This window comes from Melospiza melodia, chromosome 3 (genome assembly GCF_035770615.1).
Source record: "Melospiza melodia melodia isolate bMelMel2 chromosome 3, bMelMel2.pri, whole genome shotgun sequence".
Taxonomy (NCBI): Eukaryota; Metazoa; Chordata; class Aves; order Passeriformes; family Passerellidae; genus Melospiza; species Melospiza melodia.
The window spans coordinates 101,828,864-101,958,048 of record NC_086196.1 but is presented as its reverse complement, the minus strand read 5'-3'; the positions used below and the strand labels follow the sequence as shown (position 1 = coordinate 101,958,048).

General features: G+C 46.7%; 1 protein-coding gene across 5 annotated transcripts; it reads right to left on the bottom strand.

The window, feature by feature from the left end:
* Nucleotides 1-17,089: 17,089 nt before the first annotated feature.
* SERTAD2 (SERTA domain containing 2) lies at nt 17,090-96,391 on the bottom strand. Of its 5 annotated transcripts, none has more exons than XM_063152312.1 (3): nt 96,174-96,390; nt 39,270-39,427; nt 17,090-22,463 (listed from the first exon to the last, which is right to left on the bottom strand). In XM_063152312.1, the coding sequence occupies exon 3, from the start codon at nt 22,457-22,459 to the stop codon at nt 21,515-21,517; it is 945 nt and encodes a 314-aa protein (XP_063008382.1). In that variant the 5' UTR covers nt 22,460-22,463; nt 39,270-39,427; nt 96,174-96,390; the 3' UTR covers nt 17,090-21,514. The 5 variants fall into 5 exon arrangements, with proteins under 5 accessions (XP_063008382.1, XP_063008383.1, XP_063008384.1 ...); XM_063152313.1 differs by lacking the exon at nt 96,174-96,390 and adding an exon at nt 41,126-41,255; XM_063152314.1 differs by lacking the exons at nt 39,270-39,427; nt 96,174-96,390 and adding exons at nt 27,340-27,514; nt 38,494-38,845.
* Nucleotides 96,392-129,185: the final 32,794 nt, after the last annotated feature.

The following is a 129,185-nucleotide window of genomic DNA, read 5'->3' as shown; positions in this document are numbered from 1 at the left end:
AAGCCTGAGTTTGATGTCATCAGCTGGGTAAGCTGAAAGGTTGTCCTTGCAAAAGGAAGCTTTTTACTCTCCTTGAGAGACCAGTGCTGGGATTCCATCTTTGTGAGTGCAGGAGATTCAGTGAGTGGTGGCTGCTCAGAACTGAGACAGCAGCTCCTATGGTTATGGTAAAGTTAATTTGTAAAGGCTAAATTGTCTCCTTTGCCCTCTAATTAGTACTGCAGTATACAATGATGGGGTATCAAACTGCACCCTGTTGTAGCAGAAAAGGTTTGAACAAAAGCCATCTGCTTTACCACGTAGCCCCAAACCCACTTCTGTTGGCTGTTTCTGCAGATTTTCATTGCAGCACTGACTTCATGCCCGTTACATGTCAAAATGAGCTTTGCTAATCTCCCAGGTTTAGCACAGTATTCTTTAGTGCATGCTTTTGTATCCTTCAGTTCTGGGCTTGGGCTGCCCTAGGTTAAAATTGGTGCCTTTGTTTCCGTGGCTGTGGCGTGTCCCTGGGAGCTGGAGCAGTGGGGTGGCTGCAGCACAGAGCTATAGCCATTGTTTCAGGGAGAATATGTTTAGGAGCTGACTCATGATCCTTGTCTGGCAGCGAGTGGACTGAAGTATTAAGGAGAGGTGGGGGTGGAAGTGCCAGCTGCAAGTTGATCTTTAGTCTCCTCACAATTGCCTCCAGAGGCAGCTGCCCATTTGTCTTCCAGTCTCTGAGTGCAGTTCTGGTGGCCTGCCGTGCATGGGGGAGGGGAAAAAGGAGATTTCTATTGTGACTGATGTACCAATCTGAAACTTTGTGAAACCTGGTACTATCCAGAATGTGTTTATGGGGTTTTTATGTTCTTTCTGCATCCCACAGACCTTCACGCTGCTGAAAGATGTAAAGCTTACATCCAAATTCAGCCTTTTGCAGTAGATGCTGCCTGCCTTAAAATGTAAGACTGCTTTTTGTCTTCTAGCTTAAGCTTCCTTTTTTGTTGTTGATGGTGGGATGGACAGACAGGATCCTCTTGCTTCTCTCCTCTGTCTTGTACAGGCAGCTTTGTTCATATGCAGAAAGTTTTGGCTAACAGATTCAGCTGCATCGGGGTTGTCCTTCCATGCTGTTCCCATTGACACAACATGCAGTGTCTGGTTTAATCTTGCCAGCAGCCCCATGGGCAGGATGGCAGTGGATGCTTTGTGCACATTTGTGTTGCTGTGCATTGTCACCAGACATGCCAGGGTGCATCCCTTTCAGCCCAGAGCTGGTGTCACTGAGCAGTGAGTGCCTGTGCGCCCGCCCAGGCCCAGCAGCAGAGCACACCTGGTTCACATGCAATCCCCTGAGCTGGCACGTGGCCAGGAAGCAAAGTCCAAAGATCCCAGTGTGCAGTGAGCTGCAGGCTCCTGAATGACTGCTAGGAAGGGCTGGGCTCTGCTCAGTGTTATCTGAAAGACTGTGCTGTGGGAGCTGGGGGTTCAGCTCTGCCTTACCCAGAGCACCAGCCCTGCTGCAGGTGCTGGCAGTGCTGCACTGCCCAACACCTGGAACGTTGACACCTTCTCAGAATTTCATTAGCTCAGCAAATTCATTTTGAGATGCCAACAGTAAAGCTTGCAAATAAACGTGTGTACATGTCCTCAAATGCAGAGAGTGTGTACTGAAGTTAACTCTTCATCACATTGAGTTGTGGTGCAGAATTCTACCTGGTAATGAAATCATCATGTGGAAAGTTTGGTTGTTGGACTGCTGCACTTGAACTGAATATCTGTGGCCTTTTAGGATGTGAGAGAGATGCAGCTCAATGCATGTAAGATGAATCACCCTTGGTCCAGCCATTTACATTTTGTGCCAGTTCTGCAACTCTGCATATTTATCTTGTAAATTTCAGAGCATTTTGAAAATACACGATGGTTGCAAAATACACTTGAATATAATTTATAAAAGCATAGGTCATCTAATAATTGCACAGTACCTGCTAGGAGTGTCTGCTACATAATCAGAGAAGTTTTTTGTCTTCTGGCCTCTACCAAAGAGCGTAGCCATTAAAGGCAGCAAGCAGCCTGGTCTGCTCCCTCCAGAGAGCCTGGAATGTGAAAGCAGATGGGAAGAAACACATTTAAATTCAGAAGCCTAAAAACAACTGGAGGAGGAGCTGGAAGAAAACACAAAGCAAGAGCTCAGCAGAAGAAGAAATAGGAAGGTGAAGCTGTACTCAGAGTAAAGGCAGCTGGGAGAGCTGTAGGGAGAGCAGATGGTGGAGAAAGTGGGATACAAGCATGAGGAGCAGGAGCATTTGGAGAGAAGGGAAAGCCTGGGCTGGATTACAGGTGCACACACTGTGCCCACTGGCTGCTGTCCTCCACAATCTGGAAGTGAGCCTTGGAGCTGCAAGGGTCTGAGTTCCTGTTCTGCAGAAGAAATGTGTCACAGCCATGGGGTGCGTGGGAGCTGCATCGCCACAGCCCCCCATTGCTGTCAGTTGTTGTTGGTAGAGAGCTGGACTGCAGACTGAGGGAGTAAACGCAGCTGCTGGTGCCTGTCCCAGCACTGATACAAGTCCAGATGTGAGAAGACCTTTTTCAAAAATTATTTTTAGATAAGGAGGCACATTATAGTTCCTCACTGTAGATATAAAATAAAATCCTCCAAAGCAAAGCTCTGCTGTGGATTTGGAGCTGCAGCTTCAGTCCTGTCATGTGTCTGCAATGTGACAGTTGTTGCTCACACATCCTCCTGTCCTCACCTGATCCTTGCCTCGTGCCCTGTGCAGATTGATTCTCTGAACCAGCACAGTGCAGTGAAACTTCTCTGAAGGGCCCTGCCTCCTGTGGCTGCAGGGGAGGGGTGGCCTGGGTGGAAACTGCAGAGAAGGCACAGTGGAGTGTGATGCTCTCCTGGCTGCCAGCAGCTGGCCATGCCAGCTTTTTTTGCAGGGGGTCACTTGTGCACTTCTGTCATTTGGTACCCAGCGTGGGTTCCCTGGTTGGAATGTGCAGAAATGCTCATTTCTCTGGGATGTACTTAAGCAGTTGGGAGCTTTGCTTGTTTGATATTCAGTGGCACTGGGAGTCAGGTTCACGGGTGATGCATCCAAAACTGATGGAGCTCTTGTTTTCACCTTGTCAACCTGTACTTTACAATGTAATATATGTTGTTAACCCTGTGTTACAGACAGGTTACAAAGAGCAACTGTCAGCAATATCTGAGAAGGACTCAGCTGGCACAGGTCTCACTCACATCTCAGAGGCAGAGGGGGATTCTGTCTCATGTCTGGATTCACTCTATGCTCACCAAAGAAAAGGATTTTTCCTAGTTTAGGGTCTCTGAGTCTTCCTCTGCAGGTCCAGTGATTCTGTCAGGACCCTGCTGACCTGGCACACACCTGCAGAGGTTCCTTGTGCTGTACCCCATACAGGAATTGGATTGTGTGCCTCAGGTAAGGCTTGGGACTGCTTCTAGAATGTGAAGGGGCAAAAAAATATTTCTCCTTGAACTAAAAGACACTGGGGTCCTGTGGGAAACAAAATAATTCAAAGGAGAGTCAAACTAGGGTATTGTACATATTTTTAATGTTTGCCTAAACATCCTTAATGATTCTTCTGGCTTTCTTTCCATATGCTTGATGATCCTGTTGGCATAGTTTTGTGTGTTTAGAATGTGTACCCTGTGTGTGCAATATACTGATCTGAGGCTCAGGTTGGGCTGTGTTCCCTGAGGGATTCTGCTGGGCTGTCACCTGTGCCCTCACTGCTTGTGTGCCCAGGTGGCATTTGCTCCACCTGCTGTCATGGACCTGCAGTGAGTGAGTGATCTTTGCTCACCTTGCTCATCAGGGTTTGTTGGTGCTGGTGCATGGGCAGGTCCTGGTGTCTGCATGGTTCACACCAGGTCCAGCAAGCAAACCCCCAAAGGAGGAGAAGGTTCCCTGCTGGGATTGCTGCCATGGTGTGAGCCTCACCTTCCGTATTTAAAGCAGTGAAGTTACCTGGAGAGGGAGGGAAAGCCAAGGGGCAGGCTCAGCTCAGCAGCCATGTGTGTGCTTCAGTGAAATGTGTCTCAGTTGGGTTTAGACTCTTTAAGTGATTAAACACTCAGTGTTCATTTCCCTCAGCACAGAATTGCAGTCAGGGCAGTTTACTGAGGCCAGGTGTAGTTTTCAAGACTGCCTTCATCTTACAAACAGCACAAAGTGTTGCCTTGCCTGAGCCGGCCTTCAGGAGGCATTGCACAAGAGGAGAAAAGCAAGTTCCTTGGATCAGACCTCACAGTGTTGCCTGGCCTCCAGCAGCTCAGCAGGACACCTGGCAGGAAAAGCAGCTGTCAGGGGTTCCTCAGGGAGCTGGGTCCCCTGCCATGGTGTGTGGGCACCCCAAACCTTGCTGCAGTACCAACCCCAGAGACCTCAGTGGTGTTGAGCTCCATCCTGGAGATCCAGGCTGGGCTGGGCTGGCTCTGCACAGGGCTGAACCCTCTGCACTTGTCCCCTGGGGGAAGAGCCCATCCCACCCCAAGCACTTTGCTGGCATGGATGCAGCCCCTTGTGCCACACTGGGGAGTTTGTTACAGACCCCAACTCCAGTGATAAAAGGAGCAGACAAATTGGCCTCTCCCATGTTAGATCCACGTTGCTAATTGTCAGCTGCAGCCTGTTGGTGTAAGTAGCCCAAAGAGCCCCTAGGAATGGTCTCCCCTATTGCTTGAGGGAGCAGCCAGTCTTGGCCACAGCAACACAGGGGAAAGGAGGGCAGTCCTGCTGCTCCTGCCACACAGCTTTATCCCAACATGTCTTTCCAAAGCCAGTGGACAGCTCTGTGATCAGAGGAGCAGATTGAGGTACAGTGGGATGTGCAGAAGACACGTGTGAGGTCATGGCAGAACTGTCTCTGTCTAATGTTCTAGTTCTGTGTTCTATGTCTGTGTTCTCTGTCTAATGTTCAATGTTCTAGTGTTCTCTGGGCTGTCACTCAGGTCTGCAGGGCTGTGATACTGTCTGAATTGTAATTTTGCTGTGGTTGGAGCTGGTTTTTCAGGTCTTCTTCAGCTGAGGAAAAGAAGTGTGTGAGGAGACTGACTGGAAAGAACAAGTGAACTCTGGCAGCTGTGTGCATGAGTAGCTGGACCACTGGTTTGGGTTGTTTTTTTTTACTCCTTTATGCTCACCAGTCTAAGGAGTTTACAGAAGACAAAGCAACAAGATTTGCTGAATCTCTTCCTAAAGCACTTCAGTTGCTCACAACAGTCTTGGAGAAGGATGTGGGAGCACCTTCCACAGGAATTCAGAGCAGAAAGTACCTAACAGGCACTTTCAAAACTGCAAAGGCTGGCTCAGGACCCATAAGGCAGTTTTGGATCACATTTTGCCTTTTAAACTACAGGGAGCATTAGCACAAGTAGAAAACATGGATATTTTGGAAACAAATCAAAAGCAGTCATGAAGTGTCCCCCTAACACCTTCAAATCCTCCCTTTACTCTCTGTCTCCAGCCCCAAATATCAAACATTTTGTCCCAATCTCAGCAACTTGGACCTGAAACCTGTTTGCACGAGAATTCTACTACCAAAAAGGGATTTTTTTTTTCAAGGCTGTGTGATTTTACTGGTGCAGGGACTGTGTTTTCATTGGGAGCACTAAAGCCTTTTGTCACTGAGTTGATGGTGAGGCGAGTTAAGAGTCCAAGTGCAGCTGGTGGGGTGTTCTGCAGCTGCTCAGACTCCTGCAGGTTGCTCCACTCTCCCTTGGGCTGAGCTGCCTCCCTCTGACAATGGCAAAGGGAGCAGTTGTGTGGCTGCTTTGTGCTCTTACAGGAACATTTTCTCCCCTTTTCCATTTTGAAGGGGTGTCCTATCCCTTTCTCTCTATCCATGGTACCTAGATGAAGTCTCTTCTGGCAACTTTCCCCCTCCCTTGGCTGGGGAGGAGGAAGCAGGGTGGAAAGGGAGGAACAAACAGCTGTCCTTTAGATTTCCAGTCAGTGCAGCTCCTCAGCAGGCTGGCAGTGTCAGCTGAGTCCTTAGGAAAGCTGTTCTTTTTATTCAGGAGGCAGCCTGAGCCAATTCCCCCAGTGCAGGGCTGAGGAGGTGTTGGGAGTTTGGTCCTTCCCAGCCTGTGGGACCATTGCAGCTGGCACAGGCTCCTGTTCATTCCCTGTGCTGGGTTTGTGCAGTCGCTGCAGGACAGGCTGGCACTGTGCAGGTGAAGCTGTCTCGGGACACTGCTGGAATGTTGCAGTGTGTGCATTTCAATTTCCATCTCTTCCTGAAAGCCACCTTCCCCTGAGGCTGGGAGTGGGTGTAGGGAGATCCCTGGTGAGGGGCAGCACTGCCCAGGCCAGCCTGGCACCACAGCATGAGGGGAGAGAGTCCAGGACTTGCTGGCAACAAATTCCTGACTCTACTGATCCTGGAGTTTGCTTTGGGTTGGAAGGATCACAGCTGAAATCCTGTTAGGCCTGGTGTGCAGCAATCTGCCTCCCTGACATCTTGGTCTTACTCTGCCACTCGTGGCCAGCAGGGTTGAAAATTCCCCCTCGTGTTGGCAAGTGTGAGCACGATGTGGCTGCCCTGGTTTGCACGTGGTGGTGAGAGAGCCATGGTGTGTGGTGGCAAGGGGACTTCAGTGTGTTTGCAGGAGGAATTTTACAGTTCTGCTGCTGTTGCTGGAGAAATTCCCTTTTTGATGGACACAGAGATTGCTGTCTGCAACTGGGATTCCAAGGGTAGATGTGCCTGTAATAAGGCATCAGGCCTCATTTAGCTGCAGAAAGGTTGATCAGTGTATAAAGTACTTTTTTCTGGAGCTCTCTGGTTTTCCCCATGAATTTGGGTGTCTGAATACCCATATCTGTCACCTGGCACATTGCTGAGTGGTCCCTAAATCAGAAATGGTCCTCAAATCTGAGAGCTTGCAGGGGCAGAACATCGCCACTAGCAACAGATAAAAAATGAAAAAAATTAATTTAATGCAATGGTGTGCTATACTGCCCCAAATTAAATGTTTCCACCTTCAAAAGCAGAGTCCTCCTCTCCAAATTTTAAAGAAACCTTGCAAAATGCAGCTGAGCTGCAGGCAGGGACAGATTTGCAGGAAGGGAAGCTGCATTGCTTCACCTCAGATGTGGGCATGGGACTTTCTGGCCTTGTCCTCTACCCTGGCAAAAGGTCACCAGCTCTCCACAAATTTTTGAAAAAGAAAAAAGGATAGAAGGAAGGGGTGGGTGGGGGAAGCCTGGTTTTCCCCCCTGTAAGGGCTGAGTTGGTTCTGCAGCGATGCCTGTGACAGGCAGAATGCACCAAAGGTGCGCTCAGGGTTTCTGTCAGCAGCTGGCCTGCAGCAGGGGAGCAGGAGCAAAGCTGAAGTATCAAGAGGTGGGGAAAGGCTTTGATTTATGCATTAGTAGGGTCTAGTCAATCCTTGCTCTACCTGGTTTGCCTGTTTTCTCTCTGCATTGCTTACTTTTGCCTCCCTGCGTGCTTCTCCCAAGACTTCTCAGCTCGTTCACGTTTAATCTCCGTGATTTGTCCTCAGCCCCGCTGGCTGTAATCTCTGCAGGTCCGGTTCTCTGTGGCTGTTTGCTGCCATCAGCACATCTGATCGTGCCTGAATTTACATCAAAGCAGCACCTGACAAAGCAGCCGGCCTGATAATCGGCTCTGGTTTCTTCTCAGCAACCCAAACAGGTGGAGGCGGGCAGGGAACGCTGGCAGGACCACAGCGGAGATCCTGCTCCACTTCCAGCAGGGCTCGGCTCTCCCTCCTGCCTGGCTGAGCGCTGCAGCCCCACTGCTGCTCTGAGCTCCCCAAAACCAGAGCTGCCCCTGGAAAAGAGGAAACCGAGACAGAGGGAGGCCTTGCTCTTCTCCTGCAAAGCAAACTGGCATGTGGGCAAGGAAGTAACTCACAAAAGTGAATTTTAAGGCTGCAGTTGCTGTTGTAGCTGCAGAAGTGCAGCCCCGGAGTTAGAGGTGCCTTTTCCCTGCAGAGGGAGATGCCAGGGTCAGGAAAGGTGCTGCAGTCTCAGTGTGATGTTTGGAGCTGCTCACAGGAGGGGCTGATGAACTCAGGACTGCACTCTCTGGCCAAACACTTCAACTCAAGTGTCAAATAATAGGGATTTACATTTACATTTGCGTTTTTGTCATTTATGCAGCCCAGACCATTTTCCCTGTCTAGTTTGCTGTGAAGAGCTGATTTTGGATAATTATCATACACAGTTATATATGATTACACACACACATGATTGATACAGGGAGACCTTTCCTGCAGCTGGAATTATCCTGAGAGGCACTGGGTGCTGTTTGGGTGATCCAGCTGTGTCTCATGAGCACAGTGCACATGGGAGCTGCTCATCTTCAGTGCTGCAGCAGTGATCAGGGTGCTTACAGAACCCCAGCTACTGTTCTCTGCTGGAAGTGGCACCACATCCCATCTCCTGTGGGCTTCACCTGGTGCTGTTGGGTCCCTGCTGCTCTGAGGGCCTGCAGCTTTCCAAGGAATGAGTGAGTCTCTGGGCTCTGCTCCATCCTGGCAGGCTGCATGTGCTCACCCTGGGCTGGAGACCTCTGACAAGGGAAAAGCTCTCTCCCAAAAGGCTCTGAGGGGAGGTTTGGAGCAAATCTGGTTGATCCCTCTGTTCAGCTGGCACACCACAGGAGATGTGAGACCAGGAATAAGTGCAAGGGACAGGAATGTGTGTGCTGGGAGTTCCCTGCAGCTTGTCTCTTCCAGAGGTGAGGCCAAGGACTGCAGAGGTCCTGGCTGCAGGAACTCCAGCTTTCCGTGCTCTTCTGCACAGAGCCAACCTTGCTTACTCTAAGTCAGGCTGGGGACCCCCTGTGCAAAGCCTGCCTGTTCTGTGGGGTGCTGTGCCCTGCAGAGGGACGGGATGAGGAGCTGCTGTCCTTGGCTGAAGGACAGAACACAAGTGGGGACTGGAGCTGTGCAGTCGGTGCTGGAGCTCCCTGGGCTCCCACTCCCAGGGTGCAGGGCTAAACCCAGCTCCAGCCAGGAGGGCTGTCACTCCTTTTGGCTCTGAGCAGGGCTGGGGATGCCTGGTTCCTCTCTGCTGTGAGTGCTGTGTCCTGGGAGGGCTGAGGCTGGGAAAGCAGGACAGCCCTTCCCGCCTCACCTGAGGGACCAGAGGTGCTGTGCTGCCCAGTGCTCACCCCCAGCCCTGCTGTGCTCACAGCCAGCTCTTTGGGGATTAAAGGGGCTGTTTGAACAAAACAATAATAATAACACTGCAGGCAGGTTTGATTTATTATGTAGGGACTCTGGTATTCAAATGAGCTCATGATAAATGGAAGTATTGGCTCATTAAATATTGCTTTGGAGTTTGCCCTCAGGAAGGCCGTGGTTTCATAGCGTAGTGGTGATTTGAGATGGTCCAAATTCTCCTTTGGATGGGTTTTTTACCTTCCAAGGATTTCTGTGGGTTTCAAGCCACTTTCAGTTGTGATCTGTTAAAACAATTTCCAGCAAACTGTCACTGCATGTCTTTGTCTCTTTATGACATATGAAAACCAGTTTTATTTTTTTTTTCCTACTGTTTAAAACCCAGGCTTGGGTGAGGCATTTGGAATATCTGCTCTTTGCTTTCTTTCCACTGAGGAGTGTGGTGGGATGTCTGGGAGCTGTGAATTACGAAGGCGAGCTGTGTTATGGCCTGGCTTAATTTAAAAGTCCACCACTTAGAAAAACAAAATGCCTCGCTCCCACTTCTTCCCTGGCACGTGGAGCAATTGAATCCTGAATGAAAGCATGAATAAATCTGGGTAAATCCCATCTCTGTCTCTGGTTCCACAGTGTTCCTGTCCCAGCTGGCCAGCCTCTGTCCCCCAGGGCATCAGAGCCATCCAGCAAACTCCAGTATTAAACTCCCAATGGAAAAGGCCAAACAGGAGAGGGGTGAGGTCATCCCACTTGTACTCTCTGGAAGTCCCTATGGATGGGTGCCTTTCCTCCTCTACCCCAAGGGTTTAACTCCTGCTTTCCCTGGATCTTAAACGTTTGCAGCCATGGGGTGAGATGCACCTACAGAGCACAGGCAAGCAGAGGCTCCAAATGAAACAAGGCAGGAAGTGAAATGAGAATCTCACTGTGGCGTGGCATGAAATCCTGGATTTGCATTAGGCTGAGGGGAGAGTCAGGAACCTGCAGCCCGAGATTAAAAGCACCACGGAGCTAATTGTGGGTTTGCAGGAGAAAGGCAGGGACACGCTGAAAAGTTGGCTCACAATGCCACTTGCTGCATCCTAATCTCCTGGTTCCTTTCTTGCCTTGCTAATAATAAGTAAGACTAATTTAATTTTCACAACATCCCAAATCTGTGGCTCTATGATTCAGAGACTTAATAAGATTCTCTAGCCGAGCCAAGAAAAGCTTAGTGGTTTTGAGCTTACTTTCTGTTGGGTTTCAGTTTCAGGACATTTGTGCAGTGTTGTTGTTTGTTTTGTTTTTTTAAAAACAAAACAAACTTGTATTCCATCAGGATTACTTGTGTCTCTCTTTAAGTTATTGCATGTGTAAATTGGTTGTGCTGGAGCTGGGTAAAATCTTGAGCAAAAAAGGCAAATTTTGGCAAAATGAAAATTCGTTGTTTTGATTTGCCACGTTTTTTTTTCCTAGCTAGAAAAGAAACAAACTTATTTTGTTTCAGCCTTTTCTGAATAAAAGGCGTTGAGATTTTCCTATTTGAAGCAACTTTTCATTTGGAATGATCTTCGGAGCTAACTTTTGTCACAGAGGCTGAAAAGTCAAAGCGAAACATTTGTTTCAGTCGACCCCAAATGAATTTTTTTTTCCTTTTGAAACTTTTTTCAGGGTTGCCAGTGAACCGAAAAATCAGTTATTCACCCAGCTTTATATCCCATATCCTGACAGAAACTTCAGAGCCCCACCGTGACTGTTTATGTGGTGCAGCTGCCCCTAAGCCTCCGTTCATATGTTGGTAAATTCTTCTGCTGCTCAGGGTGCTGTGAGACACTGAACCAGGAGTGGGTGCCTGGCTTTGCTCCCTTGGCTTAACAAGGAGGCAGAGTTTTACAAAGTGTTTTTAACTCTTCTTCCCCATGGCAGGTGCTGCCTTTGCTGGCCCAAAGGTACAGCTGCAGGACCTGTTTCCTGCTAAAGGCTGTGTGAGAGCAGGGGGTAGGAGCTGGGTTTGAAGCAGCAGAGTTGAGCTTGGCTTTGGGGGTAGCTGAGCTTCAAAAAGAGGAGTGCAGTAATCAAGAAAAGAAAGCCCCTAATTTCAGGGTTAACCACAGTCAAACCCCACATTTAAAATGTGCTTTTCTTATGGTTACTCTGGGTGATAAATTACATATTGCAGGAAGCTACTGGGTTGCTTAACTCTGTTTGTCAGGGCACATTCTCTCTGTGTAAAGAATCATCTGCAGATGGCACAGGGTGTTCTGGAACAGCAGAGCCAAATTTGCCTGTTTCACTGAGGTTTAGATCAGTTGCTTTAGAACAGGCACCATAACCAGCAATGGTTGGGCCCTGCTCACCTGGTACAGATTGCAGGTCTGCTGGAGAGGAAGGAGCTGGGCCAAATGGGTTTGTTCCTGCTGTTTATCTTAAATCTTAATTTAGGCTTCAATCTTGATGCCTCTCCCTTGAAGCAGTGAAGCATTCAGGGCAGCACAAGAGAGCAGGCTCGGTGTGTGTGTGTCTGTGTGTGTTCCCGAGGCTGCAGTTTTCCCTCGGTGCCGCTGTCCCAGGGAGCCCTTCCCAGCCAGCTGGGCTCGTTCTGGCACCCAGAGCTGCTGCCAAAGCTGGATTTGCCTGGGCAGGGGTGCTGGGCAGGCTTGGGGCCACCGTGCCTGCTCTGAGCCTGGTGAGCACCAGCCAGGCCAGGAAGTCTTGGAGAGAACCACTCTTTATTTTTAAATCACATCTTTTTCATCCATAACTTTGGAGAGCGCTTCCCCTGCCCCAGGTGCGGGTGTGAAATGAAGTCAGAGCCACATGGATTTGCTGTCCCCCAGGAGCAGCCCATCCCCTGTGGGAAGGTTGGCTTTCCTCCCATCCCTTCTGCAGGATGCTTCTGTTTGGCAGGTCCTGAGCCCTTGGAGCCCTTCTCCTTCCCCAGGCTCGCTCACCCCATCCATCCCCTGCCCCTCTGCTCCCCTTGGGAGCTGCCTGGGAGCGGCTGCGGGGTGCTGGGCTGGGAGGAAGGTCACACCAGGAGCACAGGGCGTGGGAGGGCAGCAGGAATAGGAGTTTCTGGCAGGAGGAGCAAGCTGGGACTTGCCACCTTTCCAAGCTCATCCCCAGGGCCTCATGGAAGAGTCGTCCCTCCTGCCCAGCACGTTTCTCTCCCTTTTCCCCCCACTCCCTTGCCTGGCATGACACAGTCCTGGGTTGTCCTTGCCTTTGTGTGTGGGACTCCAGACTGGTTGAAGCAATTCCTGGTGGATGGGTCACCAGGCACTTTGGGCCCTTGCCTTGCTGCTGCAGTGTCTGGTTTTGGGGCCGAGCTGTGGCTGCTGTTCTGCATCTCTGCCATCCCCAGAGCCCCTGTGACACACAATGGGTGTACAAATCATGGCTGTGCTCCTCTCTGCAAGGGATTCTGGTGTGCCGGTGATCCCTAACCCACTAAGTCGAGGCTTTTTAACAACCCAAATTGAGTGGCAGAGATGATGAGGTGATTGTGATTTAATTTTTTTTTCTTTTTTTTTTTTTCTTTTTTTTTCTTTTTTTTTTTCTTTTCTTTTTTTTTTTTTTTTTTTTTTTTTTTTTTTTTTTTTTTTTTTTTTTTGCATTGGAGTTTTTCACTTGGACTGGATACAGGAAACCATCCAGAATTCAGCTTGTAGTCAGTAATAAGCCATGAGACCAGTGAGGCCACACCGTGTTTGGGGTCATCCGTAGCAGGAGAGGGATGCAGGGGGTGTCTTGAACTCTGCTTAGAAATTCTGCTCTGTTTGTTGCTGTTGCTGTGTGTCTGTCTTTGGGGTGACATCCAAACAGGGGTGTCACCCAAGCGGGGGTGGCTTTGCTGATCTGGCAGAGCTGCATCTGAGAGGGCAAAACCAGCAAACTGCAAGCTCAGCTCTTCCCCAGCCCCCTGCCCTGTTGTTTCCCTGAATCCTTTTCCTTTCCAATGTGGGAACAGCCTGGTTCCTGACCCCCCCAGCCTTTCCTTGGATGGAAGCTCCACAGCTGGGACCAAGTCCTGCTGCTGGAGCTGGATTGCCTCTGGGCTGCACTGGCCAGCCCCTGGGTGGTTTTTGGGCAGCACTGCAGTTGTACACATTTCCTCCTGGGGAATATGATCTGGGCCCAGACCCTGCTCTTGCTTTCATCCAGTGAAAGCCAAAGTCTGGCAGCTCAGCTCACCAGACCCTCCTCAAACCCTGGTGTAGCCTGAAGCTGAGTCCCCACAGCCACCAAAGGGAGGCAGGATGCTCTGGTGCTTTGAAAATGGAGTTACATTCAGGAGAGATGTTCTCCAAACTGAGAATAGGTGCTCCTCATCCCTAGAACTGGAGTGTTAGCTTGAGGCTAGAGAGGACAGTGGCTGAGGTGACCCTCAGTCCCATTCAGGGTGGCAGAAGCAGCTGCTTTGCACTTCTGGCTGGAGAAAGAGGTGCAGGAGCAGAGGACTGGGCTTTAAATGGAGCCCCCCTTCCATTTGTGTCCTGATCCAGCTGCCAGGCCTCACATGGAAATGCTGCTGATAAACCAGTCAGCACCCAAAGCCCCCTCATCCACAGCCCCTGGGTTTGTGGTGCCTCTGGATTTTCCCAGTGGAGTCTCCTCCTTTCTCCCTCACATCCTTTAGTTAAGGTTACACCAGGCACATCTGCTTCACCAAGTTTTCCCACCAAACAGCAGGGAGGGCAAGCAATGCAGAGCACTTCGCCTGACACTTTTGAAGGATTTGGGTGGAAACCTTTGGTTGAACCAAGGTGCCACTTTGGCTGCCATGATATTAACCCCTGGCAGGCAGGGGAAGGGTAGTGGAAGCTGCTTTGTTCTGCCATCAGGGCAGGGGGAAGGGGGGTTTATCCCTCTGTGCCTCCTGTCCCAGCACACCTCCCCACCCCAGGAAGGAGCAGGCTGGCCAGATTAGCTCTGCCAAAGGGTTGGGGTTAGGGTTTACTGCCAGCTAGGCAGTGAAGTCCCTTTGGAGCAGCACAAATAATCCTTTCTCCATGCAAAAGGTAAGGCAGAGTGCCAGGAAAGCAAGAGCAATGTTACCCTACCTGAGTATTGTCTTCTAGCAAGCTTCCAGGGGTTTGAGGCATTTTCTTTTCTCTTTTTCCTCCCCTCTCTAATAAATGCAGAGCTTGGCACAAGCACACAATCCATGTATCCCTGCTCACACCAGGAAAGGGGCAAGTGCTGAAGGCCAAACTGAAGGAGAGAAAGCAAGGGGAGGAACAGGGCGAGGGGAAGGAAGCCCAGTGAACAGGGGGAAAAGGAGAGGAAATAGTCCAGGGAGGGTAGCATGAGCTGGGGAAGGCAGGGCCAAAAGAATGGAAGGAAATCCTGGCAGAAATGGGCTATTTGGAAGCTGCTCCTTCTGTGCCTTCCCCTGGCAGATCTGTAGGTCTGGAGATGGTTGGGGAGGAACTGGCTGGTTTTTGGGGACATGCTGGTTGAAAAAGGAAGAGGGACAGAGGACTAAAAGGAACCCTCCCTGCTCCTGACCCCAGAGCACCTGGCGCACCTGGAGTGCTGGAGGATGAGATGTGGGTGTGCCGAGCCCCTGCCACACGCAGAACCCCTGTGGCTGTTGCACATGAGCCCTCACGGCTCCTTTCCCCTCCCTGGCCACCTTGTTCTTTGGAGGAGAAGGAAGGGTGGGAGGGAAAACCCATGATCCTGCTGGCCTGCTGCCAGTTGCTAAGGCAGTTTCTTCAAAAGGGAGGGGAGCTGTGGAAGGAGGGAGCTGCCTGGAGAGGAGGCAGATGATGCATGCAAGGACCAGGCAGAGAGAGGAGCCTGCAGCCATCGGTGATGGAGGCAAATGGGAGCCCAGAGGAGAGGGGTGAGGTGGAAAGGGGCAGGGGGAGCCAGGAGAAGCAGCTCCTTGCACAGCTCAGCCGTGGAGCCAGCATCCCAGCAGACCTGTCTCAGCTGATGGGTTTGCTGTGGCTCACAGCAGCTCTATGGAGCACTGTCTGTGGCAGGAGGGGATTTCATTCTCCAATGATTTTTCCTGCTGTGTTTCCTCTGGTGAGTACGAGATGTGTGTGGTCCAGGGAAGCTGGCTGTGCTGTGTGAGCAGGGCTGGCTGCGAATGCCAGGGCTGGAGGAACTCGCGTCCCACATGGATGTGCAGGTTGGATGCAGGGAGCGTTGCCCCTCCTGGCTGAGGGACCGGCAGCGAGGTGCACAGGGGCGCTTTTGTGTCCCCTCCTTGCCTCAGTGTTTGGGTGTCTTTCTGCCCACACAGCATATACTTGAGCAAGGTCCCTGAAAGCTGATGGCCTCAGCTCCCTGATCTTCCACTCGGGCCCAGAGAGGAGCTTGGTGTGGCTCTCGATGGCCACGGAGCCGCTGCCCTGCCTCGTGATACCGAGCATCTGCAGAGCTGGTCAGTGCTGCTGAAACGAGCCACTGCCCAGTGCTGTGGAAATGCCACTCCTGGGGCACAGTGGCGCCTCCCGAGGGAGGGAGGGAGCGTCCCTCGGTCCCCAGGGTACCCCAGAGCCCTTTCACCTCGAGAAACAAGGCGAGTGCCTCACTCCTCTGCTGTGGTGTTGGTGTGAGATACCTCGGACCTGAGCCTCATCCAGCCTGTGCCGAACTCCAGCCGGATGCCCCTTCCTCCAAGGGCTGCCTGTGGGCAAATGCCCGGAGCTGCCCTCGGGTCGGGGCAGACACTGCGGCGAGATGCAGATTAAAAGCCCAGAGCAATGGTTTGCCCTCGCTGAGGTGGGAGGCTGGAGGGGTGGCGTGGGTGGGAAGCTGCTCACCTCGGGAGGGGGAAGAAAGGCTCAGTGCCCGGGCGTTCTGCGCTGGAGGCGGCTGTCACTGACAAGTCACAAGTGAGGAAATAAACTCTCAAAAGGTAGGTGGCAACAAAACCGGGGCAGCTTCGGGAGTGCAACAGCGGCATCTCGGCCGGCCCTGCCCCGGATCAGCGCACCAGGACGGGCCGTGCCCGTACGGGAGCCGAGCCCCCGGCGAAGGGTTCGCCCCGGCTGCGCTTCACCCCTGCGAGCGCAGCGCTTGCTGAGCAGACAGAAATCCAATCCCGGGGCCGGCTTTAACTCTCGCACTTCTCCTTTCTTTGCGCCCGTGTCCCCGCAGCCATTTGTCCCCGGGCGGCAGCTGGTGCCGGGCCCGTGGGGCTGCGCTGTAACCCGAGCCAGCTCCGCAGCCGGGATGCTGCGGGCGGGACGGGCACAGCCCGCCGCTCCTCCCGCCGGCTCTCGGCTCTCTGGGAATCCAAAATGGAGCAGGCGTGCTCCCGCGGGTGTGGAGGCGGGCGAGGCGTGCGCAGGGTGACTCATGAGCCGAGCCCGCAGCCGGGGCCTGCCCAGGGCGCTCCGGGCCGCAAGAGGCTGAGGGGAGCCAAGGCAGGGCCGAGATGCGAGCTGCAAGAGGCTGAGGGGAGCCAAAGGCAGGGCCGAGATCCGGGCTGCAGGAGGCTGGGGGAGCCAAAGGCAGGGCCGAGGTCTCCCTCCGGACTGGCCCTGAAAGCAAACACCGGGCACCTGGGGGAGCGGGGAGGGAGGAGGGCGCTGATAAACGAAGCGGTGGGTTAAGGATCAGATGTTTCCTGCTGGGATTTGATGGCCCGAAGGACGGGGCATTCCGTGCTTTGGCAGCGGGCAGGTCCCGCTCCTGGGGAGCCGCTCCAGCCCCGAGCATCCCTCGGCACACGCGGGCCAGGAAGGGCCACCACGGGCACCTCTGTGTGCCGGGCAGGACAAAAGCCCCGCAGCAGGAGCGGCCCCGCACAGGGCGAGGTTCCCCTGCTCTGTCAGGCGGAGCGGGGTCACAGCGCGCTGTCCCGCCCCTGTCCCTCGCCACCCGCCGCGGACGAGCACCTCCCTCCCCTGCTCCTGCAGCCCTCATGGGATCTTGTCTTCTTGCCCTGACTGCCCTCCTCCGTGGAGGGAAAGAACAAAGCCAGAATTTATTTTAATTGTTTATTGTATAATATAAAACTACAAAAGTAAGACTGCTGATTTCCATGTACATTTGTCCAATTGTTTTTTTGATTACAGCCCATACCTACATGTGAATACAGTAATCTGGTTTCAGATGTCTGTAATATTGCATAGAAAAGGCACAGCTCTAAGGTCTGTGGGAGGGGAAGGGGAAATACAGCCTTTTTTCTTTTTTTTTTCTATTTTTTTCCTTTTTTTCTTTTTTTTTTTTTTTTTTTTTTTTTTGACAATAACAAGCCCTGTTCAAACAACCATGCACTGAACATGTCACACTATTTACACCTTTTCCAGAGAATCTTGGCCTTTGCAGGCACTAGTATGGAATACGCTCAGAACTAGATAGGAGTTGAGGTTGGGATTTTATCTGCAATTTGTGTTTTTAAAGAGGTTCCAGAACTTGCATTAGGCTTATTTTCAGAAAAAGAAAAAAGTGCTTAAAAATAACTAATTTATTTTAAAATGTTCAGTCTTGTTAATTAATAGAATATTGAAAGCAACTTGCACAGAAGCAGGATACTGAAGCCTGATTGGGGGGCTTGGGGGAGGAAAAAAAAGAACAAAACCAAACCAAAAGAAACCCTGTAACAAGAACAAAAAGTTCAAAACATGCCAGAATGAATTAAACCATTTGTCAGACAGGACCCATTGCTATATACTCAATTTAATAGTAATAAAGTGTAAACTTTGGATTCAAAAGCATCAGTTTTAAATAACCCAGGCTCTTACCACACGACGTTGAGGAAAATCCGAATTTCTCCTGGCAGTGAGCGGTGGCTCCTGGCGGCGTTGCTGTCCGGGGGCTGCAGGCGGTGCCCGCACAGACCGAGGCGCTCTCTCCGGCAGGGATGCTCCCCTTCCCTGGCTCCCAGGCTCCGGAGGGAGTGCGGAGCCCTGGGCCCGGCTGGCCGGACACAGAGCCGGGCTTTGGGCTGCACGGGACGGGAGATCCTGCCCGGCCCCAGCTCCGGCACAACTCCTGAGGAACACCCTGCCCCTTCCAGGGCACCCGGCCCCAGGGAGTTCTGCTGGGCCTCCCATGCGTGTTTGAAAAATAAGGGAAGAAAACATCTTTTCTAAACCTTTCCCAGGCCAGCACGATGGAGATGACTGCATTTGCTGCTGCCTTCAGTGGCAAATTCCAGTAGCATGCCAAGGGAGGCCCCTCTCAAGCAGCCACTGGGGGGTGGGAGCCTGATTAGAACTAATTTTGAACATAACCCTGTCCCTCCTCCATACCTTTTTTTGCATATTTCAAACAACCAGACCCATATTAGAAAAAGAGTGTAGGAAAAAAATAATCTTGTGATCCATGCATATCCTGACTGGAACTCAATTAATTCTTTCTGAATCTGGCTCCCATACCCTTTTTCATACAGATTTACATTCCTACAAGAGGATACATTCCTACCATACATTCTGTACATGTTACAATCCAGATGTTGTTAGCTTCACAATAAAATAAATATATTTACAGAAGAAAAAAAAAAAGAATAAATAATTTAAGAAAAAAAAAATCACTTCAAATCCAAAGCCCTCTTATTCTGCTCCCATCTTGTCACTTCATTGCACGTTAATGTCAATCTCCATCCCTGGTGTAGGTCTCAGAGAAATTCCATGCTTGGCTGCTGTTGGGACCACAGCACAGGCCCAGCTGGAGACACTCAGTGACTGGGCAGGGGGAAAGCCACAGCTCAGCCCTTCGACCCAGGCCTGCAGCAGCCTTCCCAACCTTCTGCTGAGTCCCGCAAATCAAGTAGGTTTCTGTCCTGTGGGATTCCTGCAGGGATTCTGCCCCAGGACATGTGCTTCAGCACCAAGGAGCCACAGACACTGCCCAAGCGGCAGGCTGGATTTAGAGCTCAGCTCCTGCTCTCTGGGTACAAAAACTTCCCTTCAGCTGACTGCCCTGAACAGCACAGGTCTCTGAGAAGGGCACTGATGGGAGCTTTTGCCTAGCAGGTGATATTTATGCAGGCGTAAATACTTAAGTAATCCCAAAAAACAGATGGCTCCAGCATCCTGCAAACCAGTTTTTAACCATGGTAAGGCAAGTGCCTCCAAGTTACCGAGCCTGGTGCTGTTCCAGGTTTGTGCAGCATTGTGTTCCCAGGTACTCGAGGTGCAGGGACAGAAAGGCTGTGGGTTTTCCTGCAAGGGCTGAGGACTGCTGTGGAACAAGGGCTGGGTGGAGCTGGAGCTGTCCCTCCCCTCCCTGCCCTCCCTTCCCCTGGTCCCTAACGCTACATTTGGTCAGTGGCTCTCCGTTGAAGCATAACCTCCTTTCTCTTTAGTCTGTGTAGTGACTGCAGATCCATCAGCACCCCAGTGCTTCACGGAGCTCAGCTTGGGAACAGAAGAAAGCAAACCCACCCCCTGGGCCAGGGCCCCCCTCCTCCCCAGCCCTGTCTCTCCCTGACAGATGAGCTGGGAGCCAGAAGCGCCTTTCGCAGCTGTACATGATGCATTTCATTTCCATTAGGAGTTCCTTCATTGCAAAAATGTATTTGCTCTCATCCTGTGTCTGTGTGCATATCTATGTTACATCTATCTATATACTAATAACTATATATGGCCTGCTTTAAAGTGCCAATTTACAAAAAGCCGCCTCCTCAAAAGGCAGGCAAGACCCAATTTCATCCATGACAAGAAGGGAGCAGAACTGACTGAATATTGCCAAATGACGTAAAACATAATTTAAAATTTCTTAAATAAATATAAAAGTTATTCCTAAAGAAGCCATAGGCATGTCAACAATACAGGTTGTAACCGGCACTCAACAACTAAAGTACCATTGGAAAACTAAAATGCCATAGCAACTTCAGCAATAGGCATGATACATTGCAAACACTTTTTTCTTTTTAAATTAAATGTACACCACAACGAACTCAGGAAAAAAAAAACAGCTATTGGTGCAGTAAGAAGACTTCTCAGGTGTTACGGGGGAGGGGACCATGCATAGAAAGCTGTGTCTGTATATTCCTTGTAAAACGGGTCTATAAAGTGTAAAGCAGGTAACGCAGTTGATACAAGAACCCAACTCTATACGAGATGCTAAGTGATGTCACACGACTGGCTCCAGTTTTGACAGCAATGGATATTGAAGCAAGTCCATCCAGTGCAGGTACGAGATGAGCTTCACTGCAGTAATACTGAAGCTGCCTTTTTCAGCACTTAGCACAGTGAGGTGGGAGAGGGGAGGAGAAATGCTCCAAGAAAGGGCGAGCGGACGCTCCCAGCCCCGCGTCAGTCAGGGAGTGCCACGGGAGCCTGGCTGGCTCTCCGGGCTCCCCTCACCATTGCCAGGAGCTCCGGGTCAGGAGGTGCCGATCTCCGCCGGGTTAAGGCTCCACGTGGGGCGGGCGGGAGCTGCGGCCACGGCAGCGCTCAGGAGCTCCGGGTGAAGTTCCACAACTGTTTCCTGCCAACTGCTTCACATACGTGTTGGAAAGGACATGGCTCTAAGTTTCAGGAATCACAGTAGTGCGCAGTGGGTACAGCAGGGAGCAAACACTTGTGAAACTCCGGCAGAAGCAGCTCCCAGCCCTTTCTTAAAGCACTTTTTTTTTTGTTTGCATTCAGGGAAACCGACTGCAGGCTTATTTGATCCAATTTTCTCTTTGCACCATACACATATAAAACATTACAACTCTGTATAAAAGTACAAGTGGTTCTTGTACATCTGAATTATGCAGGAACTATGTGAGCAAATCCTATCAAAATAGCTATTTTTTTGTGTGTATAAACAGCATTTGTTTTTAGAAAAAACAATACCATAAACTGCAGAATCTGTACAAAAATATAAAATAAATTTGGGCAGCAGTTTCTAAACAGCCATGTAAATGCAACACTTAAAGAGGAGCAGGTTAATGCCTCCAAAAGGCTGAATTGCTAAAGTCAACCTATACAGGGCTAAAATGGTATTGAGATTATCTAAATAATAAAATTTTTTACCTCTTGCAATAAAACTTATAGAAAAAATAGACAAGTATGCACATGCAATTTACAGCTTTCCCCAACATAATCCTTGTGCTTAGCTTTTACCTTTTTTTTTCCTTTTTTTCTTTTTTTTTTGTAATAACATAACATTGTCTACAATACGTATTCTTTCCTATACCAGGATATTCGGTCTTCCTTGAGGAACCACTTTAAAAAAAATACATTAGAAGTGGTCATACATGGATGAAGGCACTCCAACTCTGCTCGAAGCAAAAACTAGTGTGATCCTTTTCTTTTCAAAAAAGGCAAGCAAGGATGCATGCACAGTGCTGTGAATCGGGGCTGGGAGAGACTATGGAAATACTACCAAGTGTATATACTGGTACTTAAAATTAAAAAAAAAAAAAAAAAGAAAGAAAAAAGACCAAAAAAAGTTGATATATTTCTAATATTTTTAAGACCCAACAAGCACCTCCATGATGTGATCCAGTTCTGTGAGATCCATTTTGAAAGGCTGATTTGGAGTTACTGGCTGACTGCTGTACGGAGCGAGAGTTTTTAGGAGCTCATCTGCTGAGACAGGAGCCATTTTTGAGGCAGCCCCTGTGGCAGACGTGCAGGGGTCAAAATCATACATGGACGTATCAATGTCAGCGAACAGAATGTCATCCAGGGTCAAGTCTGTGAGGAAACCTGTGGAAGCTGTTATCTCAAAGTTGCCAGGCAGGGGGTCCATGAGTTTGGATTCAGCCGTTCTGCTCTCCGGGAGGCCCTCGGGCTTGTGGATGTTGGACTCGCTGGGCTGGGCTTTCGAGTCGTCGGCTGCCGGCTCAGCTGCTACTGCCTCTGCGGAGGTAGGTGCTGGACAAAGCTCCTCGATTTCATCCAAGGCTGAGGAGAAGCTGTCCTTTACTGGCTGGAGAGCAGGAGGTGGTGGCTTCGTCGGACCATCGTGCTGGACAGCCGGGGAAGTGCAAAAAGTGTCGTCCTCGAGCAGAGAGGCCGGGGTGAGGCAGGACTCCAGGGGCATAGTGCTTACCAGGTCGGCGGGGAGCAGGGGCGGCGAGGCCAGGTGGCTGAAGGCCGGCTGCGCCTCGCGGAAGTTGTCGCTGAGAGGGTCGGCAGGCTGCGAAGCGCCCACAAACATGGGCCTCAAGCTGCCTTCTTGTTTGAGTTCTTCCTGGATTCGCCTCAACATGTTGTTAATTAAAACTGTCTTTTGCAAGCTTGGCTCGGTTAATGGCCTGTGGTTATAAAGTTTCATAAGGGAAATGTTGAAGATAGTCTGACGCTGTAAGGTGTAAGACACCTTAGAGGGACCGTCAGTGGGAGACACCACTTTGCCTTCCAGCCCATCTTCATGCTCGTCAAACTTCCGCTTTCCTCCTTTCCCCAACATATATCTGCAAGGGAAGAGAGGACACTGATGAAGGCAGCAAGGCAGGTGCACATCTGTCCCCATCAGTAAGTCAGCCTTGGCCCACAGCAGCGTGATGGGCAAGCAGCAGCCACCCTAACACAGGGCTCTGGTCCATCCGTGTTTAGGCATGGCTGTGCTGGTGAATTCCAAGCAGGAATTCAGACAGCTTCTATAATAGTCAAGATCTGGCATGCCTGACAGCAAATTTCCTCTTCCTTACATTAAGCAAATACCTGTCCATAGGAGCACGAGCCACAGGCACTGTACTGAACGTTTCCTTACATTCCCTGACTGAGGCAGTGCTATGCCTGGGAATACAAATGTAAAGCACTGACGTTCTCACAATGAATTTCCTCTTTTTATTGAAAAGTGTGTTCACGGGGGAAGGGAAGCGAGGCTCAAGCAATTGTGTGTTGAGAGAAACTTCCCCAGTGAGGTTGGGAGATCAGCCCTTTGGTACACCAGGATATACACATATGGGTTTATTTAGCTGATAGCCTAAGGACTAAAGTACCACAGCAGGAAATGCAGTTATTATACTCAGAATTAGATAAATTACAGCAGAAGAAGATGATCTGTCAAGTCTTTTACACTAATCCCCAAGACCACTCTCTGCACTACACTCTGCTGCTGGTCAGATGGCAGATTTTGAAGGAAACAAAGGGGATTTTACCAAACTTGCCCCATATTATAAATAATTTCTGAGCTAAGATTAAGTAGGGCAGTTCAGTCCCCAGTGTCATCTCTTCCAGGATGTTTCAGAGTGCCTGGAAATGCTCCTCTACACAGCACAGTCCCAACCTCATTTTGTCACCATTATTTTTGTGACACCGAGATCCCCCCCAAACGCAGAGGAATGAAGGAGTTGCTGTGCTGTGGCAGTACCACGACCTGGCATTATGCTTCCTCATTTTCTCAGGTAGAATGGTGAGGTGCTGGAGCTCTAACCCGCTCACTCTTTTAATATGATCACAAGGAGCTCCCTGTTCATTCTTGTATCTTTCCCTCTGTTTAACAAATTCTTCTGGCATGAAGAAGTCTGCCTTGCTTAAAGAGAAAAAAAACAAACCTATAAAAACCTAAAAACCCCCCAAAAAAGTGGAAGAGGCTTTCTAGCCACAGGTATCCAGAAAGAAGTTGCAATGGCCATACAGATTTTTACCCCAGACCCCTTCTCACATTATGCAGCTATCATCTAGGAGACAAAATTTGCCTTCCTTATTTGAGTACAATTCCCAATCCACTCAGTAGGGTTAGTGCCTGCGAAACAACTGCACCAGGCAGGTCTAACACAGTTTGATGGTCGCACACCAGTTCAGCAGACAGACGACACAGTTTAACATCACCAAAAACGACTGACCAACATTTAAGAGCAAAGAGACCCTTGGAAAGCACAAGAGGAGGCTAAAGAAGTCAGGGTTTCAGTGCTACAAGAGCTTCAGAGAGCATTTGCTGGGCGGTAAATCGAAAACCAGATCGGGTGAAGCGAGCCTCTTCTGGTTAAAAATAAGTCCCAAATCCAGATAATTTTCTAGCATATTATGCAATTAAAAAAAGAAAGGGGTGGGGAGGGAGCAGGCTGAGCAGAGCTGAGGAACAGGTAGGCTGCCATCCAAGCTGCTTGGCCAGCTACCAGCAATTCCTGCGCCTGGAATCTCGGGCGAACAAAACCTCTGAAATTTAGCACTGCTGCCGAAGTCTGGCTTTTCTCTGCTCCCTAGTGTCACTTCATGGACTGCTCTGGAGCTGCTCACATGGGTCTGGGGGGCGAGCGGGGGGCTTTGCTGTTCCAGTGTTCACAGCAGACAAGCTTCCTTTCACTTCAGACAGATAAGAGCAAGAAAGGGAGGATGGGGCTAGCAAGAATTAAAAACCCTGCCCAATTCCAGCACGTTTTTAAAGCAGCATGGGGTTAGGAGGAGATGAGCAGCTTTCCATCCCTTCCTGCTATCTCCTCCCCCTGAAAAAAGACAGACTCTGACCTAAAGACATAGCAGTGCTCCTTCTACAATGCTCTATTTAAAGAAGACATTTTTAAATGGCTTTGGGACTAGAAGAGTTTGAAGTTTGTCAGCCTCTGCCAGGAATGTATAAAAACATTCCCTGTACAAAGCAAACCTTTTCCTCCATGATAAAGAAAACAGCCCAGGCTCCATTCCCTGTGCTCAGTTATTCATCATTGCCAGGTGACGCTGCCAAGCATTTCCAACAAACCCAACTGAGCCCATTTCCACCCAAGACTGAGGTGCTGGTAGTGAACACTTATTTAAAGCTGATCAGTAAGAACTGTGGGATCATCACTGAGTAAATACTATGATAACCTCACTACGTCATTTTCCAGGAAGCTCAGAGATAATTCAAGATTTCCTGTATGTGTGACTGTCAAGCTTTCACATCTCACTCCATCTTCATTGTAGCTTGATTCAGAGCTTGCCCTTTTAAAAGATAAAATAGATCAGGCAACTCCCAGGCTCACCTACTAGCTTTTCAGCACAGCTTTCAGTTTCCTTTTTCCCCACTAATACTCTCTGAAGAGGGTTTAACCCCTAAAGCACCAAAGCAGGATGTCAGCCTAAGCATGGAGGCTTTATTCCACCAAGGAGAGGGCTCAAATAAGCACTGCTAGACTCCTGGCTTTATAAAGTTTTATTTTATCCCCTTCTCCTCTGGCATGCCAATGGGAATTGTAAAGAATGTTTTCCTCCAGTTTCCATAAATCACTTCATTTATGCCAAGCAAAGCAAGGAGGTGATATCTTCTTAGACCAACTGATGGGGTTGGTAAAATCAGACATGCTTGGGGGCTTGCAAGTCTTCCTCTGGCTCTTCAAAAAGGAATTTCATAGTGTCTGACCATCAAAGCTTAAGACAATGTTTTCTGCTTGTTCTTTACAGTTCAAACCATCTCTTTCCTCCTTCAACCAATCACTTTCATGCCTGCATTAAAGGGATCAGTGTTGTATGTCTTAAGATAAAGAATAACATTAAAAAAAAAAAAGGATGCTGTACAATACCAGCATTTGATCTCAGTCAATTCTGTTCATCTCAAAAACTTTGCTTCTAGCCTTTCCAGCCAAACCTCCTGATGGGAAAATGAAAATGCCAAACTTAAAAGATCAGCTTGACCAAAGATCAGTACAAAAAGAGACAAACCCGCACCATCCCAGGCGTCAAAAGAGAGCTGTCCAACCAAGCCATACAGCTGTGACAAGGGCAGCCAGACAACACCAACCCATCCAAACGTGGCACTGCACAGGCAGAAATAAAGGGTAATGCTCATGGAAGGTCTTTCATGCATCTATTTTGCCCGAGCAGCAACCTCAGCCAGATGTAATCCTGCTGCACTTTCACCCATTTGCTAAACACAATTTTGGGGCCGGATGTTAAGAGTTGAGACTGGATGTCACTTTGTTGTTGTTGCTGCTGTTGTAATAAAGGGTGTTGCAGGGTTTTGGTCTGCAAGTGAGTTTTCAATGTTTCTTAGGTATGTGGAAGCAGAAAGCTGAAGAAAGACAATGGAAAAGCTGCATCTTTCTGGAGATTGGGGCAGGGGGAGTTACTTGGAGATCTTCTCCAATATTATCTACCAGTTGGCTCCAGCTCTGGAAGACCCAGAACCAAAAGCTAGACCATTGTTGCTGACAAAGATACTACTTGCTTTTTTGCCCATTTAGGGCGATTGCACGCGCCTCAGCGCCAGAGAAACCCTAGCATTGTTTGGGAGCTGTCTTTTCTTAATTGAAAAACAAAAGTAGTATATTTTTTTTCCTCGTTTGTGTGTCATTTAGCTTCCTTTTATTGGCTCGGCATGCTCTTCAGACAGAGCTGGGAGAAAAAGCAGTTGGGGCTCAGTGGAAGAGATAATCAGCCTGGAGTGGAAGGTTCTCTGGAGTCAGCCCTCAGCGATGAAGGACAGAAGAGCTCATGCAATGCCTGTGTCTCTGAGCCCACCCAGTGATGATGAATCCTTCGCTCTCCGGAGGACAGAGGTACGTGTAGACTGTGAGAGGAGCACTGTGTTTATTGATTGTGCTTTGGACACTTCAACACTGCCAGATTATTTCTGAAGTCTTCAATAACTGGCACTTTGGCATAGAAAAGCACCAGATATGTAAAAACTGAGAGGAAAAGTGATTTTGCTCAACAAAAACCCTGTAATTTTAATTCTCAAAGACTTTTAACAATTAAGTTTAAAATACCTCTCAAGACCGAAAACTCATCTTGGAAATCAATTCCACAATCCACTAGGCCCTCCCTGCTCATCGAGACAGACAGGAAGGAGAATAAAGAAAAAAAGAAGGAGGAACTGAACATCAAGAGAAACAGCAGAAAAGGGTTTTTAAGAAGTCACATTTCCACTCACGGATTTACGCCACCCCCTCTGTCAGTGTAGAGGATGAACAGCTTATTATAAATTATAAATAATTAGCTTATTAGAGTTGAGGTTACTTTTAGAACAAACATCATGTTGCTCAAAAAGGTAAAAGCATCAAAATCCCTGAGTCCACAGGCAACCATTCCCCTCCAGGCAGCCGAACACCGAAACACAGGTGTGAACCACAGGGGTTGTGCGAGAAGAGGAGTTTAAAGCAGGACCAGCTACTTTCTGAAGTCTTAGGCAATTCAAACCACAGGGGTGTAAAAAAGGAGAGAGAAAGAAAAAGGCAACTTGGGGGAATTAAAATAAAATGCTACTTCACACACGTGCATGGAAAAACCCAACAAAACCCCACAATACCAAAGCTCCCCCATAAGAGCCTCCAGAGTGCAATGAGAGCACTGAATTTGTACACTTCATTCCCCTAAGTTCACAAACCTCAGATGTAAGTGACCCTCACCAGGTCTTCTCAAAGAACCTACCCGGTGAATTATGGAAGTGCTTTCTGTGTCACTTCTGGCACATGAAATACAATTTTCCTCTCCTCCATCCTTCACTCCTCATCCTTGAGGGGTCCATTGGTTGTATCCTGGCTCAATAGTAGTCAATGGGTGTTTTGTCACTGACTTCAGCAGAATGAGGATTTGGCACAGAAAGCTGCAGGACCAAAATAAAAAGGCCTTTTATGCCAACTGTGTTCATCTGGCAAGACCCTCTGAGCTAACAGAGGCAGGTTGAGCTGCTGTGAGGTATTTCAGTGCTGCAGTACCCAGCCTGAGGGACCACCTGAACTTGTAACCAGTCTCCACAACTTCAAAGTATCTGTCCCCTAGAGCTAGGGAGGCAAACCAGTAAACCTCTCTCTCCCTGTCCCCATTTCCACATCCCCAAGGCCACAGCAGAGAGAATGGACACATCTGTAGAAGACCCCTTGGGGCAGGACCACGGGCTCACCCACTACAGAAGGATGCTCCTTGGCCCGTGGGATCCTGGCAAAGTATAGCAAACCCGCCCCAGCAGGTGGAAGGCAGACATCTGAGAGCACTGGCACCCTCCTCCCATTCAGAGTTACAAAGGAAAAGCAGAGGGAAGGCCATTATAAACCTGGCAGGTTCTCCCAGCCCCGCTCAAAACAAGGGGGAGAGCTGAGCAGCCCAGGTGTCGAGGTTTAACTGCAGGGCTGGAGCGAACGAGCAACATGGACTTTCACAGGCAGCAGCCAGAGCTGGGTGGAAATGGCCCCTCCTTGGGGATTTCATCTGCTGACACCGGAGTGTTTAAAGCCTGGCACGACAGCATCCCCGAGCTGGGACAGCCTGTTCCATGCGGAGCTGCACGGCCCCGCTGCCTGTGCTGTGCTGCAGCTGCCTGCAGGGTGTGAACCGGCCGGCCCGGATGGCGGCGGGGGGAGGGGGGGAGTGTTCTTTAATTTATTTTTTTTTTCCCTCACAAGGCTGCTTTCTCGGGATCTGATGCTTTTTTACATGTTGGAGTGTACTGCATCCATGTTGCCTGGCTAAAGAGGACTCCTGACAACGCTGCCTGGTAAGAACTGTGTCTCATGCCACATGTGAGTTAGGAAACAAATCCCACAACCCCCGAAGAAAGGTAGGGGAAATGGAGCTGTGCAGGGGTTTCTGTCCTCTCCAGGCCAGTGCTCAGACATTCTGTATTTACAAGGTTTGTTTTCCCTGACACATTTTACATTCATTCTGGCTGCCCTTTTTAATTTTTTTTTTAACTGAGTGAGGTTTAATAAGCACTTACAAAACTCTCCTTTAGAGTATATAAAAAAATTGGCCTCCTGGGCAGCTCTCTGCTTCCAGAGAGTACAGGGGATTGTTTTTATGTTTGCAAGCCTTCACTGCAAGGCTGTCAGTGCCAGCAGTAATTCTAAGTGGCAGGTATTTCTCACACATATTTTACAGGGACCTAACTCTTCCCCGTCTCCTGTGGTGGATGGGTAAACCTCAGCTCTTCCAGAAGAAACAGAGAAGCAAGTAAAGCTCCTCAGCACCCCATTGCTGCATTTAGCAAGACAGGCAGCTTCTCTCTCCCTACAGAAACATAGCCTTAGCCCCCTGCTTTAGGCACTTCACACAGAGTGAAGACTGAGCAAGGAGCAGCTAGCAAGCTGAGTGACAGGGGTCTTTTCTCCTCTCCAGTTAAAATCAAAATAAGAAGGAAAACCATAGTGGGTGACTGTTAGAGGCTATTCTAAGTAGAACTTCAATAGGGGCTGTGTAAGGAAACCTCTGGCAAACAGGAGACAACAGAAGAAGCTCAGACTCTCATTTGAGAAGCATCTGAAGTCGTGCAGGTCTCACGGGGTTTGCCTTTGATACTCAGAGCTTGGAGTCCCCGGGTCCCCGAAGGAGTGCCCACGTTAATCAGAAAGTAAGGTGAAGCCTTCCCTAGCAAATAAGCAATGCAATTATAAAGCCAGTCAATAGTGTAACGCCAGCCAACGTGTTCCAGCGATATTTTGAAACTGTAATCTGATCCTACTGTTTCCATCCTCGTGCCTTGCCTGCTCTCCCTTGTTGCATACTGTACTATTTGAGGCCCAGAGGGCAAAGCGAGCTCTCGCTGTTTGTTCATGATCAGAAACTGCATTTGGAGCGAGATCTCTGCGTGCACCGCCCACACCACTTTCTTGAGAGTTTCTTAAACTTGCAGCCTGCCGAAGCCCTGCTAGAAGGATCTCTGCAAAACAACCAGAAACACAAACTCCACTTCTGCCTTCAGTTTGCAGCTCCTTTTCACCACGCTAAAAAAAGGCAAAGCCGCAGTGGAAGGCAATCTCTGACTCTGCAGCGTGTTAAGCCTTGCAGGAAACATATGCTTCTATTAAATTGGAAACAGTTTCTAATGCTGTCAGTTTGCTAAATGTAACATGTTCCCCTGGAAGAAGTGGAGCAGTTTTAATGTTTTTGACTAACTGCACACATCCAACCAGAGTACGTCTGATAAAGCTGGAATGGGCTCCAATAAATATAGCTTAGAATAAATTACTGCCTCATTAAGTAATTGTTTGGAAAAAGGACAGCAGGTTTTCTAGATTACAGCCGTGTTATTAAGGGTGTTTATAATATTAGGAATTCTATCAGGGTAGCAGAAGTTAATGCAAGTTTAAATCAGAGGAGCACTTGTTAGCTTGTTAAAGCATTAAAGGCTGCCCTGGCAGAACCAGAAGGTGAACAAGACTACACAGGTTCTGAGCATGCAGAGCCAGCGAGGCACACTGCAAACCACTGTGAGGCTGAAGGCAAGAGCAAAAGCCCTGTGCAACTCTGTGACAACTCCTCTTCAGTGCAAAGCAAGAGGGAGAATATACCAGGGTAACACACCAGGGTTGAAAAGCATTTATTTAACATTTACATACAGGCAGGCAGTAGTCTTTACTGGAAAAAAGCAGAACAGGTTTGGATTGCCCAGCAGAAACTTATTTCTGACTCAAAGATCTCAAAGCCAAAATGTCAATCCTCACATGCTGGTGCTTCAGACAGGACTTCCTGTGTGCTTCCTTATAAAACAGTGCCCAGAAGAGGCAAACAAGCCCCCAGTCTGCCCTTTTTTGGTCTCATCCTTAACTGAAAGCTTTAGGAATCACACTGTCCATGACTGCCAACACAGCCCTTCACTGGCCTGGCCCTGCTGACCACCAACCACCAGATCAGGGTGGAGCCATCCCCCCTTCCCACCACCAGGAGATGCTTTGTTAGAGCTACCTACTGAGGGGAGAGAGATTTTCCAGGAGATGGGAAAGCTGCCCTTATCTCAGGTCACCTCTGTGCCAAATCTCCATTACATCCTTTCCCAGGATGGCTGCACACATGGTCTGCTCACAACAGTGTCTGAGCCACCACCAGGAGCCTCCTTCCCTGGGGGTCAGCTTACCTGGGCTCTGTGCTTCAGAGAGACACCAAAAAGAGCCAGGCTGAGGCTGTTTTGAAATTTGGGTCCCCATGTGTCAGTGTTAAAGAAGCAGCCAGGCCTACCAAGTGCGAATTGAGTTCTATGCTGTGAACACACGGGCTCAGCAATCTGCTGAAGGACCAGGAGCTGCTTTACACACCTGGGTATCAGCAGCAGGAAATCAGAGCTGCAGTAAAGCAAACCAGGCCAGATCCCCTGACTTTACTATGGGATTAGCTGATTATTCAGCAGACTCTGCTTGTTGGCACCCAAAAAATATGGGTGCATGGCACCCAATGCAAGGGCTTCTACACACAAGCCCACCCTGGGATCAGCCCAGCAGCTCTTCCTGCTCCTCACCACTGTTTCTTCCCCCAAGTGCTGCACTCTGGGCCTCCTTGCACAGAAGCAGGAGATGCTGGTCCCACAGGCAGCACCACAACACCATGAATTCCCATGTCAGTGAGCAAGGAGCCACGCTGGAGCTGGTGCACACAACTCCATGCTGGGAGAACCAGAGCCATCTCCTCAAGAGGTGGAACAGCAGCAATTAAGATGGCTGTGTAGTGCTCCAGGGCCCAGTTCAGCAAAGACTGCCTTCCATTCCTTCCCACTGCAGAGCCAGCAGGCACCGGCACAGCTCAAGTGCTGTCTAAAAAGAGACACCTCGCTTGTAAATGAAATTCAAAACAATCATCTGAAAGACCTAGAACAGCTACCAGAAAGTGACACAGGCTGGGAACACACACACACACACACACACACACACACACACACACACACACACACACACACACACACACACTCCCTTTTCACTGCTAAAATTACACACCTGTAATGACAAGATGCTGCTGGTCAGCTCTAAGGGAGAATGATGAAACAGCCAGGCTGGCTGTGCACCCCTCCTCCCCTGCACACAGAACAATGGATGACGGCGCTGTTGTGTTGTGTTGTGTTGTACACGACATCTCTATTGGCACGCACGTGGCACGGGCTGCCTTTTATTTTTAGTGTGTACAGGGACTGAGCACTGCACACCCATCTCCACTGGACCTGTGCAATTCCTGCAAAGGTTAATGAGAATTGTGTGTGCACCCGTGAGAGACGAGACCCCTTCGTGTATAATAAGGGAGTTTTTCTCACCTATGTATAATTACTTTGTTTGAATCCTATCGTAGCATCTTCTCCCCAAAGATACCTTGTTTTTCCCCCTTGTCATAGACCCTTAATAAACACATGGTGGGGGAGACCCCCACACTATTGAAAGAACTGAATGGTTTGCCAAAAAGTAGGTTATTGCTCTGAAAACAGTGTTGAATAAATTATCACAGTCAAACTGAAAAGCAGCAAATGGCAGGAGAGAAGAAGAGGAGAAAGGAAAAAAAAAATCCTCTGAATAAATATATGCTGCAAATGCACCATACAAATCCCAGCAATGACAAGTCATTTTAGTTTCTGGCCTGCAAATTTTATTTGCTAACCAGTTTTGCACTACTGAGAATTAGGAGAAAAGAAAGGTGTTTCCCTGGCATTTTTTGAAGTAGCTTAAACAGCGCATGAGTTTTTTTCAACATTTTTACGTAAATAAAATGAACACAACCGTGCAAACAAATACATTCTATGAAAAAGAATCCACTCACCCTGCAAGCTTCTCTTAAAGAGGTGAAAAAGCTGTTGGACAGTTCTCCCCCACCAGTGAAAACAAAACAAATTTTTAAAACATAGTTAAAATTTGACAAGAAAGTTTGCTCAGATGGTGTTAAATGATGTTGGAGAAGATGCTAACTGCTGCCCTTTCAGTCCAGTGCACTAAAGCTCATGCATTTGTTGAAATAAAACATGTGTTTCCATGTGCTACATAGGATCCTTCTGAAAACTGACTAAAGGGAACTTTGGCCAACCTTGAGCTATTCTCAACCTGTAATAGCTATGAGTTAGAGACAAAAGAGATTCCATTTTTCGTTGCACCTGCTTGATTTCACAACAAAAACTACTACACTGAAGAGATGTTCTTTAAAACAGCCACCATGGGACCCACATCTCTTCTATGTGGAGTAATTGAGACATTTTCAAGTAAATAATTTCAATTTATATGGAAGCACCCTTTTACCAGCATCTTTTGACAACACGTGTCTGTATTAAGTCTGTATTTTGAAGCATGTTTAGGACAGGTTAATTAACACATAAGAAAGAAACTTAACCACAAACTAAAATTTAGTTTAGAAAATTTGGAAATCAGGAGTGGAAAATACAGAAGGAGAACAGCTCAGGAAATGAAATGTCTGAAACTTTATTTCATATTCAGTCAGGCACAACCCACTCACCTCACCCATGATAGTATTATACTGATTTTCCCCACAATTAAAGTCCTCATCCAAGCACACACACATCACGTGTGTGCCCCTGCCAGCAAGGGGAAGCAGAGCAGCGACAGGAAGCTTGACACTGTGTGTCACTCACAGAGAAAATATTCTCTCTCTTCTATTCATTCACAAGCTATTTGTGGAACACTTTAGTTAGGGAAGGAAAGTGGAAGGGTTGTTCAGAAGAGCCAATTTCACCAAGCAGATGGAACAGGAGGGGGAAAGGGGGAGCCAGGTCCCAGCAGAGTAACCCAAGCAGGTTATTGGACCCTGGGACAGCCAACATGGGAGTGAGTACCCTGGCCAAAATCCCTGTGACCACAGCACAGGCTCCTGAAGCTGAAGGCACTGCTCCGACACAGGGCCAGGAGCAGGCATGAGACCTGACCCAGAGCAAATCAGGCCGTGCCTAAAGTGCTGAAATAGAGTGGCTTGTCTCACACAAGGCCCACAGAGCAGTGAGAAAGCAAAATGTAACCACCACTGTTCAAAAAAAACACTGTGGTTTGCACACAAACGCTAGTCTCCTATCTTGATGAAATGTATATTTGAAAAATATGCAAATGATATGCATGCACGTGGATGGGTACCTACTAAAGGCTTTTTTCCAAGGGAGAAAGAGTGCCGGTAAAAACACATGAAAAGTAAAGTTTGTGGAGGCACCGGAAGATGATGATGTACTTCTGAATTAGGACTTAAAACTTCATTTTGCAGCTACCTGAAGTTAAGACAAAGCTGCCTTTAGGCATCTCAAACTAGTCAGACCTGCTATAGCAGTTGCACAGTCTGCTTCAAATATGCCCTCCACGCTCCTTTCAACCTCCACCCCAACATATATCCGCATAGTTTACCTCCAATCATGGATGGTTCTTGCTATAGCACAGTTCACTCAACCTTATTGCCTGCCTGGCACAACAGGAGGGCTTTTTAACACTAATGTTACAGGCATCTATAAGAAACTGTATGAAAACAGCCAATGTCACATTTCCATTAAAGGTGAGTGTGGCTCAAACAGTACAAGGGTTTCCGGGGTGGAAAATCTGGGATCAAGAAAAATAGTTTTAATTGTTACATCTGAGGAAGTATTAGGGCAAGTTTAGATCTTTCCACCAATTCAGGACTCCTTGAAAAAGGGAACTTCTTTTTTCTGCTACTTCCATATACTACCCAGTTTTCAAAATGACATTAAAAGAAAACAACCCATGTTTGAACTCTTCTCTCTGTATTCTATACCAAGAATTCAATTTTTATTTTAACTTCACTGAAAACAAGCTGCTTACTTTGCTTTCACACCTTACTGGTGTGCAAGCAAAGTAAACAGGTTTCGGCTCCTAACAATTACACAGAGTCATGCCATTTGATGCCACTTAAAACTCAATTCCAGGGTGATATTAAGGTGAAATTTGTGATATTAAGGAGAAATTTAAAACCAATGGTACTCAAAACATTGATCATGTTGTACAGGTTGGGAACTTCAGATGTTCTATGGCAACACCTCTGATTTTATGCACCAAGCTGAGGAGGGTACCAAACGTGGCCCCTCACTCGAAGAGCAGTGGTCTGACCTCGCCTAATGCAGGGCTCTGAGCATGGTATTAATTTCACTGCAGCAGCCTGAATCCAGTGTCACTCTGATGTGGTGGTGGTTGCTGTCTCACCTGAGCTAGATGAGCCTCCACCCTCAAAGAAGGGACACATGAAAACCAAAAACTTGCTCTCTGGTGACTTGACAGTTTCTTCAGTCCTTCCAAGCCTTCCCACCCCCAGTGAGAGCATTCTGAAGGCTCTGAGGCTGCACCCATCACCCCTGGAGACTGCCCCAACTCTCCCTTGGAAATGCCCTTCGCATCAGGCCTTCCCCACCCCGAAAATCCCCTTTGTGCTGCAGGAATGTCCCAGCCAGCACATCTTCACAGCTCCTCCTGGCCACTCAGCAATGACAGCCAGCATCTGACAGGCTCACCAGGAGCCATCGGGGACGCAGACGTGGTGGCAGTGCAGTTTGTGCTCTGCACAGTGACACAGAGTTTAACACCCACACAGCCAAGAGACAGGGCAGGACCCTGCTGTGACACACACAAGCCTGTTTCTCCCACTAAACCTCTGCTGCCTCCCAGCCACACGTTTGCTTTGGACCTCAGATTGGGCTACACTTCAGCACACCCAGGAGCAGCGTTAGCACAGCATTCACGGGCCTTGCCTTCCCCACTCGTGTGTAATAGCCGAGCATTGTTATCTTATTTTTGTTATAGTGTTTGCATTGGTAATGCTGAACAAACCTGAAGCCTCCACTACAGCAAACACAAAAATTGACTCTGTTTATAAAAGAATTAAAGAACTAACGCATGTTGAGAGTCTCTCTCCGTTTACAGAAAACAGGCACCTCTTCATGACAGCAGCTCCTCTGACTGATGAAAGTTTAGAAATCAAAAGAAGTGACAGAAAACATGCAATTATACACCCCTGAAGAAAATGAGCACTGTGCTCAGATTGGCAAATTTCATCTTCCACAAACCACTAATTAGCAAAAGATTCATCAAGACTAAAGATCTCTGCTTAGTGCCAACCTGCTTACACTGAAGCTGGACCTTGCTCTCTCCTTTGAAACACTCCTGATCTTTGGACTTGGTAACTGAAAGCTGCTATTTCTGGCACTGATTCATGCGCATGTTTAGGAACCACTGCAACTGGAGCTGTCTCCTTGTGAGCCAGTTACACTACAGAGCTGAGCTAAAAGGAGGTGTCTCTCTTGCTACCTGGCCCTTATGAGAAGTAGATCACCAGAAGACTACTCGCACTTTCAAAGTACTGCCTTCTCCTTGTCTGACAGATTACACTTTTAAGATGTTACATAAAAGCAAAAATAGTCACAAATACTTTGGATCATCTGTCTAGTGTTAGCACTGCCAGAGATGAACTGTGCCAGGAGTGCTTTACATCAGTGTGAAAAAAGTCAGAGTTCCTAAAAAAAAAATGTTTTCCCAATGAAATATTTATTGAAAAACAAAAAGCAGCTTGTGTGAATGATGGCAAAATCCTTCAAACTAGATACTGCATAAAATCTGCTGTACTTCAAGGAAGCTAAAAAAAAAATTTTGAATATGAAGTTTGAGTGCTTCCTTGCTATTAGGACATTATCTCAAAGTCCTTGATGCCTCTCAGGCAGACAATTTGAGCACTTGGTATATTTATGTCATTATTTCCCCTGTGAAAATCTTTATTTCATCTTTCCCATTAAAAAAGAGCAGGTGTATAAAGGAACACAATTACAACTCTTAATAAATCAGCACCTAGAGATGTATTTAATGCTCTTTAAGACAAAACCTGAGGGACCTATGGCTATCAAGTTTCTTTTTGTTTGTTTCCAATCAGCTTCAGAGAAAAAGAAATCAGCTTGACACAAAAATCAAAGCAGCATTTTAATATGCACAAAGTCTAGCTTCGTTTGTTCAGCAGTCCAATCCAGTTCCTGCAGAAAAGGAGTGGGTGGCTGCTGCTACCAACTTAAATGGAAGCAGGATCAGTCACGAGAGGAGGAATATCTAGAGCTGTTACATTGGATGCTGCAATACTTGCCTGAACAATGGAAGTATTCCGAAGGACACGCTCCTGGATACCTGTCCAGCAGCACAAACTCCTAATCCTCCTCCTCTCTCTACCATCACCTGGCTCATGATGTTAAATCACAGTCCAAAGATGCCATCCTATTATGTCAAAGGCATGCATTTTAACTTCAGCCAGAAAGGGCTACTTTCAATTTACCCTGCTAAATCAGTTGGCTAATTTCTATAGCAATCATTTGAAAACAGAATTCATTTTTATAGTTTGTTTTACCATGTGAAAGCTTCCTGTGCCCTTAGATGCAAACTGAAGTGCCTCTGTCAATTTTGTACCCTGTGAGAAGTCCATAAGACACTCGTGCAGATGCATGCCTAAAATGATCAGAATGAAAAAAGCTAGAAAGAGTTGTTTGAACTCACACACATTGCAAGTGCTCACTCATTTGAGAGACACAAATATAAAACTGGTGTTTGGGGCAGCCAAGCCCTCTCCCACCTCTGTTTGAGCAATAGTGCATTCTAGAGCGGCAAAATCCAGCACTCACTGACGGCAGCGAGAGTCACCCTGATGACTGCACCAGGCACCAGATGAAAAAGCCTGGATTTCCCTGCTCCCGAGAGCCTCGGATGTGTCTGAGCACACGCTGCCACACGCAACAGCTCTGGCGTGCTGCACTGAAGTTCGGCTGAAGAAGCTGACAGCCTTTCCCCCCCGGATGGAGATAAAATGGGCAGGTTCGCTTTATTTTACACCAGCAGCTGACCCACAGCTGTAAATCAGCCACCGAGGGGCCCACTGGACAGCACACAAGCCTCTCCATAGATTTCCAACTAAAGTGGCCCTGGCTTTTCCAGCTGTGTTTCACAAAATGCAAGAAATGACAGCAGGTAACTGTACTTCTATTTTCATGCTTAGGAATAACTTATTTTTCCAGATCCTGATGTGAGTAAAGCAGCCAACGCTCCAAATCAAAGTGGCACCGCAAAAGGATTTTTCTTCAAGTGTTCATCCACCCCGAAGAAAATCCTAATAAATATACATTTCTGCCGTCGCTTCCAAAAGATGCGCCACCTTACTCACAAAATCCCCCCCAGACACCTCTGTCTCTCCGCGCTGGCGGTGCTCCCAAGGAAGACCCATGCGCGCTATTGCTCAGGAAAAGACAGGCTAATCCCCAGCCCTAACACCAACCCCTGAAAAGGGCCGGGCAGCGGGGCCAGCCGGGTCCTGCCCAGCCATATGTCAGCTTTGCTACAGCGGAGTGAAAGTCTCCCCCAGGCCCTTTCAGCTCCCCCGGCACTACAGCACGCACTTCTCGGCGTTCCTGAATCCCCCGCTCTTGCTGGGAGAGCGGAGCCGGGCTGCAGCCCCCGGCTCCAGGGGCTCCGGGGCGCACACCGAACTTACCGGGGTGCCGCGGCTTTCCTGGCGTCGGAGGGAGCGCGGCTCCGGGGAGCACAAGCGGCCGCGCTACCGGGGCCGCCACAGCCACCTCGACAGGAAAGTACATTCCAGCCACCCGCACCTGCTTCGGCTCGGGATCCCCCCGCACCGGCGGGGGAGGGGGCGTATTTTAAGGTCAACTTCGCCGCTCTCCCTCCTCTGCTCATCTCAGCACGAACCCCCCCACCCTCCCCGGAGGAGAGGGGGAGGATCCCCGCCCCGGGCTCCTCTGCCCGGGCACCAATTTAAAGGTAGAGATAAAACAAGCCCCGATGACTCGCGAAGCCAGAGGGGGTGGAGGAGTGTCGCCGCCCCCTGCCCCCCCTCCCCGATGCCCCCAGCCCCACTCACCACATGCAGCTCCACCTGAGAACTAAAGCATGGAGAGGGGGAGGTCGGAAACTCTCGCCCTAGAGCAGCTCCATATGTCGCTCCTCGCCGCGCCGCTCCGGGGAGGGGCCGGGTGGGATGCGGAGGAGGAGGAAAGGAGGAGGAGGAGGAAAAGAGGAGGAGGAGGAGGCAGGAGCAGGCGGCGTGAGGATTTAAGCCTCCGCTCTGCCCCGGCGGCTGCGATCACGCAGCATTATACAATGGAGGAGGAGGAGAGGAAGGAGGAGAAGGAGGAGGCACCACCAGCCCCGGCTCCCAGTACTTGCCGCCAGCACTGACGACAGGGGCGGCTCCGGCGAGCTCCTCACCCTCCGGCCCGCGTCAAAGCTCCGCCTCGGCCCCGGCCTTCCTCCCCCGCCCCCCCAACCCCCGCGGCTGCTGCCGCTGCTCCTGCTCCTCCCCCTCCTCCTCCTCCTCCTCCTCCCCCGCTCCGGCTCCCCGCGCTGCCCACGCGTGCCCCGGCCCCCGCCGCCGCCGCGGCTTCCCCGGGGAGCGCCGGGCCGGCACAAAGGCGGGTGCCAGCGCGCCCCGACCGCAAATATGACAAGTATCCCTGCTATCCGGTGGCGGGGACCCGGCCGGGGCACGGGGCTGGCCCCGCACTGTCCCGGTACAACCCAAAATTGTTCCCCCGGCACCTCCGGTGAGCCCCCGGCCCGGCCAGGCGCAGCGGGGGCGAGGGGGGATGCGGAGAGAGCCCGGAGCGCTGCCGGCCGCCCCCCGCCCCGGGACCTCACCTGGGAGCCGAGGGAGGCGGCGGCCCCCGTCCGTGGAATCCTCGCTGCTAATTTGGGCTGTGCAGACACCACCGAAGCACAAAAATGAGGCCAAACGGAGATGTTCGAGAGCCCGAAGACTTGGGGGAAGGAGGGAAGCGCTCGGCACCAGGCGCTATCTGGAAAGAAGATGATTATTTTAAGTCACCTCAATGACTGAGTTTTGAAAGGGGTTGTAATACCAGCCAGCGCTGTTAAAGGCGATTCAAACACCTTACAGCATTGGCTGTAGCCCCAGCAGGCATCTCGGATCGTTCCGGCCTTTCATGTTCCGCTAAACCGGTTGTACTTCGGGACAATAAAGCTTTAAGACCTAATATAAAGGCGATTATTAGTCATTAATACTACGACTCATTTAGGTATTATGCTCAAAACGGTCTGTAATGATTTGTGATCAATCAAGATGATAGTCTTACTAGAAACTAAGTTCCATTTTCAGTTAGAAAACCGAAAAGGAAAAGGATACCTTTAGAAGAAAGGTCTCCTTACCCTGTAAACTGTATCTGACAAAAATCCACAAAGGAAAAACAACACCAAACCATTAAAACAGTGAATCTGCCAAAATAAAAGGAGACTAAGTGCTGATTTTATGGATTCTTAAAATTAGAATTAAAAAGGCCCCATCACGTTGATGTTAAAACACCAGGATTGGCACTTGAGCACTCTACTGAACTCACTAAAAATAAAAGAAAGGACATCAGATGTAAAAACTGACGTTTTATTTTGCAGGTTTGGAGGCCTCTCAGCACACCTTTCCCTTTCCACCCGTGCTATTCCTTTGAGGAGATCCAAGCCCTCTCATCCCTTATCTGCGGCACAGAGTTAGCCCTAAACCAATCTGCAAAGCAATCCGCGAGCCATTTACTAGATTTTGACGAGTGATTTGCGAATTGCCCAGGAGCTGGCAAACATTAAAACCAGAATCTCCCTGGCTGGATACTTTCCAGCAGCAAGGCACTGAAATGCCTGGGGAAACACGTCTCTCCCTGAAATTGTAGCGTCACAACAAAATCACTAAATAAAAGGAAAAGGTTCATCTTCTTCAGGGCCTGAGTGATACCTGTTCGGTGGTATCACTTCTAGGTCAGCTTCTGCCTACTCAAAAGCCACACAGAATATTTGTAATACTTGCACACTGTTGGCTGGGTTGTTTGGGGGATTTTTTTTTTTTTGCACGCCAGACTCACTGAATTTCGGGGCCCCATTCCACCCTCCTTTACAGCAGATTTGTAACCCAGCGGGATCTGGCCTTGCGCAATCGCGCCGTGGATGCGCCCAGCCGAGCAGCGCTGCCTTCCGGAGCTCAAAGTCCGCAGCAGGTTTACAGTGCCCGTGCCTGGGTGTGTGCGCGCTATCACCGGCACCAGAGGCACAACCACAAACATTTGCTAAATAAGCAGCTGGGCTCCAGCCCGATGTGCACAGCCCTTGCCATGTTACAGTCGGCAGTAAAAAGCCTGAGCCTGTGTCATTCGAGTTTTAAACGCTTCTGACTTCGCTCGGTTGCTCCAATTTTACACCGGCATAAGAAAAAGCTCGCCGCCCCTTCTGTTTCCTACTGTAACTCTCCCGAGTCTTTTCTTGGCAGGAGTTTACAGTCACGCTGTAACTCAGATTGTGCCTCCGAACACAACTAGTACAACCTGCATCCACACTCAGAAGCACTCCCAGCTGAGCATAGGTCACGATACGAATCGATATGAATAGAGCTCCTTCCCGTGCTTCGCGCACAGCCCAGGCTCCAGCGCGGCGGGACGAGGCTGGGCTAGGCAAGGAGAATAATCCCGCGGCTGCCTGCTCCTCACATGGCCTCGCACCTGATTGAGGGAGACCTTCCTGGCCAAGAAACTCCGCTCTCAGCTCTGGAGAAGCCTGAGCAGAGGGTGTCTGCGACACCCAAATGCAGTTTGCTGAGCACTTCAGTAAGCAGGAGAAGCAGCCTGCAATGGAGGCACGGAATGCCGTGCTAGGAAGTGTGCCGGCAGAGGCTTCCAGAGCCTGCGGAGCGGGAGGGGAGAACAGTCTGAGCGTCTGCAAGGAGGAGCCACCCAAAATGCATCCCATTTCAGAACCATGCATGTATGGGCTTCGCAGGGAGCAGTAGCACAGGTTTAGCAGTGCAGTCCCAGCCTTGTGAAGATGACACAGTAAAAGAGAAGGAGCTGAGCTGTGTCTTTCTGCAGCAGCACCGACCTGATGTGGGCGACAGGCACAGCCTGAGTGCAGCCCTGTCTTTGAGCAAGGATGGTCAAAGCCTGCCTGACTGAGGCCAGGTCTCATGAAAATAATCATTCAAAAACCACCCCTGCATTGAAGATAAATAAATGAACAAGGTAATAAATGAACAAACAGAAATCAAAGATTGGGAAGGGGGAAACAGACACTGGACTTCATAAATCAATTCATTAGAAACACTACAGACTGCCAGGTAATCTGCCCATCAACACGGATGCTAATTAGGAAAGAGTGGCCAAGTTTGCGCTGGAATGTTGGCATCCCTCGCATATTTCAAAAATAGAGGGAGTGAACTGCTTCCTATGATTCTAATTGAATCTTTGGCCTTTTCCTTTCTGATTGCAATATGTATGAATACTATGAGATTTCATCAGGTAATTGTTCAACACAACTTCATTTTCTCCCTGGATGTCTTTGCTTTGCTGCATGCAGAAGCTGGCAGGCAAACACCTAACACTGCCCCCAATGCAGACAACTTTTTACAAATAGAGACCCCCTCAGCATTGGTACCCTGGGAGAAGCCAGACAAAGGGCCTGCCTACAGCAGAGCTGCTTGTTCCACCCGAGCAGCGTGGCTCTCCTGGGTAAGGAGAAAGCATGCTGCAAGCAAAGGCACGGTGAAACACTGCTCACACCTCGTGCAGGCTCTCTTCAGGCCCAGCACTGACCTCCAGGAGCAGGGCCCTCCTCATGTGAGGCTCAGCCACAAATAAAAACAAGTTCCTCAGTAAAAAACTGGGGTGCTGCATTACTGCAGCCTGCACCTGTATACAAGCAGGGAGGGAGCTGCACCTGGGAGCTGGGCAGCTTTCCTTGGCATTTCAATGGCTTTTTCTCCTTTTTCTGCTGGTGCAACTCTAACACGGCTGTCCCATGTGTCCTAAAGCACAGGAGTCAGTAAAAACCCTGATGATCCACTCCTTCTCACTCCAGTTTTAGCTCTTCCCCTCCCCACACCTTCATTTTCTCCTTTAGTTCATATTTTTCTCCTTTAATGTGTTTGTGGCAGTAGGAGAAACACTGTTCCCTAGAATGCATAACATCCTTAATTATCATTCTCGGTTAGTTCTCTAGGAAAAAAAAACCCTACAGGAGAAATCAGTTTAATTAATGAGTATGACCAAATGCAGCCTTAGTTTTAATGCAGTACCATATATTATATGTCCAGTTGGGCAGTTGATCTGCTTTGGGTAAAATGAACAGCGATGCAAAAAACGAGGGAGCTCATGAATCAATATTCTGAGTGCAACTAACCCCTTTTGTATAGTTGCTCTAAGCTTCCTACAGATTTTGATGAAAATGTCGGTTCCCAAACACTGCTTCTGGCTTTGGTAATGCAGGATCAGGCCTGTACAGTCTAGTAATAGGAAGCTATTGCTTGGCAGTACCAAGGGTTGTGCCGCATGGTAAATTCATTAAGTAATTAAGGAATAAAACCCAACTCTTAACTCCAGGATAGCTCTCAAACAGCCACACCAAATAAAAATCCTGAGTGTGTGCGAACGACAGGGGTAGCAAGGTTTCATCTGAATGTAAGATTTGGTGATTTAGATGTTTTTCAGAAGGGCTACTCTTCACATACTAAATTATTAAGGAATTATTATGGAACAGGATTATCAGGAAAGAAAAAAAAAGCAGTGTGCATTAGCTGGCTTAGTCAGAGGAGGTTTTGCTGCATTCCTCATGCAGGGAGATGACTCCCTCCCTCTGTAATTCCCTGTGCACTCCCAGTCCTCTGGAGACTGTTGGTGTGCATCATCCTTGCTCCAGCTGAAAGACTGTCCTCTGACAGAGGTTCTGGCTGCCTACCATTGCTGTGTATCTCCTCACATCTTTCTGCCTTTTAATAAAACTCTGTGTTCCTTTTCAAATCCCTTTCAGGCTGCATCCCTTGCAAGATGTGCTTCATTCCTGGCCCAGACCAGACTGTTCACACTGGCACTGCCTGTATGGCACACAGGCTCCTAAAACAGTCTCTCCTTTCCAATCCTGCTTCTTGTAACACAGTGAATTGTACTCTGCACTGAGCTGAGTTTTAAACAATTTCAGGCTGCTTTTCTTTCCCTTTCAGTGCTCACTCTGCAGTCTCTATCAAAAGCACAAGTCATTCTTTTCTGGAACACTTGGTTACTTTTTTGAAGAGAGGCTACGTTGATGTCCTGATATTCATCTCATACCAGGGCCAGCGGATCAAGGGGAAAAAATCTGCAGATAAAACCAAAGCTTCTGTTTTAGAGCTGAGGAGGGAATAGTTCTAATCAAGAAAAACCACAGAAACGGTTGAGAAAAATAGAGAGATGGCCAGTCTTCAGGCCAAATTAACCACTGGTGTAAACAGATGTCACTGCAATCAAGCCAGAAGACTTTGGGCCACCCACCAGCCTTGAGCACAAACCCAACATGAGCCTGAAAATCTTAACAACGTGGAGCTGTCAAACATGCAAGCCACGCACACTTCAGCACAAAGGTGCCCACCACATCCCCAGTGCTGAGGGACCACCTGCTCGCTCCTGGGTCACCAGGGGAGAACAGCTCTGCTGCTCTGCCTTACCCTGAGTGCTGCACACACTACAGCCCTCTCCTGCAGCAAAGCTACTCCTACAAAGCTCCCCATGGAGCCATACATTCCTGGAGCACAGATGCCCCTTAACACTCTTGAAACCTGAAAGAGGCCTGGGAGCATAGGCAGGTTGGAAAGAGGCCTGGGTGCAGAGGCAGCTGCTCAACCCTGCTCAGATGCCAAAGGCTTGAGAGACCAAATGGGGCCACCAGTGGGGTGACCAGAGGCTCCTAGAAGTGGATGTTCCTGCTCAGATTTGCTGCATTAAAGCATTATACAACAGTTACAAGGAGTTTGAGACTGGGAGGGCACAATGGTGTTGTGGTAACAGTGCTGATGTTGCACAGCATTTCAATGTTAAGCAGGACTTAAACCAAAACTAAAACTGGAGTTAAATGAGTTTGTGCTCAGATGCATTACCAGAAAAAAACCAAACCAAAACATAAACCAAACCAACAACAAGCTATCTCAATCCTTATTTATATGAAAACATGAGTTAATACATGGACATCCAAATGAATGCACTCACCTATAGCTGCTTTTGCTGGCTGGAATACAATCTGTAAAGCACATTAATGCTCCTATGCAGATTTGGGGGCTTAGGCCTACTGTTTAAAACTAGTTTTTGCAGCTCCTTAGAGCCTCTAGATTCAGAAGAATGCTTACCAAGAAAGAGGCATTTTCAAAGTAATTCAAATTTGCAATGATAAATTCTTTCTCTGACTGTCCCAGGTGCAAAATTCTTTACAGACGATGTTTATCTGCACTCCTTTCAGACAGAGGTTTCCGAGGGTCTAATTTTAAATAAACGGTGAGTGACCTACACCACTTCTTTAAAAAAAAGCAAAAAGCCAAAACCAACAAACCCCAATAAAACAGAAGTTGAATCTGTAGGGCCAAATTCAGAAGAGGAAGAAAAAAATAGGAGCTGGCAGAAAACCTAGCACAAGAACATCAAATGTAGCAGCATTAACTCCCACTGCCATTCTGTTCCTCTACAAATTATTGAAGTTCATACAGAACTGAACTCATTGAGTCAATGCAGTGAATGCACAAATCTTTCTGTTTTAACCCTTCGCAAAATGTGTAACTCCTTAGATTATGTGCAAAGGGGAGATTAAAAAAAAAAAAAGACTGAATGAGTACATCAGATGCTTTTAGTGACTATGCCTGTGGTAATGATTCATTTTGTCTTTCTACATTCCCCAGTGCTAGCACGGCTAAGAGTCAGCAGAAGCTCATACTGCATATGCAGGTAAACAGACCGTGGGTGATGTCTGCAATTCTTTACCTAAAACCACCCTGTAACCGTCAGAAATGCATTTTATCTTTCTGAAGAAAAAGGGAACTGCACAAATTAATTGAGGTTCTCCTCTAACCTTTTTTTTTAATGTTCTTTCACTTTAAAGGAAGCTGTTCATTTATAGTGACCATTAGCCAAAGGCTGAAAGAGGTTTACACCTAATTAGTATTCCCAAGCAAGGACGAAACACTAAATCATTGCAAACCCACCCAGCATTTAGGTCCTACCAACAGGACAAAGGAAAAAAAGCTGAAAATCCACCATTTATCATCAGAGTCCCCTTCCTTTCACACCTCTTAATGGTCTCTTTCTTCCTCCCACAGCGATTCTGGGGTGATAATGTCCTTGAAATGTGGCAAGGGTCTGGAAGAGGAGAGGGGCAGCTCTCCTGCCTGGTCACACCCATAGGACATAGCACGTGTGGACATTTGCAGGGGTGCAAACGAAAATAGTATGGGAAAAAAAAAAAAAAAAAAAAAAAAAAAGAAAGAAAGAAAGAGAAAAGAGATGTCCTGAGCAGGGATGGCATGGAGGTAGGGAAGAAGGTGCTGCATGTGGCATAAACTACGGTGGTTTTCTGTGACAGCCATAAGAAAGTTGCTCAAACAGTAATAATTGTCCCCTTCTATTTTTATTTGAGCAAAACAGAGGCACAATTGGAGTACAGAGGGAAACATGTCAAGGGAAAGGAGTGGACCCAAGAAACAAGGAGGAAGAGCTGCATTCCCGTTGATGGTGCTGATACCGAGTCCAGGGTCCTCCCTTGTTTGACCACTGGACATCAGCAGGAGAGGAAAATAACACGAGGTGTATCACTGAGGCTTTCCCTGCTCCTTCTCCCAGCCACAAGCTTTCCCAGCACACGTGGGATGGGCAGAAGGCTCCCAAACCCCTCTCCTTCACAGAGATCCACTTCCCTACAGAGGTTCGACTTTGCAAACCAGTTTCTATAGGATTCGTTTGTAAAAGGGAAGGTGCCAGCGACTGAGCCGAAACTCCTGCCTGCCTGCCGAGTGCAGTCCCTGCCCAGCCAGAGCAGCCAGCCCCAGCTACTGCAGAGAGAGGCACCGGACCCTTTGCAGGAGCTGGCCAGGAAGAGGCACCCTCTGCCAGAGGCTCACAGCAAGGGCCAGCCAAGCCAAGGAGGGATGGTTGTCCATCTGCTATCACTCATGTCCCAGTGCATTTTCTAATCATCCACACTCAGGGGACATTCCTAGTACATTTCCTGCTAAGCAAAAAATTCATAATAAACCCCAGCTACTTTGCTTGCTTACCTATTACCTACAGTAGAGTTAACCTTCATGTTAAATCTTTTTCTTTTTTCTTTTTCCCTCTGAATCTGCTCTTCTGCTAACTTTACTGTACTCTTGCTGGATGTTCAGACCCTGCCACAAGAGCAAAAGAAGTTAGGCAGCTGTCAAAGTGCTGATAATTTGACTCCACATAGATACCCAAATACTACTGCCAAGCAGGTCAGCATACAGAAACTTCTTTTTGCTGGCAGTGCTCTACAAAGAAACTCTTCCTCCACTGAGCAGCTGGGAAAGTGCAAGTGCCCACTCCTTACTCGACCTGTGAGGTTCATAGAAAGAGCTGCCCCCAAGAACATCAGTGCATTGCTCCTGCCAGCAAAAAGGGAGGCCTGGCATTTGATGGGCTTGTTTCTGTTTTAAAACCAGAACAACCTAAACCAAATCACCTCTGTCAGACAAGCACTGTCTTCCATGAGATGTTCAGGTGAAAGACCTCAGGCTCCCAAGATCTTTTTGCTAGCTGCCACAGCTGATGTGGGCACAATAACGAGAATGAAATGCATTTGTTGTTTTGAACTTCACTTTCTTTCATTTAGCAAAGATTCCCCTTAAATAAATGGAAGTAGGGAGATCTTGGAATAAGCCTTAGCAAGTTTTAATCACACTTTTTCTTCTTGCAAGCGAGTCGTCATTCAGTAGCTAGGTGGTTCTAAATAAAGAACTCTAGTCAACAACAGGAAATAACTCCCACAGAAAAAAAAGGGCAGAATACAAACTCGCAGCAACTCTCGTACAGAGCTCACAACGGCCTTTTGTTCCATGCACATTAAGTCCAAAATCTTTACTTTTCAGAACATGTTCTTACTCTAAGTAATCAAAAATTATTTTTAACTTGTCACAAGTACGGATCCCTTCCTTGCCTTCCTCCCAGAAGAGTCCCGTTAGGAGTCAGAAAATCACAAGCTATCCCCATTTTCCCTCTTTCATTTAGTAAGTATGGACATTCTAGGAATGCCACATGATGACTAGGATTTAAGAAAGCTACTGATGGTGGAGTTTTTATCTTTTTTTCTTTTTTTTTCCTTTGGCCAGGGAGGTGCACTGTTGTGTTCTCAGCAGCAGTTTACATCCTTTAAAACGTTCAAAAACCACTGCATGTTCAGAAAGTACAAAGCACCTGGTCTGTGGGAGGGGGATAGAGGAGAAAACACACATCTCCAGCCACTTATTAAAAACTCTGGCTAGTGCCTAGAATCATCAGCTTTTAAATTATACAATACATCACACATAACAGGCCAATGATTGAGCACAGGCACCAAGCACAACATTCAAAAAGGCACAACCAAAATCCCTTAAAGAATACACTGGTTGATTTCATCTGGCTTAGAAGAAGTGTGGTTTTAGTGTGCCAAGGGGGGAATTTTAAGATGGCTGCTGCCTGTTGGCTGCTATGGATAGGTCTCTGCAGGAGGTAGCAGAGCTTCTTTAGGAACGTTGCTATCACTTGTGGCAAATATCTTCTGGAACACAAGCAGAGATATAGCACGTTTTAGTGGCCAGCTGATTCCAGCATCCCTCCAACAAATCACCTGATGTGGCTGTGTCACACTGCAACTGAACTGCAAACCAATTTCCATTCTAGAAATAGAATGTTTGAATTATACAGCTGCAAGAACCAGGGTTACAGTTCCAGGTTGGATTTTTGTCTCTGGAATATGGGAACTGGCTCAGTGTGCACAGGTGTGTACTGCGTGTTCATGTGCACATGCAACCATCAAAAGTTTACACAAAGAGCAAATCACATTTGCTTCCTAATGTGATTTGGATGAATAATGAACACACAGGCTGAAGCAACTCTACATTCAAACCTAGCCCCAAATATGTGGTTGTATTTAAAAGTCCTCAGCAGTGGGTTCAAACTTGAGCTTGCAATGTTGTTTTTTCTTTTTTTTTTTGTCACTGCTGACAAATCCAGACTCCTTAACCTTCAGAAAGGAATAAAAATTGACAAGGTGAAGTATCCTAGAGCAACTGTCCCACTGTTTCCCAGCTCTCACCCATTAGGTTAAATACTACAGAGATTTCAGTGGGACCAGCACACTTTAAAAGATGTAGTCTCTCTCTGTCTTTTTCTCTCTCTCGCTGAATGATATTTCTGCCCACATGCACTGACACATACCGTGTCTAACAAGGCTGTGATTCATTTTCAGTTCTAGTCATGCTCACAAGTGATGCAGTGCACTAGCTGTGCCTTCAGGATCTGCGTAATTTAGCTTCATTTTCTCTGCCCCCACCCTGCATTAAGTGAAGTTCCAACAAAGCCAAGTCATCACCCACCAACTCCCCCTCCCACCTGCTTGGGGGATGTATACAGCAGGAATCTGAATAATAATAATAATAAAATTAAATTAGTTTTTTTAGAAAGAGAGAGGAGGGGATGAGAGCTTGAGAAATATCATGAATTGTTAGAAAGCTTTCTAACAGTGAATAATGTGAGTGAATAATGATAATGGGATGTATACTACCAGATCACTGAAGCAGCTGCATCAGTCCTGAATCATCTCCCCATACATGTTACAAGCAGCACTGTGTCTTGCATCGTGAACATCCTGCAAGTTCACGCTAAAGACTGATTGACATTAAACCTGAATCCCTGATTGATGAAGGCAAACACCTTCTCAGCCTCTCCCATGAAGTCTCTTGGTGACCATTCGCTGGTCCCCTGCCCCCTGCAGCCGCTTTGGCCAGGCGCAAACGTCAGTGGGAGCCATCAGCGCGTCCGACTGCAAACCTCCCCTTGCAGCCCAGTGGCCACCATCCATCACCAATTACACACGGTGGGCTTGTGATACAAATTACAAGCTGCTTCTGAGCTAAACTCCATGTATTTGAGGCATGAGGCCAAGCTTGAACAAAGTGAAAGACAGGCTTTTTATTTGATAAATCTCATTATCTTGCTGGCATTCAAAATTCATGTCAGACAGAGAAATGCATCACAAAGTAGTTCTTTAGTTACTGGGAAGAGCCAAGATGCTTTAACATATAAGTTAAAAGGTGTTTACACACCCACCACACTAACACTTCTAGCTCTCCTCCACCTTCAACCTGGAACTATGTTTTGATGGAACAGAAAACATGATTTTCTAAAGAAAAACAAGTAAATCACATTCCTTCAGCAAAGATCCCTAGACAAAAGCAAGTCACTGAAGACTCCTTCAAGCAGATCTTAGTGATCTGCATGATTTCCTTAATCCCTAACCAATGACACAGGATAAAAGGAATTAGCAGCAAAAGCGAGAAGGTACTTCAACATTACAGGTGTAATACTGCGAGGGTCACTGTCACCACAGAGTTACAGTGAACTAAATGAACACATATCACCTTTCTTCCCGTATGTGAAACATCTACATGGTGGGAGCTTTGTATAAGTTAGGTACAGCCTCCCAAGCTAAGCAGCCTCTCCTGTTGCTGGCCCCCATTCATGACCAACATCAGCAAGCCAGAGTAGGGATTAAATTCCCTACTTGCTGTAGAGGTCCCTCTCCTTCTCTTCCTCACTCCCAAGGGCTGACTCAATTTGAGTGCAGCTCACCAGCCCGCTTGCTGGCATGTCCCCACTTCAGAAAGAATACAGGAGCACACCAGAATTTTGAGCTACCCAAGGCTTGTCCGAGCCTAATGGTTGGGGGAGGTGGAGTTTGTCTCTCTGCCTTCCCATCAACATCCTCTTTTCTGCCAGGACGAGCCTGGGCTGATCAGGAGCAGAAGAAACACATTTCCTCGTGGTCATTTGTTCCTGATCCATTCTCCTCCTCAGAAGCTCCCAACTGTAGCAAAGGAATGAAGGAGTGACCACAGCCAGTGAAGGACTGATCTACACTTCTGATGTGTAACACACATGACTGTGAAGGGACCAGATCAGCCCATGAGGCTGGTATCATGAAGGGCTCTGGGAACTCTGAAACATCTGGAGGAAGATAACTCCTGGGGCTGGATGCTCGTTGGGAGTAACGGGTCAGGCAAGGAAAGCAGCGGACAGTCAGTTCAGCATTTCAGCAGAAGGGCCACTGCCTCATTCTGCAAACTGAAGAAATGAAGCACAGGGAAACTATGGGTTGGCTTACTGTGGAAATGAAAGTTAAGGCCGTGTGTTTTGATTTCCTGAGCTCTCCACACAAGTCCAGCCTTCCTCATCCACGAAGTCATGCTGTAAACATCCTCAGGGCAGGGCCTACACCTCTCATTTGCTTTATGTCTGTGGTTTCCAATCTTCCACAGTTTGCAGATCCCTTCACGCTTTCCAATAGGGCTGTGCATTCAAACCTGCTGACAACAGGCTTGCTTTCCCTGGCTTTCCTGCACATCTTGCACGTAGCTCGTGGATTCTTGTGAGTCTATTCTTTGTGGCCCTCTGCAGATTCCTATGTGCCCCTCTCTTCCTACCAATCCCTACACACCAGAAGAGCCAGCAGCAGGCATTTTCAGAGTGGCCCTAACTCTGTCTAGCTGCCCTAATTCGAGACAAAAGCACAGACCTTCCCTGTCATTTCAGCATTTCCCATCTCAAGGTATGGGAGCTGTTGATCTCCCACATGAAAATGCATTATGCTGTCAGCCCAGCCTAAGGGCTGTTATTTAATTTACTTGAGGAGGTAAGTGAAAGCCCCTTCATGCAAATGCTTACAATGTGATCTGGAAAACAGCAGGCGTAATTAGATAAAATGGCAGCAAAGCCCACCAGGGAAATAATGTTAATTCATGAGGATTTTCCTCTCCACCTCCCTCTCAGCAAGGTTTGAAGACAAGGAGGGGAGGAAAAAAAATTGAAGAAAAAGCCAGAATGCACCTCAATGATCTATCAAGTAGGAAAACAGGACGGCAACCAGTGGGGTCATCTAGGAGATGCCTCTGCACATCACCCCCATCCTGCTGCAGGACTGGCAGCTAATGTGAGTGATGCAGCACTGAAAGCAAAAATTGCTCAGTCACTGTCATAAGTTGATTTGAGTAGAGACATAAGGAGCCATCACCCCTAAACTTCACATCATCTCCTGACCAGGGCCTAGCCAGGCCATGGAGATTTGTCACATCACTGCAGACCCCTGCCCCCACTAACAATAACAACACCAGAACTCTTATGCAAGTCTTGAAAGAAGATATGGCATTTCCAACCCACTCATGAATTCTTTCCCTCAGAAATATCCAGGAAAGGGTTCTGACCAAACTGTCACAGCATTGATGGTAAGGGGGATCACGAGGACACCCCAATGTCAGCACATGTGACACTGATCCAACGGAGAGAAGTTCTCCCAGTGACCCGAGGAAACCACAGCTCTGTGTTTCTGCTGCTGCTGCCTTCTCCCTCCCACCTAGAAGCCAGCCAGGAAAGCCACCTCCTGATTGCTGACCTGCCACTACCAAAATGGATTCCAATTAGCCAACTCACTCACAGCTATTAGGAAAGAGAGACATTTTTTGTTGTTGAGTAATTACTCCTCATGAAATGGCTTACATCCCTAGTTGATTAGGTCACAACACACTGTGAACAAATTGATGTAACAGAGATATCTTTAACCTGATAAATTAAGGCATACTTTCTCAATATAGAAAGCTTAATTGAAGCCATGCATGGGGTATTTACCAAAGGCATCTAGAAACAGAATTGTAACATGCAGAAATGTTACAAACAACAGTTGAGATCCAAAGACAGCAGCCCATACACATCCAACTCGCATATTTACTGGAGGAAAAAAAAAAGGCTAGTTTGTCTGTTTCCTGTGAGGATACCAAATGACTCAAAGTGAACAGAGTAGTTTGACATCAGCAGTTAAATATGCAAAGGCAAAATTCAGGTGGTACATGTGAAAGAAAGATCTTGTTTGTTTGCTTCCCTACATATTTTCCCCCACCTATCAGAGGAGAAAACCTTTTTTTTTTTCCTAGTCAAGGATTTACTTGCTGAAGCAATTAGAGATACACAAAAAACAGAGAAAGTCTGAATAACCACACAGTAAATGTGCCACAGTGAGGGTTCCCAAAATACAGCCCATTAAGTCCCCCTAGAAGAATCTTGAAGTCAGCCTGGGTTGTATTACAAGTAAGTCCTATTACATTTTCCCTCCCTTCACCAAGTCCTAATCTTTAGTGTTTCTCCACAAATAAAACTCCATCTTCCTGGAGAACAGCAGCTCCTCCACCATTTCTATCAAGTCATCCATTGTAGTACACTGGTTTATTTAAAACCAAACCCAATTGCCCAAGCCCATAAATACCAACTGCTTCCTGATTTTGGGACTTGCCCATCTATTAAAAGGAAGCCGTTCACTTTACAGACCGTGGCCCTAATCTTTCAAACAGTTTCGCCTGCGCTTAGCAGGAGCACGCGAGCACTTCGGTCCAATGTAAGCATTTGCTGAAGTGAGGCCAATGTTTCCTGTTGTAGTTAAAAGCACATTATACAGTGAGGATGGAAAAATATGTCTGCAACACAAAATCAACCCTTCTCTTCCCATTTCAGGGTGAGTGGCTCAGGAAAGCACTCTCGATGGAAATCTATGTGACAAGGGCCCGGTAGAGTGAGTGCCATGAACAGCTTTATACTGTGCTGGCTTTCTAAGTCGGGAAACCAACTGGGTGTCATTTAATCTCCCAGATTAAAATCACTTAGCGAATATTGTATTGTTTCAGTGCTCTTGCTGTCAGCGCAGCGTTGGGGGCCTCGCCGGCGCTCTGCTGCTCGCTAACTCACCACTAATGAAACCTCGCGCAGGAGCAGCTGCCGGAATCTGTGTCAAACTGCATCTGGCACCCATCTATCTTCCAGCCATCTAAATTCACCTCTGAAATAATACAAAAGCAGCCGCAGAGCTCCCTGCAGCCACTCCAACACACCAGGCTTTGTCTCATCAAGCCTGTTAAGCAATTTAAAGCAATTTATTTTTTTAATTTGCCTTGTGTTTTACAGCAGCAGCTTTCACAAAAGCAGCGAAGAATTTAAGAAAAAAAATTGAGGGGGGAAGGGAAAAAAGTGCCCCCTTTTCTTTTTTATTTTTAAAGGAAAAAAAAAAGCCTGTCAAGCTCTCTGTAGACTATCATTAAGCCAGTTTTGGCTGAAACTGTATGTTTAGGGGTTTTCCAATGGAGACACTCTGGTGCCTGCAACACTTAGACAGGGAGGGGAAGCTTCTATACAATTGTTGAATTGTTGTCATGGCTATTAAATATGCTGTAGCACAAATACCCAACAGGGCTGAAGGTCTGTCATGTATTGGCTCTGGAGAGGTATCAAAAATACTGGTCTTAACTAGCAGATAACTGAGTTATACAAACACTGAATAAAAGATTCAGTCAAAAGTTTTAAAAGGTTTATTAACTTCACTCCAAACCCTTCCCGCCCACCTCCCAATTGGGGCCTAAAGTACTCTGTAAATTAAAAATATTTTACATTTACTGTAGCATTAATTTGACTGAGTCTCCTCTAACATTTGGGGTAAAACTGTCTCTTCTCTCTTTGCATTTTCTGCAGAGGAGAGGAGTTTTGCTCCACTGTCTCGTTAGGCTCATGAGTGGCAGTTTGAGAGACTGGCACAGTAAAGCCATGACTTGCTGACTAAAACAGGTCAATGAAAAACAGGCTAGTGACTGAAATTGAAACTTCTCATTTCTCTCAAGAAAAGGGTGTATTGTCAAGATAGAGTCAAGCATTGTCTGTTAAGCAACTTTCAGAGCAGCAGTGCTCAGCAGCACGGCAGCACCGCAAGCTCCCCGGTGCGGGAGGAGGGGACAGGGCCCTGGCACAGCCCCAGCACCGGGCAGGCCCCGCGGGACAGAGCCCGGCCAGCTGCCGGTAAGGAGCACGAAGGAACACAGGCTGCAGAGGGCAGGGGATGTGCTGGGCTCCCCTCCCAGCCTGAAGCTGTCCATCCAGCCAAACGGGTCATGATCCAGGTCTCGGTGACGTCCAGCCACACGGCACGGAGCACTCCAGGTGAGTGTGCCGGGCCTTCCGTGAGGGCAGCGGTGGGCGAGTTCGGGAGGCGTTTCCTACACTGAACGCTGCAAACTGCGGAAGGAGCAGGAGAAACAGGATCTGTCAAGCCATCTAATTAAGGAGCATTTTCCCCACGCAGATTCATACACATCTCTCCAGGCTACAGGGCCTTCATTTCTTGCCTCAGCCCAAAACAGACCGACTGTATTTTCCATTTCTATGACAATTTGTTCCCAGCATTTCTCAGGAAGAAGCACGACGTACATGTCATACAAAAATGGTCACATGCTCATAGATACCTCTGGTGCTAATTCCATTGTGCCTATCTGCTGTGCAGCTACCCTTTTGCAGCAACTGAAATCGGAAGAAAAATGGAAGTGTGCTTCTTTCCTGTGAGCTTCCCAAAGTAACCACTGCAACAAGAAATCACATTTTTGAGCACAGAGAGTCCAACTGCTGGCACTGCTGCTCCTCTACCCACTAACTAAAAAGGAGATTTGGATACGCCCTGCACAGGGTCACTTTATAAGGATGTCCAAAACAAAATCACCATTGCTAATAGGCTGAGCGAGTATCCTGGACAGCCCCCTCCAGCCTCCAGTTGAGATCAACAGCAGGACTGACAACAGCCCCAGGATTGTGGCCACCAGGAAAAGCCACAGACATCGACAATTCATTTTTTACAGGCCAACGGGCTGACCTCTGGCCAGCAGTGGAACAAGTCAGCTTAAAGGCGACAAAGCTCTGTATACCACTATAAATCATCCAAACCAACCAGCAGAAAATCTGTGCGCTGATCATGTTAGCTTATACCTCCTCCTTATTTTCTCCCTGTGTAAACAGAGTCCTCTCCCCCATCACCTCCCAAGGCCCATCTGGAGGAATCACAAAGGGTGTTCTCACATCCTGCTCCCTGAAGGAGCCGGTCCTGCTCGCTGAGTGCTCGCCAACCTCACGCCAAGCAGTGACGCAAGCCATGACTGCTGTCCAGGTGGTGGGGTGTGACCTATTTCTGGGCTACAGGGGTTTGGTTTGGGAGGGATGTGCAATGTCTAGTGATGGAGATGAGAAGAAGAGAAAATTGTTATAAAAAAGTCAGGAATTGATCATATTATACATATTGACTCTGTGTTTTTAGAGGGAAGTAAGAGGCCAAAAAAAAAGCAGTGCCACAGCCTCAGGATCTTAATATCAATCTGGAGTGGAAGCAGGAAGGAGAAAGGATCCCCACTGTAGGAAGCAGAAACTTTTGCTGCTAACAGAACTAACGTGTCTCCAAAATCCGGTTTCCTTAACAGTATATGGCATCAAAAGGAGAAATACTTTAAAGACACAAAGGCATTTCACTCCTCCCCTGCCTTCCAACAAGCACATTCATTCAAAAACAACCTGTCCACACCACTACCAGGTGTCTCAGGTTTTATGCATGAATAAGCTGTCCTTTAACTGGCACAAATATTCATTTACCAATTGGAGTATTTCTTCAATCATTCAACTCTGGCGTGATATATGTAACCAAATGAGTTCTGTAGCAACAGAGTAAATTTTCACAGCTAATTCTCTCTTGCAGGATTTTCTTTGGCATTGGGCTGAAGCATCATTGGTTTGCTTGTCACTTGATGATTTTGCCATATTTTAGAGCAGCTGTGCTGACCCAAAAGGACACCAGCACCATCCTACACAAACAAACAGTATTTCAAAATTTACAGCATTGCCCTCAATTTACAGCATTGCAGTCCAGAGGGCATCCCACTGAGGTTGTGGAAAAAAGGGAAGCAAATGCACTTGATTTGCTCAATGCACAGCACTCCTTTAATTAAAGGAGACTCTCTGTTGGTCTGTACCTACTTTCCTGACATCTTTGGGGCTTTCCAACCCTCCCAACACCTTCATCCACAGGGAATTTTCTGCAGATACCTCTGCTAGCATTTCGTCCGGTATACACAAGCCTGATAGAAATGTGGTGGGTTTGTATTATGTGGCATGTGCACACTGCCTATCCTGAAAACAAACAAAACCTCTCCAAAATACCCCATTCCCTCCATTGATTACGAAAAAATCCCCAGTTCCAATTTCCAGGAAGTCCTAGAAGAGCAGGCAAGCCTTGGTGCCTACATCCCTTAAATATAATTTGAGGGGAATTATTGTTTCAATAATAAAGGGAAGCTTTTTTCCATGGGGGAAACCAGAAAACCAAACAGAGCTTCTTTATATCAGGTGCTGTGTTCACGTAATGAGTTTTTCTGTGGTGTAATAGTTTTCAAAACTGGGCAGCCAAGAATTGCTTTTTCCAGTTATCTGTAAATCAGGGTTGGAAAGAAAAGAAACAGTTCCAGAGTGTGGTATGCATCAGTCTGAGCAATCACAGCATTATGCAGGTAAACAGCTACACAGCATCAATTAGCAACACACACAAAAAAAGGACCATCAACAAATCAGAGTACAGGAAAAAAAAGCTTACAACTTTGCCAACCAACCACTTATCTGTTTGAAGACAGGGGAAATGGAGCTACCTCAAATTGTAGGGATCACCTGAAGAAGGCACAGAGATCAGAGTGTGGAGCTGACAGAGCAAGGGGAGAAGGTTCCTGAATGGAGAGGAAAATAGGAGCTAGAAACTGGGCAGAGGGCTTGCAGGCAAACATGAAATAAAACAGTTATATAGCTACACACAGCTGCAAACTGGCACAGAAAGAGCTCCAAAGCAAGGGGGTGGGGAGGGAAAGGCAATGGCAAGAGGGAGATCTAGACCTGATTATGCAGAAAACAGTTCGGTGCTTTTTTTTATCCCTTTCCCCACATCCATCTGGATAAAAATAATAAGGACTGAAGTGTGAGTCCAAGAGGCCAAGGATGGGAAAATGTATCACACTAGAAGCAAAAGATGACCCAGTTTGGACAAGAGGTATAAGCAGAAGAAAATCAAGAGGAGAGAAGGAAGCCTGGAAAGTTGTGTAGAGAAGATAGCAGCAGGATTTAGCAACCATAAGGAATAGGAAGGGGGGATGGGTAAGGAGAGGGGAGTTAAAAACAACAGAGTTGCAGCTATGTTTCATGGCACTAATTCAGCAAAGAAACAGCCTCAAATGGATGTAAACAATGGACTATTCATTAGGGGTTTCATTCCCTGCAACCCCGCAAACTATTGTCTGCAAGTTTTAAATACTCCCTTCACACACACACAAACTAAATTACAGAAAATGTGAAACATCAGATAATCTCAACAACGTGTCTCAAAATCACTGCCCTCAAGCATGCACTATGCTTGCCAGACTCTTCTTCCAACCATCTGCCAGCACGTGGAGGAAAATAAATAATTAACACACATCTGGGGTCAGACTGTGAGCTACAGCACCCAGCCTGAAACTCCTGCCTGAGTAAAGGACAGGCAGTGACTGAGAGCACATGTGGATGGGCTCTGGGGAGCCTTTCCAAGCTGTCCCACCCTCAGCATCCTGTCCACCTTGCTGTGGGAGCCTCCCACACTGACAGAGGATGATCCCACACCATCTATCTGACACAGCAGCTGAACAAGCAATTCAAAGTCTGGGGCTACATTTTCACTGGCAGAAGGTTTAAAGTTTCTCCTGCTGCCACTATTACAGTAAGGGACAGCTTTGATAGGTAGAAAATATGTTTGACATCTGGTTTTGCTCATGTGAGCTTCATCTGTTACAGCTCTCCAGTAACAACCTGTCCTGAGCACCAGGGTACACAGCAGGGCATGCAGGTGTGATCCAAATATCCTTGTCTTATTCCCAAAGGTGATTTGCCTCTTTGGAGTGCCCCAGAGCAAGCCACCACTCCACAGCCCCTCAGAGGGAAGGGGGTTGTGCTTCCCAGAGAAGGGCTAGCAACCATGGGAGGCATTTGTGAGGGTAAGATGGAAGAAGAGGCAGATAACTTGGGCTTTCTTTTTCCTCATCTATTGAAGGCATCTGCATAAAGCACCTTCCATAGTGTGTCCTTCCTGTACTCATAGGCAAAGGCTTAAAGGCCTATCCGGCCTGCAGACCTGCAGAGCACAGGCTGTACAGCCTCACTCACGCCTGGCTGGATGTGACCTGTCTTTCAGGAATCTGGACTGCGGGGAGAAGCTCCTGACAAGAGGCTGTCTCACAGCTTTTCTTCCTCTTGCCCAGGTCCAAAGGTACATTAGCACAGTGACTCTGCTCAGTGTTACATCACACTGCTCCCACCAGGAATTACACAAATGGAAGGGGACCTTGGACTCCCTTCAGGTTTTCAGCCAACTTCTTCAAACTCCTACTGCTTGCACTGAAGGTCTGTGATGAGGGACAGAATCACAAAATCTGTTGAGCTGGAAGGGACTCGCAAGGATTGTCAAGTCCAACTCCTGGCCCTGCACAGAACCATCCCCAAGAGTCACACCATGAGAAGGGACGAGTCTTTTCTTATCCTTAGTTTGGGGCATATGGGCAACAACAAAGCACCTAATTTTGTTTTGTCTGTTCTCCAGAAGTGCTGTGTGTTTCACTGAGCTGCAGCGGAAGCACGCAAACAACACACAGCCCACACAGGAAAAAAAACAGCCTGGAAAAGTGGCAGGAGGGGAAGAACTTGACAGTTTTAATTCAATTTGTGTTTTTCATCTTGCATGGACTCTCTTTGTTCATGCAACATGGTACACAAGCAGCACACACAACAAATCACTGTCCACCAAACTGGAAAAAATAAAGACAGAAAATACAGATTCATTTATGGTTCCCCTCAGATCTCAGCATGATTTGCATTTAGGGTTCATGGAGTATCTCAGTACCCCAAACATACACTGACAACCACTACAGGTTAGGGACACCTTGACAACTGCCACATGGGCAGCAAGAAGCAAAATCCTTGTGTACAACACTGAAATCTCCCCTTTCCAGCTCTATGAAAAGCCCCCAGGGCTGCTCCCAAAGGCAGCCTTTGGGTTATAGGAGACAAGTCCCAGAGCTTCTGCAGCTCTGTATGTGTTTTAATTTTAACCTAAACTTTTAGTGGGAAAGAAGACAATTTCTACTTCTTTTCACTGCAAGGGTAGCCAACAAAATGTGAACTGAAGGTTGGGCAGAAAAACTGAGGAAGCACAGAGAGTGGGTGCTGTAAGTCACGTGTGGGCTCCAGCATATGGATAACAGTCACACTTAAATAAGGAAATCAAATGTCAGTCCACTACTACCCTGCCCAAAATTAATCTCTCTACTGATTCCCAAGAATATGCAGCTTCAAAAGCTGAGGGCCTGCTTGCAGGGACAGGCAAACTGTAGAAAACACACACAGGGAAATAACTGGAGTTTGTTCTGCTCCTCTTTTACCCAAAGTCCTTTTTACTAAGCGCTTTCCACGTAGCTGTACAAGCAAAGGAAGCAGGAGAGGAAGGGGGCAGAGGGAGGAGGGAAGGGGGAAATACAGCATTTCCCATCAGCTCCACCAAAGGAAAGGCATGGTGGGGAAACAGAAGAGCTGGCTGGAGATCATTCCCAGCCAGACAAGTGTAAATGAGCAACAAAAAGGACTAACACATGGAGATCAGCAAAAGGAAAACCAGCACACAGGGGAAAGAGCAAGAGAATACATAGGAAAGGAAAAGAGGATGTAAGAAGGCTCTTCTGGTGGGACAAACTACTGAGGAAACAGCCAAACACACACCACCAATCTAAGAATCAAACAGAAGCAGCTGAAAGTTTGAAGAAAGCATCCTAACACAGAGAAGAGGTTCTGTCTGAGAGAAAAAACCCATGGTCTTGAAAACACCAACAAGAAAATAAATGCTAGATAGGAGGTAATAACAAGAAGGCAAAAAAAAAAAAAAAAGAAAAAAAGAATACAGGGGTTTGGCTTTCTTTTACACACTGTATTCTTCACTCAAGTTCATGTCTAACCTGGAGAGTGTCAAATCCCAATTTCAGCAAAAAAGATCCAGGCTTGAATTAGTCAGCCCATAAAGGATATTTAGTCACCACCTCTAATCAGCCTCCTATCACAACCAAGGACATACCAAATATCTGAAGTAGACTATGTTTAAAAACTAAAACAGTACCAGAAATAGTAACAATTCCTGGCTGAGTCACATTTTAAGCTACACACATTACCCATTCAAAGGATTTTTTAATTTGAACATTGTTATTGTTGAAACTTGTTGGTTTGCCTTATTTTGGTAATTCAGATGAGTAGGAACAACATTTCCTGTACTATGGACGAGATGCTTTTTGATCGTTACAGGGTTTTTCCTTCCTCCTGTTTCCAGCCTTCAAACTCCTCTATTGAAGGGAACTTTCCTTGCAGACAGTGTCCTTCCCAAGGACAGACCTAGAGAAAAGATGACTTTCCTTAGAGTTTTAACAGAGACATGGGGGCTGATGAAAATGTTTGCTAGGGTGTGTGCACTGGTGAGCCAATGAAGCTGCAACCAAATGTCTTCACTCTTTCTCCTGTAACTTGATACCTGGCTTTAGCAATCCCTCCAGCTCTTGAATTAGGAATGGAAAATATGAGAGCTCTGTTTCACAGCAAAGGTTTAGAGACAGGGGAAGAAAAAAAAAAAAAAAAGGACATATTAGGGCAACTTGCAAATGGTATTTGCCTTATACTGGACTTAGACACCTGACAACACCACATGCAGGCTCTGTGCACCCACCTGTACCTATGGGCACCCACGCTGCAAAGCACTGCCCAGCCATGTCAGAGCTGGTGGTTTGAAGACTGACCCCAAACCAAGCCTAAAGCCCGATTTCTAAAGCAATTCCCTTTACTTTGCACCTCTGTGCTCCAACAGCTCTGGGTGCAAATAATGGCGTTTGAAAGCAAACAGCTACTGCTGAGGGAGCAAGATATTAAAAACTCCAGTAGCTGGTTTTGTGCATAACTGCAGTTTGTCATGAAAGTAAAACAGGATGCTGGGCTGAAAGCTTTATGAAAATGGTGTCCGTAATCGTCACACTCATTTCCAAGTCCTTTGAAAAATATTTTTAAAGCATCTGTCTAGTTATATCTCTTGTTACGTGCTCTCAGCCACAAATTGGCACATTTCAAATCCGAACCAGAGCACAGGAACCCTTCCCCAAACAGGAGCTCTCTCAGCACTCTGTGGTATCCCTGGCCTCTCGTGCACCAGGGAAGGGGACAGTGCGCTCGCAGGCTCACCAGGAAAAACCTTTCCCTGAGCATTGTGGCTCAGCCATTTCAGTGACACAATTACAGCCCTTGCCAGGAGCTTGCATCATGTAACACGCTGCGAGGCTTTTCACGGCACCGCGGCTGCGAGCTTCCCTTCGGGGGCCCATCCCCGAACGCCCTGCTGCAAAACGCTGCAGCTCCCAGCCCCCGCCAGCTTCTCCCACCTCCACAGGAACCGCTCGGGGATCCTGCCCCTCCTTCTGCTCCTTCAGCCTGCGGAGCTCGGTGTGACGATGCCTGCCAGGGTTACAGGGAAGGATGACTGTCACCCTTCAGAATATCACCAGTCATCCTCGCAGGAAGGTTTTGATGTAAATCAGGAGGGGAGGTTGACAGAGAACCAGCAAAAAACACTTCTGCTGTGTTCTCAGGACTATGAATTTGTGGTACTGCTGTTTGTTTGACAGAGGTCAAATTTTACTAACACAGGATTAAATACTGTCTGTGGAACCGTATGATGCTAATGGCAGGTAGTGCTGAAAATCCAAGTGGAAACAAAGCTTAACTTTGCCTTCTTGTTGTGATTCACAGATTGGTGACAATATTTCTAAAGCACCAGGCTACAGCCATGCCATGACATGTATCAATAAAGCTGGAGCTTTGGGATCATGAGGAATGAGCGGCATGCGCTGCGAACTGAAAGGGCACAAAAACGCAGCAAATGAAGCAGTTTGTTCCTGAGCTGAGGTTTGTAGGGATCTGATGAGCTGCAGGATATTGGCTCTCCATCTTGCTTCCAGCTGCTTCTACAGATGTCCAGGCTCCTCACTGCCAAGAAGAGCTAGGAGGCTAGTGAAAGCAGCTGGAAGAGAAGGAGGCGGAGGAGGAGTCAGGCTTGCACCCTCTGGGGAGGGCCCAAAGAGGAGGAGGAGGGAAGCAGGCACTGCCCACACATGCTCTACAACTCTGGCTGAAGGTGCTGACTGCCGGGAAAAGGCGTAATGTCCATGGAGAAGGGAATGAGGAACTTCAGAGTATTTTTTCTTTCTTTTTCTTCTTTCTTTTTCTTTTTAAATTTTTTTAAGGAAGCTAGGGAAGAGAATTAGGTCATTGAGTAGCATCTCTGCAAGAATGTGGGAGCAAGGAGGGCAGAGATTCAAGAAAGAACCAACAAGGACAGGGAGGGAGTCAGAGAATCCGAGAGAAATAAAAGTGATCAAATATTAGTGGTGTATGCAAGAGCAAGAGAATCACTGAGCAGATGGGAGGAGGGAAGAAGAAATGATTAATAGGGAGTGTGAGGCCCTTCCCCCTCCCTCAAGCAGGACTAATCACATGGAAGACAGCTAAAATCTTACTTCCTAATATTGCTTTGCTGCAGTAGCTGCTACATGATGGAGCAGAGCAAGCCCATCCCCAAGACAGAAATCTCCCTAAAAGATGAGAACAAACCCCTCAGGACAACACGTCCAGGATGTTGTGGCTGCTGGTGCTAAAGGGACATCTGTTGGGATGGATCTGTCATACCCAGAGAGCTGATAGCTGGTGCTCCTGCAGCATCACCAAGTCCTGCAGTGAGTCTAAAGCCACATTGCTGCTTTCACTCTGGTCACCTCTCCTGCCTCCAGCCTTACAGAGGAAGATGACTGGCCTCTCCATGCAAGCCAAATGCATATATGTTCAACTTCCCTACACCAGCAGCCAAAAATGTCATTGCCTGATGTCAGAGCACACCTCTGACCAAGCACCTGTGGGGTCCCACCCAGACACGAAGGCGCTGCCTCCTCAGCACGGAGGCACAGGGTGAGCTTTGCCATGACAGCATTGCTCAGAGGGGCAGGACAGCTAGGCACTGCCCTGCTCCCTTCCACTCACTGGGCCAGAGCCAGCTCTCCTGCAATGGCAAGCACAGGCTCCCTTCCCACCATGTGTTTCTCAGGCTTGGCCATCACAAAGCAGGAGAGAAGGAAGGGCCATTGCCACAGAAACAGTTCCAGATAAATACATTTGCTAAAAAGAGGCTCCCGTGGATTTCTGGTGACAGCCTGTCACCGGGACTGCTCTGCACAAAGCTCCCACAAGACTCAAGTACACAGTCCTCTCCCTGAAATATATGCTAAACAGCTTATTCCTTCCCACATTTTACAGGTGCTAACATGTTCATCCATCCCCTCACTTTTTTTCTTCCATGGACTGAGCAACCCCAATACTTACATCTCTGTATAGGTCATGTCTGCTAAATCATCCATTCATGCTATTTTCCTTTTTTTTTTTTTTTTTTTTTTTTTGACCCACTTTTGAGTTGTTTTGCTGTTTTTAAAGGCTGTGAGCAGAAAACTGGTTCAAGACTCCAGCTGAGACCTCACCAAGCTGAGCTGAGTGGAAGGATTGCTGTACCCTTTTGGTTATAAACCTCAGCTTGCCTTTTTCACAACTGTATGAGGCCGGTGACTCACAGTCAGCCTGGAATCCACCATCAACTCCATCCCCCCTCTGCAGAGCTGCTGCTCAGCCAGCCATCTCCCATTCTGGGTCTGGGCAGCCCATTATTCCCACCTAAGTTAACAACTTTGTGCTTGTCCTTTTCTGAATAACCTCTTATTTTTTCCAAGTGATTTCTCCACTTGGTCAAGATTTTAAATTCTAACCCTGTTCTCAAGAAAACTCAGAGCTCCTCCCACGCCAGTATCATTTGCAAGTGTAATCAGCACCCACAGCAGAAAAATCCCCACTGTGTGTCACTTCTGGGGAGGACACACAGGAATTGACCACTGTAGACACAAACAGGTCCTAGAGCGTTTGTGACATTGCACTCCACAATGTCCAGTCCCTGGAATTTCCCCAGGATTAACCTGAGAGTCACAATAAAGTATGGAAGACAAAGTTGTTGGGGATGTCATGCAAATATGCTCTGCTCATGATGGACCACTGTGCTCTGCCACAGGACGTAATAAAAATAATTCAGATCAAGCACCATGCTGCTATTTAACCCAGTGCAAAGGAGATCACTGCAGCTGATTTAAAAAAAAAAAAAAGTGCAAAAGTCTCAGCAAGGCAAAAGTGAAAAGGAGCATTTGCCTGATCATGATGGTGGAGAATCCAGCAGAACTGTGATGTCTCCTGCAAGAAACAGACAGGTGCCCCTAAAAACTTTCATCAGTAAGCATCACTCTTTCTATAGTATTCATCAAAGCGATTTCAGTCCACACAAGACATCATTTCCACCAGACATTGTTTCTCTCCAGGGCTTTTACACTACACTATGATGGCAAATAACTGTAGACTGATACAAAGTGAGCAAAAATTCAACTGTGGCTAAAGGCGAGGAGGCAGAGATAGGCAGAAGGGGCGGCTGTGTTTGCCTCAGACAACTGACCTGGAAAAAAGGACTAGAAGACATTTCACACCCAAGTTCTGGTCACCACATACAGCTCATGGGCAATATGGCAGAAGGGCACTTTGATCCCAAGCAGTGTTTAGGGCAGCAAATTGCAGCTGTCTTACAGGACACCACTTATTAATCCTGCCGCAAAACATACTGGGCTATAAATTTGATCAATTGCCCACTGTTTAAAGAAATTAGTTTTCTTTAGGAGAGGAGCATGCTGTTATGAATGCACCTCAGATGGACTCAAGTCCATCTGATCCCTCCCCCTTTTATGCAGGTGGAAAGACTTTTGACTTTATACCAGGAAAAGCAATCTCAAAATATGACATGTCCATTTGCTCCATTTACTCCATTTGTGCTGATACAAAAGACAAAAAAAGTACAAAACCTAGTCTGTGTTTGCTGTTTGAGATTTGAATCAGTAGCAAATGGGACAAGCCCAAATGTCAGGAATTTGAGGAAATCCTGGATCCTAGGGATCTCCAGCAGAAAAATATCTAGTCCTAATGGCAGTGGGGGCTCCAACACTTTCCTCATTAATAAAAAAGCTTTTTTTAGTAAGGTATATGACAGCAAAATTGCCAAGAGGTTATTCACAATCACAGCACTGCAACCTTGCTTTGGTCAGTTTTAGCCCCAGAATGACCAACTCCAACCTCTGAGGCAAGATGGTGTAAAACTGGTAAAATAACAGTACCCATGGTGTTGTGGAAGATGATGATAGTGATAGTCTAGAAAGGCACCCCAAAGAGACCACTGAAGGAAATGAGAATGTATTTTTTTTATTCCTTTATGCCAGATAATTTCAAAATTGCTGCAGGAAACTGCAGTAGAGATAAATTTAAAGTTTTTGTTTGTTTATTTATTTTTGTTTAGGGTAGAGCAAACTCACCAAATAAAGGCAAACAGTACAGGGCGGGGGGAGAGAAGAGAGAGAAAAAAAGGAGTTCAATATTCTCCCTCATTTTTTGAGGATTTCTTTCCTAAGCTTGACAAAGCTTTGTAGCTTTTCATGCTCCACACACCGTACGACTCTCCCGGCCAGAAAGATTTACTGCACTCGGAAGTCCAGGGTGGAGTGCTCCAGCAGAACCGGACCAGCGCTAGAGCCGGATCTAAGTGATGTCAGGAAATGGGTGGGGGCAGGGAAGGGGAGCACAGCGAATGACACAGCCCACAATCAGGAAACTCACTTGGCAGGATTTGTGGAAAACCGGAGGTGTACAGGAGTAAAGGCCCATAAAGCAGCGCTCCGGCTGCTCCCGCTATCGGAGCTCAAAGAAAGGAGGACAGCTGCCAGCTCGGAGAGCCGGGAGCGCTGCCAGCGGAGCCGCGCTGCGATCGCAGCAGCCTGGCTCTGGGTGAGGTCTGCTAGCATGTGAGGGGCGCTTGGGAGCGAGGGAACGGAGCAAAGCGCCCACTCCAGAGAACACCTACGCTAGCTACCCAGTAAAGGTAAGGAGGATGCAGGAGGAAGGGAAGGAAAAAAGCACCCTGTAGCTGTAAGGCAGCTACAGCAGATAACTATGACAGAGGTAGTTCGTCCAGAGATGGCGAGGGCCAGGAGACCTCACAGCGGCACTCAGCAACACCAGCCCAAGCCAGCGGCAGCTGCAGCGCTACTCCACTTTCAGGAGAAAATGTAGCAAGACAGAGGTGAAATAGCGAAGCCTTTAACATCTGCAGACAGGCCAGCAAATCCCCAAAACCCCCCAGAGAAGGAGAGACAGAGGAATCACCCAGGTGGGTCTGGTCCCCGGAGTTTGGGGCTCTCAGGTAACCAGCACTACTCCCCAGACAGTGTGTGGGTGACGGGGGCTGAGGGGATCAGGGAGCCTGGGAAGGAGAGGGCTGGATGTGGCACAGTGCTCCCAGGACGCGCTGCAGCAGCTTGCAGAGCAGTGTGACTTTCTTGTTCCTGCACTGAGGAGTTACCTAGAGACAGGCAGCCTCGAGTACAGGAGCTCCCAGGATGGGAACACAACCACTGCAGCTCCAGGATGGCAACGCTGTCACTGCTGTCTCCTCTTGAACCCGGAGATTCATGGGGGTTCAGCTCTGCACACACATCCATGTCTGGACACACAGCCCTGTGCCAGGCATCTTACAAGCTAAGCAGATATGTCAGAGGGATGGGATAAGGAAATGCAATCCTCAGGAATTAAACAGCAAATGCAAGAGAGCAAAGGAATGTTTAAAGGCTGAGCACTCAGCTCAGGTCTCCTGATTTGTCTTCCCATCCCACACACCCCCTGCTCTCCCTCTCCTGTATTCCAGTCCACATGAAAATACCTGTTTGGGGGAATTTATAAAAAAAATAATTCTGCAAAGCACCTGCGCTATTGAGTAGGTTAAGTACTAATCAAAAAGTTTTTCTCTCTGAAGAAGCCAGTAAATGCAAAAGCAACACAAGGCAGCTTCAGAAGCCAAATAAAGGTGTTAGCATAGCATAATAATGACAAATTCGGAGCAGCAGAGATAAGATGGATGTTGATATAACATGGACAAGAAATAAAGCAAACACATCCAAACCCAAGCTAATTCAAAGGAACAAAAGTCTCGAAAGTTATCAATATTCTCTCAACAGTTTGTGGTCATAAAACTCTAAGTACCAAGCAATCAAAATTGGGTCTTCTATTTAAGAGCACCTTGGCCTGGAAAGACACCTCTGTGGGCATCAGATGGCTTTTGGTGAACAAACAGGAGTGTGAGATGCATAAACAGCTCTGCACCACACACAGAGACTCAAAGGGACAAGTTAGCACATCTGAGAGCTCAACAAGGTTAGAAGCAAGAGGATCACAAATGGAAATTTTACCTATAGCAGGTCTGACTTTTCACCAAGGCCCATATGTAAAAGGAACAAAAAAAGCCTCAAAGACTACACATGCCTTGGAGCATCCTACTCAGTATGCAAAAATGTTCTATTTCACATGCACAGTATCCCCAAAAACTGGATGTTTTTTCATGACTTCATTTCACTACCAAGTAGTTATTCACTGAAAACACAGGGCTGAACCTCCTTACATTATTCGACTAAGTAAAATAAATTTAAAAAATACAATAATAAAAAACAGCTTCCTTCCTCCATTATACCCACACAGAGAATTATAAGATTACTTTCCATAGCTGATTTTTCTCATACACTTACACAGATATGCACATCAAAGAAATGAAGGCCCAATTAACATTTAAGAGCTTATACTTTTTGACAGAAATTCCCCTTCCAAAGCAGCCATCCAGCATGTTCACAGGACAACCCAGTCCTGCACATTCATGACAGAAATCACTGATGGTTTGGCAATCTAATGTCAGGCAGGCAGGTGATTTAAAACCCTGTATGTGACTCCCCAAGAGATAGAAAATACTTGGATATGCTTAGTGAAAACACAACTAATGCTGAGACTGTATTCTTTTTGAGACTGTTTCATTAGGCCATGAGTCACACGTACTGCAACAACTCACAATGAAGTTTGGAGAGAACCAAGCTCTATTTACAACTGCAAGATGGTGGGGTATGGTCCCCTTGGCTTAGAGGAATCTGTTTTTCCCACTGATGAAAAGAAGTCAAAATTAGAGGCACAAAATCAATCAATTGTGGCTGTCTGAGTGGTATTTGGAAAGCTACTGTGGGCACTATAACCTAACACTCCCTGTGTACACTGTCTCTGCCAGGCAAAACCAGTACAGTCACTACCTGAAACTAGAATCACCAGTTTGGTTTAATTTTGTATGTCTAGTTATTGGAAATTCTCTCCCTCTTTAGGTGTCTGTGCTCCTGCATAATTACCCCAAGTCTCTGCCTCTGGGCAGTGGCAGCTCCTGTAGTCACACACCCATATCTTCTGTTATGGGAAGGAAAACATCTTCCACCCCCTTTAGACACCATGCCTAAACCCTTTCTTTAAAAAGGGTCAGCAGGTGACACTGACTCCATCACAGTCAGCAGCAGCTGACTTTTCAGAGCCCAGGTTTCATGCCAACTGTTCAGCTGACGTCCCAAAAACATTATCATCTCCATGGAGTAATTAGCATGTTTTAGTAGCTGGTGGCTTCAAAAACTGCATGAACTTCAGCAGCATTAGAAGTACCAGACATTCTTTTTGCCTTGCTTTGCAGTTTGAGTTGTCTTCAAATCTGAAAGCAAATCTCAGTTTTTTGTGGTTTAGATTTGAAATCATGCACAGATACTGAATTCTGTTACATTTATGCCTAACTTCTACGTCAGACTCCTTTCAAACCACTCCTGAAATCTGTCCATTAAAAATTTTATTAAAAAGAAAACCTGAAATCAAACAGATCTTTGACCAGTTTCTGGAACAGAAAGAGGAAAACAGAAGAGAAAGTGATTTTGGTATATACAACCAACCAAGCCCAAAGCTTTGAGAAGAGCATGTGCCTCTAGAAGGAATACAGGTCACTAAAAGTATGTCTGTGCTCATGTATACCTAAACACAAAAAGTCACTTCACACTTGGGAGTTTTACCCCAAAATCAGTCCTCCTAAACTCATCAGCACTGTCTGATCATAAGTAAGTAAAAAATTGATGTTAGGTAACATCAAATCAATTGAAAAAAAGCTGAAATGTGAATTCACTGTCAGAGAGCAGCAGCTCAAAGGACCAGACAAGCTGCAGACCAAAGCTCAAGCTGAAATAACAAAAATCCAAATGACATCCTCTTCTCCTTGGAACCTACACACACACAGCTTTCCTTCACTGAATCCATCAGTAATTTTTGCCACTGCAAGCTTTTTGGTATATCACCCACCAGAAGTCTTGCTAACAGCATAAAAATCATTAGCAACCACGGCAAGAAAAAAATTCAAGGCTTGAGCTCCTTGGATCATCCCAGAATGAGGTCACTTCAATTTAAGGCTGAATGACCCAGTCAGAAACCTGTAAGGGTATTCTGCCCATATTTATGTTCACACAGATTAAGAAGAATGCTTTGTTAATGTTATTTAGTTAAGGGGTTTTGGCCTTTCTTTTTCATCACACAGTTTTCAAAAAACTATTAAACATGCTGTACTGGTAAAAGATGAAAAAAGAAATGCATGAATATTTTGGCTTCAGCATTCTTTAAGAACACATAGAGCAGTGTAAGGCTTCCTGCTCGTTGATACCATCAGTGTCAGACCTTACACTTCCATGCCTACAGCCATACCCCCTTTAGCTGGGATCCAGGCAGTTCCTGCAAGGCAAGCAGGGTCAGGTTGGGTTAATACGCAAATGAGAGGCCCCCGGGGAAAGATCCAAGTGCTGCAGCTACTCCAGCTGGTAGTGATGTAGTAGCACTGCTCTGCTCTCTCCTGGACTGCCTATCCCCAGGGAAGCTGCTGTGCAGATCTGCAGCATGGCACCTCACAGCTCTGAGCAGATCCTGGAGGAGACATGCACGCCCTTACACAGCACACACAGCTCCGCCTCCAAAGCTGCTACCACATATCCATGGAGAGAGGATAAAGCAGAGCACCCTGTACCTCACCCTGCACACCCCATGCCTTGGATCACTGCCTGCCCTATAACCAAACCTACAGTAAGGAAAGCTGAAGCAAAGAACAAGCAGGTTTTTGTAACTCAGGAGAGAAAAACCAGCCGTCAAGCAACAGTCTGCATTCTGCAGAGAAATGAAACTTCCCAGCCAGCCATGTCTTTATCAGCTCCTCTTTCAGGTTAAGTTCTTAACTGCTTCTACAGGACACAGTGAAATTCTCCCACTGTTCATCCCAATGCCTCGTGTGCTGCCATGCTGACACAGCTGCCACATCCCATCCCTCACCAGGCTGTGGCAGAGGAGAGAGGAGCAGCTCCCCTCTACAAGTATCCATAGGGCAAAGTGTGCTAGGGTCTCTGTCACTGAGTCTATTAGAAGTATGCACTCTTTGAGTTATTTTTGTCAGTGTTATTAATGTCACATGGGGGGAAAGGTGCCTGGAAAGCACCAAAACTCCTCTTCAGTGTTTGTTTGTGAACAAGCCCCAAAATCCTTTGGGAGAAGTTTGCAGCAACCCCTAGTCTCAGTTAATAACACGATTTGGTTTATACACCTAAGGTACATGGGATAATTCTGGCCACCCCTGTCAGTTTGGCTTGACTGGAGATGATACAAGCTCTGAGAGGGACAATTTCACAAAAAACCTTTTAAATCCTTACAACAAAAGGGAACTCTGAGAGTCAGATGAGGAAAATCCCCAGAACTCTCAACTATCGCCCCCGCAGAGTCAAGGTGATTTCAGAGTCACGCAGCTTTAATAATGGGACTTCCTCAGGGACACAGTATTGAACATTTAGAGAAAGCATTTGAAAAGAAACTGTATCATCAACCTGATTTCTAATCTTTTCACTTTCAGCTACTTAGAAGTACTACAAAGTTACTTCTAAATGATGCCAGAGTGATGATGCTTGGCATTTTGTAGGGGGCAGGGCTGAGGAGGAGACATACTCAGCTTCTCTCTCATTAGTATTTCCTACAGATAAAGTTCAGATTTTAATTTTTATTGACTGACATCTTTAATTTTTCCATCCACTGGGTTGTTTGTAATATTACAGAACAGTGTCCTTGATAGAACACTATATGAAAACCAAAAGAACAAAACAAGCCCCAAAACACAGTTTCACTTTCCCCTGGTCTTGCACTAGGTAGTCTATCAGAAACTCAGCCTTCTCAAAAACATATATGAAAATGGAGGGGACAGGAAGAGAAAGCAAAAGCAAACCACGGAAGTCCTTTTCTGTTGCAGCTGCCTGCAGGCTCCAGGATCATTGCCACACACACTCTTTGTGTACTCAGAAGGAAGAAACAACTGGATTATTCTATAAAGCTGATTGAAGTATACGATAGTGTAACTTCAGGCTGCCTTTCGATGTTGTTAGAAGAAAATATCCAGATAAATCATTACAAGAGTCTTCAAAAATTCTCTCATTGGGAAATGGCACATAAAATAGTCTCAGGAACTCCCCGTCCATCCCCCAAAAAACAAATCTGAAGCACAGCATCACATTGCTGCCAACCTAAGAGCAAGTAACAAGATCATGACTTGTTAGGAGCTGACAAGTCTGAGATAAATTTTACTCTTAGATGCACATAATTTTCCCCATTGACCTCACACGTGACATGAAATCTCCACATAGTCCTTTAATTTTTTTTTTTCTAATTTGATGAAAAAAATTAAAAGTATTCAACCAACCAGTCTTAGGAAGATAAATCCTATGCCTTACTTTAAAAAAGCTAAACCCAAATACTTTTTGCCCATTTTAACCAAAGGGAAAGCTATCCAACCCTGATATTTTTACAAATAATTACAAAATTACAAAATAATTACAAAATAAAGCAGGCTCTGCATCTGCCTTTACAGATTCTATGTCCCTGTGAAATTATATACATACATACTTTCCCTTCAGGTTGCTCTGGAAAATACTGCCAAAACCAAGGAAATCTGACAGTAAAGGGGGAAAAAAACACTAAAAACCCCACCACCTAGTGAACCACAGAACATTGTTGAAAGGCAGAAACAAGATAAATTGTGAAAGAAAAGCACTCTCTGTAATGTCTAACTTATAGAAACTTTCTAAGTCAAAGCTCACAGAAGATGTGATCAGATTCACATGCTGATCTGTTTATCCCCCTTGGCTATTTCACTTAAAACAACACTCATTATCCACCAGGAGCAGAAGCCAGCAAGGCTCCCACCAGCGAGAGCCGGGGCCGGAGAGGGCAGGCGGGGGCGGGCAGCCCCTGCCGGGTGCCCGGAGCCCGTGCCCGGCGATGCAGGCACGGCCCGGCCGCTGCGCTCGGCGCTGGCTCGGCACACCGCGCTCCGTGCTTGGCACGGCTCCTGCTCCTCCGCACGGCCCTGCCAGAGCCCGGCACAGCAGGAGGAAGCGAGCTCGGGCCAGCAGATGTTACTAACACTTACGCCTGTCACGAACAGAAAGGACAAGAAAAGTCTTGAAGAGGCAGCGACTTGTTTTCTTTGTCAGGAGTTGGGAGATGGGGCTGGGGGGAGGGAGCAGGACGGCACCTCTCAGCATTGCTGCTCCTTCAAAGCTGCCTTTGTCGGCGTGCCATTGCTCGACTACTACTGCCACCAAAAAGGAAAATAAAATCAGTATTATAATTAAAGCCACTCAGCCATTTCAAATCAACACGTTATTGTAGTAATGAGAAAACTGAGTTTTTAGTGGTACAAACAGACATTTCAGTTGCAAGAACTTTTTTTTAATGTGTGTTTGGGTGTGGTTTTGGGGTTTTTTAATGGGTTTTTTTTTGTGGTTTTTTTCCCCTCCCAAATCACGCTATTTTATTTCAGGCGACAAAAACTCCACAAGGAATTTGCACAGGTAAAAGTGGGGGGCCTCAACGGGGAACAGCAGTACCATGGAGCTGAACAAAGGGCTGTGCATTTTACCCAACTGTCCAAATAGCACACAAATCCCTGTTCTGCTCAGTGTAGATCCATAAAAGTCCAAATTCTCCTGCTCATCAGTCTACCCCACCCTCTGCTCTGGTTTGCTTGATTTCTTCCTCCATGATGGGCTGGCATGGCATTGCCAACAAGAAGAAATCAGTAAATTTCCTGTGCTTGATACCACCCTTAAAATGACCAAACAAGAAGAAGATCCTTTCCAGTCTGATGAAATGTTTGTGGGGAACTCAGAGATCCCTCTGGGTGGGACGGGTCTCATGTTCAATGAGACACGAACAAGGGAGGATGCAAAGGCATCACACGCTCCATAGGAATCCCTGCCCACTAGGGAGAAATAATCAGAGAGGATAAAAAAAGGAAGGAGCAAGCTGTGGTGGCCATCTCCAAGCTGTGAAACAGGATCACTGTGCCTCCCTTGCTGGTCTCTTCAGCTGAACATGTTTTATACAGTAAGATGTGAGGACATGGCCAAGGTGGGAAGCCATGCCTGGAAAATGTTCTTGGTTTTTTTGAGTTTAAATAAAGTCAATGCGAGTTGCAAAGTTATTTTGCTCCTTCACTTTGTACAAGTGTCTTAAACAAGAAAACCCCAAATCCCCAAAATTTACTGGGGACTGCCCTCTGCCTCATTAAAGTCACTAATGTGTGTGCTGTAGCAGACACAGAACAGGTTTGGGAGCAGCTCTTGCAAGGCTCCAGTGGCTGAGGCTGGTAAGAATCCTCCCTCCCTCAGTCTTGCCCAGAGCTATTTGTGCATTGCATCTCACATTGTGATCAAGTATGGGGAAGAGCCATCCTTATGATGATTCCTTACTATTCAGAAAAGTTGTAACATTTGAGGAGCACAGAAGGAGCAAGAGCAGGAGCATGTAACATTTCCAAGTACTGAGCAGCCACTAAAAAAGAACTTCAGCTTTACTACTTTTTTTCTTTTTTTTAGCTCTTTATGTTAAACAAAAATCTTGAAAATATCAACCTGCAAGGATCCAAAATCATCTGAGAGCAAAAGGATGCCCTCAGCATCATTTCTTTAGAAGCCTTGACACGTTACTTTGAAGGGGCTAACCATAAGGTATTTCTGAATCTTTGGGGAAGGATAATTCCTTTCAAGATGCATGATAAAGCCATTCCAAAATCACATCTTGATAGCAAACCAGCCTATTTGGGAGCCTTTTTACAGTTATTTCCATGAAACAAAAAGCAAACTCAAGATCTTTAAAATTTGATTATAAATGTGCATTATTGGATACCGAGCCACTCTAAAGCCAAATGTAACTTTTCTTGATACAGAGTGAACCATAACCTCAGCAGCCACCCAGCAGACTTTGTTACATGCAGAGACAAGCAGGGCTGAGAATCCCAAAGCCATTCTGCAGGTTTCCAGCAAGAGGAAACATGCTATAACATGTCTCTGGCTTCTGGGTTAGGTCAAGGCTAGTGTGAGCAGTTCTGGCTAACTCTTACCTCGGGCAGCAAATGCAAGTGCTACCCACTTGGAGGCAGAGAGAAGAGTGCACACCTTTGCCAGCACCTCATCTCCCTATTTCGAGCACTAGCAGGCTGGTTAAATGAGATGAAACACAGCAAAAGAAAGCAAGGAGGAAAAACCCCAAAACAACAACATAAAGGACCTTTCCTACTGCACATCTCCTCCCAGTTATGGTCTAACATCATCTTCAGGGAGGCTGCAGCTGAGAGATTAACTACCCTAGTGAGCTGCTGGTTTGGTTTTTGGAAGGGGAAGCTCTGCTCAGGGTTGTGACAAGTACTCAGGACTGCTGAAGTGACCTAGGATGAGACCCCTGCTCAGCTACAGCCACTGTAAAAATTTCACAGGGCTACAAGTGCCAGTGTTCCCTTTGCAGGCACAAGCCCAGAAAAGGAGGCAGGCTGCAGGGAAGGCATTGTCTCAGAGCCTACCACCACAGAGAAGGAAAGAGGTCATAAACAGACCTAAGGCAACCTGTTCCCAAGTTTGTATACAGGTCATGGTGCCCAGCCTGAGTCACACCTGCCTAGGAAGGACAGCTGAAGAGGTCTGCCCTCTCCTACATGCTGGCAAGTTCACGTTTGCACAGGGCCAAAGCTGTGATCCTGGAGTTGCATGTTGGCCCTGAAGTGCAGGAAGCCTGAGAGTTTTGCTCCAGCCAACTTCTCTTGAACAAATTCCTTACCTGAGCTGTCAACTATTCTGCTACTGCAAGCTCTCAAGCACAAGCTTTCTGACAGCTTGGCTTTTGGTCTAAAATTGTCCTGGGCTTTTCTCATAAATCAAGCACAGTCAGGCCCTGCCACATGCCAGCCCCTCTGGGGACAGGATGTCAAGTAGCCACATGAGTCTCCAAGGACAGCCAGACTCACAGAAATCCAGGACTTCCCTGGTTTTTAAAGACCCATTGCTCACCCATTCCTTCCCCTCTGCAAGATCAGCAATCCCAGTTGTATCATTCTGAGATATTCAGTGACTATGAATTCACCAAGGAGTGCAGGCTCAGACAGGTCCTCGCTTTCTTGCCCACTTTCACAGAAGCTGTGAACTTTTGAGACTTGTGCATCCCCATCAAATTTGGTCAAAAGCCTAAAAAAACTGCTAATAGGGCAGACATAGTCTTAGAAAGAGTCCAATTTTTCTTTCCTTCTTGCATTCTTGTCCCTCCCTGCTAAGACAGACTTTATGATTAACCTAGTCTGAATGTACCCTAAAAGCAGATGTAAAAATGTGTACATTAGAAAATGTTAATATTGGCAGATATTCACATTCCTTTCCAGGGTTTCACAAAACTCTTAAACCCCTGGTGACAGGACCTAAATGGAACATGAACTTTTTGCTATCTTTGCAGCCATACAAGAAACAAAGCAGAAGTTGATGCACTATTATTTATGTCCTTGAAATACTTGCTTGGAACTGTCTTTGATTCAAGAACAGCCCATCAGATAGTTATTCTTGTAGGTTTATCAACTTCTTTTACTTTAACATTCTGATTTTCTGTCACACAACACAATGATTTTCATGTTTGTTTTTCCTGTTACCAGAGCAAACCATTCATTTTTAACTGTTGATTTTGGCATAGGAGGACTCTAAGTTCATAATGGAAATGTGTTTTCAGCGGTAGTATTGAACAATAGAAAAGTCTCTTTCAACTGTCGGGTTATGAGGAGAACCAGCTGTAATTAAATTTAAGTCATAGTGGCTCTGTTTCAGAAATGCAACAGTCTTCAGTAACTTTGCAGTCAAGGAGCTTGCAGCACTTCAGGAAAACAGGTACTTTTCTGAATCCTTATCTGAAACCAGTACCACAAAATGGTCCCTTTATTCTAGCTCAATTTGATAATGATGAATAACCAAGTATCTTTCAGTAAAGCTTTTCTGGGTGTTGTGGCCACAATGTGGGGCCTCAATGACTTATATCCTACTAATAGAAATAGAATATACAGAAACCAGCAAAAATCTTAGCATTGCCAGGCTCAGGTTCTTTGAACTCGTCTACACCGAATAAAGCAAACATCAGGAATTGAAATCATAATAAAAGTGCTTAATTCAACACATTAGAAAAGTCAAATTTCATCATCTGCTTGATTGACTGTTCCACAGCACTTTAATTGTTCTCCAACTTCCAACAGGGCACAAATGTGAATTCTACAGAGCAGCCAGGATTTCAGAACCTGGAGAGAACGACTGCAGCTGATGAGCTGGGAATCAAAATACGCTCTGGTGTAAGACTTAAAAATCACCTCTCCACCCCATAAGAAGTTATCAGGAATTGCTCTATTATTTCTGTCATTAACCAACCATTTCTCCCCCCACCTTTGCACCAAATCCTCTCAAGTGCAGCCAGAGATTATCAAACCCAGCGATAGCCTTTCAACAGCTCGGCCCGTTGAAAAATCTCTCAAGTTGTGCTGCTATCAGCGCTGCGAGAGCTGACGTCAGGCTGTTGTTTACTGCAGATGGGACGGTGCCAATTTCCACCGAGCTGAAGACAGCCGGGTCCAGCCCCTTCTGGCTGCGCACAAGCGAGAATTCCTCGTGTGTGCCTGCGTGTCTGCTGGTGGGCACACACAAACGTGGGGAAAAGACACTGGCTTTCATTTTCCACCCAGATACCAGAAATAAAAACAATGACAGAAAAAAAATTACGGCACTTCATCTTCTCTGAGAAATAGAGAAGCACAGAGAGGGAAATGCTGCCAGTTTTCTTGTAAGAATGATCACAGTATGGATGAAAACATAATTATAAGCTTAGGATACCCCTAAAATCCCTGCAAAGAAGTTTACACAGTCAAATAATTTTTAAAAACCCTAATGCCTGTCCATCCTTAAAAGGATTGAGGTGAAAATTTAAATACTTGACAGAACAGAAGAAATAGCCAAGTTTTACAAGGACTATATAAGCTTTCAGAGAAACTTCATTGCCTTCCACTTCTAAGACTATGAAAGCCCTGGCTCAGGTATAAGTACAATTACTTAACTGAATTTTCTGTATCAAAATATCCAAAATTATTAATAGTCCAGAGGAAAAAAAAAATCCAACCTGTGTGATTTTTTCATAACTTTTTATTAATTTACGCTATTCTCTGTAAAGGAACACATTACACAATGGCATCAAATCCTGCTTTCAAGCACAACTTTCATATGGCACAAATATAATTATCTCAATGGCTGTAAGATTCTGTTTCAAGTTTTAAGTACTACACTGCCATTTTTGCCTGGGAAAACACTCGAGCATATTTGAATTTGAGGAATACAAATAGCAATTATTGGCACCTCAGGTGAAGTTTCCAGTATTTGCATCGAAGCGTGGACTGCCACTGTCATCTGGGTGAAAGAATTAACTGTACTGAAGATTTCTGGTTCCACTTAATGGATTCTTCCCCTTAGCACCTAAATACACACTCCTCTGCCTTCCTACTTCCCATGAATGTATTACAAAAGGATCTTCACCTACACACCAACTCACCCTCCTGATGATTTTAACTCCATCTTGTCCTCTATTCCCATGGAACTTTTCTTTCAAGTTTAAATAATTTTTCAAAAGTTTCTATTGAGTCAATTATCTGAAGAGGTTTTACAGACCATTAATACTGCTCTGTAGGTTAACCACAAACAACATAAATAATTATTTTCCTCTTCATTTAGGGAAGTACTGAGTTTGAGATCCCCCTCTCAACATCAGAAGTACAGTGCACATAGAAAATATGCAAAAGTGGGGAAACTTAATTTGAACTATCAGAAACAGTGAACTTTACTCTGTAGGTCAAATGTTCTATATTTTACTTACATTTATCAAGTTAAATATAAAAACACCAAGCTGAGAATCGGCATAACCATTCTAACCCCTAAGACAGCTAAAACATGAAAGAAACCAAAATATTTAACATTTAACATAAAAATTTATGAAGAAGGCACACTGATTACAGCATGTAAGTTAGTCAAGACTTTTCAGACAGCCTTCACAAGAACACTTTGCACCACTGCTGGCCAGTGGTATTAAATTGATGGTCTATCAGACAATAAAATACATGCTGCCTTTCTCATGTGACAAATTTTGAGGGTTGGTGACAATTTTCAAAATAAAAGTTTAGGATATTTCACTCTGAAATGATACAAAGCACCTCCTTAGATGTCACTGACTGTTTCCTCTCAATTATTTCTCCTCAAAGATACCAGACAGGATATCACCACCTAAAACAAAACTGAGAACTGGCATTTTGAAGTCTAGACATGATTTCCTCTTTTGGAAGCCTCCTCATCTCTGTACCTTCCCCATGTAACCACACTCTCAATGTGGCCTCATACAGACCTTCTGTATACAGACAACAGTTCAAAATAACATTTATTTCTGTACACCAGAACCATATGCTAATAACTTGCTTGATAACTACATTCAATTGTCAACCCTTACTTTTACCCCTCCAACTTTTCCTTCATATCTCAGGGAAAAATGGGATGCAGCATGGATCATACACACTGCTGGAATGCCAGGACCTGTATCAGTATCTCACACAACTCCTTTAATCCACTATTCCTTGATATGCTTCTTTTGTTCTTGAAAAAATGCTCTGTTTCTGTGGTGACCTTGGTATTATGCTCTGCAGCTGCAAATTTTTTAACTCCTGCGTGGATTCTGTGCTTTGCAATCTGTTCTGACTACAGGCTTTCAAGAAGTATGATTGCATGTATTACCTACACATATATGCATTATCTGTGCATTGTAACAGTCCTTGGGCTGGTTACCTACATTTCATACTGCTCTCTCTATGTACTGCAAACAGGTTTAGCCTCTGTCTCCATTCAGACTGCAGTTTGACCTTTGTTTAGCTGTGCTCTTCAGCAATTTTACTGCTTTTTCATTAGGGGATAATTTTCACTTGCCTTCTACATGCACACTGCTCTTTGGGGGGAAAAAAAGCTCTGCTTCTCACTGTGACAGACTTTCAGTTTTGTCTGTCTGTTATTAATGCTGGGAAGTTTTTTGGTCTGAAGGATATCACAGAGATGTATGCAGCACTGCTTTGAAAAAGGGAGCTGAACAGTTGTGATTTCATTCTCATGATACAGGAGAGACACTGGGGGAACTGCAGCTCCATTTCCCTCTCCCAGGTTATATTCAGCAAAATGTGGATTCAAAAGGACTGAAATACATTTGAATTCAGTGAATAACCATAAAGATTCTTGTTTCCCTGAAACTAGAAAACTGTTTTCAATCACTCTTTAACCTAACGGACTTTAGACAATATAAAATACTTGGGTTTAAGATTAGCCAAAATCTTGATTTTAGCAAATCTTAATGTTAGCAAAAGAAACTTTTCATGTTTCAGGTCAAACCAATCCAGTTTTGATTCAGCCACAAGATCAAAAGCAACACATGTTAATCATGGCTCTAATAACTTCTATTGCTACTCCCCAACTTGCTTACTAGTCAAAAACAAAATTCCCGTGAATTCTTTTTACACTGCTATGTAAGGCAAGAAAAAATGGTCCCAGCTGATCTCTTGTTCTCTCTGAAGAAGCAAGAATACCCCTTTCGCAGGTGGTATTCCTCACAGAGCATTCAAACAACTTTCTGGGAGTTTGCAATCTGCTTTCATTTCTCCCACTAGAGCCTACAGAAAATCTTGGGGTTTGGGATTCACAGGTTTCATTTTGTTTTGTCTGGAAAAATGTGTTTGAGAATGGCTTCTAGCAATACCAAGGGAAAAAAGGAAATACTTTCAGTAGGGAAACATCCCAACTGTATCCACTGATACGCAGGCAGCATACCAAAGCATGGAGTGATGTGTGAGAATACAGAACATCACAATCTCTACTACTGCCCCATGCAGAGCCATTTAAAAATTGATTGTGAAGTGAGCCTGACCAGAAGGCAGCCCCCAGATCTCAGCTGCAGACCTCTGAATTCAACCAGATCCCATGGAAGGTTATGGTCTACTTTAACACCAAAAATAATTCTCTTTCCAAAGATGCAAGGCACCAGGGAAAGACCACTGACTGCATTCTCCATCCTGCACACAGCCTTGGCATCATTGCAGATCAAAAAAGCTTTTTTTTGTCACAGTCAGCAACAAAAGCTACAAAATTAGTTCTACTGCCAACTATTCTTTCCACAGGCATCAAAACACCAAAGGGACTCTGTGGACTCGTTGACTGCTTAGCCAGAAGCTTGTCTGGACTTCCTGGAACAGAGAGGACACTGAGGGGCTTTGCACCTTCAGTGGTTCTTGGTGAAGTCAGAAACACGTCACGAGCATGCTGCACTGGAGTTACACAATCAAATGAAATGCTGTACTGAGTACCATTCCCCCTCACACACACAGTGGGAAAATCTACTTCAACTGGTCCCTGAGATCCCTCAGTAACCCAGGTTTTGGTTCTCCATTAAAAAGGAAAGGCTTCTTCATGGTATTCCCTTCTTCAGGGACAAAAGGCTCAAGGTCATTGCAGGCCTGAAGGCCTCAAGTCAGAAAAACAGCACAACTTGTCATCCCAGGAGCCAGCCTGCTTTGTACAGTGTGCCTGTGCTGGAAGAGGCACAGCAGTGACACTGGCCCCACACACAGCTCCTGCTGCCTGTGCCTGTAAAGGTGCCAGGGTTGGACACAGTCAAATATCCCAGGGTGAGGGGAAAGCCCCAGGGATTTTCAAGCCACAGCTGCTACACCATTTGTGCAGTGGAGAAAGGCCTTAGCAGGTAGAAAGATGCAGAAGGAGCTGGCAAAGGATTGAAAGTTTTTCCTTGCTGTCCTTTTCTAGGCAGTGGCAGATGATCTTGCTGTCTCAGGTGTCCTGAACAATAGCTATGGAGCCAGGCCCTGTTTTGGTGGTAAAAAAGGAACTGGCTTTCTGGGGACAGCCAGAGACAAGCCAAGCCAGTTTCAGACTGTCATTTTTCCTACTGGCTCATTCTGCTCAAATCACAAGCTAGAAAAACTGGAAAGGTAAGCAGTCCAAATTAATGGGAACATCATGAACTGGTTTGTTTACACATTGGTTTAACTGGAATAGGGAGCACAATTCCAGCTTTGGGCCCTAGCTTTGCAGACATTCCCTTAACTCACCTGTCTACCAGAGAAAGTCATATGAATTATTCTTGGTCTGTCCCCCAAAACACATCACACTCTTGAAGCTTCATGCCTGCATGGCACCCATGACCACAACTCTTATTACTGGATGGCAACATTCATATCCTACCAGCTCACTCTTCCAACTCCATATAATTAGAGGAAAAAAAAAATAAGGAACACCACAGAGAAGGAAGTTGTCTTTTTCCTCACACTGGTCTTCATGCGTTATTGTTGCCATATCTTACCTGTAGCATTGCATTTGCCCACCAAATAGATATTTTTTCCTTATGGAAGAAAAAGCAGTTCTTTGGAGTCTTACAACTGGTAGGAAATAATCAATTTAAGACTAATGATTAAAAAATCCCCAGGTATATATTTATAATTAATTGCTACCACAGAGCAGACTTCACCAGATGCTCAATTGCATTTCATCCTTAAGAGCAAACAAGGGCTCCTGCAGATGAGACCTCTCCAGAAGAGCTGCTGCAGATGGGCAGATCGTGTTGTCCTGCTTAACTGTGCCTGAGACCACTGTGGTACAGTGATTCTGCTTGCTAAAAGCAATAAGTTAAAGTAAGCACCACAAAGGGAAAAGTGACATGGATCTTGCACATCATTCCTCTTAAAATTTTTTATTTAAAATATTTTATGAACTGCAGGGTGGGGCCACATTCTGCAGACAAGGAAATTGGAGCATAGTGGCTTTGCTGCAAAACTCAGTGAAAGAGGGAGTGCCTGATATCCCTGTACACACCAAGGGCTGGCCATCCTCACTGTATTCCATATTATCAGCAATCCCAGAGAGCAGCTGCTTCTGTGTGCACATTAGAAACCTGAATGAGAACATAAATGAGCCAAAGTGCCTCGTACAGTTTAAAACTACAGCATGACATAACTGCAAGTCATTGCCATTAAAAGTTTAAGGGGAAAAAAACTCCCCACCTGCCAAATTCAGCTCCATGGTCTACTGTTGAGTTTTAATGACAACTGCTGCATCTTGGAAAGGTGCTCAATAATAAGGGTGTACATTTTCTCTCCAGGACCAAAAATCAGGTACCATCACTTATCTACACAAAAGGCATACATAGGAAAATATCCCAAAGCCATGTGTCTCATGCAGCAATCAAAATCTTGGACACCCTCTGCACACATAAATTTGCTCTCATTACAATATATTTCAGTTGGTCAGCATGCTAAAAATCTCCACTCAAGATTCCTGGCTTTTCCAATTAAGCTTATAGACAAAAAGTCTTTTTTTTTTTTTTTTTTCCCCTTTTAATGGCATTGCCATTTATTGCAAAGCTATGATGAGTTCTTATCTCATTGTGGTGCCCTGTGGTAACTCATTATTCACTGAACTTCACTTTTGATGTATGATGAACAGCAACATATACTTCAATAGTTCTATTTAAACTGGCCCCATAGTTGAAACAAATCATTCCAAGAACAGCACTGCATTACACTCAGAAGGGCTCAAAAGTTTAGGATATGATATTCTACAGTACTCATAGAGCTCAGTATCTTCAAGTAGAAGTGACTCAAGCTGATGGATCTCTCATTAAGTCAAAGTTCTTCCAAATGAGAAGAGGATGACTGATAGTCAGAGATTACCAGGGCCATCACAGTGAGAGATCACACTCCTTGTGGCCACAGCCACAAAGCCTGATAGGGCTCAGTCCCCCACAGCCCAGCACGCTCGGAAGGCTGCAAAGCAACCTCAGCATCCCTGTCCCAGAGCCCAAAATTCCCCCTCATTCATCACCAGGTCTGTCTGGTGCTGATGGGTAACAGAGCATTGACTGCTCCTTCTAGGCCACAGCTGCAACACAAGCTTTCAGATTTTGTGTAAGATGGAAAAACAAGAGAATGCACAACAACAAAACTCCCCAGAGGCAGAAAACAACACATGTACTAACACAGCTCCAGGCCTCTCCCCCACCCCTCCAGTTACTCTCCAGAGGGTAAAGTGAGATGTCAGGACATTTCCAGTAATCAGCAGCGCTGCTTGGATCAGGTTCTTTGCTCTGCCTAACTTTGAAGGGATTGCCTTGAGAATTCAAAATGGCTAAAGGTGCAAAGTCTAGTTTGGGATGTTTAGAAATACTTTGGAAAGTGAAATAGGTTCACTGCCCTGGCCTGTTCCTAGCAGCTTCCTACATCAGATGCTGCTGGCACGCTGGTATTTCAGGGGAGGAGGAGCCAGATTCACATGTCCTAAATTGCACCTAAGTCACTGTATCTTTTATTTCCTTCCATCTGACCCCTGGTCTTCCAGCACAGAGCCCTAGACACAATTTGGATCATGGGAACCTGGTCTTCAGCCTCTCAAAAAGTGGAAATACCCACAGCTGACCTGGGCTAGAAAATACCAAACACTACAGGACAAATGACACCTGCTGAGTGCACTCATACACACATGGCAGAGCAATTCTTTTGCCTCAGGGGTCCCCAGATTGTAAACTCTGGCCCATGACACACAGAAAAGCAAAACTGCATTTACACACATGGAGCATGTCCCAGCTGGACACTGCAGGTGAAGTGTGCAATGTGAACATCCTCCACCTGCTGACCGTGCTCTGCAGGATCCAGAGGCCAATTCTCAAAACAAGAGACTGAATGTAACACCCCTCATCCCTGATACCAATGTACTGCATACTGAATCAAGCTACTGAAATGTTTCTGAAAGTACAGGGAGTGTTACTTCCTTTCCAAAGCTGTAATGTATCAAGAAAGATCATAATCAGATGATATCTCAGGCACAGGTAAGAGAGATGGCAGAGTTAACATATCCAATCCTTTTCACATGCAAGCACACACCCTGAAATAAGCCAAAAATGCTAATTCTGTTTATTACACTATACTATAAACAGCAATTATGAAGCCAAAGAAAGTAACAAAGTGTGGTATCTCAGCACCTCAGGACTGATGTGCAGAATGACCGAGACCACCCTTGGGGGGCTCAGGAGTCCTGGAACGTTGCCAGAAGTGTCTGGTGGCTGGACTTTGATCCTACAAGGGAGACTACACCTGTATGAGGATGGGAGGACTTCACTGGGGTAAATGGTGAAGGGATAAGTTAATCAGAGTGTAAAACACAGGGTTTAGGATTTCTGTACAGGGGGGTTTAGAGAAGTAAGATGGAGGAATTGGGGTGTGTCCTGTCCTCCTTCTTCTTCTTCGCCTCCATCTTCTGTGGTGATGTTGGCACTTTGGGATTGGTTATTACTAGAAGTGCACTGATCAATAAGGGTGACAGGTATTGGAAGAAAAAAGTAAATATTGTATACGTAGTTTTGAGTATAAAGATAAGTGACCGCCCCGGGGGCTCTCAATGTGCTCTTGGCTGGCTTGCTGTGCAGACCTCTGTCGGGCCGAGAGAAAATCTTTTAGATAAACAACTAATAAACACTGAAGATCGAGAAAAAACCTGAAGCCTCTTCTCATCCTTTGGAGCGCGGGCTGCCCAAGGCCATCCCCGAGCCTTTCCAGGCCATAAATCAGCCGGAAGAAATCCGGCAACAAAGCATCTCTGCCTGAAGGGTCTTCTCTAGGCTACCATGTATCTGAAAAAAGATAACCACAGAAGCTTGAGGTTTAGTCAAAGAAAAGCTCTCCCAGATACAAGGTCCAACAGTGTGCCCTAATATGCAAGAGTATTTCACTCTCCAGGGCAGAATGGCTTTCTAAAACATTTTACATCCCAGATCCAGAGCAGCCCCCTAAAAGCACTTTGGGAGGCAGCAGACAGGGATACACAGTGCTCACTTCAGTGGCACAGGAGGGTTTCACAGTCCCTGCTTGCAGCCACAACAGCTCCAAAGGAAAGGGGCATGGCTGTTCTCACCTCAGAACAGGAGCCTGCTGCAGAAATCCTAGAGACCCACCAGCCATCTCCCTCTACCCCAAACCCAAAGTATACCAAGGAAGAGGACAGTACTTTGAACTCCTGAGGTCAGCACGCCACTGTGCAGAGTCAGCTCATAAGAGATGCCAAGAACAGGGCTGCATGTTGAACCCACCCTTTGCAAAAAGCAGAAAGGAAGTTTCTCCATCCATACACTAAGGCAAGAACCTGTCCTTCAAAAAGCTGAAGTGCTTCATACACAAGGCACTAAGCAGCCTGCATTCTCCATGCAGCACAGCAGGACTTTGTGCTCTCCAGTAAGACAGGCTGGTGATTTCCTCCCTGCCATTCCCACTGTGATCCAAGTCAGCTGAGGTCCTCCAGGAGCAGTGCTCTAAACCTCCAGCCTATCCTGCATGAGGTGGAGAAATCCTCTCAGCTCCTGCAGCAAAAATGAGCCTGCCTTGCTGAACAGACACTGATGAAAAAGCAGAGCAGGAATGGGGGGCAGAGAGCCTTTTCCTGTCTGCAGAGGCACTTCTCAGGCAGGAAGGGCCACAGTCCCAGCTCTGAGAACAACTGGTCCAAAACACAAGCTCATTACTGCACCAAAGACCCTGAATGAATGAATCCTGGATGCTCCTACCTCATCTCCAACCCCCCTTCAAAAGAAGGAAGCAGCAAGGACATGTCCAGTCCCACAGACATGCATTTGTTGACTTTCAAGAGTGTCCCAAGGAGCTTCAGCAGAAGAACACCCAGTTTCTACATGTGAACTACATACAGAGCTGGCCGCTGCTTGCAAGACAAAGACATTTCCAGTTGTGGTCAGCAGAAGAGAAAGGTAAGAATAGAGTTGTTAAAACAGGGCACTGAGATTTAGAGGCCCTTCTTTCTACTGCCTGTTCTGATACCACATTAAACAGTCCTCTACCCCAAAAAAAGCACAGTAAAACCCTTTCTTGACATCACAGGAACACTTAAGACTAAATTACTTGATTTGCAAGGGCCATGGCCTTCTTGCAAATCAAGTGAAAGACAAAATACATAAAATACATACAAGAGAGCTTACATGAACAACAGATGACATTTTTAAAAATCAGACCTTTTTCCTTGTGCACTCAATACTACTATATTTTTCCTTGTTCTGTGCAAAGTATACAAGGTAAGAAGCAAAACAAAGTCTTCTCCCACACTTGATGTTACACTGGCAGTGCCAGATGCCTTGCTGCCCATCTTCCCACACTGGGGGACGTTCCATGAGTACCCCACTGCTCCTTTTCACTCCACATCATGCTTAAATCAAGGAAACCAGTTTATCAGTGCTATTTCCTCTTCCCAGTTTTGGGGCTGCTGAGGAGGTGCCACAAACAAAAGCCAACAACATACAACTTTTCCGTTTGCATGTCCCAAGGACTGGCTCTGCACACTGGTGCCTGAAGAACAAGCACATTGCAAATCATTATGTTTCCAGTGGCAAGATGGATGGGAAAAGTGCCAGCCACTTGCTATAACCCTTTTGTCATGCCAATTGCTGGCTGCTATGAGGATGTACTTTAGATACCTCCTTAGAAAAGAGCTCTGCATCTCATCCTTCCAGATGGAGGAGGAATGATTCATACACACATAAGCATGCTAGAATGATGGCTGAAGAGAAAACATTTTCTTTATGTTTTCTGTTTTGCATTACAGGCATGCTCAGGGCCTTAATCACAGCAAAAAAAATGAAGATGATGACACTTTGTGCCCCAAAGAATGCTTGTGCAAAACCCCAAAGCCACTTCTCCCTGGCCATGTCAAGCCTCATATTGCATGCACACACCTTTGTGCCTCAGTCCCCTGCTCTCCCATCTTCACAGCATTTCTCTGCACAGAACATGACAGAATAACTCCACTTACAAAGCCACCACACCACACAATCACAAATACAGGGGAAAGGATCCAAGAGAGAGATCAGGAGTTGGGAGCTGTAAACTGACCATAGACTGACTAGCAATGCAGAAGAAAACCAAAAGGATCTCCCTTTTTTCCGGACACACCAAGTGCCTGTTTCTTTCCTGGAGGCCACTGCAGGCATCCTCCTCCCCATCTTACTGGCACAGCACCTCTGCCACACACCTGCACTGCTCTCAAGGGCCCTGCATCCTGTGAATCCCGTTCTGCTGCTCAGCACTCAATTCCCACCCGTTTACTTTCCTCTGGCCTCTCTGATTTGTGAAGTCCTTGGAGCAGAAATTATCTTTAAGCACCTGGAAAGTACCTGAAATATCCCGAGTCCTACTGCAAATAAATAAATAAACAAACAGCAGTGCACAGTATGTATATTAAGCCAACCTTATAACAGTCATTTCTGACATCAAAAATTAGGACTGTAGCTTCTTCCTACAGACAGTGGCAGTAAATCCACACTTTGGGGTACATCTATGGACCAGGAAAACCTTCAGATTTGCTTTCTCTGCTACTCACCTCCCTCTTTCCCCCATCACATTACCCATTTCTGGAATCCATGCATCACTTTTTATTATAAATTATTCTAATCAGGGTTTGTGGCATGGCAGAAATCCAGCATAACCTTCAGAAATATACATACACACTGGCTATATAGCTTCTTTATTTCATAGGAGCCTTTCAAAGGGCCTGGTACAGAGTCTGGGAGGATTTGGCATCCTTTTTCAGCAGCATCCCTGTGGTGGTGACCCTTTCCTAAAGGGTGCTAGATGCATTCACCAACACTATTTCCTCTCTTTGTAAAAATTCCTCATTAAAGCCAGGAAAAAGTGTTCAAGCAGGAATTTTTCCTCTGCTGTTTTTCAGGTTGAAGTAGTGTGACTTAGGGGTGGCAAAGGGGCCAGAGAGAATATCTGAGGTCCATTGCAGACCTTCTTTCCCACTCCATTCTCTTCTGAATGGGAAGATGTAAGATAGGCTGGGTAATTGCTCCAGCTCCTCCAGAACCAGGGTTCAAGTGAGAAAGAAAGTCAAAGGAAAAATAAAAAATAAAACAAAGACCACACAAAAGCCCCAGTGATTATAAGGACTCTTAACTTTCCTTGGGCAAGGAGCACAGGCTACTTTAGTAGCTCTTGAAAAAATCCCTACACTTTGTTCCCTCACATTGCAATAGTTCCAGAAGGAATCTGGATCTGTGGCTTTCCCATAAAACTAATAAGGAGGTTCTGAACCCCACACTGGGGAGGGGCAATAAAAAAGCCCCACAACAACAAGCAATTTAAACACAGAGCACTACCATCTTGTTAAATAATATGTTAAGAAGTCATCTGCAAGTCTGTCTTGGCCAATGAGGGACATCAATCAGGAAGATACAGTAATACTCTCTAGCATGCAATTAGTCTCTGCTGTAAGCACTTTAACTCTGGATTTCTTGGATTATATTGTTGTTTGCAACAACTATTACTGTTGCTTTGTAGGAGTGATATGATAGCTGTCCAAGCACCACAATCAAATTATGCTACCAGGACATTTGGGCAAGGGATTATCACAGCAAAGGAAATGGATTATCACAGCTTTTATTCTGAACACAAGGATAAGAACAAGATGAGATACCATTTTGAACATGGCAGGAGGGACAGAAGAAAACTGCATCTGAGATTTACTTTTTTACCTCCTCCCTCTTTTGGATTTTTCAAGATAGGCATGCTACAAAAATCTGCCAATCTGAAAAGAGAGAAGCTGTCTTTTCTAGAATTTGTGCTAAAATATCTGAAAACAGAATAAATTAAAAATATTCTGAATCAAAGGACAGTTAAAACAACCTCCTGGATTGGATGAATGCCAGTTCCTGGGCATTTTCCCACTGCATATCTGTCACTACTTCCTTCACTTGACATCAGGGAACAGCCATCACCTCCACCAGGCCTAAAGACCTCAGCTCTGTTCTGGAAGTTTCCTATCAGATTTGTTCCCTCTCACAGGAAGGGGGATGGCTCACCTTCCTTCCATTGAGTAGGTTCACCAAAGAACTGACATGTTCCTTTAAAAAGTTTTAATTGATTAAAGGTTCTCTGAAAAAGGCTGCATCTTTGCCTTTATTCATTGTATCATTTCATACCTTAGTTCTCACACTGCATCTCAAAACAAGAGTTAGCTTTTTAACTTTACAAATCTTGTTTGATTTTTTTAACAGTATTTTGGTATCTTCAACACACGTACATACACTTTTGGTGCATGGTACTCAAAGAGACCCTGATTCTGATCTCTATTTCTTTGGCAGCAGCCAAACATTCCAGACAGGATGAGGGAAAACACACTAGCCTCAACACTCCTGTGATGCAGTTTGAGAGGCCATTAGTAGCTCTTACATATTACAGAGGAGGAAAGACAAAACTAGAAAAGACAGCCAAATAAAGAGAAGCAAAAAAACAAACTAAAAAAAAAAAAAAAAAAAAAAAAAAAAAAAAGTGAGCTCTGCAAAGGACAGAAGAAGGAAAAAACCTGCTTTGCTACAGCACAGGGCACGTGCCTGGAAGCTGATGACACCTGGGTACAATTTCTGGCTGTGGCCCTGGCTCCTCCCAGATGACTGCACTCAAGTCACACCTCCAACAGGCTCTCTCTTCACAGCACAGCAGTGGGGAACCTTTGCCTTGCTGAGGACAGAGCACACCAAATACTATTGGCATGACACACCTCAGCATGGACCTTGTGATTCTATAGGCAAGCAGCAACATTAGTAGTTGATTAAAGCTAGAAGGAACAATAACAAATTGAAAAAAAAAATAACCAGAAAGAAGTGGGAGGAATCAAAGCAACAATGGAATTCAATTCAAAAAAAGATAAAAGAGAAAAAGGCATCCACAGGAATATCTGACTTCATTTGACAGGTGGAAATCAGGGTGCATTTCTTTTTTCTAATAATAATATTGAAATTAGGTAATCCAACATGCAGTATTTTATTTTGCTCCACAGAAAATACATGAACATAGATTTGTACATTTTTAAGAAAAGTACTCCAAGGTCTCAATGCAGTTGTTTTCAGAACTAATGCTTTAACCATATTAGCAAGGCTATGACAAGACCACAGAGTAACTACAATTCCTTCTCTACCTAGAACCTGCTTTTTCAGAGTCACAATCACTACAGTAATTTTGCAGTTGTGAGAGACTTTATCCTCGTTATTTCTTGGGATTCCTCCCCATTTCAAATGGTAGGAGCTAAAGAGGTTTTGTTCTGGTTCAGCTAAGATCTCTTTATATTTTTTTCCAATCTCCTCCCCCCCGTATTTCTGTGCTTTTTAACTGTCCTTAACTGGACACACGTGGGCAGTGCCAGCTATGAAGTACCGTGGATCACTACAGCTATGGGTAAATATTTTAGAGAATCAGGAATTTAATTGCAGATCACGTTACTCCAACATCTCTGCCCTTCCTGTCACTTCACCTGCTTCTAATCATTAGAAAGCAGAGTGTCATTTCTAAGCTGTAGTCGAGCACTAAAAGCACCATGCTGGCCTTCCCTAGATCTACTTAATTAGAGATTAGCAGAAACAAAGCATAGGGAGACTATAAACATAATTTTGCCAGTTTATCAGCAAACAGGTTTGGGTTACCAAAGAGATAAGAGTAAGGCTGCTATTTTATCTGTGCTGCTGGACCCCTGAGTTTACCTTTGCTGGGACCACGCCTCCATCAGAATTCCCTCTGAAACGTCACCATGAACCACAGTATTACTTTTGCAGGTTGCTGATCTTTAGTGTTGCCTGCATCGTACATCCAGCATTTTGGACTGCTTCTCTTCATACAGGAATGTGCTCCACAAGCCTTGTGATATCTGAACTCTGTCACACAGGCTCTCACATGTCACAGAACAGATGCTCGCCACAGCATCCCTGAAGAAGCCGCACGGTTGGACCTTCTTAGCTCCAGAAAGTCCAGCAAACCCACCACAAAGGCAGAGGGGTCCCCCAAACTGCACCTCAACATGAATAAACCATTTCATCAGGAGTCATAGCATACAGCTACATTAAAACAGAATAATTTGATGGTGAACTTAAGTTTCATTTCAATCAGGAAGAAGAGAAGAAAAAGCGAAGCCCTTGGATTAGAAGACAGCCGTTCCCATTTACAGCTCCTCCCAATTAAAATGTTTTATATAGATCATCAGAACTAATGCATTGTACATGTTCCACAGTGTGCAACATAAGGCTGCTGGTCTGTCATGTCTCTGTAAGAGCTCAGTGTGATGAATGATCTGGGTACTTGTCTCTCTGGTATAAAAGCAGGAGAAGCTTTCAGACAAAGAAATAAAGGCCAATGCACATCATACATCTTACAGTGCTTAATATCATTCCTCCTGACACACACCTCTGAAAACAGTTAAGGTCACTCTCTCTTTTATTTTGAATGTGGATTTCAGCATCAGTATCCTCCAAATCCTTGGGAGAACTTAATTTAAAGCAGAAACAGGAATATCAGGCACATAGAGCATTTGGGCTACAACAGACAATGCCACACAAGAATGTCACAGGAAAAATAAGCGACCTTCCCTTTTGCCTCTCCTGACAAACAGACGCACGTGAAGCCACTTGCAGGCCAGGATGTTAGTGTGATTTCTGGAAAACAATCTAATAAATAAAGATTTAAAAGAGTTTAAAAAAAGCAAAACAAAACAAGCCTGACTACTGATTGTCAGAGCTGAAAAACCTGCCTTTCCATACCAACTAATGCTTTGGCAAGCCTACATGAAAGGCAGACAAACAAATAGCATATTTTCCTTTTAACATGGAATCTGCAATAAGGAAAAGAAATCAGCATTTTATTGATTTCCATAATGCCATCTCTACAACTTAACAAACTCACTCAGCTGCTAATGCTAATTCACTGATGCTATGGAGCCTTCCCATATAATTATACACCCTCCACTTCGCTGAGCCCCAGGGCACTGTTTCTAACTTTCCAGAGGACCACTGCACCAAAAGTAGAAACAAAAAAAAAATCTCTTTTATTACCCAAAGCAAACTGCAAACCAAATTTTGCTTATTTAAATGACAAGTTAGAGAGACTTGATTTTTAAGACAGGGAATAATCTGCCAGTCTGCATATATTTGCAGATGTGATATCATGACAACCAATTCCCATTTAAACTCTCCCCGCCTCTATTATTTTTCTTCCTAAGAGTACACAAGAATACAATATGCAAATATTGGAACAATTTTGACTTCCAGGGAGAAATTCTAAAATCCTTCTCAGCTCAGAAGGGTTTCAAGAGGGTGATTCGGAATCAGACATGGAGACTTTTGCGGATGTCACTACAATTAACATCGTGAAAAAAATTATAAAATGCTACCGTTGCTACAGGGATGTATATTTCAACGATATCTTTATTAAGCTTTTATTTTAAAAAGACAACCCTGGAATACCTCCTAAACCAAATTCTCTGAGTCTAAAATCAAAAACGTCCTAAATAATTAATGAATTAAACTCTGCCATTTTTCTACATTTCCCAAAAAAATTCAAGCAGCCAGCTTCAGTATATTTTAGTGAGAGTTTTATTCAATTAGGGACAGCAGAATATGGCCCAATTGATCCTAGTACTGTCTATCTGGAAAAAATGTAATGGAACTCTGCAGTGTAAACACCCTCCCCGAATGACTGTACCCAGAGTCCCCTTTCCTGCTCCCCCTGTTTGCCCTGCCTTGATAGTTCAGATCCAGCCATACTCGGTTCACCACATCCATCAAGATTCAGTGTGCCATTTGAGCTAATATAACTTGATTTTGCTATGGTTTCCCATGCATATATTAACTTGGAGTCGGTTAATCTATTTCCTCCGAGAATGGTGAAATGCGTGGATTTTTGTTCAACAAACAAACAAGTTGACAGTATCAATACAGAGTTGGAGAGCCTCTAAAAACAATCTAGTTTGCATAATTAATGTTAATTACAATAACATCTCAATCAGTGACACAAAGGCTTAGCAATGAACAGAGTCATAGGAGGAAGTGGAAACATGAAACAAACACGCAGGGATCTCGTCTTGTTCTGAAAGAGTATCAAACAAACTTTCAAGAGATTTATAAATAAGTACAGAAAGGCAGAAGACAATTCTGCTTTGTTGGACATTTTCTTTACAGGCTGCTTAGCACAGAGCTTTCTTCTGAGACTGTAGTAAGACAGTGGATCTGAGCTCTGGACACACCAGATAATATTATCTTTCTACAACATCACATCCAAGTCATAATCAACCGCTTTAAAGAAAACCAGCCGAGGGCCTGATCCTTGTGCCAGCGATTCCAACAGCAAACACTTTAACAATGCAATGTCAATGTTTGGGGGGTGGGGGCGGTTCTAGAGACAGAGGGGAATTAGGAAACAACTCCAACTTGAACACCGAATACAGGTGTGGAATCCCACAGGCGCAGGGGAATTTCAGGACAAGATAATTAATTTTTCACCAATCTTTTTCCTACTTGCTGTAGAAACAAGGGAAAGCCAAGCACACAGAAAACTTACCTGCCCGTTTCACTTGGCAGCACAGAAGTCTCAAACAGGGGGGTTTTGCTACGGTCACTTAACAAAGCAGATTTACATTTAATCCTCAGAAGTTTTCTTCGCGGCCCAAGGAAAAAATAGTTATCCAGCACGCTGTCATTTCAAGGCAAGGGAATAAAATAGTGATGAGGAAAACAAGCGCCACTCCGGCTCACCCAGACTGGCAGGGCAGCACACAAGGAGTCACAGAGGCATCGCAGGGAGCACTTGCGCAGTGAAGTGCCACTCACAGTGAGTAAGGGTGCTGTAATTGGGGCTGATGATGCTGTAATTGGGGCTGATGAGGGGAGGAATCACGACTTGGCACGTCATTACTACAGGGGCCTTCCTCAAAACGTGAGTTTCTGGATTGCTCCTCACATTAATGCAAATCTGCTCTGGTAATGAAGTTACACTGGTGCCAAGCCAGCTCCAGAGGAGAAACAAGCCCACTTCATACTGATTCAACAGACTGCAGTTGAAGGACCCCTCCCCTAAATGCAAAATTTCGGAAATTTTCAGGTTATGTTGGGCAAGTTACCCCTCGGGAAAAGGACTGATGTTCTATTTCATGTTAATCTCACAGCTGATTCATTTTTGTTTCCCTCCCTCTATTTATAGATAAAAGCAAGACAAAATTTAGTAAAGATTTCATTTTCTCTAGAAATTCACTGACCTTCTGCATACACTTGAGTACTCACTGAGTAAAGCCATTCTTTACTAGGACTTATTTACAAGAGTCCTTGCCTTTAGAAAGGGAAACTTCATGTGGAGGATTCCCAGAATGATGCTGGCCTTTCCTCTTAACAAAAAATCAGTAGATTTATTTTTCAGATGCCTGAGATAGATGATTTTGGAGCTCTGTGAGGTTTGGTAAACCTTCAATTCAGCAATTAATTTCCATATGATATAAATTACAAAGATCGAGCAATTAATATTAATAAATAAACCTGGCAGAGTACTGAGGCTTTGGATGCCCTGTGCATGGAAGCACTGCTGTATTTGCTGGGGTTTTCCATGCCTCTGCTTTATTTTAGCTGCTCTGTACGTACAGCACACGACAACATACACCACATTCATGTTCTAAAAATACATTGAGGGAAAAAAAAAAAAAGAAAAGGAAAATCAATGGCAGTGAAACAGAGACATAACCAGTTCACATCAAGCGCTCCCAACACCAAGCCAAAACACCAAAACTCCCCGTTGGGCACGGCTTCCCCCTTCCAAACACGCATGTTCCTGCCACGGCAAGCGAAGCCCAGCTAATAGCGAAACACCCAGCACTGACAGGCTGGGGAGAGGATGGAGCACCTGGAAATACAAAAGGAGCCTTTCCCCGCTTTTCCAGCACGGACAGTGGCCAGAGCCCGGCATGGAGGGGCTGTTCCACCCGGGCGCCTTTCGGGATACCCGCACGTCAACCCTCACCACAGCCTCAACCAGGGCGGGGAAGATAACCAAAATAAAATCAAAATTACACTCGCCGGCAGCACGACACGCACTAGAAGTTGGCAACGATGCCGGGGGGTTATACCAATGGCTTTTCCCCTTCTTTAGCAGTCCGAGCGGGCAGCGCCAGGCTGCGCCGGGAGGGGAATGCCCCAACTTTGGAACAGTTGTCGGGGGCCGCCCCGGCCCGCGCCCCCGCACCCCCAGCCCCTCAGCGAGCCCGGGAGGGCCGTGCCCGGCACTCACCCGCTCCGGGGGCTCCGCGGCGAGGACCGGCGAGGGAGGCGCCCGGGGGAGCGGGGGCTCGGCGGAGAGAGGGGCCGCGGGGGAGGCGAGGAGGCGGCCGGGGGGACACGCGGGGGAGGATTTAAACCGCGGGGAGGTCAACGTGAAACCAGCGGCGAGGGCGGCTCTGCCCGGCTCTATCCCATGCCGCCGCGGCGGCCCCGGGCGGCGGCCGAGCTGGGGAGGGTGAGCCGGGTCGGGAGGCGGCGGGGAGGATGTGACACGGTGACAAGTGCGGCCCGCCAGCCCTGTGCCGGGGGAGGGGGGCCGGGGCAGCCCAGGCAGCGCCGCCCGCCCGCACACGGCATTGACGGCGCTGCCGTGACTCACACACGGGAGTTGGTCACAGGGCGGCACCGCGCGGGCGGGGGCGGGGGGAGCGCCCCGCCCCCCGCACGCCCGGCAGCCAACGGCGCGCCGCGGCCAGGCGGATTGGCAGGAGGAGCGACCAATGGGAGCGCGGGCCGGCCGCCGGCGGCGGAGCGGCCCCTCCAGCCCTGCGAGTCTTCTGAGGACACTCCGCCGCCAAGTGCCGGGGAGGGCCGGGGGGAGCCCCGCGGGGCGGGACCCGCGCGCCTGCCCGGCCGGCGGCCAATCGAAAGCGAGAGCCGGGTTGATTGACGGGGCGGGCGGCCAATGGGGAGCGCGCGGGGGCGCGGCGGGTAGATGGTCACGCAGGGAGCGGGGGCGGCGGCCGCGGGCGGCGGAACCACGGCGGGGCCAGGCGGGGCCGGCGCCTCCGAGACCCCGGGGAGGGGAAGGGCTCGGCCCGGAGCCGCCTGCCGAGCGGGAGGCGGCCGGGGCGGATCGGGGCTGGCCCCGGCGCCGCCAAGGTCGTTTCCCGCGGGAGGAAGGAGAGCGGGGCCGGGGCCTGGTCCGGGGGAAGCCGGGGAGGCCCCGCCGGCGGCGTTGAAAAGCCTGGGAAGGGGCTGGGGGCTTCCCTCGGGACACCGCGTCTGGAAGTGGGGAGCTGCATGTGCTTGACAGGTGTCACGGCTCGAGTGTCGGCTGGTTTCTGATTGTGACAGGTTTTTAGAGAACAAAGCACATCCCGGGATCCCGTACGGTGTCAGAATTTAACCAGGTGAACGAAAAAAAATTGGAGCAATAGCAATTCCTCTCTCCTGCTGCTGGGGGGGGAATTGACAGGTAGGAACGGCGTCAGTGGTGTAAAAAAGCAACGCTGTTATCACAAATGATTAATATTTGAGGAATTTATTTTGGGCACGAGGAGGAAGTAATGCCCAGTAGGAGTTTCCAACAAATACTGGAACCTTACCAACATTTTAATCCCCGTGAAGGAAATGAGATACTCAAATTGTGTGTCACCTCTTCAGCTCTATGTACTAACTCTTGTACTAAGACCTGCTTTTTGCAGTAAAAGCGCAAAACAGCTGATACATTTCTATAAGATAGTGAGATAACAGAATAAGGGACTACATTGACGTTTTCACAGGCTGAAAAAATACAATTTTGTTTGCTTTAAAAACTTGTTCCATCAACAGACTGCTATAAATACAGATTTTTTCCTTATTTTGACATCCACAGTAATTGAAGAGCTGAAAAATGGTAACCTGCAATAATTTGTTCACGTTTTTCAGTTCAGAAATGGTGGGACTAATTACAGTATTTTTCTGCTTGCTTTTATTGAAATCCAAGGGAGTTGGAAGAGAGAATTTACAGTTCCTCATTTGGAACATGAATTGTTAAACCATACACCAAAAAAAGCTCTCAGATTTGTGTCTTAGCATCTAAGGCCCCATTCTGCCATCCTTGCCATAGTGTCTTGCAAGAAATCCAGGATGGACAGTACACAAATTGCTCTAATATGAAAGGGGAAGAAAATAAGACCATTAAAGCCATCCTGTCAGAATAAAAAAGGGAAGAAAAAACGGTGGTGGGGATAAGATTTTCTTTTCGACTAATCATTGGGAATAATGAAGGATGTTTATAAGAGTGACTCCCATCTTTGAATTTATAGCAAAAGCAGAGAGTTTAGGATCTGTCATCTTTCCCCCACCCCCTCCGGCCATTAGCAAGAGGTTAAAATACTTGCAGGGTTCTGCATCCTTCAGCAGTGCTCACACTGGCTCATGCTTGGAGACTCCTGAACGCTGCACTGAGAAGGGCTTTGCATCAGGTGCTGTGCAATTTGGCAAACAGAATGAACAGAGCCTTCACCATTCAATGATGAAAAAAACCCCCCATATATATATACATATACCCCTCTTCAAAGAACTGAAAAGGGTGGGAGTCTCAGGGCAGACAGGTTTGGTAGCTGTACCTTCTTTAGCTGCAATAATCTGACAGAATTGACACAGAAGTTGAGCTGGTGAGTTTGGGCATGATTGAGCTTGTGGCTGGTGAAAGTCTAGAAGCACTCATCCTGTGTACAGCCTGGCACAGGGGCTCTGCACACCCTTCAGAGGCAGCAGCCGAGGGAATGTTTCACACCAGCACAGCACTGCAGCTTTCCCAATGTGCAGCAGGGCTTTTGCAGGGCCAGCGCTGGCAGGGAAGCAGCAGTTGTATGAAGGCTTTTCTTTTAAAGTCTCAATTTCACAGCTACAGAGAAAAGTTTGGAAATGCAGCCTGCCTGCCTGCCTGCCAGTGGTGATTTCTGGCTGAGGTGGTTTGGGTTGGGTTTTGCATGCTTGGTTGTTTAGGATTGCTCTTGTTTCAGCTGAACAGAGCTAAGCTGCTCCTTAGTGAGACTGGGCTTAGCAGTTACAGCGTTTCTGCCAAACTGCTCCAGGAGTGCTCACAGGTGAACTGGAGCCTCATAGTCAAGGATCAGCTCTGCAGGGATAGTTGGTGTCCTGGCTCAGAGATCCAGCAGCTCTCCCCCTGTAATTTGGGTGTGGGGCAAAACTGCAGGAAGTGTGTCATGGGTTTGGCTCTGGCTTCACCTGAGAGAACCAAACCACAAAACACAGAGCAGAGGGAGCTCGGGCCAGCAGGTCTGCCTGAGGTGTGCAGTGAGCCTGGAGCTGGGCTAGGTCTCAGGGGTTTGATACGGCTCTTCCACCCTTGTGAGCAGGCAGTAATTCCCTTGAAGCTCCTGGGTTTGAAGCTTCAAAGCCTGAATCAGTTCAGGGTATGGCAAGATGACCTGACCCCTCCTTGCTCACATCCATGCACATCCCAAGCAGTCAGAAATCTTTGATCCCATGCAGGTGCCCTGCTGACATAAACTTCACTTTCAACTACGGCTTCTAGGGAGCGTCAGAAAGCATCTATCATGTTGAGGGGAACAATTGCTAAAAATATTTGTTCCTCTGAGCATAACTGAGATTATTTTGTTGATAGTTTCACACAAAGACCTTTGGAGCCTGGCGTTTTTTACCGCACCACAGCTGTTTACAAAATAAGATTGTTTAGTTAGTTATTGACCTTAGGGAATACCTTTAAAAACCTGCAAATATTCACTTTTAAGTGAATAAAAGCAGTGAATATTCTTCATCTATGTTTACTTTTGGAACACATCCCCATCAATTAGATTAGTGGATAGGAATGTTTATGGAAAGATTTTTAAGCCCATTTTAGTGGTTATTCATGGAAAGCAAAATTTTATCTCAAAAACACAGTCATCTTACCAGGTGTTAATTTATATTCTGGGAATGCAAACCAGTAGTACGTGTCTGATTTGTTCAGGATTTTTAGCTTTGCTGTTTATCCAGTCTTGTCTCCTTTTCTGCCATCCTGATTCCTAGCCCTCTGTGCCAGCCATGGAGAACTGAACATTTTATTTGTTCACTTCACACCTTCTGCATTTCCCTCTTGAACAGAGGGCTTCTTTCTTGAGCAACAGTGAAACGAAACCACTATCACAAAGCAAACTTGGGGCCCTGGAATATAAAACCACTCCCTGCAATATTTAAATTCCTTTGGAAACCATCCTCTGCCACAGGCCTATAAACATTGTCCAGCTGCAACGAGTGTATCGATTCTTGGAAACCAGCTGTATTTAGCAAAGAAATAACAATGCTGTGTGCTGAAACAGAGATAATTGCCATTTTATAAATTTCATTTAGATGTTGGGTGCTTCTGATCTACTACTCTGTGAAGTAGAACTGGGAACAAAGGTATGCCAGTGTAATATGCCTGCTTTTTTAAAATGACATTTGTCTTTCTCAGTAGTTACGTGAAAAGTAATTGGTTTATTATAGGACAAACAATTTGTCTTGTTTGACAGATTGAGATTTAAGTTTAATGTCATTACTACCATCACATAATCATGCTTATGTGCATTCTCCAAAAGTTTAGCATCAGATTCCCAATCCCTTTGCTTTGCAAATGACCAGGAGAGAAGATCCAGAGCTCTTGTTGCAAGAAAACAGACCCTCCTTCATGTAAAGGCAAAAAAATCTGTAATGTTTTATCCCTAAATCATGCCATTTACACATGATTGTAAGCTGCTCTTCACCTTGGACTGTGTTCTTCTATTGGTTGTAATGTTTTCAGCTGTCCAATGTCTGTCTCCCCACACAGCACTGCCAAACACCAACTTCTCCCATAATTTTAAAACTCAAATTACTTTACTATTATCTTTTAAATGCTTCTGCTCATACAGCTTTATTGCCTGGTTTACAAACATTTACAACCTAATCCACAAATGCATAACACATTGAGTTGCTTGTATTATTCCACTACCAGAAGCCACATGACATTTCGTATATTAAAATACAATAGTGTTAAGTCCAAAGTTGGAACTGCAATTTAAATATAGAGTTTGTCCCCCACGTGTTTATTGTAGAAATTAGCAGAACTTTTATGCAGAGCTCTGAAATGCCTAATGGATGCTTGTGTGCAAACTTGCCCAGCCATGGGTGCCACCTGCAGCATCTCAGCATTACCAGTTGTCATCTGACTGCAGCCCATCCAAGGCAGAGCCTGTGTGGTTTTTCCTGCTTAGGAGTGGAGTGGCACAACTGCAGCGCTGGCAAAAATGCCATAAATGATAGCAGTGAATCAAACACATTCCTCTGTCAAATGCCAAGGGTCAGGTCCTTGTAGCAGGATTGCTTTTGTGTGATCCACGAGAAAAAGATTTACTTCTAAGAAACCCCTGGTGAGAAAATTTCACACACAAAAAGCAGAGGAAACAAAGCTGTATGTGGACCAGGATGGTGATTTTAAGAGTAAGTTACATCTTATGAGGTTTTTGTCCAGCTCAAGTTGGAAGTTCCTCAAAATCAGGATTTTATTGTAGGAGAACTACCAGACATTTATTGTGAGTCATGACCACCTTACACATTGGTGCTGGCAGAAAATGAGGTGTAAATGAAAGGAACAATTTTAGTCATATGGCAAAAATGCTTTTACATTTTAATTGTGCTGCAGAAAGGTCAAGGTTGGATCTTTGTCAGTGGAGGGATAATTTGCTTTTATGGTTTATGAATGTGCCTCTCCAAAACTGAAGAAGTAGGAACTAAGGAATAAATAAAAATTTTCCTGTGCAGCCTGTTGCTTCTGAACTGCTTTTAAAACAGCGTTCCAGAGGCATCCTGAAATTTTACTGGCATATCCCACATTTGCAGGGTGAGCATGCAGTTCTCAGGGCTAGAACATCTCCAAGTTGAGAAGGATGCAAAAGTGAAGCATCCCAGCTGTTGTTTGTGGCAAGGGGAATCCGTGTGTACTGATTTGCCTCTGAAAAGGCTCTGTAGGCTTTCAGCTCTGCAGAGAAGTAGTGTGAGGAGAGGGGTCAGCGGGGTACATGGCTCTTCAGTACCACACCATGCACCTTCCAGCATGGTCAGATGAGAAGGGGCGCTTTCCCTTTGCCAGGACACTTCCCATGCCCTTCCATCCCCTTGTTTTTGATCACTGGCAGCCTGCTCACCTTGGCAGACACAGCAAACGCAGTTCTGTGAAGCTTCTAAAGAAACAGCATAGAAGGAATAAGAATTTCCTTTTTCTTACCCAGTTTTCAGTCCCACACATCCCAGATGACCTGGTCATGAGTAAGACACAGCTGTAAGACACCTATAGCAAGAGTCTCATTCGCATCAGGGTTTAGGAATGGGATCAGAAAGTTACAAAGGGACAAGCTTGTCAAGAAAAAGTAATTTTTGTCAAGAATGCTCTTGGTTCTGTGGCCAAATGTTAAGCACCATCCCCAGATTCAAGTGAATTTCCTGTGTCTTCATTTTGATGAGCTACAGAATCACAGAATGAGTCAGATTGGAGAGGACCACAGGGATCAGATCCAAACTCCCTGCTCAGGCAGGGTTGTCCTAGAGCACATGGCATAGGAGTGTGTCCAGATGCTTCTGGAATATCTCCAGTGAGGGAGACTCCACAGCCTCTGGGCAATCTGTCCCAGTGCTCGGGCACTGCACAGGGAAGCTCTTCCTCATGTTCAGGTGGAACTTCCTGAGCCTCAGTTCCTGCCCCATTGTCCCAGTGCCTCTGGACAGAGCCTGGTCCATGCTCTGGCCCCTCCCTGCAGGCACTGGCAGACATGGATGAGGTTCCTCTCAGTGTCTCCTCTCCAGATGAGCAGGCCCAGCTCCCCCAGCCTCTCCTCAGAGTTGAGGGGCTCCAGTCCCTTCATCATCTTTGTTTCTGTTGGACCAGGAGCTCAATGTCTGTTATACTGAGGAGCTCAGAACTGGACATGGTAAATACTACAAATAATAATAAATTTGAAAAGCATAATGCACTAACTTTGGGACCAGCTGTTTGCAGCTGGGTGTGCCATTTCTCTCTGAAGACAAAGACCCTGGCCCTGTTATTTGTCTGCCAGCGTTTCTGCGAGCCTCAGCCCTCTGGGGATGTGCCTGGAGTTGGTGCTGGACATCCTGCCCTGCAGTGGGAGTGAGCCCTGGAGCCTGCAAGTCCACAGAGATAAGCGAGGAGCAGGGTGCCATACAAAAACTGAGAGATAAAGTGATTTACTCAAGGATAAGACTGAGAAGACGCCCCACTCCCTGATTGCTTTAGCCCTGAAGTGCTGATGGAGCTGCAAGGAACGGAGCCTCTCAGGTGGGGCAATGGTTAATTCACTGACAAAGCAGAAGAATAGCTTGCTCCGCTCCAGATTTAATTCCCACAGTCGTCCTCTCTTACCTCTGTTGTAAACCCGAGGGCCTGCATGCAGACGGGACTGTTTCTGTTAGAAATGCTTCTGACAATAAATATTGTGAAAATCAGCATTGTTTTGGTAAAAAAAGAATGGATGTGCACCTCCAGTGACCTCTATTTTTCACTTCACTGAAGTTATTGTAGATGACTTCACTTCTCCATCAGTGCCTTTGCTGTGGACACTAGGCATTGTTTTTACCTCACTGCCCATATCCAGGTGTACTGAACTTTTAACTCACATTTCCAAATGCCACCTCTGCCCCAAACTGGAGCAGACTGTGCTTTTGCAACAACAGCACTTTAAAGCTCACTGCTGTGGTTATCCATGCCGAAGGAGCACCCAGGGTCGATGCGTAGGTACAATTTCCATCCACAGCTCTGCTTAGTGCTCGCTGACTCACCCACCAGCACGGGAACAGGGCAGGGGCTGGAGACACGTGGGTGACAAGGGTGGGGACCATGGGTTTGTCCTTCAGAGGGTGAACGTGGGAGCTGAATGAAGCCTGGCCCTGCAGTCAGGAGAGCATCAGATGTCACGGGCCAAAATAAGGGTCAGGGCTCAGCCTGGGTGTTTGAGAGAGACACACAGGGAAGCTCCTGGCAGGAACGGGGGAAATCTGCCAAGCTCAACAGAGAGGTCCCCCGTCTCTGGTGTGTATCCAGCCCTGCTGAGGAACAGCCAAGCCAGTGCCAGGAACTGGAAAGTGAAACTGCGCAGAGAGAGGGAGGAAAAAAAAAAAAAAAAAAAAAAAAAAAAAAGCGAAGCAAGAAAGAAATCCAGGCTGAAAAGGAGGAAAGAACACCAGAGTGAAAAGCCGGCATGCTGGAAATAATTTGTTCAGACTGAATCCACTAGCGGAGGGGCAGAAATTTTGCTGTGCTCGGGAATATCGCGCTTGGACTCGCTGGTTCACTGACAGCATTTCTTTGCTCCCCCTCCTGTGCTGAGCTAAAGCCAGTGAGCGAGAGGGAGGGAGGGAGAAAACGCGAGGCCAAGAGCTTTCTGCGGTCGGTGGGGGCCTATAAATAGCCAGTGAAGTCTTCTAATACCGATCGGGTGCGTCACCGGGCCCTGCCGGCCGCGCCGCTGCAGCCGTGCCAGCGGAGCGGGAGCTGCGGCGGGGCCGGGCCCGGCAGCCGCGGGAGGCCGCGATGGGCCAAGGGGCTGAGCGCCGTGGGCCCTGAGCGCCGTGTGCCCTGAGCGCCGTGTGCCCTGAGCTCTGTGCCCTGAGCGCTGTGCCCTGAGAGCTGTGCCCTGAGAGCCGTGAGCCCAGAGCGCCGTGTGCCCTGAGTGCTGTGCCCTGAGTGCTGTGCCCTGAGCGCTGTGCCCTGAGCGCCCTGAGCCCAGAGCGCCGTGTGCCCTGAGCGCTGTGCCCTGAGTGCTGTGCCCTGAGTGCTGTGCCCTGAGCGCCGTGTGCCCTGAGCGCTGTGTGCCCTGAGCGCTGTGCCCTGAGCGCTGTGCCCTGAGCGCCCTGAGCCCAGAGCGCCGTGTGCCCTGAGCGCTGTGCCCTGAGCGCCATGAGCCCAGAGCGCCGTGTGCTCTGAGCACCGTGAGCCCTGAGCACCGTGTGCCCTGAGCGCTGTGCCCTGAGTGCCGTGTGCCCTGAGCGCTGTGCCCTGAGCGCCATGAGCCCTGAGCGCCGTGTGCCCTGAGCGCTGTGAGCCCTGAGCGCTGTGCCCTGAGCGCCGTGAGCCCTGAGCGCTGTGAGCCCTGAGTGCCGTGTGCCCTGAGCGCCGTGTGCCCTGAGCACTGTGCCCTGAGCACTGTGCCCTGAGCGCTGTGAGCCCTGAGCGCCGTGAGCCCTGAGCGCTGTGCCCTGAGCGCCGTGTGCCCTGAGCGCCGTGAGCCCTGAGCGCTGTGCCCTGAGCGCCGTGTGCCCTGAGCGCTGTGCCCTGAGCGCTGTGCCCTGAGCGCTGTGAGCCCTGAGCGCCGTGAGCCCTGAGCGCTGTGCCCTGAGCGCCATGTGCCTTGAGCGCCGTGAGCCCTGAGCGCCGTGTGCCCTGAGCGCCATGTGCCCTGAGCGCCGTGTGCCCCGAGCGCCGTGTGCCCTGAGCGCCGTGAGCCCTGAGCGCTGTGCCCTGAGCGCTGTGCCCTGATCACTGTGAGCCGCGGGCAGGCTCGGGGAGCAACGGGGAAATGATCCACGAGTCCCTGCCAGCTGCCTCGCCTCACCCGAGCGCTGCAAAGCGAGCTCTGGTTCTCTTGCGACTGCCCGGCTGGCAGCGATAAATGCTCCTTGCTGGGATAAATGGGTGTTCAAGGTCTGTGTCGCTCCTGACTTGGTCTTGGGAGGATCTCTGAAGCCCTGCTGTGCTGTTGCTCCCCCACCTCACTCCTCCTCTCCCCATAGTGAAAGGTCAGAGGAGGAAGACGAGGAGCTAAAGGTGAGCAAGATGCACAGGCTGGTTCAGTGCCACCACTGGTTAGTAATCCCTCCTCTGCAGGTTTAAATGCTGCTCTCAAAGCTGACTAAAGGCAAATGTCTCAGGGATGCCTGTGACCATTTGTAGCCCAAATTTCCCATCGCTGTCACCATCACTCCACACCACTGGAGATAGCCCCCCATAAACAAAGCTACTGCTCCTGCCTTTTAAACCATTGCTGTCTAAACCAGTTTCAGGACTGGAGTGATAGAGGACCTGGCCCTTGCTTTCCTGAGCTCCTGCTCAGCTCCATAGCAGAAAGCTATGCTAAAGCACTTCTTCCACAGAACTTGTATCTAAGACATTATAAAATGCTTGCATAATCATGGAGATGAAATTTTATACTGACAAAATTAAGACTCCACTTATTCCCCCCCCCCCCTTTTTTTTTTTGTTTTTATTTGTGTGTTTGTTTTTGGTTTTTTTGCAACAATGCTATATTTTTTGAGCATCTGACCTGCTTCATATCAGTCATTTCTCCATCTCTCTTGTATTCCTTAATTCCTCCTTGGAAGGTTTGGCAAACTTTCAGGCAATTTGATATATATTTGAAGGAGCCCAGTTAATGGAGTTCTCCTTATCTTTTCTTAACTTCCTAAATTTCAGAGACCCACAATGTCACTGATAAAAGGATGAGGATGGACTAGCCAAATCTCACTTCTTTCCACCCATTTCCAAAACAAATTCTTAATGATGGGACATTGTTGAAGGGTCTCACAACAATCCAATGGAAAGAAGCAGAGTAACCTGCTGACAAATTCTTCTTAAATGGGTCTATTTGCTAAAAATCCACCTGTTAAGCAGAAGATGCCAGGTCATAGGTAGGCAGACACAGGTCTTTCTGATCAGCCAATGCATTAAGATGTGCTCCATTCCAAGGTAGGTGCTGATTTCTCCCAGATTCGGGGGCCCAAAAATGCCACATCAATGTCTAGTGGAGGAGCCATCCCTCTGTGACATCACACTGCACCCAGCAACTTGGGACCCCTTCAGGCATCCTAGTTTCCTAAATTCCTTGAAGATGGTGAAGCTCTGAAGCAGTGTGGAGTTGGCTAAGAGCAGCCTCTGCAGGAGGAGGTGCAGTTTTCTCTGGATATTTCAATAGCCAGCATGTTTACCAGTGTCCTGGAGTGACTTTATGGTGCTTGTATCCCCATTCATCTGTTTGGCCCAGAAATAAGTTTTGTGCCTTTAAGAATGGATCTGAGAGTGAAGGAGGGGAGAGAAGGACCAGGAGTTTCTTATCAGGAGCTGCACTCACTCCTCCACATTCCTGCTCCTGGACTGTGTTGTCTGCAATAGACAGACAGCGGGACAGAGCTCTCCTTTGCTTTTACTCAGTTTAGCTAGCTGAGGCAGAAAAGTTCCCTGGACTGTGGTTTTTTTCCCTTTTCTCTGGACCTGTTAAAACCTGCTCTGGACTGAACACCCAGGGGAGCACCGGCAGCTGCACCTGTGGCCCACGGGGCCGGGCCTGGGCTGTGACATTTCCAGCACTGGAGGGACTGACCAGAGACTGAGTGAGCCAAGGTTCAGCCCCTGGAAAGGACTTTCTGAGTTTGTCATCTCTCTTGGAGCAGCAAGAGGTTTTATTGCCTAATATTGTTAATTTTTTGTGCTGGTGAATGCTTTGGCTGTTAAAGAAACAGGTTTTTTCCACTTTTCTCCAAGGCAATCTTTTTGCAAACCAGTTGTGGGAGGGGCCAATTGAATTTCTAGAGGAACCACTTTGGAGGTTTTCTCCCAAATTTGCCCTAAACCAGGACAAATACATTTTTTGGCACCTGCAACAACTTGCAGAATTCAAAGCTTTTCAGCTGGCCCTGGGCATTGCAGAAAGAGAGAAATGGCCAAAGCTCTACCTCTACACTGACTCATGGATGCTTTGTGGAGATGGCTGGAAAGGTGGAAAAAGGCCAACTGGCAGCATAGGGGAAAACCAATTTGGGCTGCTGATGAGTAGAAAGACATTGCTACCAGGGTAGGGAGGCTACCTGTGAAAGTCTGTCACATAGATGCCCATGTCCCCAAGAATAGAGCCAATGAGGACCACCAAAACAATGAGCAGATAGACAGGGCTGCAAAGACAAAGATGTCAAATATAGACTTAGATTGGCAACATAAGGGGGAGTTGTTCCTTGTGACAGTGGTCACAGGGGTTTTCAGGTGAAGGAAGAGACGAGAATGTTGACTCCATGTTCAGAAGGCTTGATTTATTATTTTATTATATATATATATATTGCATTATAACTATACTAAAAGAAATAGAAGGAAAAGGTTTCCTCAGAAGATAGCTAAGCTAAGTATAGAAAAGAAAAAAATAACAAAGGCAGCTGTCTTGGACAGAGAGCGAGACCCAGCTCTATCATGACTGATCACCCCATCCAAACATCCACAGGAGATCAATCATGGATGAGCCTGTTACATTCCACAGCAGCAGATAACTGTTGTTTACATTTGTTGCTGAAACTTCTCAGCTTTAGCAGGAAAAATCTACAGATAAGATTTTTCACAAAAGATGTCTGCGACAGTTCCTAGCTTGATGGGCCCATGATGCCTCAGGCCATCAGGGCAGGGATGCCACCTATAAGTGGGCACGAGACCGAGGGGTGGATCTAACCATGGACAGTATTTCTCAGGTTATCCATGGCTGTGAGACGTGCGCTGCCATCAAGCAGGCCAAGCGGGTGAAGCCCCTGTGGTACGGTGGGCGGTGGTCCAAGTACAAGTATGGGGAGGCCTGGTAGATTGACTCCATCACACTGCCCCAGACACGCCAGGGCAAGCATTTCGTGCTGACCATGGTGGAAGCCACCACTGGATGGTTGGAAACCTACCCTGTGTCTCATGCTACGGCCTGGAACACCATCCTGGGCCTTGAAAAGCAAGTCCTGTGGAGACATGGCACCCCTGAGAGGATCGAGTCAGACAACGGGACTCATTTCAAGAACAGCCTTATCAACACCTGGGCTAGGGAACATGGCATTGAGTGGGTGTACCATATCCCCTACCATGCACCAGCTGCAGGCAAAGTGGAGAGGTACAACAGACTGTTAAAAACTCCATTGAAAGCACTGAGTGGGGGGATCTTTCAAGAATTGGGAGCAGCATCTAACAAAGGCTACCTGGTTAGTTAACACCTGAGGCTCCACCAACTGAGCACACCCTGCCCAATCTGAGCCTCTGCATAGAGTAGCCAGAGACCAAGTCCCAGTGGTACATGTCAGAGGTTTGTTAGGGAAAACTGTTTGGATGAATTCTGCCTCAAGTACAGACAAACCCATTCATGGGATTGTCTTTGCTCAGGGACCAGGTTGCACATGGTGGATAATGCAGAGAGATGGAACAACACGATGTGTACCTCAGGGAGATCTGATTGTTGGGTGAGAACCATGTGTAAATATCACTGTTTGCTGAATATCACTGTCATTGTCTGCATATAGCGATATACTCTGTGTGTGTATATATATATATGTATAATGTATGCGTTTGTAAAGTTGGAATACGTATTAGTTTTGGTAGTGAGTTCAAGATATGGGGATAAAGAGTGTAATGTCCTGGGGTGACTTTATGATGCTTGTATTCCCATTTGTCTGTTTAGCCCAGAAATAAGTTTTGCACCTTTAAGACTGGTTCTGAGAGTGAAGGGGAGGAAGAAGAAGCAGCAGTTTGTTATCAGGAGCTGCACTCGCTCCTCCACATTCCTGCTCCTGGACTGTGTTGTCTGCAGTGGACAGATGGTGGGACAGAGCTCTCCTTTGCTGTTAGTTAGTTTAGCTAGCTGAGGCAGAGAAGTTCCCTGGACTGTGGTTTTTTCCCTTTTCTTTGGAGCTGTTCAAACCTGCTCTGGACTGAACACCCAGGGGAGCACCGGCAGCTGCAGCTGAGGCCCACGGGGCCGGGCCTGGGCTGTGACATTTCCAGCACTGGAGGGACTGACCAGAGACTGAGTGAGCTCAGCTGCAGCCCATGGAAAGGACTTTCTGAGTTTGTCATCTCTTCAGAGCGGCAAGAGGTTTTATTGCCTAATATTGTTAATTTTTTGTGCTGGTGAATGCTTTGGCTGTTAAAGAAACAAGTTTTTTCCACTTTTCTCCAAGGCAATCTTTTTGCAAACCAGTTGTGGGAGGGGCCACTTGAATCTGCTTTCTAGAGGAACCCCTTTGGAGGTTTTCTCCCAAATTTGCCCTAAACCAGGACAACCAGTACAAAGCCCAGCACAAAAAGGGGATGATGAGGTTGTGGTTAATCTTTTTGGTATCAGTGGAGATCAGTGGCCCATAAGGAACACCCTGTGGTGGGCTTTGCTGTCTCAGGGAACATTGCAGTGCTTGCAGCAAGTGATAAAATGTCACTGAGAGAGAGCAGGACCATCTCCATGTAGGAGCAGGTCGCTTGAAGATGGGTCACTCCAAGCATCACTGTGTCTGAAAGCTTGAAAACACTTATTGTTGAGAGCATTTTAAAAGGATGGATGCAGAAAGAACTAGCAATCCTGCCTCCCCCTACAAAAGAAACCACCCTAAAATCCAGTGAATTAAATACTTTATATCAAGCTACTGTCTAGTCTGACTTTTAAGAGGAGACAGTGGTGTTGGAAACAATCAATAAATAACTATAATAATATTATCTCATTTAAAATGTAAATATAATGAATTGTGCACTGAATGTTTGAGCTGGCCTCGCCCTTAGATGTGCTCTTCTGTTTCCCTTTCCACCCAAGCCGTGCTCGGTACAGGTTGCAACACCTGGGGTGCACACAGCAGTGACCTGCCCTGTTTTCTCTGCACCAGACAAGTCCCACTCTGAGGGAGTGATGTCCTGGGTGCCCATGTCCAGCTGCTCCCTCCATCATGCACAAGTGACTCCAGCATTCTGCTTTTCCGGCTCTGCCTGCTCTCAGCAAAACCCAACCGGAGCAGGAGCAGCCTCCCCAGGCAGACCTGCCTCAGCCCCCAGGAAACCTCAAACCCCGTTTCCCTGTCTCACAGCAGCCACCTCCATGTCTTTATTCGTCTGAATAAATTTGGGTATGTATATTTTTTTTCACAGGGAAAATAAAATGTGACTTAAAAGAGGTTTAAAATATTTTTTTTTTCCTAACAGTGAGGTCCATGCTGACAACAGGATGATACCAGCTGGGATCTACCTTTCTGATCTGAAATCATGAGCATTACTCGCATGTCTAAAAATAAGCCCATGCTGAAATTCCCTTGTTGGATTAAGATCTAAACCCTGCAATTGTCACTTTTCCCACCAGTGTCAGTGGCTTAACTAAATATACTGTCCACATTGCTGCCTGACATTCCCAGATTGTTTCTCTTTCCCCTTTCACTGGAACTTCTCTATGTTTCTGTAAGTTTATTTTACTTTTTGGTTGCTTGCTTGTTCTTTTCACCAATTCATCACCTTTCCTGCCACATTCCTTTCCCCAGCCATATATGATCTCCCATTCTGGCCTTTCCATTTCTTCTCCAAGGTTTGCCACCCACTGCTTCAAACTTGGGAGGAGATATCCAAACTACAAATTCCTGCAAATGGTGGGAAAAGTATATACAAATTTACCCTGGATTTGTGTCTCTTCCATGCAAGAAAGGATGGAAGTGTTCCCAGGGTTGGGCCAATTTGCTGGTGGGGACAGAAAATGTGATATCTAATGAGAGTTGTGCTGACACAAAGGCATTTCCAGCTGGCACACAGTCTTTTGGATCACTCTGATGAAAAAAGTGGACTCATGGTTTAGTCACTTGTAGGAAAGCAACCAAGAGCAGACATGGGGAAAAGGTGAGGACTTCATGTGAGTACAGCATTTTATTCTGTGCTTTGAAGTAAAAAGTTCACAAACAAGTCTTTAAGCTCTTAAAGTTGCATGGAGTTTGACAGCACCCATGTGTGAGGAGAACATTAGACACTCTTGAAGAACAATTACCTGTACATCTGCTTTACCTGGGTGCAAACCTTCTCACATAGGAGAAGTGAAGTCACAAACATAATTTTTCACAATGCAGTGTAAGCTCCCCCCATCCTGGCTTACAATAAATAGCCCTCTCTGTCCAGAAGGAGGAAAATTTCCCTCTCTGAGCTGCTTTTTTTTCCTCTTGGCCTTCCTCACCGCTGCATTGATTAGTGTCTTAGAGGTCTTAATTTGAGAATTTTCCTAATGCACAATGTGTGCAAGATTAAGCTTTTTTCAAGGATTTGCTGGTACAAAAGAAATATATTTCACAATAAGAAGAACAATTGCCATTCTAAATATCAAAGCACAATGATACACACTTTGTAGTTCTGCTCCAAAGAACACTTTTGTTTCAAATTCCCTCTTTTCAAGAGCTGCTTCTTCTGAAATTTCTCCCTGTTGTTAAGTAGCCCAAAGGGGGATTTTGTGCGTGTGCGTGTGTGCATGGGAAGTTTGGCATAATTCATTCAGGATATTGAAGTAATGGGGTTATTCTAAGCATGAAACGAGCTAATTTTCATGCCTTTTGGAAGCTGTTCTCCTGTTTGCCTGATTTCAAACTGTTTCCCTTGTGAAGGGTTGCTCCTGTATGCTGCAGCTGATGGGGCTGCTCTGCCCAGGGCAGCCGAGCTGACCAGCAGGGACTGGTCCTGGCATGGGCACCAGGCTCCTGCCCATCACCTGGGGTGAATCCTGTCAGTGTGAGCACGGGCCACGGGTAGGGCCAAGGGAAACCACAGCCTGCAGTCGCCTCGCTCACTCCTCCCAGCAAAACTACCCCATCACCTGGAAGTCTCATGGGAACCCCCAAACCAGGAGTGTCACCGAAATTTAGGAGGTGCTGGAAGCAATCTTTCCAGGCTCATTGCCTCACTGGGCTGAATGAGCTGGGATTTTTACCTCGCTGCACTCAGACCCTCATCTCCTCACCAAAAAGAGGAGACAAGCAGCAGCACCTGCTCTTACAAGGGATGCCTCCTCCATTCCATCCCACCTCCCTCATGTTAGTCCCACTAAACACAGGTTAGATGCTTTGAGTGTGTTTAGAGGTCTGGAAGAGAATGATGTCTAAAATCCCACTGACAGCGCAGGAGGCTGGGTGCTGAATTAGTTTAGATGCTTTCAGACCTTCCCATCCCACAGCAAACTTCTGCCAAGCTCCTGCTTGTATTTTCAGGGATGAAATTGGGAGGCTGATCCGTGAGCGTGCACACTGTGCTTATCTGCCTTTGCTGAAAGCCTTTGAAATCCTTTCCCTCAATTTGATAAGACAACAATTTACAACTGATTTATGCCATATCCCAGTCCTTCTCACTGTTATCCTGACAGGACAAGTGCAGTATGCATGAATCTGATGATGATTTATAACACCCATAAACACTGCTGCTACCTCAGCCAAGCCCTGCATCCACCCCACAGCCCATATGATGCTGTTATCATGGATATGTAAAACACACATGACAGGAGACACTCAGGGATTTGGGAGGCCAGACCCCCAAATGGCAGCGTGATGGGAGCTGCATGTTGTGCCAGGCAGAGGAGGGAGGAAGGTTTGCCAGGGGAGGTTTCATGTCACCTCAGAGCTGTCCCCATGCTGATGCTGGCAGGGGACAGTGCAGCTCCTGGTGTCCTTTCTCACCATCTCAGGGTGGCTCTGATTTATGCCTGGCTCCAGTGGCCCTCCAGGGCTGTCCCATCCAGTGACATCCCCTATCTTCTGGCCATCTCCCACGATTTCCACCCAAGCCTGGTTTTGGGCAGAGAAGTAAGGATTACTCTGCTTATACTTGGCATGTCTCGAGATCCCAGTTATACAGGAGGCTGTAAGTTTTATGGCAGACAAAATATTTGTGACATGTGAATTAATCAATAAAACAGCTATTGGTAGTGGTAACTGAGCATGGGTGCCCTGGCAGCTGAGAAGGTGCATTCCCAACCCCCAAAGCTTAGGAAACAAAAGAGATTACCACTGAAAATTTAATTCCAAACTGTGAAATGACAACCAAAAGAAAGGCTTTTGTTTTCCATCTCTTTTTTTTTCTTGAACTGAACAGTACCTAACTGTTTAACATGCAGGGAAGGATTATTTATGTAGGACTCTTGTGTAGGTAAAGTGCCACGTCCTCGGCCCTCTGCCCATGCAGCTCAGCGCGGGATCTCTTGTTACAAATTGCAGCTGTGTAACATAACAGGAAACGTGAGGCTTTGAGTTATTCCACTGGAAAGATTAATTATTTGGAAAATAGTTATGCAGCAGTTTTGTGTATTTTTGGAGCAAAAGTGACCAGCCCCATCTTAAATTTAAAGAAAGAAAGTTGCTGGGAAAAGAAAAAGAGGAGCTTTGGGGAGCGAGAGAGTTTTGGGACAATTTTATTTTTATTTTCTTAAAGTAGTGCTTGAAATGTCTGCTGTCATGGAAGGAGCTGAGGTCCACAAAGGACAGGGTGAGGGTGAAGGAGGAAGGGGATCTGTTGGATTCAGCTGGACCTTGACCCTTCCCATCCAAAATCTCATCCATCTATTTGGGAGGAATTACAGGAATCCTGCAGACAGGGGAGACAGATGAGAAGTGAGTTTTGAGGGACAGGCCCAGCGTGGCAGGTCATGGTATCCCCAAAATTTGCTGGAACAGCCCATGGCAGGACACCATACTCTGAGGAGCCTCTTCCCTCCAGGGAAGCACTCTTGAAAAGGCAAACGTGGTGTCTGGAGGGGAATTTTTTCCATGGGGCAGGGGATGGGGTGACAAGTGATACCTCCTGCTCACCACAGTAGTGTGTCCAGCAGGAGCAGAGCAGTGATTGTCCCCCTTATGCAGCACAAGTAAGGCTGCACCTCAAACCTTGTCTGTCTTCAGTTTTGGAGCCTTCACTACAAGAGAGGCATTGAGGTGCTGGAGCATGTCCAGAGAGGGCCAATAAAGCTGGGAAAGGGTCTGGAGAAGCTTCTAGAGAAGCACTGGAACAGGTTGCCTTGGGCAGTGGTGGAATCACTGCCTCTGTAGGTGTTTAAAAGACGTGTGGATGTGGCACCTGGGGACACGGTTCAGTGGTGGCCTTGGCTGTGCTGCCCTAATGATTGGATGCCATGACCTTAAAGTCCTGTTCCAGCCTAAAGAAGGCCACGGTTCTGTGTCAGTCCCTCAGCCTTCCCTGGGCAGCTGTGAGCTTCTCTACATTGCCAAGCTCCCAGGATTTTAATTCACTCCTCTGCACGCGAGCGATCGATCGCCCCAATTAGAGGAAAGCGCTCCAAGAGCCAGCCCACTGCTGCAGTGCCTGGGCATGGGTGACAGCCAAGCGCTCCCAGGGCCTCTGCACATGCTTCCCAGTGACTTCAGAGAGATCTGTGGCCAGAGCATATCATCTCCCTGATTGGGATTCCTCTTTGATCCAAACGTGCTTAAATACTGGAGCCCTCTGGAGGCATGTGGTTTGGACAAAGACCTGGTAGTTATTTTTAGGCAGCACAATGCACCTTTTAGTAAAGTTTTTCCACTCAGACACTTACTGCATGGCCATTTTGCAAGAGCAGCTATTCCAGAGCTAGCTTTGAGCTAACCTGGTCTACTGGGGCTGTTGCCCACTGCAGTGACAGGGACATGGTGGTCCCTCTCCATTTGCTCAGCTATGGCTGCTAAAATAAAAGTCCAGAGGGAGAAACCTTCTGCATGAACATCTCAATGGATTTGGGGGTGAAACTCATGACAACTGTGACTTCTGGCCTGGCAGTGGTGCCCTTAGACCTCTCCCCTCTCCTGCAGGCAGAAGGAGCCAGCAGGAGGTGCCCCAGGAGCAGCAAGATGTAGAATCCACACCATGCCCATCATCCCTCCTTCCATCAGCAGGCTGGGGAAGACTGTTTTCAAAGCAGCCCATTTTTCACAATCCCTTCTGGGAAAAGGACAATTAATAATAGAAAGAAGATGCTTTCAAGGTGTAAATGTCTCATAATTTATGCAGGACAGTCCATTATTTTTAATTTTTATGTTTCAGATCCTGGCCAAGTAGAGCATCAGTTTAAGAAGGGGTGTAAAGAAAGTTTCCATAAAATCAAGAATGTTTCCTACGTAAGTAGCAAACTAAACAGAGAGAGCAGTCTCTTAACTTTCCAAGTTTTTTATTTCTGCCTCATTTGCTGCTACCTCAGACTAACCAAAATCTCCATGTTTGTCTAATATAAAACCCCATATTTTGCAAAAGTCTTCAAGCCACAGTAGTTTAGCTCTACCACAATAATTTGACATTCTACTATAGCAAATGTTACTATATGAAACAAAGCACTGTATATTTAAGGGAAAAAAAAAGAGGAGGAAATTATTTAATTTAATGTGGTAATTTCAATGCATTTGATACAAGACAGAAGGCATATTTTTCACCAGCCAAAAAATAACACCAGTCAAAGGCTACTTTCTTCACTGCATTTGCAGCTCATGTGGCTGTTGGCTCTTCTATACCCATAAATGCACTCCCAAAGCAGACTCCACAAAATTCTTCTGGTCTGGGACCTGGAGAATCCCACCCTGCCCCATAGCCCACATCACCTGAGTGATGCCTGGACAAGTCATCTCTGGTATCACCACAGCACAAGTGAATTACAAGTCAGCTCTAAGCTGCCTTGCCTATCATTTCATATCACTGAGCTGTCTGAGATGTCCATGGTCATTCAAATGGAAAGAAGGACCTGGAGAACACCATGGTGCCAAGCTGTAACTCCTGCTGGGAGAAAAGAAATATCTCTTCTGGGGCATCGACTACAGGGACAGCCCAGGGTGACAAAACTCCTTATTTGGGTTTTTCAGAGAACTGCTTGAAGCTGGGTGAGACAAACAGAAGGCAAAAGTGAGGTGTGTGGGGAAAAGGTCAGTGCATAAAGCTTTTCCAAGGAAAAAAGAAGCCACTGTGCCCAGCAGAAATGTGGTTAGGTCTGAGGCTAGCAAAGGGTTCAGCTGAGGAACAAGGACAGCATAGATAAGCTGAGAAGCTTTCAAGAAAACAGGTCTTTTGGGCAAAGCAACCACTCTTCTACGTTCAAAAGTCGCCTGAAGACAGGAGGTGCCTGGAAGAGCAAGGTTTTAGTGCCAGCTCCTGTACAAGCTGATTGCGCAATCAGAATGGACACCAGAGAGGTTGGCTGACACAATGGCCTCTGGAGTTTGCCAAAGAGCCAGATATTCCTGCCATGGGGGAATTGTCTTCCTCACCCTGGCATCTGGTTCCTGTAGCTGCCTGTAAAATACAGGGACAGGTACATTGTGCAGAGGGGCAGTGGCACCTTGCAATGGCTTTTTCAAATAACTACCAAGAAGAAGTATTACAACAATTTTTGGCTGAAACAATACAGATAAACACTGTGGACAAGTTCTGTGAGGGTGGCTTAGGGAATCACTGAAATTAGTATTTATCTCTTGATATTTCAGAGTGCTGGGGTAGATGATTTCAGGAATGAGGGATTGTTTGGCAATACAGCCCTGCTTCTGGTGCTGTGCTCCTTAAGTGAGCAGGCAGGCAGGCTATGAGTTATCCTGAGCCCACTCACACTGATTCATACCCTAAGGGTAGAACACCAAGCTCCTGCTAACCTTCCTGCAGGGCTGGGCATTTCAGAAACTACAAAAGAACAAGCAAAAATAAGCAAACATTATATATATATATATATATATAAAGCAAAAATATTCAAAAATAAGACAGAAAAATAGTGATTCTCTTCTCTCTCATTCAAGCAATAAACAAAATGTTTGTAGTAAAGGCTGTTGCAAATCTGGCATCTCAATGATGTGCTGGGGTCAGACTGCTGCCTCCATAGAGCTCTGTGGGGTCCTTTCCTTGAGCAGGGCATTTTCCAGGTGAGAAAAGCAGTGTGAGCACAGGAACCCAGGCTCCAGGTGCAAATCCCTTCCTCGTGGGGGAGGGCTGTCTGTTGCAGGGCCCCAGGGTTATCTGTCTGCAGGGACAGAAGTTTCACCAGCCTCAGTGCTCCCCACCTGGGTCCGAGGGTTCCAGCCAGTCCTTCCTGCCTTTCCTTGCTGCTGCTCCCCAACCATCCCATTTTGGCCTTGCTGGTCTCCCTGGAGCTCAGAAGAGGCAACGGGAAGGTCTGAAGGAGAGGAGTCTGGAAAAATGAGGAATGCTTCCTAAACCCCTGGCTTGTGTGACATCCATCTGCTCAGAGCACACATCAGTGGGTTGTTTCTCCTGAACTGAAAGCTATGATAAACTCAGCTGCTGTCGGCTCCATCACCATCTTTATCCTTCAGAGTTAATTGGCTGGGATGAAAGGGGCTATTCCCACTTCCCAGATAACTCCTGGCCTGCATGCTGGGGCAGACCTCTGCATCCCTCTGTAACAGGCCCTGGGCCTTTCTTGTTTTCCCAGAGCTGCCAAGGGAGCAGGGAGGGGGTGCGAGTGGCACTGGGCATCCTTGGGATGCAGCTTGGAGCACACGTGGTGGCCCTGATCAGCTCCCAAGCACTGCTGACAGGATTGTGGTGGAGCCTGGGAGAGCCTGAGCCACCAACAACAGCAATTAAATGTAATTATCTAAGGGCAGTGTGTGTTACATGGAAACACAGTCCTGCCATGAGTGCTGATGTTCAGAGGTAGACACAGAGTTGAGTGGGGATATAAAAGTCAACTCTCTTTGAATTATTTTTTTTCCTTTTTCATGCTCACTGTTACAGAGCTGAGCCTTAGGGGGTTGATTTCTTTACAGAGGCAGCATTCAGGTGTTGGAGGTTCATCCCACTGCCCACCACATGCACTAGTGATGATGACTTGGTCACATCCTCTGTGCAGAATGACCTCAGGCAAATCCTGCCCATGGGGGGATTGGTGAGACACTGCCATGAGGAAGTGAGAAATCCCAGGAGCTCTCAGTGTGGTAGAAATTAGGGTGGAGAAGGTGAGGTGAGCATCCAAACAATGGGTGAAGATGGGCCCTGAGAACTGGGAGTTCCCCATTTCATGGTTTCTATGTGGTTTCAGTCTCCTTGAGTGGGCCTGAGCAGGAAAGGTAAAACAATGACCTAGATAACACTGCCGGGCAAAACAAAGGACAAGATGTTTATTGGGGAGTAGCTGTGGCTGGCTCCACTCAGGCTGCAGAGCATTTACTCTTCTCAAGACTAAATCTGAGATCAAAAGGAAGAACTCCAACATTAAAGGAGCCCAGGGCCCAGCCAGGGCTTGGGAAGGAGGGGAGTGGAGAGGCTGTGGAGCCATGCCCACCGAGGAGAGCAGCCACAGCTTTGGAATAATTAAAAACGGCTTTACTTGGATGGGGCTGGTGTGATGTTAATCTACCAACTAGCAAGGCTCTCATGCCTTCAGACTGAAGGGACCACGGGGCACAAAATCCCAGACAGATGTGCCAGAGCCACCTGGGGAAACTGTTCTTCTGCTTGGAGGGGCCACTGTGCCACCTCCTGTTGGATCTCACCTGTTGGACAGCACCAAAAGAGATGCCAACACCTCCTCACCCTAAAAAAGGAGCACCTGGGGGAAAAAAGAGCATTGCAAGGAAAAAAATTTGAAAAAAAAAATCTCTTTGGGTTGAGGAGATATTGGTGGCAATATTTTCAAAAGTGGCTTGAAATGATAAATAAAGCCATGGGTTTGTGCCAGCCTCCTGAAGTTACCAGGGAAATGACCTTGGATCTGTCCCGATCAGGATTGAAGGGGATGGTGCATTATATAACCTCAGCTTTATATTACAAATGCCTCAGGACACTGGGGTTTTTACATACCAGGCAGAGTACTTGGTGAGAGGCTTTGAGGTGGGAATTGCAGCCCTCTATTTTTCTGAGCATCACAGAAATGTATCGGGGCCGTAGGGAACATTAATATATTTTATTGGACAAGCCACTAGAGCTGGAAACAGCTTGTCAGCTGTTGGGCACACAAAAGCTTCCAGAATAAAAGCAAAAAAACTTAAAAGCTTTTATAAAGTTCCCAGAAATCTCCCACTTGTGCCAACAACACCTTAAATAAACCATCAAAAGTAGCCAGACAAAAACTAAAAATATTCACAGAAGCCAAAGTAGTTCTGTAAGTGTGGATCAACTTTGGACAAATTATAGCTGCTTTGCTTGAAAAGCAATTTTTTTTTTCCTACACAATAACAAATCTTCCTTTTTTTTTTTCTAATTTTCTATCAAGACATGAAAATTTAATGAAGAGATTGATTGAAAACCAGCCAGGCTCGACACAGATGGAACTCTGACCTAAGCAGTTTTTATTGATTCCAAACTCTGAACTTTTTCTAAAAATAGACCTATAGGAAATCCCTGTGGATTGGCAGGGTGTGTTTGTGGTTGGTGGGAGGCCTGAGCTATACAGGTATCTTGAATGAGCAAGACCTGATGGCGAGAGAAATATTAATATTATGAATGAATCTGAGCTGGAGCATTCCAGCTCTGGAGCCTCATCCCATTTTGTGTTTGATCCTCTGCAGTGTCCAGGACCAGACAGCTCATAAGGCTGAAGCTCCTCCAGTCACTGGACTTGGATTTCTGAGAAATCCAGTTGAAAAGACCAGTTAATTCAAGGCAAAAGAGAATATTTCTCATTTTCTGTATCCTGCCTCCCTTGTTTTGTGAGTTGTAAGGAAGATTAGACAATTTTCTGTGAACCTATACAGCTGAAGAGTTACTTGATCACTTATTACCCAGGCATTTGCTGCCCGCTTTTTCTGTCTAGAAGGCATTAAAGAAATAAAAGGTTTTGCCCAAGTAAGAGGTTGGATATTACTTTGACATTTCTTATATTCAAAATCTGCCAAGTTGGGTCAAGCTGTGGGGTTTATCCCTGCATCTCCTCTCATTCCAGACACTTCTCCATCAGAAGAAAAGGAGGATATTGAAAGCAAAGTCCACAGGTTGTGCTTCTTGTTTGCTCTGCAAAAGGAATTTCAGGTGGGGCTGACATCACAGGACGACCATTGGCACCGAGGAAGGATTCCATGATCCATAGGCCAGGAGTGAAGTGAGGCCTGCAGAGCAGCATCTCTTTCTCTTTGGGCTCCTTATTGAGCTGAGGTTTTTGTCAAAGGCACAAACCCTCAGCCCCTTGTGATGTCAGACATTTGTTTGAGTCATGGCGGCTGCCAGAAGAGAAGAGCTGTCAGTGTAAAATTGCAAATCATTCTGCATAATGCCATGCTGATTACCATGAAAGCAATGGCGGGACTGGAATTATACTCCTTTTTTTTGTTTGTTTGTTTTTGCCTTTGTTGCTCAAGGAGGCAGCCTCACCAAGGCAGCATTTTGTGCTCAGGTCAGCGTGTCTGGCCCGACACCACTTCTGCATTTCCCTTTTGCCATTTGACAAAAAGGTTCAGCAGGTACCTCAGGGCAGGGGGATGATCCTACAGCAAAGCATCCTTATGGAAAGGGCTCCTGCTCAGATTCCTTCAGCAACAGCACAGGGAAAGCAATTTTCACCTTTCTGTTCATGGAGAGCCCAGAGAAGGGAAGCACAAAAGCCCAAAGACACTTGCCCTTGTCTGCATTCACAAGTGGCAAAAAGGGACTTTGCACTTGGATGTCTGAAGCCATGGGGAGTGAAACACCCAGCCACTCATCCAGGGATCCCTCAATGCCTGTAGCATCCAACAGAGCTCAGCCAACATCCATCACCTGTAGTGTTTACCCTCAGTATTGCTCTGTAGTCGTGGCTACCCTTCCCACAAAACCTGATTTAGATTCTTTAAGATGAGCTCAGGTTAAACCATGACATCAGTGTCAGAGTGTTTTTGCAGTAGGAAGGTCCTGGAAATTTTGACCAGGGGGATAATTAATGAGCAACGGTGCTTGGGAAGGTGCTATTTTGTGATGAGCATTTATCCGAAGGGAATCCTTGGCCCAGAGAGAATGTTTTGTAGTCATGACAAAAGCTGGCACTTAATTCTACTTGATGTGAAGAAAAAAAGATCATTGTCAACATTTGTTTCTCTAGCAGAGAGAATAAGAGACTGCTTGACTCGGGACTTTGCTGTGGGGAGTCATCTGGATTTAAAAATAATTAAGAGAGATGTAGAAATGAAGTATGATGGGGGCATAGTTATGAAACAAGAAGCAGAAGACGAGCTGGTCTTTTCACCTTAGCCATCAGTAAACCCAGCCAATCCAACCACAAACAAAATGTGTTTCATTGCCTCTCTGTGCCTGGACAGCTGCAATGGCCCCTCCTGCAAAAAGCAAGAGAGTCCCTGGGGCATCAGCACAGTGCTGTCCCTGGGGCTGTTGTGCCTGCTGGCTCCACACTGAGCCCTGCCTTGGGCAGAAAGGCTCTCTCAGAACATTGTGGAGCTGGAGATGTTGTGCTTGCCCCATTTCATGCAGCTAGATTCTAACCCAAATTTGTTATATATGTGCTCCACTCAGTAAACACATACATGTCTTATAGATGTCTCCTTCCTTCTGTCCTGTAGCAATTTAGGTGGTGAAACTGCAATTCATGAGTGTTGATAAAATTCTGTCTTTGCTGCATACAGTGCTGCTGATGTGAGTCTGGGTCTGAAGGGGAAGCATAGATGGGGTTTAGGGTGGTGCTCAGGTGCTTTGCGGATCCCCATTCCCAAAAATTCTTCTCAAAGAAGTCTGAAGGGCCTTTGTGAAGAGCCTGAAGATGAGATTTTTTGGACTCAGGAGTCACAAGAGCATATGGAAAATGTGACAAGAATGGGGTCCTGTAATAAATAATAATAAAAAAATAAAAGGTATCAGACCCTCAGAAGAGCTGACATGTCACCCTCCCACGCAGGGTCCTGCTCTCTATGAAGGGGAATCCACCACTGGTTCACCTTTGGGCTTCCCAAAGGCTTAGAATACACTGTAAATGAAGCTCTCTGCCTTTTAACCCAGCCCTGGAAGTGCTGTCTTCCCTCTTCCTGGCACCACAGAGTTGCCAGCAGTGCCATTTCAGAGAGCAGAGAAGAGATGTTAATCTTCTTCTGTGACACCCTCAGTTTTTGCTTAGGTCAAGATGTGCTCATCTACCATTTTCTGGTGAATCACAAGCCAGAAAAAGATTCTGGATGCTTCAAGAAGGGCTGCACGAAGCCCTCAGTCACCATGAGTCACTTCTCTGCCAAATGCTAATTTTGCATCAGAAGCGTGTTTTACTTTTGAGAGGACTTTTTTTCTTTTTTTTTTTTTTTCTTCTCATTTCAGTCATTTGAGGACACATCCTGCCTGGGAGGTGGTGAGCACCCAAAAATCCTGTGAAATTTGTGGGTGCCAGAGCTTCTTATGTGGGATTTGGGACTAGAGCTTCTTTGGCTGTTACTTAGTGTAGACATCCTGATTTCAGAGGAGCAACTTAATTTTGTAATCAGTACACTGGTCCAAGCAGGATGTTAAAAACTAATCAGAAAAGGTGAAGCTTCACACAGCAAGGAGGAGGATTTCTTATGGAGGTCCTTGAAATCACATCTTTCAACTATTTTCTGCCATTGTGCTAGGAAAAAATCTTATTCCCAATGGCAGCTATAAGGATGCCTGGCAGGTTTTATGGAATTTTCAGGACTTTTCCTCTCTCCCAATCTGTATGCTTGTGTCCTTCTCCCTTTCTCTTTCTTCATTTCATCAACCTAAACCATGTGAGTATTAACTGCCATGTTTAATACATGTCAATGATTTCAGAGGAAATAGAGCAGCAGTACCATCACAAGCCTCCATTTTCCTTGTGGATAAAACTTGGTAGGTCTTGTTGGATCCACATATGCTGGCATGTTTAAATGCTTCAACATCAGCCCTCAGTGGGCAAAGCCTCTGGAAGCCATTGCACAGGAAGATGAAGCTTGCAGAGAACATCCCTCCTCAGAAATGGAGTCAGTGAGGATGCCAGAGATATGACCCAACAAATAGGAGAGATGCTGCACCTCAAGCAGCCACATGGAAGTTTCTCTTCTTCCTTCCTTTCCCATCCAGTTGGAAGTTAGAGGTTTCCACCTAATTGGGTGTTGGGGTGAGGGCTGCAGATGGAGGACAACCTGCAGAGCCAAGCTGTGCTTGCTTGGTTGGGTAACGTGGAGCAGCTCCTCTGGGGAACAGAAAGCCAAAGTGGACAGGGAGGCAGACAAAAAAAGGACAAAGAGGAAGCAGAATCCAGAAAATTCTTTGATCTCCCTCTCCCACCATGAGCATAATCATTGTGCACTCACATGAACAGTTAAATACCTGCTAAAAAGCCTGAAGCACCAGAGAAAACACAGGCTGTAGCCCCAGAGGCAGTAGGAAGAAAGAAGAGAGAGATCCACCCTCCTCCAGGAGGTGTGGGACATAACCTGGCACAGGGAAACATGCTCTGCTTCTTGCTTGAAACATGCCCAAACAATGTCTCCAGTGCTGAGACCCTGAGTGAGGGTTTCTAATGATTATTTACATCTGGGGTTGTCCCCTTGGTGCTCACATATCTGTGTGCAGGGCTGGAGCTCGCCAGTGAGAGGTGGGAAAGCTCTATTAAATCATTAAGTCTCTCCCCTGAAGCATGAGGCCTGTGCTCTCCATCTGATAGAGACTGATACTGCAGTTTATCTCTGTCAGAAGTCTTTGAACACTTAGCATCTGTCTCTTAATCTAGTTGTTTTCTTAAAACACCACATCCTTGGGCTCTGCTGTTATTTCAGCAGAAAAAGGGAAAGGCCAGGGGGAAATTGTGCTTAACCAACCCGAAGGAGGTGACAGGGTAGACACGGTGGGAATGGTGGATATTCTTTACCTCAGCTTCACAGGGGCTTTGACACTGTCTCCTGTGACATCCCCCTGGACAAAGTGCAGGTTAGAGGAGGGGATGGTAGTGTGGGTTAAAAAGCAGCTGAATGTCTGGGTCCAGAGGGTTGTGGTTGGTGGCACAAAGCCCACTTGGGGGAAAATGGTGCAGGCAGGTGTGGGAACCCAGGAAATTCCTCTGGCTGCCCTGGAGGGCTCGAGACCCTGCCCAAGGGGCTCAGAGACCCTGGCACAGAGCCCAAGACCCCTGTGCCTTTGATTTAGCCCTTGGAAAAAATAATTACCAACCTTATATGGGGAATTACAAGCCATGACAGTTTAAGTAGAATGATAGTGAATTTATTACGGGGTGAAAAAATAGGTTTTTGGGGTTTTTAGAGTGGGGGTTCAGGGGGCAAGATGGAGCAATCTGGGTGTGTCCAGCCTTTCTCCTTCTCCTTCTTCTTCTTGGCCTCCATCTTCTGCTGTGATATTGGCACTTTTAGATTGGTTTAGAGTAGAAGCTCACTGTTTAACATAGGTGATAGGTATTGGAAAGTAATTGTAAATATTGAATACATAGTTTTTAGTATAAAGACATAACACCACCCTGGGGGCAGGCAGAGTGCCTCGGACTGTCTTGCTGAGCGGACCTCGGCAGGACAAGAGAAAGAATTTTATAGATAAGATACAATAAACAACGTCAAGACCGAGAAATGAAGAGCCCTGACTCCTTCTTCAAGCGCTGGGCTGGGAAAAGAGACTCTCTAACTTATCTTGGGGTCACTCTGACCAGCAAGAGACCCCAAGAGGCAGGGATTGACATGGAGCCCCCCAGTGCTGCCCCACATCTCTGTTAAGGACCTCAAGGAGAGAATAGGGATGCATCCACAGATGATACAGGACCACGTGACCTCCAGAGGTCTCTTCCCACCTCAACCCTCAATTTCCTTGCTGACATTTTTCCCACTGAGGAAGCCTTCTCTGCCTCAGGTTGCCTATATCCTTCTAGGAATAATCATCCAAGTCATGTGGCATCATCAGGCAAAGATTTCCAGCACGGGGAAACTGAGTCTTATTCCCAAAGTTTCAAAGGCAGATATTCAGCAAACAGTACTAGCTTTTATCAGGTATTTCACTGCTCTTTCCCAAAGAGATGATATATTAATCATAATCTTTGGAGGGTTTCAGCAACTATGGGAGTTTTTAATCCGGTGAACCAGAGCTGTGTTACAGCTCTGATATTAGCAGAGTCTTTCTGCATTGCATCTTGCCTATTTCAATAGGGGAAACCATTTGTTCCCTGCCACCTCCTGAGTTGGTCAGACATTCACAAGTCTATTGCTAACCTGCTTTCTCTAATGAAAACATCAATTCCCAGCAGCAATAGTTGTCATTAAATCAATAAGACACGTAACCCATTCTTCTGGTGCCTCACAAAAATGCTCAAGCAAATTGTTAACAAGATTTGCTAATGCTGGGGTCCCACAGTCCGGAAGTCTCTGCTAAAAAATAATGGTATTTGGCTCACAGAAGAACTTTCCTGGTTTGCTTTGTTCTTGGAAATATTTTAACCCTGTTTTCCCTACAATTTTTCAGTTTTTGAAAGCTGTGGAACAACTTTGCTTGGGTGGAGGCAGTTCAGGCTGGAACAAAGCACTGACAGCAAATATCAGGGATGGTTTTCTGCAGGTAGTCAAACACTGCCTCAGAGACTGCCAGTTCTTGGTTTGCCCTGCAATTTGTTTTTCCCCCAGAAAAGCACTAAGCTGGCTCCTAGTAATCCCCAAGGCGTTTCCTTCTCTCCCTGGGATCTATTCCTGATATTTTTCCTAAATCATTTGAATGTAAAAGTATGGCCTCTTGTCATCTCCCAACACTCTTCAGGGTGGTAAAAAACCTGTTCCTGGAAGTCTGGGGGCTGACTAATGTTTTAAGGATGAAGAGATGACCCAAAGGTTGGCAGGTTGGCAGTTTTGCCTCCTGAATATTTCTGAGATTAAAGTGCAGCTGACGTGGCTTTTCTCTGGAGCACTGGGCACAGCACATCCTGACAAGGGAGTGCTTCTATGATAAGAATCAGCCTTTTTTACTGGTTTTATAGGGGTTTTTGTGTCTGGGCCTGACCATCTCCCTGAAAGACCTTCATCCATGTTTGTGTGTGCATTGACATAGTGGGATTGAGGGCTGCAAAAATAAGGATCCTACTGCTGACCTTCTGGCTCACAGACCATAATTAGTTTATGTCTGAAAAGCAAGGCAACAGCAAAGCATGTCATGTGTGTCTGCTCAGAGAGGCAAGCAGGGAAGCAAGCAGGGTGATGATACTCGAGGAAGAAGAGAAATATCAAAGGAGTGAACAAGGTGGCAGAGGGGCCAGGGGTGCTCAGGAACGAAGACACAGGGAATATCAAGCTGATTATGAAGAAGCAGAGGCTCTGCTTCAGAGCATAGAGGGGAGCAGCACAGAGGGACAGGAAGGAGCAAGACTGATAGGAGATGGATCGGATGGGCGAGCTGTGGATTGAAGGCAAAGGCACAAAAGGGCAAGGACAGATTCATACAGCTTTGCAATTAGCAGCTGTGATTTATGGCGGCTCCTTTGTCTTACCATGCTCCCCTGGCAGATGTCCTGCCAGCAGGGGCAGTCGAGGGGTGTCTAGGGAGGGGACAGAGGGAGTTTTAAATAGTCAGACTGATGGAGAGGTATGGAAGGGACTTTCTAGTAACCTGTACAGCCTACCCAGGCAATTCTCTCTATTTAATTTAGCAATATCTAAATTAAATAGTAGCTGATTTTTGCAACAATTTTTCCATTTATCCCAACATCTGGGCTTCTCACAGCAGATTTCTGTTCCCTCAGACACAGTCTGAACACTGAAAGCTGGTTTTGGTCTTCAGCTGGTGGCTGGCGAGGGGCTGGGGGGAGTTAAACAGGAATGAAAGTGACAGAGAGGAAAAAACATCCTTTGTTGGCACAAATCTGCTGCACTGCTCCCTGATCCTTTCTCCTCATACTGATCAACCCCTTTTCTCTGTAGATGCACACACAAATTTCTGTCCTATCCCTGTGCCAAAGCTCGAAGTATTGTGGTGGCATGGCCATCGTGCAAGGTAAGACCGTGAGGCTGATGGAGAAGCTCCAAACAAGGAAGGGGGCTTAGACATTTAACTTTGATTTACTTTCAATGAGTTGTTTACACCTCTGGAAGATGAACACCGTCAGTTGGGAGCAGTGGGCTAACCTGGGGCCGCTCCAAAGGGAGCCCCATCACTGCCAGTGCCTGCCGCAGAGGAAGGGGCATCTGAGGGAGGAACTGGGGCTGCCCAGAAGGAGGAACAGGAGGCAAACAGTGAATTTGGGAAAGGAGGGGTGCACTCCCTCGGGAGCAGAGGTCAGAGAGGCTCCAACATTCAGAGGGAACCAGCTGCAGCCACAGCAAAGGCGAACAGTGGGGCAGGAGGGAGGCACGGGTGACCACAAGCTCCTCTGCTGGGTGTCCCTCAGGGAGTGAGTCAGGACATGTGGGCTCACTCTTTCCTGTAATAGTTAGGGCTGAGGGTGTTTACCCTGTCTGCTTGGGCAGCTCGAGCAAAGGCATCCTTTGTAGTCCTGCAGCAACCCACCTGCAGCTCCAGGCTTCAAGGCTTCACGCCCAGGGCACCTCGGGACTCGTGTCCCGCTCAGGGGAATCAAGAAATAAAGCTCCTGGTATTGACTGTGTTAATAGTGACACCATAGACATTTATATAAAGGCAACTACATGAGCATATTAACTTTGCTTCACTGTTCAATGGCTCCAGGAAAGCTGATGTTTGGAATGAGCACACTTCAGTAAATCACTCCCAAACACCTGAGAGTGAAATGAGATTAATGAACTTTTTCACTCCCTTAATCTGCTTTTGAAATTTCTGTTGCTGTTTTTCTCTTATCTGCAGGTCCTTTAGATGAGCTGCAGATACCTGCTTGTCCAGCTTGACTGCTTTTTCTTGATATCCCACACTCTTCCTGGTATTCCTTGGAGGCTGTAGCAGCTCCCATGCCCATAGAGGAGCTCAGGAGGATCTTTGCCTGGGAAATGGGGATTTGCTGCCTCTAAGGCTGAACAACAGCACACGCTGTGGTAGTAAAGCATTAAATCTCCTCTGGCATTTTGTGTAAGAGATACAACCCTGAGGTTTTCTGTCTGGTCTGGGGAATGGACATCCCTGTTTCTCCTCTAAGGGAATCTATGAGTGGTGATTTCCAAATGCAAGTCAGGTGAAAGTCATTGCCTGAAGTCAGGTAATCCCCATTTCGAGTGGCAGCTTTTAAAAGAGTCAGAATACCCAAAAAAGGTGCAAACATCTGCAGGGAACAGTGTCCCAGGCTTGCTTCTGACAAGATCTCATCCCTGTGCTTGGAGGTGACTTCTCCTCCCAGCGGAGTCCTGCGTCCCCCTGGAGCCAGGAGCCTGCAGCACACTCTTGAGAAGATGCCTTGTTAGAGGTGCCTCAGTCAAAAATCCCTGGATCTCAAATTAAGAAGAAAAAGTAAAGTGAATCAATTTTAATCCTGGAAAACAGAGGTTATTGGCCTTGCCTGGCTCAGCGGGGTGCTTCCAGCTCTCCAGAGGCGAGCTGGCATTTGCCCTTTGGCTGCTTGGAGCAGTTTTGTCAAGTTCAGGAGAGAGGAAAGCAGTGGGAAAAAGGATGGGAATAAATAAAATAAAGACAGGAGAGAGAGAAATTCTTTATGTTAATACTCACTGCCCACCTGCAGAAAGGGAGAGAAACATGCTTGGGTGTTTGTTG

Bases quoted from the DNA above. Each gene is read 5' to 3' on its own strand.
- SERTAD2 (XM_063152315.1), bottom strand. From the start codon at position 22,459: ATGTTGGGGAAAGGAGGAAAGCGGAAGTTTGACGAGCATGAAGATGGG.